The sequence below is a fragment of the Acartia tonsa genome, chromosome 14 (genome assembly GCF_053477335.1).
Source record: "Acartia tonsa isolate MP-2025a chromosome 14, ASM5347733v1, whole genome shotgun sequence".
Taxonomy (NCBI): domain Eukaryota; kingdom Metazoa; phylum Arthropoda; class Copepoda; order Calanoida; family Acartiidae; genus Acartia; species Acartia tonsa.
In genome coordinates this window covers 3,414,209-3,550,587 of record NC_137273.1, presented here as the reverse complement: position 1 = coordinate 3,550,587, position 136,379 = coordinate 3,414,209, and the positions used below count along the sequence as shown (strand labels likewise).

At 31.8% G+C, this 136,379-nt stretch overlaps 2 protein-coding genes and 1 long non-coding RNA gene across 3 annotated transcripts; 1 reads left to right on the top strand and 2 right to left on the bottom strand.

The window, feature by feature from the left end:
* Nucleotides 1–26,720: 26,720 nt before the first annotated feature.
* Nucleotides 26,721–94,421, top strand: LOC145306373 (uncharacterized). Its single transcript, XM_080148467.1, has 32 exons — nt 26,721–26,820; nt 27,165–27,220; nt 29,640–29,727; nt 30,360–30,452; nt 31,940–32,018; nt 33,119–33,215; nt 35,802–35,866; nt 36,301–36,377; nt 36,716–36,870; nt 37,162–37,245; nt 38,463–38,573; nt 39,087–39,210; nt 39,974–40,017; nt 40,329–40,370; nt 41,304–41,352; nt 42,870–42,921; nt 43,882–43,931; nt 44,640–44,700; nt 45,241–45,319; nt 45,808–45,865; nt 46,540–46,644; nt 47,803–47,912; nt 51,300–51,385; nt 52,069–52,152; nt 53,478–53,604; nt 81,509–81,569; nt 82,182–82,288; nt 90,512–90,582; nt 91,268–91,357; nt 92,053–92,101; nt 93,293–93,421; nt 94,152–94,421. The coding sequence occupies exons 1-32, from the start codon at nt 26,770–26,772 to the stop codon at nt 94,279–94,281; spliced, it is 2,664 nt and encodes an 887-aa protein (XP_080004593.1). The 5' UTR covers nt 26,721–26,769; the 3' UTR covers nt 94,282–94,421.
* On the bottom strand, nt 54,162–56,062 carry LOC145306195 (uncharacterized). Its single transcript, XR_013874921.1, has 2 exons — nt 55,868–56,062; nt 54,162–55,371 (listed from the first exon to the last, which is right to left on the bottom strand). It is a non-coding gene; the product is annotated as an uncharacterized LOC145306195 (long non-coding RNA).
* Nucleotides 94,422–102,533: 8,112 nt separating the features above from the next.
* On the bottom strand, nt 102,534–130,122 carry LOC145305788 (uncharacterized). The gene is made up of 26 exons (XM_080147597.1): nt 130,043–130,122; nt 128,925–128,989; nt 128,304–128,338; nt 127,742–127,816; nt 127,058–127,139; nt 125,032–125,076; nt 123,685–123,774; nt 123,216–123,283; nt 122,753–122,839; nt 122,114–122,187; nt 121,850–121,890; nt 121,553–121,588; nt 121,224–121,262; nt 120,619–120,667; nt 120,009–120,099; nt 119,406–119,461; nt 118,486–118,544; nt 112,095–112,161; nt 111,343–111,444; nt 110,818–110,873; nt 106,751–106,819; nt 106,337–106,366; nt 105,884–105,953; nt 104,940–104,976; nt 103,822–103,904; nt 102,534–102,613 (listed from the first exon to the last, which is right to left on the bottom strand). Exons 2-26 carry the CDS (start codon nt 128,963–128,965, stop codon nt 102,545–102,547), a joined length of 1,551 nt encoding a protein of 516 aa, XP_080003723.1. The 5' UTR covers nt 128,966–128,989; nt 130,043–130,122; the 3' UTR covers nt 102,534–102,544.
* Between the last annotated feature and the right edge of the window lie 6,257 nt (nt 130,123–136,379).

Genomic DNA, 136,379 nt, shown 5'->3' with positions numbered 1-136,379 from the left:
TAAGGGCCTTGAACTAAAAATATTTTAGGAGGGTTTCATAGCTTTTTTGTAGTAAAATTCGTGAGTGTGGGGGGGGGGGGTAAACACGTCTTTACGTCTACTCTATAATTCACTTTGTCCGTCCGTCCGTCCGTCAGTCAGTCCTTCAGTCAGTCCGTCAGTCCGTAACGCTATGGGGGAAATGGGATTTACTCAGCTCCTATAAAAGATAGAATTCTGAAATTTTTTGACAACATTCCCATCATTAAGGAGCACAATTGACTATAAAACATCATTGGCGGTCGGACCGATTTTTAGCAGGTTTAGGCTATTTTTATATTTTTCACATTTTTCTCCATATCTTCAGTGTTTATGGTCCGATTTTCAAAATTTTTTTAGTTACAGACATCAAAATTAAATTTCCCGTCGTTTAAAGAAACAACCATGAAGGCCAGACTGCCATTTTAGCAGGTTTTAGGCTAATTTTTATATTTTCACATTTTCCTCTATATCTTCAGTGTATGGTCCGATTTTCAAAATTTTTTCAGTTATAGATATCAAAATTTAATTCCCGTCTTTTAAAGAAAACAACCATGACGCCCAGACTGCCTTTTAGCAGGTTTTAGGCTGTTTTTTTATATTCTTCACATTTTTCTCCATATCTTCAGTGTTTATAGTCCGATTTTCAAATTTTTTTCAATCATAGATATCAAAATTAAATTTCCCGTCTTTTAAAGAAAATAACCATGATGGCCAGACTGCCTTTTTAGGAGGTTTTAGGCTATTTTTATATATTTAACACTTTTCTCCATATCTTCAGTGTATATGGTCTGATTTTCTAAATTTTTTAAGTTAAGGATTTAAAAATTAATTTTTTTGTCGTTTTAAGAAACAACCATGGCGGCCAGACTGCCTTTTATCAGGTTTTTGGCTATTTTATATGTTTTACATATTTCCCCATATCTTTGTTTATTTTGATGCAATTTTCAAACTTTTTGGGATATCAGTATCAAAATGATTTTTCTCATTGTTATGAACATCTTTAACATAATTTACTTTGACCATCGTCATCATACAAAATAAAACAAGGTTTCATGTTTATTTTATCCAATAAATCTATTCTTGATTTTAGTAAAAACCTTTTAATTAATCTACTTGTACGTATTCCCATCTACGATTTTTTGTGCTTCGCTACTTATGGATGTTGTCATCCTTGTATGTTATATTATTTATATATATTATAAACAGAAAGTGGTTGAAAAAGAAAAAAAAGATAAGAAATAGATAGATTAAAAAAAATAATGATATGAAATAGTAAAAAAGTGACTATACGAAACAACTTTTGATAAATTTTGATTATTTTATGTTAACTTTTCATTTAAAAAAAAACAATTTGCATTAAGCAAACAAATGAGAAAAAAACTAGAATTTAAACATTTGTTTAACAAGGATAAATATAGTCATTGTAAGTGAAGCTATTGTAAGATATATAATTCTAGTAGATAAGCCCCTAGAGGCCTGTAGGGGCACTTGAGGTGTGAAAGTAGCAAAGTAGCACCCCGAACTTTCAATTTTGCTCTTTTTAAAGTAAAAAAAAAATATTTTAGGGGGGATGGGATAATTTTTTTGTACAGGTGATTTCTCTTTGGAGGGTTGTAACTTATGGTACCCTCTCCCAAATTAGATTTAAATCTTTCCAGAACCTTTGAGAAGCTAAGTTGTAAAAAGCTATATTCGTTCAGCGGTTAGAATATTCTTCGGTACAAACAGACAGTCAGAAAGACTCAAAGACGTCCTAATACTTATATATAAGTAAATTCGTAAATCATAAAAATGCTTAAGAAATCCTTGCCTGAGTGTGTGAGAGTGGGGGCGTAATATGCGCTTTTTGTCGGCCAGAGGGACGGACGTACGGAAATAACCAAGTTGTAGAGCGACTGCGCTATTTAAAAAGTGCAAATAATTATTGCAAATAAAAATCTGCAGGGACAGAGATATTGCACCTGTAGAAAAAAATATTTTACCTCCAGCTTTTCCATCAGTTATGAATTGTATTTTTTTTATTTTCAGATGACGTTTCCCTTGTCATTTTTTTTTTCAACTAGCTGCTATGATAAGGTAATGAAAGATAATTGATCTTTCCTCTATATTGTTTCTTAGTAGAATATTTTCCCCCTCACTCTGGAGATTTGTACTGCATTCCAGGGATATTAAGGGATAAGACAATAGGTGATAAATTAATAAACACTCCTAAATATGATGTGGATTAAAATTATTTGTGGAAAAGTTTGCTCACTACTGATTTAATCAAATGAAGAGATAACATTTTTATAACTTTGGGAACCAGTATAATTTACAGTCCAATGTCCTCTTCCTCTCTGCCTTGTCACTTTATACAGTACAACGCTTTTCTTAAATTTATTAAAAGCGAAACATTTCTATATTTATGCTTGGTCAGTCAGTCCGTATGTTTGTCATGGATAACTGAAATTTTCTATTTAGGCACAGTGAAATTATCTTATCGAATTTAAACCTTGAATAGGTCTATGGTGATCGACATAATCTAAAGATGTTGCAACTCTATAATTAAGTCTTTAAGAAATTTAAGTCTTTTGACACACAATTTTTACTTTAAAGTATTATTCCATCAAACTGATATTTTGAAGATAATTCTTATGACGATTGGGAGCAATGTAAGAGGAGTAGTAACTATATAAATGGGTTTCAAAATATTTAAACGTTTAAAATAAACATTCTGCATTTTAAGCAATTTTACGACAGATTATCAATGGATTTCTTGCAATATTAAAACGACATCACTCTATAAATTGAGAATGCTTGCTTGCCTGTTTTATTCATTGAGCTTCGCTTTTATGGATGTCACCCTTTTTAAAAGCGAAGCTTTTCTATAATTAGGGTCGGTCCGTCCGTACGTCTGTCCGTCCGTACGTCCGTAACGTATAGCTTTTTCCGTTAATTTAGGTATGTTAGAATTGTCCTATCGATTTCAAATTTTACATGGTGATTCCTTTAGTAGTTAGGTACGATTTACAAAGCGTAGCAACTCTATAATCATTACCAAAATGTCCGTACGTCCATTTTAAACATGTTGATTTTTTCACTTTTTTAACAACAAATTTTTATGTGATCTAATTATCGGATTGATCTGATTTTTGGTATATTGATTCCTGGGACAACAAAGTATAATGTAATAAGCGAAGCAACTCTATAATCAAGTCCTAAAAATGTTTGTATGTCCAAAAAATTATCCTGTATCAAGCAGTTTTTCAACAAATTTACTTCCAATTTTGCTTTGACTCTTATAAATTTATATTATGATAATTAAGTTCTAACACTATACAAGTGTTAATGTCCGTTTGTCCTACCGTTTTAGTGCTTCGCTTTTATGGATGTTGTCATCCTTGTTAAATCACATTTAAGTACATTAAAAATATGTAGTCGTAAGCTTATATCAACTAATACTTGATCTTGATATTAATATCTTTTGTATTTATTATTATCGGCTATGCCCATAGAGGCCTCTAGGGGCACTAGAAGTGGGAGGGAATTTTCAAATAATAAGTTAAATTTTTGAGGGGGTTATTTTTTTCTGAGAGGTGATTTGTCTACGGAGGGCGCTAGTTTCCTCCTCCAAAATATTTATAAACCTTCCCATAACCTTCGAAAAATTAGTAATACTAGATTATATTAAGTCTTTCATTAATTAGCAAAAAAAACTAATTACTCTTAATTAGTAATACTAACATGTTACATAATCCGTTCCCTTTAGATATTTAATATTTTCTTTATAGTTTTTTTTAGACAATTGGCTTTAGAACCGAAAATAACACAAATAACATTAGTTCAAAAACTTTGGGTACATTTATTGATTTCTGATAAGTCGATTTCAAACTTAGAGTGTCCAAACTTTTCAACAGAATGGTCAATTTTGTCAGATTATCATTGGAGATATACGTCAATTTGCCGTCCATTGTCTTACCCCTGAAAATCCCTGTTTGATACTATTTTTTATTACAACAAGGGTTAAAAAGGAGGGGGAGGGGGGTAAGTAATAATTTCTTGCAAAAATGATGTAATTCTGTAATAATTTCAGGAATAGAGGTCAAAAAATTATACAAAATTTCTTATAATTATAAAAGTACAAATTCATTATTTCATGGGGGAAGATAGACATATATACTTTTCATTTAAGGGGGGGGGGGGCAAAACTACCATAACACCCAATCTAGATCAATATGAAGCTTAGCCATAATATCCCTCTGATCTAACATAGAAGAGGGGAGAGGGACAGATATAGGACTAAATTATTATGGTACCCAATGCTTTATTATCAAGCTCTCACACTAGCTGGCTTAACACTTTGGATACTTTATTAAAGCCTTATAGGATGGTTTAAACTTTTCAATGATTTTAATCTACAGAAAGGGTAGTTTTGTTTATCAATCAGGAATGAACGCATGAACTTTGGGGAGAAGAATTAATTCGTCAAAAATTGACCTAATTCTAAATCCCTGACATTATATTGACTACTTATTACATCATCAAGCTTGGGATTTACTTTATTTTCAGTTTATAAAATCAGGAATAAAGCAATAACAAATCATATATATTTTAAGAAGCGAAACAACTATATAATTAGAGCTTGTCCGTAGGTTACATCATCAATCAGCAATGATAACTTAGGTAAGCTTGTTATCATTTAATTGCTAAATGTCAAAATATGATGTTAAAAAAATGACTTAAAATCAAGACTTTTACACTAGTCCCCCAAAGTTTTATAATAACGTTTTCTTATTCGTTGGCTCAACAACTTTGGGGACTTTGATTTTATTTTGATTGGCTTGTTCATTAAGTAGAGCGTTCAAACGTTTCAACAACTGATTGTCATCTACAGAAGAGGTAATTTTGTGTGGATGTATATATGATTATGTATTGCCTTATTTGTTTCAATTCCTGCTTAGTCATAGTCATCGTTGTTTATTGGTGAATTTTCAAAATAAATACAGATTGCATATAGTTTTGTAGTTAAGGGGGGAAGGATGACAAACCATCCTTGGACCTACTTAAAGCTTCTCTAAGATAAAGAATATATTCGGTTCAGTGGTTAATAAGATGTTAACAGAAAAACGTAATTAATATATGTAACTGAGCTAATATGTTTTCCCCTTTTCCCATGATTAAAAATATTAAAAGGCGTAATAACTCTGTAGGTTAGTGAGTGAGTAATGGGAAATTGTACTAAAACTTACTTTTCATTATACGCAAAAACAAATTTTGGTTTGATTAAACTTTTAAACACTATGCTTTAATACTTCATACTTAATACCTAATTTTTGTAATGATTTGTATGTCTTTTTTAATGAAATCAACTTAAAATCAATGTGATAGAGGGCAGTAAAATAGCCTAAAACTAATCTAAGATTTTTTTTAAATCTTAAAACCATTCAGTGACTTATTTGGAAATTCACTAAAATTGATAACTTATTTGTTTCAGTGATTAAAAATATACCAACAAAATACCTTTGCAATTGAAGGATAAAAATAATAGTTATTTCTCGTATCGTATTATAAACGGCTTTCCGCGGATATAGAATGTACAATTATAAGATTAAAACTAGTTTTTTTAGCCCCGTGGTGCCGAAGGCACTGGCTAAAAAAACTAGTTTTAATCTTATGATTGTACATTTCTATATTCGTAGAAAACTGGATATAATACGATGCTAGACATAGTTTTTTCGTATGGATGAGAACCGGTTCCTATCCACCGGATTCGAATGAATACGAGAAATATATTTTACTAAATAATCAAAATACCATTAAATTCTATATTTAAATAATTAGAACAAAGAAGTATTTGAATAAAAAAAATCCACCAATCAAATTTGGACAATGTTGGCCAAAGACACACAAGTGCTTGAAGCTTACGCCACACCGTTTTTGGACAATCTGAATAGCGACTTAGTACGGCTGAATGCTAGCCATCTTATAGTTCTTGACTTCTTAAAAGCTCACTTAATCTTGTAAAACCATTAGAAAATATGAAAGATGAAAGAACGCATGTCAAAAAGGTTACATCCAATTATTGTAACCTTTTGTCAAAGAATTAATTATGCCTTACCCCTTTGGGTCTGAGCTATACTCAACTTAACCTAACCAGATTTAAGCTAAACTACTAATATAGATACTTTTACTCCCCCCATAATTTTATTTTTTCAAATAATGCCAGTGTGGAGGTGGGGGGGGGGGTTAGAGGTGTTCTAGCACTTTAATGAAGCATATTATTTCTAGATTTTTTGTCTATGTTTTATTTTTTTTTATTTTTGAATAAATTTAGAATGGCATTTACCAAATTTAGTTTTAAAATTTTCAATGCTTATATCTAAATTTTTAATGAGAATTTGTGCATGTTTGTTGTTAGTCTGTCATGAAAATGAAGCTTATCATACAGAATGAATTAGTCCTATTTAATTAAAACCTTTATCTGATATATGAATTTTGTTATGGCGAAATAAACGAAAGAAATGTATTTTTTATTTGTCAGATGTAAATCAATTCAGATATAAATATCAAGCTATAAAAATTGGAAAGAATTTTAATAAATATAATAGATTTGAAATCTGCATAAAATTTTAAGGATTTTTTATCAAATTCGTTTTTTATAATTCATTATTTAAAAGCGCAAATCCAATTTAAGTTAATAAATTTTGAACAATAGGATAGGTGGATTGGAAACTACCTGCGCTCTAATTGGTTGAATGATGTACGTCACTTAAGCTTCTCCAATCAGGGCGCAGATAGTTTTCAATCCACCAATCACAGATGTCAAAATTATTTAACTTAATTTGTATTTGCGCTTATAGATAAAGAATTATACAAAAAACGAATTTTATAAAAATTCCTTAAAATTTTATGCAGATTTCAAATCTATTATATTCATTAAAATTCTTTCCAACTTTTATAGCTTAATAAATATTGTTGTTCTAAACAGAAAGCTGCATGTATGTCTTTGCAATTTGTTAGTTTCAGGCAATCGTCTTGCGTGCTTTAAAAGCAAAGTTCCTAGAGGCTAAAGGTAGAGTTTCTTTTGGTATCTAATATCTGCTCATCCATAGAAAATTGGTTATCCTATCTATATGTTGCAGGTTTAAACCCACCATAGGGAGATGAATCTTTTGTGTGAAAATTAAAAATTGGCAGTTAATATATAATGAAAGTTGTCGCAAATATTGGTATTAAATATTAAATTTTAAAAATGTGAAAACTTTGCAATCGTCGCTTTGATTGTATGTATTTTTTGCCTCGCAATAATGAATATTTTTTTCCTTGTAGTTCTAAAAATAATAGGGAACCACAACAGACATTATTATGTATTTTATTCCAGGAATCCAAAGGGACAAGACAATGGGCGGTAAGTTCATGTACATCCCCATTGATGATGCACAAAATTCTCCTTCTGTAGATTACAATTAGTGGTTGAAACGTTTGGACCACAACATAATGAACCAACCATTTAAAATTCACTAAAGTCCCCAAAGTTGTGAAGCCAACGAATTAGAAAACATTATAATAAAACTTTGAGGACTAGTGTAATAAACAGCCCATTGTCCCCTCCCTCCCTGACTTTATTCATTCATTCTTCAGAGGCCAGAATTGAGGGACAATTATTCTGCAGTTTCATGGCTGTGCAGCTTCACTATAATTAGATCTATTTATCGTCCACACCCTGCCTTAACCAAATAAAGGATAAACAAAAATTACCATGAAAACGGACAATGCAGCGTTCAAATAGGACCTAGTGCCAAGTATAATCCATTGAGAATGAAATCCTAGCTGTTCCTTCTTGGCAGATATTTCAGTTTTAAGATTTAAGGTGAAAATCATTAAATTTGCCTAATATACAAGGCAAATCTACCTTTAATACAGGGAGATAAGATACATTTTTTCTTTAAATCGCACTTATGAGGACACTTTTTAAATCAAATAATATCTTAGTCATGTAAAATCAATGAAGCAGTTGTGATTTGACTCGAATCTGGTTAACTTTTCTATGTGTTTTACCTGTTTTCTTAATAATCTCTAATATTAGGGCATAGAATTCTTTACACAATGTGTATTCACTTAGAATAGAGATGTCTAGAGAACACTCTGACAATCAGCCAATAGGATAACACTGGAAGAACAATCTGGCTATGTTTTTGGTAGAGATGTGTACAAATTTTGGCTCAAAAGAGCAAAAAGTTTTCATTTTGTTTGCATAATGAGTCAGCTATAAAAAGTTGCATATCTTAGGATAAAGCTTTGCTTGGTAAAATCATATCCTGTAAAAATGAATTCCCGCATATAATGTAAAATATAGACAAAGGATATATAATAATAAGTCAACTATGAATATTGTATTATTGTTGTATTTCTTAGGATAGATAACTCAGATTATGGGTTCAGTTTGACAATCTAAATATACTATACTGTTTGGTACAAACCCCTCTTCCTAATCCTTGCTTATAGGGAAGCTTAGGATTTGGCAATATTTAGCATGAGATCTTCAGTAAACTTAATGTAACAGACCAAAAGTTCTTGGCTTATATTCATCAACCTTAAGGAGTTAATCTTCAAAATCTCTGATTGGTACCAAACAGTTAGAACAGGGAAATGGATTTTTGGATGTCTGAAGAACTAAGATAAGAAGAATCCTTCTCCTCCATCAATAGTTATAATCATATTCACACTCAGCACAAACCTTAGGTTCCACCAAGGCAGCAAGTTTTTATTAAGTATAAAGCTTTACAACAGCCTAAAGCAGAAGAGAAAATGAAAGGTGAAACATTAACTTGAAGGAAACCTCACAACAACAGAGTAGTAGACATACTTTAATTCTTAGTTAGCAAAGGTACATTTGGTACAATTAGAATTAGACTTCCATTTTATTAAACAAATTTAATTAAGAAAAGCTTCTAAAAGAAACTGATTAATTACAAATTATTACTATGCATTTTTGAAATACTTCAAAACACAATATTAAATCAATGAAGCCTGGATTATCATACAGACAAGGAATCAAATAACCTGTATTATCATATCTTAGACCAATAGATATAGTATATCTAGATGGTCAAACTGGACCCATAATCTGTCAAACTTGAAAAATTCTAACATACAAACACAAGTTTTTTTTGTTATGTACAGTCAAATCATATAATACAGCAATGAAATATTTCCACAAAATAATTTATAGAAAGCTAACTTTATCCAAAAGATTCAACTATTCATAGTTGACTTACTATATATGTTTTATCGCATGTTTCACATTATATAAGATAATACATTTTTACAAAATATGTTTTACCCCAGCAAAGCTTTGTCCTATAAAATGCTACTATTTATAGGTGACTCATTATGCAAACAGAATGAAAACATTTTGCCCTTTTGAGCCAAAATCTATACACATTTCTACCAATAGCATAGCCAGATTGTTCTTCCAGTATTATTCTATTGGCTGATTTACAGAGGGGGTCTCTAGATATCTCTATTCTAAGTGTATAAACATTGTGTAAAGAATTTTATGCCCTAATGTTTGAGATGATTAAGAAAACAAGTAAAACACATAGACAAGTTAACCAGATTCGAGTCAAATCACAACTGCTTCATTGATTTTACATGACTAAGAAATTATTTAATTTAAAAAGTGATCTCATTAGCGATTTATAGAAAAAAAGTATCTAATCTCCCTGTATTAAAGGTAGATTTGCCTTGCATATTAGGCAAATTTAGTGATTTTCACCTTAAATCTTAAAATTGAAATATCTGCCAAGAAGGAACAGCTAGGATTTCATTCTCAATGGATTCTACTTGGCAATAGGTCCTATTTGAACGCTGCATTGTCCGTTTTCATGGTAATTTTTGTTTATCCTTTATTTGGTTAAGGCAGGGTGTGCGTCCATTGTCCTTTGTCCTTTCCTTTCAAGATCAATGACATTTATTTTCTCGTATTCATTCGAATCCGGTGGATAGGAACCGGTTCTCATGAATACGAAAAAACTATGTCTAGCATCGTATTATATCCAGTTTTCTACGAATATAGAAATGTACAATCATAAGATTAAAACTAGTTTTTTTAGCCGGTGCCTTCAGCACCACGGGGCTAAAAAAAACTAGTTTTAATCTTATAATTGTACATTCTATATCCGCGGAAAGCCGTTTATAATACGATACGAGAAATAACTATTCTCGTATTCATTTGAATCCGGTGGATAGGAACCGGTTCTCATCCATACGAAAAAACTATGTCTAGCATCGTATTATATCCAGCTTTCTACGAATATAGAAATGTACAATCATAAGATTAAAACCAGTTTTTTTAGCCCGTGCCTTCGGCACCTCTGGTCTAAAAAAAACTGGTTTTAATCTAATAATTGTAAATTCTATATCCGCGGAAAGCGGTTTATAATACGACAATAGAAATAACTATTATCCACCTATACTTAAAAGGAAATTTTTGGGACAAAACTTTGTAAACCTCCTTTGAAAAAAAATCCTTATATTCAAGTAACAGGATGTCTGTACCAAAGAATCTCCCTAACAGCTGAACCGAAATGATTATCTTTTACAATGTAGCTCCTTATATGTCCAGAGAAGGTTCATAATTAATTTGGGAAAGTGTACTACCATCCACCGAAGAGAAATCGCCCAAAGAATGAAATGGCCCCCCCCCCCCTCCCCCCACTTTTTTCTTTCTTTTTTATCATGGAGGTCGACTCCTACTCCACCCCCCCCCCCTCCCCTACCAAAAGTGCCCCTAGATGCTCCTAGGGGCGTTACTAGCAGCATTACCTATATACAGTAAACATGATTATATATAATCTAATAAAAGTGTTGAAATTCTGTCCTTACTTCTGTTTAAAGGCTAGACTATTTCAGTCCTGAAAATGAATAAATTTTTAACAAAGAAAAATTATATCCATAAGAAGCGAAGTAATAACAAGCTTACTCTTACAATAATTATTCATACTTATTTTGGCATGTATTGTAAATAAACATTTTGTTCGATAGCCCAGTTCATAAGGTTCTTCATAAATCCTATCATTTAAAAAGTAAATTGTGTGTTAGAAATATCTCATAAAAAGATTATCAGATTTTTTGTTAGAGGTCTCAATTATTGTTAACATTTAATCAAATGTTTAAAATACGCACAGAACAATTTGTTATTTATAGAAATGATAATGTTATCGGATAATTACTTAGTAGTCATAAATTCCATAGTTTTAAATAAGTAAACATTGCATAAAAAAAAAACATGATTGACTAACATTTTATATATATATGCTTCTAGCTGTATTCAGAGAAAGAAAGGGGGGCAGAAAAATAGCCTAAAACCTCTATAAGACTTGAATCTAAAAATAAGTTTCAACTAATTATTTTATGTCCATAACATAGTAGCTTAGCCTCTAGCCCATAGGTGCACTGAAGCTTAATTGTCCCTAACGGCTAGGGGCAAAGCCACTGATATACCCTTATATATTAAGTTATACTTTTTCTGAAGCATATGATTAACTACTACTGAACCTATTTGTTTTTTTGAGAGAGTAACTTCACATTGGTCCTTGGGTGGTTTCAGGCTATTTTACCCCTATAGTATTTGAAAAAAAAATTAGGTATTTTATATTTTTTTCTTTCTAAAAAAAAGCTATTTTACTTTTTTTGAAAAGTAATAAGCACTAATTTAACGATTTTTTGCTTACTAAGTATTTTTAGGATAATTAGAATATAGCTAAACTAATAGGATATCCGTTTTCTGACTAAGCTGTTTTTTTCTGTCTGTACCATAATTGTATCCTATCTTATTTGATATACAATACATGGATATATTGACAGGGGGAATTTGTCGCTAATTTAGGTTGCTAATATAGGCATCATTTATTGGTCAATTCGTTCACCCAGAAGGATGTTAGTGGATAGTGATAGGGGTTGGATGGGGGGTATCGTTATTTTAGTTAGCTGTAAATATTATTGTAGTAGAGTACATGAAAATCTGGTGCAACATCTAAGTTATATTACATCGATTCATATCATTTAGACAATATTGGACAAATAATATAAATAATCTTCCTACAAATAAGTTATTCTAGCAAGACATGAAACTTTTTTTTCCATGGGGTTTAGCTAATAAAAATTTGTAAGTACTTGGTAGTTTGTTTGATTGCTTATTAATTTAGGCTAGATTATCTCGGTAGCCCCCTAGGTTAAGGGCACTGCATGTATAGGCCCCCTCCGCAGGTATTAGTCATTGGAGAAGAATCAACCTTTGCCCCCAACTTTATTCTAAAAATTTCTTTTGTGCATTTCAAACCAGTCCAGCCATTTGTGAGATCTTTTGTTTCAACCTTACAAGTACAATAACAATACTATATACTATAAATCATTTATTCGTTTTGTTCATTCGATATAATTCATAATATATTATAGCATACAGACTATATTATATATATATATACATATATATATATATTCACTGATTCTACTCTGGACATAATACTGTAAATTATACTGGTACCCAAAGTATTAAAAACACGTTCTATCATTATTTGGCAATTTAGGTTATCTTTTCTCCTCTTACCCAGCTTTGTCTAAACTCTTCGACCAATAATTTATTCTACAAAAATGATAATTTTGTTTATTATCATTGGGTTGAACAATTTATCTCCCATTGAACGATTTCCCCTTTAAGCCCCTATACCCCTCCTCTCCTACTGTATGAACGAATTGACCAATGAATGAGTTCCATGTTAGATTATTTTTTTCTAGTCATAATATCTACGTATATTCTATATCCATTTTGATGAAGAAAATATTTATAGATTCTGCACAAAATTTCGCAGAAACATCATAGAATAATTATTAGACTGCTGGAACTCCTATTTTTATTTTGTATAGCCAGTCTGTCCGTTTGTACGTCATGTATAGAAAAAATATGCTTAGAAAACATAATCTAGAAAATTAGGGATCTTAGGGGATAAGACAATGGACAATGAATTTATATGTACTGTGCAACCCTTCTAAAGATTTATATTATTGGTTGAAAAGTTTGCACACTTTAAGTTTGAACCAACCAATCAGATGCAATTATGCAAATCTTGTTTTTAAGAAAGAGTACAATGCCATGGATGAGGGGACAAATCATGATTGGTTGGTCAAAACTAACAGTGTCCAAACTTTTCAACCGATAACTTTAATCAACAGAAATAATTAATTTTGTTTATTGTGACTGTGGATGTACATAAATTTATCGTTCATTGTTTTTTCTCATAAAATACATGTGACAATCAGGGTTCTAAAGGGATAAGACAATGGCCGATAAATTGATGTACATCCCCAATGATGAAACACAAAATTAACCCCTTCTGTAGATTATAATTAGAGATTGAATTGTTTTGACTCTCAACTTAATGAACCAACCAATCAAATTATAATAGTCCTCAAAGTTGTTGAGACAATGAATAAGAAAACGTTATAATAAAACTTTGGGGACTAGTGTAATAAACAGCACATTGTCCCCTTCCTCCCTGAATATATACTGAGTGTACTTATTGAACTATATAAGTAAATAACAAATACATATATACATATGTGTGGAATATGAACAATAATTTGCACTTATAATAGGTTTATTTTAGATTTACATTGCAAGTTTTATATTAGGATAGTTATTTATTGCATCGTATTATAGACAGCTTTCCACGGATATTTAAGTAATTTTTTTAGACAGTGCCTTTGTGATTTTAATATTCATGGAAAATTGTCTGTAATACAATGCTATATTTATTTCAGTATAGCTGAGAACCGGTTCTAATCCAGCGGATATTTACCGGTTTTGAAGCCATACTAGAAAATAAGGATATTATTTTCTATTCATTTTTCCTTAATCTTAATATGCGGAACTATATATTTAATTTAAATTAATCAAATAAAAATTAATTAGAATTCTTTTCCCGAAAACAAGAACAATGATTTCCATTAAGGCTTCGAAATAGATTATTATCCGCTGCATTAGAACCGGTTCCCCGCCATTCGGAAAATCATGTGTTGTAGATCGTATTATTGACAACTTTTCACAAATGAAAAAATATTAAATCAATGCCAATTTTGTTTGCCCGGGATTTTGCCCCATTAGGGCTAACAAAACTTGATACGATATACTTTTTTTCATTTTACTATCCGCGAAAAGCTGTCTATATTATGATACGGAAGGACGAACGAATGTTTTTAAAAAGTAAATCGCTTGTTTTATAGCAGGTTTAAAAGTCACGAAACTTTTACAAAAATTGTCCTCTCTATATTTTAAAGATATATTTATTATTATATATTTAGATTACATAGAAGAATATGTATTTAAGCTTTAACTAATAATATAAGAGAGAAAATGGTGTTTCTGTAAAAAAGAATATTTTTACGGCTGAAAAAACCTAATATTTTTGGATGTTTATAGTTCAAATCCCTTTTTTAACAAACCATTTATATCGAAGGGGGGGGGATGAAAGGCACGAAGCCAAATAGTCTAAAACCTGCCTTGTATGTAGGTAGAATGAACCAACCAGCCATTTACGAGATTTTACTAGACATATGTACATAAAAATAGAGTTTTAAAATAAAAACATGAAAATGTTTTTGTTTTAGAGGGCTGATTTTTATGCAATAGTAAATTGAAACTGAATAAGAAGCTTAACTGCAAAGTAAAACGATGTCGGTCCCACGGCTAACAAGACTCTTTTCTAAACACACAGACAGGCAGATATCCCATTACTTTTATGTATTAGGTTAAGTTTACGATTTTTTAAAAGCTAATCCATTCACAAAGACTTTGGGCGAGTCCCCAAAGTCTGAGACCACTAAAAAATTTAATATTTAGTCCATTGTCCCATCCCTAGACCCCTGTTAGTGAGATCCATCACTAAATAAACAGACAAACATACTGTTACTTTTATATGTTAAACGATTTTGTACATTGAATTTTAGCTATTTAATTATTTTTGCTTGATTGAGGTCTATTGGTGAGCTCTAGTGAGTTCTAAAAATAGCCTCTCAGAGATACATACATACACACAACTATACAAGAAGAAAGAGAACTGGTTTTTCTTCCCCATCTCTCTCTCTCTCTCTCTCTCTCTCTCTCTCTCTCTCTCTCTCTCTCTCTCTTCTCTCTCTCTCTCTCTCTCTCTCTCTCTCTCTCTCTCTCTCTCTCTCTTATAATATCGCTCTTTTTTCCCGATAAGACCGTCCCCTTTCCCTTTTTATCTGTCTCTCTCTGTCTCTCTCTCTCTCTCTCTCTCTTTCTTTCTCTCTCTCTCTCTCTCTCTCTCTCTCTCTCTCTCTCTCTCTCTCTCTCTCTCTCTCTTTCTTTCTTTCTCTCTCTCTCTCTCTCTCTCTCTCTCTCTCTCTCTCTCTCTCTCTCTCTGTCTCTCTCTGTCTCTCTCTGTCTCTCTCTCACTCACTCTTTGGAAGTCTCTATAAATATATCTTGCTCTCTGTAGTTCCTTACAAAATTTCAGACAAGAAAATATAGCAATTTTATACAAATGAAAATTAAACAAATAAGAAAAAAAATCTAAACATTAGATTTTTTCTTATACTAATACCTTTTGTCCGTCCGTACGTTCCTTTAGGCATGACAGAATTCTTCAATCTATTTCAAACTTTGCATAATGATTCCTGAAACAGTTTGGTACAATTTAGATAGCTTGACATATATAAAATCCTGTCTTAAAATGTAGGTATATCCATATTAAGCATATGTATTTAAGAAATCTAAACCTTTTTTGAATAGAAGATTTCTATTGACTACTACTTAATGTTTGATATTATAAGCGCTGTCAATATATTTTTTTACTGTTCGTTTGTCAAACTGGCTGATTTGTATGGCCTCACTTTCATGGAATTTGTATTTCTTGTTAGATATATAAATTGACATACAGCAATTTAGATTAAATATGAATACAACCCTTTGTTTTAAAGCTACCAAGACAGAATTGTACTCATTACTTGATAAATGATAAAAAAAGTAAAAAGGAATTTAATACAGAGTAAGATTTACAAAAAGTTATACTAGTTGCTTCACCACTAGCATATATATGTGCTTTGATTTCTTCCAAAAAATCCTAAAACCATGCAATTTGTTAAGGTAGATGAGAAAAAAATACGTTAATGTGAAACTTTACTTAAATCAGTTGGTTGCAAAGTCTTTTGGGACAAACAAGAAACCTGACTTGTTTATTTATTTTAAACTTTGATTTTTTTACTTTTTTGAAAGAACACCCTAGTTCTCTGTAAGAATAATTCTAGTGACACAACAATAATATAATATAATAGGACTCAGTCAAAAATATTACACAGTTTATTCAACAACATATACTAAAACAAACAAATAAATAAAAGATCATTAAAATTCCAGTGTTAGAATACCAATAAAATAAGGGAAAAAGTTAAAATCATATAAAAAGTTATTTGATTTACATTTCATCATTAATTATGACAAAAAAAAGTCCTGACTTTAGTGCTTAAAGTGTACAAAAATTGTGACAATGGCCTGAAAAACAGCTTCTATTAATAAAGAATTTAATAAGTTATATAAAAAAAGTGTGAAAAAAACGTATTTTTGGTTTTTTAAAAATCATTGAAAAATGTGATACACAAAAAGTTATCGTTTTAATTACAAAAATATGAAAATATAAACTGACAAGAATGACAACATCCAAAATGATCAGTTCAAAAAATTTAGACAGTTGAACATAATGACATTTACAAATACAGAGTTGCTTTGCTCATGATATTGAAGAAACAAATATAACAAAAAACTTCTTTCTCGTCCTAGGAATCGCCGTTTTGAAAATTAAGTTAATGGGCCATAATTGTTATAACAATCATATCGGAAATAGACTTTAAAAAAAAAGATTATATAGTTATACCATGCCTTCAAAAGAGTACCTTATTGTTAGAGGAAGCGTCCTGTAAGGCTAGAAATAGAAATAACAACACTATCATGTCTAAATAATTTTATAGCTAAACGTTACTGACAGAACAACATCCCAAATTCAAGTTAAGCTTCGCTTCTAACTATATTATATTTTATCTTTCATTAAAACAATCGATTTATTATTACTTGGATGTTGCACCAGATTTTCGTGTACTTTGCTAAAGTGATACTCACAGCGGGCTAAAAGAACGATAACCCCCATCAACCCACTTTTACCACATACCCTCCCCTTCAACTGGATGATTGAACTGATCAATAAATGAGTTCCACATTAGCAACCAAATATTCCCCTGTCAATATATCCACGTATACTATATCCATTACCTACTGAAACGCATGTTCAAAATGAAAAACAAATATTTATGAATCTATAAATATTTTTTAATCATAAAACTAGTCATCCAAATTGTTTTTCAAGTATGGCCCCTAATCCGATTCATACTTCATAATTCCGATTAATTGAAACCGGTTCTTGGCAATACTAAAAGTTGCTCCTCCCTTAGCCTCTAGGGGCGACTGGGGAGATCAGAAATATAGCCTAAAACCACCCCAAAGCTATCTTAAACCTTACTACCTTTATTAGAGAATTTTCTACGACATTGAAATAAATAAAAATATATGATTAATCCCCGTTTTGTGGGTAAGGGCCTTCACGGTCATCAAAACAGGAATTTTTACAACTTTTCATTTACTATCCGCGGAAAACTGTGTATATTACGGTGCGATAAAAAACTATATCGATATTGTATTTTTTTGTGTAATCTTAAAAATGTGCTTAAAAACAGATTTACTTCGTCAGCTGAAATTGTTATCTATTATTCATGTTATTAAATGAAACAAGGATGGCAACATCCATGAAGCAAAGCTTTGAAATCAAATTCTAGGACAAACGAATTAATTTACAAGTCTAAACTAAAATGTACATATATAACATGCATACTTATAGTTTTAGGACATTATGTAGATTCATTGCTTATATTGTTTGTACCTTGTTGTCCAAGGAATTAACTATTCCTAAAATCAATTACAGAGTTACTCAGCGTTCCACATCATGCAAAGTTTGAAACCGACAGGTTAACTTTAACATTCCCAAATTATGAGAGAGCTGTCCGTTGCGGACTGACAGACCTACCCTAATTATAGAAAAGCTTCGCTCTTAAACTTACAACTTCATTGACAGATAAATGTCGCAATTTAATTTAAGGACTAACCAATTAAAAAACAGTGCAATCTGAAAAAAGAAAACAATAAACTGTAATACAGTAAAAAGATAAATATATTATCCAGCTGCGTCTTTGACATGTGAAATGCAAACAGTCATACATTAATCTGAGAGAAGCTGCGCTGATCAAAAGGCATCAGCAGGGATCTTAAGGAATAAGACAATGTATGATAAATTTAATGAACCTACCCAATTAAGATAAAGAAAATTACTTGGAGACTAAAATTATTGATTAAAAAGTCTAGACATTTAAGTACCGAAACATTGTTCATAAAACTGTATATATTAGTATTATGTATAAAAATCATTGTGAAATTCAAAAATGTGAAATCTTGCTTATTTCAACGTTACATATGTAAGTTCATAGTAGTTAGTAATAGTTATTTCTCGTATCGTATTATAAACGGCTTTCCGCGGATATAGAATGTACAATTATAAGATTAAAACTAGTTTTTTTAGCCCCGTGGTGCCGAAGGCACCGGCAAAAAAAAACTAGTTTTAATCTTATGATTGTACATTTCTATATTCGTAGAAAACTGGATATAATACGATGCTAGACATAGTTTTTTCGTATGGATGAGAACCGGTTCCTATCCACCGGATTCGAATGAATACGAGAAATAAAATTGTAATAATATTAATAATAATAAAATATTAAAATTAGAAGGCTAAAATATAGAGGATAGAAGTATCTATGTTCATTTTCTTATTTCTATAAATATTAACAGCTCTGTCACATAGAGGCCTCTAGGGGCAATTGAAGTGGCGGGAGCTGGGTTGTCGCCAACCTCGCACTTTTTCAATATTAGTATGAAAAAGAAAAAGTAAAAACATTTGGGGCAACTTCTCTTCGGGGGAGGGGGGGAGGGGATGGTGGTGTTTTTCCCCCTTCCCGATAAAAGATATATACCCTCCCAAGACCTATTTGAAGCTACCTGTAAAGGAGAACCATATCTTTTCTGTGGGGTTAGCGAGATCCTTTGGTACAGACATTTTAAATTATAAAATTTATGCATTTTCTAGGTTATGATATTTTAGTTTCAGGAGGAATCTTCATATAGAACGATTCTTGCTTGACTAAATTTAGTTTTAACTATCGTATAAACGAGTAGACAGACAGACGGACCGAGAGTTGGTGGGTAGAAAATATAAGTTGCTTGATATTCTAGAGGAATTCTTTTATTATAATTGAACACATGTCTTTATCTTTGTTAAGTCATAGAAACTCTTTAAGTTGCTTCCATACTATACCTATAACACAAAGTATAACGATATCTGTCCGTCTGTCCGTCTTCTCGGGTGGTTTTGGGCTAAATTCCTGGGGTTGGGGACACCCCCAACACACGAAATCAAACCTCTCCTAAGCGTTTAACATAAAGATATAAAAGAAAGATTTATTTGTCTGAAGCTAAAGATCTTTGCAATTGCTGTCTTGAATGGATACTTTTCAGGGTAGCTTTAAAATTGGGTATGGGTGGTTTTAGGCTATTTTTCGGAACTCCCCCGCCCCCCTCTAAAGGCTAGTGGCGAGAAAAATATTTATATGATAAAACTATTAAACATAGGGGGCGTTATCCTCTTAGAAATATTTACAAAATGTTTACAACAAATTACATCTTAAAAATTTACTTTAAATCCAAAAAATTAGGGGAGCTTCGCGCTCTACATTTTTACAAATTAGGTTAAAGTATAACTACGTATAAACTAAAATATAAAAATTAAAGTTAGTTTTAATTGTTCTTTATTACTTGACAAATTTCTTACTTTTAAAGAAAAATATTTTATTTTGTTATATACTTAATATTAACTCCTAGCTATATTTACTAAAAATATGTTGTTATCCTTTTTTCATGAAAACAAAGTATTATTGATTTTTAGATTATTTTTGGATATTTTCCTTTAGCCCACAGTGGACCATAAATAAACTTAGTTGTAGAAAAGAAAAAAATCTTGGACCTTAATGGAAAAGACAATGGACAATTAATTGTTATACATCCTCAATGATTACACACATATTTTAGATTTGAATTATTGGTTGAAAAGTTTGGACACTATCAATAACAATTCAATAAAACTACGAAAAGTTTTAATCCAAGGAATAAGATAACGTGGCTATGATACTTTTTTTACCAGAGTAATTTAAAGCCAAATGTTCTTTCCCTCCATAAAAAAAGACATGTTATTATTCATATTGATAATTGGTCTGCTATTACCTATTATTTTCTATGCTAATGATCGGCTATAATCTTAATTGGGTATTTCATTGTCGATAATACTTAGCTCAAAAACTATGATTTAATTTTCATTGGTTATTTCAAATGTGTTTTTACTATAAATAATAAATATACTGGTTTATGTAAGATTTTTACAAACTTTATGGGATATATCATAAACAAATTAGTTTTCCCTTTATACCTACTAGTGGCTACGCCCCTTGAGAACTTTAGGTACACTTCAGGTGGTATTCTTCCCCGAAAGAGTTATAAACTTTCCCTGGACCTATAAGAAGCTACATTGGAAAGGAAAAACATATCGGTTCATTGGTTAGCAAGATTCTTCGGACAGACAGACACATTGTTACTTTAATATAAGAATTAGAGGAAGATATAGGGAGAAGTAGGTTTCGCTAAAAATCCGTAAAGGTTGTGAGTTTTAAGTTAAAAACAGTAGTAGGACGATAAAAATTTATGTTAACTTAACAAAATTTGTCTATAGTTATTTTCAATAAGAAACACACATATTTAGTGAATATTATCGTTCTACTACTATTTTTAAGCCTTAAAACTCACACCTTTACGGATTTTTAGCGAAACCTACTCCTCCTTTTATCTTACATTGTCCCTTCTCTGTAACCAGAGGTAGACGTGGAAAATATTCAACTTGTTCTTAAAATATTAGAAATGGCTGTTAAAAAAGTTTCCATAAACAGAAATTAGCTGTCATGGATCACTTATAATCAAGGATGACAATATCCATAAAGGCTCATTTATCATATATTAAACTGTCAAACAAACAATTATTAACAAATATAAAGTAACCCAGGGATCTAAAGGGATAAGACAATGGCCTATAGATTGGTGTACATCTCCAATAATGATACACAAAACTACCCCTTCTGTAGATTACAATTAGTGTAACATATATAATCATGCCAAGTTTAAAAACCGTTTACGGAGAAACCTACTCTAATTATACAAAACCATCGCTTACAAATAAAAATAACTGTAGAAGCCATAGATTTATGAAACCCCTTAGAACATTGTAGAACCTTTTAAGCAGGATGTTTTCAAATAAAAAAATATTCTTTTGAGGCTACCTCCCCCAACATCTATATTATTCTATGCATAAACTAAGCAGACAAGCTAACCCCCCCCCCTATATCTATATTATTCTATGTATAAACTAAGCAGACAAGCTACCTCCCCCTACATCTATATTATTCTATGCATAAACTAAGCAGACAAGCTAACCCCCCCCCATATCTATATTATTCTATGTATAAACTAAGCAGACAAGCTACCTCCCACTACATCTATATTATTCTATGTATAAACTAAGCAGACAAGCTACCTGTCCCTATATCTATATTATTCTATGTATAAACTAAGCAGACAAGCTACCTCCCCATATATCTATATTATTCTATGCATAAACTAAGCAGACAAGCTACCTCCCCCTATATCTATATCATTCTATGCTTAAACTAAGCAGACAAGCTACCTACCCCTACATCTATATTATTCTATGTATAAACTAAGCAGACAAGCTACCTACCCCTACATCTATATTATTATATGCATAAACTAAGCAGACAAGCTACCTCCCCCTACATTTATATTATTCTATGCATAAACTAAGCAGACAAGCTACCTCCCCCTATATCTATATCATTCTATGCATAAACTAAGCAGACAAGCTACCTACCCCTACATCTATATTATTCTATGCATAAACTAAGCAGACAAGCTACCTCCCCCTACATCTATATTATTCTATGCATAAACTAAGCAGACAAGCTACCTCCCCCTACATCTATATTATTATATGCATAAACTAAGCAGACAAGCTACCTCCCCCTACATTTATATTATTCTATGCATAAACTAAGCAGACAAGCTACCTCCCCCTACATCTATATTATTCTATGCATAAACTAAGCAGACAAGCTAGCTACCTCCCCATACATCTATATTATTCTATGCATAAACTAAGCAGACAGACAAGGAGGAAAATGAAAATATATTGCAATAACTTTTAAACCTTTAGTTGGCCATATAAAAATAACCCTCCTCCCCCCCCCCCCACATGAAGTTTTGCTGTTTGATAGAAAAGATTTTGATAAATAAATTTAAAAAAAAAAGATTTATGCCTTAAATTTATTATAATGTACCGTGATGTGTACAGAGTTTTGTTTGGAGGTATTAACCTAAAGAGTGTAAAAAAGGCAGGTCTACCAAAATTTGATATTAAGGGGGGTGTTGACACCCCCTTTTTGGAAGCTTATGCTAATTATTATTTCTTTTTATATCTACCTACTAGCGATGATACCCTCCCCAAAACTATTTAAAATCCTTCCCAGGACCTATAGAAAGCTACATTGTTAAGGAGAACCATATCGGCTTATCGGTTAGCAAGATCCTTCGGTATCACACAGACATAATTTTATATCTTGTTATATAAGGATAATTCCACTTCTTTATAGAAGAAACTTATTTAAATATTTTTAACAATTTAAATTCATCTATTTTTTGTTCACTTACTTATTATCTATTTATATTTTATCTATAAATCTACTTATAATTATATTTCTTTTCTAAAGGTCTTCTACTACATATTTTGTTCCTCTGACGTCTTTGAGTCTAAAAATATCCCCACCAAACCAGGGAGGGAGGGGACATTGGACTGTAAATTAAACCGGTACCCAAAGTTTTTAAATCACGTTTTTTTTTATCTGTTGGCTTCCAACCTTTTGGTAATTTTATTAGAGTGTATATCAATTTATCATCCATTGTCTTATCCATTATCATCCCTGGCACCAACATAAATATAAAGTTTTATGCAAAACCACTGAAATTTATTTTCCAGTAAAGCTTTGAATACGATTATTTTTCGTTGGATTGAAATTGGTTCTAAGCTTTACTAAAAAATCACATTTATCGTATCGTATCAGTTTTCTACAAATATTAGAATATATAAATACCAGTTTTGCTAACTATTCCGCGAATAGCTTTAATTCCGATTAATTTCCGCTGGATTAAAACCGATTCTTAGCCAAAATGAAAATAATGTATCGAGTATTGTATTATAAACTTCTTTCCAAGAATAATGATATAAAAATCATAAAATTAATTTCTGGTTTTTGGTTTTTTTATTGGCCCATCCCTAAGCTGGGACCAACAAGTCTTGAATTAATCTTATAATTTTATAACACGTGAAAAGCTGTCTATAATACGATGAAATATATAACTACTTTATTACTATGTAAAAAGGTTTTAGAAATATAATGAAAATATTAATAACTGTTGCTATTTTATTATTCCTGCTGTATTGTATTGCCATATCGATATTACTATAAAATAGATATGAATATAGAATACTAGAGTTGGCTCGATATAATTATCTCCCTATTGGCTAGTTTTCTATATGCATATCTATTTCTCAATAAATCTATTTTCCTCACCCGGCATTACTATCTAAAAGAAAGTAAATATTTATAATTTAAATGATTTTTAAAGGATTTTTTACAATTATATTTTTTTCTTTACATTACCATCACCAAAGGGTTAATGATGATGATTACAATTTTAGTTTAATATTTGAACACACAAAATGTCGCCACAATCGAATTCTTTTAAAACATAGTTTTCTTAAATTTATCATATTATAAATTTAAATTTTCTTTTTTATGATTAGAAATTAAATACATCAATATAAGGTAAATAGCAACATGAAATGAAAAAAATGAATTTATTTTTAATAAAGTAAAATAATGGGTCTTATCGTTCTGGGCAATGAGAGTTTATTATGGATTTTTGGAGCACTATGAGTTTTAATCATATATTCCTTGGAAAACTTCAGCTTGTTTATAGACATTTATTTCCTATATAGATCTGACATGGATCTTGAAGCAATTAAGCAGGCCGTTTTGTACATGTTAAAAATTGGAAGATTTCATTAAATAAAAGTAATCGCAAATATACTTAGTAAATAAGTGGATATTAAATTATAACAGGGGGAAAATTGTCGTCAATTTAGCTTGCTAGCATGGAACTCGTTTATTGGTCAGTTCATTCATTCAGTAGGTAGGGTATGGTATGGGGTAAAAGGGGTTGTTGGGGGTGGGGGGAGTCGTTATTTTAACTAGTTACAAGTTTCACTTTATAAGAGTGTTCGAAAATCTGGTGTAAGATCCAAGTAATAATAAATCCAATAAAATAGATATATTTCTTTTTTTCTCTCTGATTTGAATTAGCAATCCAACGACGTGGGGAATATATGTTATTCATCACATAGTATTATAGACAGCTTTCCGCGGATATTAAAATTTAAAAAATTAAGATTAAATCCAATTGTGTTAGTTCCGAGTGGCCTTAAAAAATGGTATTAATATTATGCTTTTTTTATTTAAATATTCGCAGAAAACTGGCTTTTGATACAAGATATTTTTATTGCTTAGATCTTGGTAACTTTTTCACTATGACGATAATAGTTAGAGTAGGGACAATGCCTTTGTCTCAAAATAGCATAAATCATCACCTTGTAGGTGGGACTTTAAGACAAAGGTTATGCTATCAAAGGGTTGGTTCCACTTCCAATGATCCATTTAAGGTTAGTGGGAAATTGTCTAAATTATATTGAATAAGATTTAATCAAATACAAGATTATTTTCTTATTCTTTTGACGTAAATTTTCAGTTTGCGTAAATAATTTAATAATTTTTTCATGGATTTAAAAATAGGTCAATTTTCATGAATTCTAATTCTAGCCAAAAAAAAACTTATCTATTTTTCTATTAGAGTATTATTACATATCAGATTGTTAATTTTTTCATAAAGTAGATTTTGTATATGTTTCTTTTAGGTAGCGAATAATTTGTTTTCTCGTATTCATTCGAATCCGGTGGATAGGAACCGGTTCTCATCCATACGAAAAAACTATGTCTAGCATCGTATTATATCCAGTTTTCTACAAATATAGAAATGTACAATCATAAGATTAAAACCAGTTTTTTTTAGCCCGTGCCTTCGGCATCTCGGGGCTTAAAAAAACTGGTTTTAATCTTATAATTGTACATTCTATATCCGCGGAAAGCCGTTTATAATACGATGCGAGAAATAACTATTATTGTTCTAAGGGATGTTTATCAAAGCAAAAGGATCTTTGAGTGTGTATCTGTCTTTCTGTACCGAGGGATCTCGCTAACAACTAAACCAATATGGTTCTACTTTACAATGAAGCTTCAATGTAGGTCCCGGGAAGGTTTATAACTATTTTGGGGATGGTTACCACAAAAAAACCTTAGAAAAAAAGTTTACCCCGCATACATTTAAAAAAAATCTTTTTAAAGCAATTACTTCTTTTTCTTCGCTACTTATGGATGTTGTCATGCTGGATTAGAACCAGTTCTCAGTCATTCTGAATAATCTTATAATTCTTCATAATATCTGCGGAAAGCTGTCTATAAAATGCGTTAAATAGCTATCATACTACTTCTATAGATTTTAAGCTCAAAAAGATAGTCAGAAAGGTTTATTTTGAAATTAATACAATGTTTATAATAAATTTACATCAATCAATTTTTCTTTTATTTAAACATCCCCGTACTCTTGCAAATCATAAATATTTCTATAACTATCCAGTTTCAAAATTTAATTTAAGACAGAAACGATTATTTTCTTTCTTCAAATTGATTTTAATGAAAAACTAGATGTTAAAATTGTTCTATCTTTTTCATACTTGGTAAGATGATTCCTGTAACAGTTACGGTTTAGACATGTATCCTATTATAAATTAATTTATCTAATTATCTATTTATATCTAACAAGAAGTTGTAAAAATAGCCTAAAACCATCTCGGGACCTATGTGAAGCTTCCTAAAAAAGGAAAACTCAATCACTAGTTATTGAAATTTTAAGCTCCTGACAAAAAAACTTACACAGCTTAAAACCCTATATCAAGACTTAAAATTGTAAAATGAAATAGCCTAAAACCATCACAGGACCTATGTAAAGCTTCCTAACAATGAAGAACTAAGTTTTTCAGTTCAGCAGTTATGGAAATCTTAGGCTTCAGATAACAAAACCTTACTACTTTATATAAAACTAGCAGCTTTACAAACAGCTGAAAACCTCATACCAAGACTTAAATATGGAAATGAAAATAGCAAAAAACTATCCCAAAAAAGAAGATATTATTCAGTTCATAAGTCATTGAAATCTTAAGCTTCAGACAAAAATCATTACTACTTTATATAATTATTTATCTATCTATTTCAGATTAACACCAAGGATGGGAGAAGGTTTTGAGAATGACTGACAATAATAATCTTATGCACAATATCATAGACTCACCAGCTAAAGTAAGTCTATTCATGTATCTAACTATAAAATAATAATTATATATACATAATAATATAGACTCACCAGCTAAAGTAAGTCTATTCATGTATCTAACTATAGAATAATAATTATATATATACATAATAATATAGACTCACCAGCTAAAGTAAGTCTATTCATGTATCTAACTATAGAATAATAATTATATATATACATAATAATATAGACTCACCAGCTAAAGTAAGTCTATTCATGTATCTAACTATAGAATAATAATTATATATATACATAATATTATACACTCACCAGCTAAAGTTAGTCTATTCATGTATCTATCTATCTATCTATCTATCTATCTATCTAGATGCAGCAGCACCTAGTCCACCAACACCTCTTGGAAGAACACTTCAAGAAAAATAGGTAAACTATTTTTTAAATCTTTTCTGTAATATCAACAACAAAAAAATGAAAGAGAGAAAAAAAGATTGAGAAAGTTGAATTCACCCATTCCACACACACACACAAAAAAAAAAAGCCCCCAACAACTAATAACTGTAACTCTGTTTACAGGGCGGGGGGGACCCTGTTTCGATTATGTATTTGTTCTTTGAAATCAGCTAATCAGCGTCGGAAATATATATAGACATCTGAGTTCTTACAAAAGAACAGATGGTAATTTGCTGACAGACAAAAAAGGTCTCCACCACTCAATTCTTCCCCTAAAATTTATAAATAAAACGCTTTGTCGTCAATTTAGGTTGCTAATATAGACATCAACTATTGGTCAATACATAAACAGGGGAGGGGATGGGGATGGGCGGTATCGTTATATTAGCCAGCTGCTCAAAATTCATTTTATTTGAGTAGGCGTACATTTTGTGCTATATCTAAGAAATTTTAAATTCATTAATTATAATCTACCATATGACGATTGTGAAGATCACAATATTCTCCATTTAGTGTTTAGGGAGATGTTATCTAAAAATAATTATCAATGAATTATTTTTACGTCAATATTACATTAGAAACTCCTTTTATTTAATCTTAAGAATTATAGAAAGTATATTTTTAGATTTATATTTATGTATTAGAGATAACATTTCTTTTTTATATTTTTTATATAGGTTTAATTTTTAGTTGTTGTTAATTACTAGTTTCTATGTGTCAAAAATAGTAGCTGGAATTACCGTATGTCCGTATGTCCATCTGACATTTTATTTGATGTACTGGTGGCCTTTGGTGGGATAATATTGTGATAATCCTTATATAAGAGTAACAGGATGTCTATCTGTCTTTATGTCTGTAGGTTAAGGTCTTAACAACCATTGGACCAATATTCTTCTTTGCAGTGTAGCTTCTCATAGGTCCTGGAAAGGTTTATAGCTATTTGGGGGAAAGGTACTACCACTGCTCCAAGCGGAGTTACTACTTGAAATTAATGATCGCCCAAAAAAAGTGTACTTTTATTGTTAAAACTAAAATGATAGCCCCCTCCCCTTTTTCCCACCTCAAGCGCCCATAGAGTCCTCTAGGGGCATACCTGTTAATGGTTAAAAAGGCATTCAGACAACTAGACACTTGTATTGATGCTTCGCAACTGTAAATCTTATTGAATAAGAAACAAGCTCTATTAGTGATAAAAAATGTATAAATAGAATAATTCATTATTTCATGACAGAGGGAGAGGAGAAAATGGGCTTTTTATTACACTAGTCCCCAAAGTTTTATAATAATGTTTTCTTATTCGTTGGCTTAACAATTTTGGGGACTTAAGTGAATTTTGATTTGTTGTATCATAAATTTGAGTGTTCAAACGTTTGAACCACTAATTTTGATCTTAACAATTTTGTGTATAATCCCTTTAGATCCCTGATTTCATGTACCTATAATTAAAACAAATCATAACATATTTAGATTTCTATAATTAATAAAAATATACATATTTAGTATTATCTATCTATTTAGGTTGTTAATGTATCTACAACAAGAAGAACAACTCCTATAGTTACCACAGCTACCCATAATATCTATCTATCTATCTAGGTTGTTAATGTATCTACAACAAGAAGGACAACTCCCATAGTTACCACAGCTACCCATACTATTTATCTATCTATCTAGGTTGTTAATGTATCTACAACAAGAAGGACAACTCCCATAGTTACCACAGCTACCCATACTATTTATCTATCTATCTAGGTTGTTAATGTATCTACAACAAGAAGAACAACTCCTATAGTTACCACAGCTACCCATAATATCTATCTATCTATCTAGGTTGTTAATGTATCTACAACAAGAAGGACAACTCCCATAGTTACCACAGCTACCCATAATATCTATCTATCTATCTATCTAGGTTGTTAATGTATCTACAACAAGAAGGACAACTCCCACAGTTACCACAGCTACCCATAATATCTATCTATCTATCTAGGTTGTTAATGTATCTACAACAAGAAGGACAACTCCCACAGTTACCACAGCTACCCATAATATCTATCTATCTATCTAGGTTGTTAATGTATCTACAACAAGAAGGACAACTCCCACAGTTACCACAGCCCCCCATAATATCTATCTATCTATCTATCTAGGTTGTTAATGTATCTACAACAAGAAGGACAACTCCCATAGTTACCACAGCTACCCATAATATCTATCTATCTATCTATCTAGGTTGTTAATGTATCTACAACAAGAAGGACAACTCCCACAGTTACCACAGCTACCCATAATATCTATCTATCTATCTATCTAGGTTGTTAATGTATCTACAAAAAGAAGGACAACTCCCACAGTTACCACAGCTACCCATAATATCTATCTATCTATCTAGGTTGTTAATGTATCTACAACAAGAAGGACAACTCCCACAGTTACCACAGCCCCCCATAATACCGCAGCTACCTATAATAAAACCACAGGTGATAAAAAAACTGAAAATAATTATATAAAATATGAGATTTAATGGTAATACTAGCTTTTATTGAGATATTACCTATTCTTAAAATATTTACTTTTTACCTATTCATCTAATCAATTTACTTATCAGTCTATTTACCTATCTAAATATCTTTCATCCATCTACCTATTCATTTATCATCCTTTTAATCTATCTACTTATCTATTCATCTACCAAAATATCTATCTGCATAACTATCTACTTAAATATCTATTTACTTATCTACTAGCAAAATAATTATCTACCTATCTATCTACCTATTTATCTATCTTCATTCCTATCTATCTATATTTTTTTCTTCATTTCTACTCAAATATCAATGTTATTACTTATCTATCTATCTATCTAGGAGCAAGTAGCTAAAGAGCATCTCGAGCAGTTACGAACACACACACTCACTATCTATCTATCTTTCTATCTATATATCTATCTATCTACCTATCTATTTAATTATTTATATTTCTATCTAGGAGCAAGGAGCTAAAGAGCATCTCGAACAGTTACGAATCCACACACTCACTATCTATCCTCTATATATCTCTCTATCTATCTATTTATCTATCTATCTATCTACTTATCTACCTATCTATCTAGGAGCAAGTAGCTAAAGAGCATCTGGAGCAGTTACGAATCCACACACTCAAGAACAAGGATGAAATCAGCCAATCAGCGGTCGCATCGCCAGAGGTTTGGACATTTTTAGTAGCGAAGCTACTCTATAAGTATCTATGTTTATTTGTCCGGCCTTCTGTCTGTCTGTCCTTTTGACTGTCTTTCCTTCTTTCGGGCTGTCTTTCCTTTTGTCTGTCTGGTTTTCCTTAATTCTGTTTGGTTGTCTTTCTGTCTGTTTTTTCTTATATCTGTCTTTCTGTCTGTCTGTCCTTCTCTCTATCCTTCTGTCTTTCTGTCTGTCTTTCTATTTGTCTTTCTGTTTGTCTTTCTGTCTGTCTTTCTGTATGTCTTTCTGTATGTCTTTCTGTCTGTCTTTCTATTTATCTGTCTTTCTGTCTGTCTGTCCTTCTGTCTTTACTTCTGTCTGTCAGTCTTCATGCTAAATTATGCTTAATCTTCCCCCCAAAAAATAGGTAATAATGCTTTAATCTTAATTTGTTATCTGGTAATGATTTTAGAGTTGCTTTGTTTTTAAGATACTTCCTTATAGTGAATCGTTATAATAACAATAATCCTATTATAAGAAGTAGTAAGGTTTTTTTGTCTGAAGCTCAAGATCTCAATAACTACTGAACTGATTGGGTTCTTTAAGCTGGAAGGGTTTCAGGCTATTTTATTTCCAGTCTTTTGGGATTGTTTTAAGATAAATTTCCAGCCCTTCTCTATTCTTTTAAATGCCAAACCCTTTTTATGCTTAAAATCATTTAAAACTTTACAATATATATCTTTTTTTACCTGAATTCTATATTAGTTTTTCGAAAGAATTAAAAATCTATTTTCAAACTTGTGAGAACTTTATTTTTGGGTTTTATTTTTAGATGAAAAATATTAAATTTGAATTTGATTTATTCTCGCATATTAAAATTCGCTTTAAATTTCAAGAAAATTTTTGCATTAAGAATTAAGGGACTTATATAATTGTTATAGTTGTCTGTCTGGATATATTATACATCTGACAAAACTTATTTCTCTATGTAAGTCCATTCATTCTGTCTGTTGTTATTGCATATGTTTGTCCATCTGTCTATCTGTCCATATATCAATCTTTCTGACGTTACATCTATCTTTCCATCTATATGTATTCCATTTAAATGTCTTATCTATCAAGCTGTCTTTCTATCTATTTGTCTTTCAGTTTATATGTCTATCTATCTTTCTGTTTATTCATCTATCTTTCTTTCCATCTATCTGCGTTTTCAACTATCTGTCTATCCATCTATCTGCCTGTCTATCCATCTATCTGTTTAATCTATCTGTCACTCTTTGTATATGTAAGTCCATTTATTCTATCTGTTGTTCTTTTTCTATTGTATGTGTTTGTCCATCTGTCTGTATGTCAATCTATCAAACTTTCTGACTTTTAATTTATCTATCTTTCCAACTATCAGTCTGCCTATATATCTATCTGTCTATCTTTCTTTCTATCAAGAAGCTCTTTATAGTCTATCCATCTATCTGTCTTTTATCTATCTATCTATTTATTTATCTATTTATCTATCCAGGTAAAAAGACGGCTCCAGGAGGTTATCCTGCAGAGGAAGCTGAAGGATGCGGCGGCCTCCATGGGAAACCTCAGGACAGGTATGATCAGTAATTACCACCCGCTTGACATTACAGAGGTGGATTCTTTAAAAAAATTTGCCCAACAAATTTTTTTAAGAATCCACCTCAGCTGTAGATACAATTTTTAACGTCTCTAGTATGCCGTTTTGAGGTTCAGACTCAAATCCAATAATAGACGGTCTCCGTGGGAAACCTTAATTCGGGGGGAAAAATCACGAAACCTATACGTAATTTTCAGCTGTCGTTGGAGGGCCTAATTTATAATTGACGACATTTTTTATCTGCCCCCCAAATATTATTTTGCTTGTTGGCTATACCTTATTCCTGTGTGTAGTCAGAAATTACCATGCGCTTGACATTACAGCGGTAGATAGTACTTAAAACGTCTCAAGTATGACGCATTGAGGTCCAAACTCAAATACAAAAACTTTTTCTGGACCTATAAGACGCTTTTCTGTAAAAGAGAGCCTTATCAGTTCAGACAAACAGACAGACATTATGTTACTGATTAATCTGAGAATCATTTTAGAGATATTAATCTATACCATAACCTTGGAATTTCTATTTAACTGTTTTGCGTTTAATCCTATTAATTTATAAAGTCAACAAGGATGACAACACCAATAAGTAGCAAAACGCAAAACGGAGAATGAGTTATAGAGCAGATCACCAGTGGCCAAAAAAAAGAAAAAAAAAACAATAGAAAATCTCACAATCTTTTCTTCCCAGATATTTATGTCTTTTGTGACATGGCTATCAGACAGTATGCTGTCTGGATGCTTTTTAGTAAGGGGTATTCTAACAAAAATATCAGCAGCCTATCTTAGATAGCCAATAAAATTATAAATTCACACTTTTTTTCTAATAAATCATTACGGACGGACTGTTATTTAAAAGTATATGTTAAATATTAGAATAAGGAAAAATAAAATAAAAGTATACATACATAATACAGATTAATATTCTATTAATTCTTTATCTACGTAATTATTTAAACAATTTATCATATTTTTTTAGAGGGGGAGGGGCTAGGGTAAAATCTACTAGTTTATGTTATTACTTATCTATCTTACTTTCTATCTATCTATATTACTCTTTATCTTTCTATCTTTGTCTAGGTATCCCCATGACAAGCACAGCCACGCCTCCCCCCGCCCCTCCTTCCATGCTGAGAAAGGTTCAGTCAGAATCAAACCTGCTCAAGATTAAAAACAGGTATACATTTATTGTTCAGGTGAACATCATTGGTTATAGAATATACGTGGATATATTAACAAAGGGGGAGAAATTATAGTCAATTTAAGTTGTCAACATGGACCTCATTTATTGGTCAGGTCGTTCATCCAGCTGGAGGGAAGGGGATGAGGTAAAGGGGGAGTATTTTTGACAAGCTGGATGTATCACTTTATTAGAGTACATGGTAATCCGGTATAAGGTTCAAGTAATAGTAAATCCATTGGTGTATGGTAAGGGGGTGTCATATCAACATACTCCTTAAAATTGAAATCGGGATGGTCTGCTTTCCCCTTTTTTTCACCCCCTAATTGTTTCACACACCCCTGTTAAATCGCTGTGCACGCTACTGCATAAAAAATATCTTAAGGGAAAAAAACAATGGAAGATAAATTGATATAAATGGTAACCACGGGATTGCACCCGTACAGGATTCCACCCACGGAATTGCACCCATACGGGATTCCACCCATACGGGATTCCACCCACGGAATTGTACCCATACGGGATTCCACCCACGGAATTGCACCCATACGGAACTCCACCCACGGAATTGCACCCATACGGGATTCCACCCACGGAATTGCACCCATACGATTCTCCACCTTCAAATTATCTTGAATTAAATAACCCCTCCTTAAGATTAAAATTATGGTTTCAAAAGTTAAAAACTCTGCAGGTTTCTTCAACTTAATTAAGATTCAATGAATATAATATTTCTGTATATACATAAGTATAAGAACTAATTACTTAGTATTACTTACTTATAATAATCTTACACATTAATTACCTACTTAAAAACTATATATCTATCATATTTTTACATACTTATTATGGTTAGTTTTTCTTTTTTAATAAAGATTAGCCTTTTATCGCCGCGTATTAGTTGTCTGTAATACGATGCTGTACATGATTTTTCAGTATGGCTGAGAACCTGTTCTAATCCAGCGGATAGTAATCGGCTTCAAAGCCATACTGGAAAAAAATATATTATACATAATTTCTAGAAAAAAGATTTACATGATCGTGTTACTTTCTTTGTACTGTTTTGGTTTTATACATGGAAATAGGAAAAATTAGAAAGAAAGAATAGTTATTTGTCGCATCGTATTATAAACAGTTTTCCGCGGATATCAAATGAAAAATGAAAACCAGTTTTTAGTTTCATTTTGATAAACTGTATAACAAAAAAAAACAAATAGACAAATTGAGTTATAAAGAAGATATTCAGGGGTCATAAATTAAAATTTTTTTTTTTTTTTTTAATCCCGAAACCTTTTTGTATGTTTCAATATTTGTATTTTTATAGCATGACAGACAGACCCACGGACTAAGTTTAGTATATTCTGTATGAACATTATTATAAGGAATCTCCCCAAAATATTTCTGCCTTCTATCTTGAAAAGCGGCCAAGAAAACTGTATTTTCTCCAAAATTTCACGAACAATTGGACGGGCAATGAATAATAGAGTAGCTTTGCCATTTAAAAGCTTCAAGATATTAGACGAAATAGTTTTTCACCTATCCCTTTTCCCCCTGTATTATTGCATGTTCTTAGTTGATACATTTTTGATAACATCTATAAAATAGAAACTATAATATATACATACAAATTTTGACGCAAATGGTAATAATATACATTCATATTATAATATCTATACCAAAGTTTTACAGGTTATTATTGGATTTTGTCAAGAAAAATTGTGTTTTTTTTATAGCTTAGATCCTTTAATATGTATCTCTGTCTTCCAGTCATTTTTAAATATATTTGTTTGTTTTAAAAAGCGAAGATTTTCTATAATTAAGGTAGTTCCGTCCGTACGTCCGTCCGTCCGTGATAGATAGCTTTTATTCGTTAATTTAGGCATGTTAAAATTTTCCTATCGATTTCAGACTTTGCATGATGATTCCTTTAGTAGTTAGGTACGATTTAGAAAGCGTAGCAACTCTATAATCATTACCAAAATGTCTGTATGTCCATTTTAAACATGTTGATTTTTCTACTTTTTTAACAACAAATTTTTATGTGATCTAATTATCCGTTTGGTCTGATTTTTGGTATATTGATTCCTGGGACAACAAAGAACAATATTATAAGCGAAGCAACTCTATAAACAAGTCCTAAAAATGTAAGTATGTCCATAAACATTATCCTGTATCAAGCAGTTTTTCAACAAATTTACTTACAATTTTGCTTCAACTCTTATACTTTTATATTCTGATTATTCAGTTTATACACTATACAAGTGTTAATGTCCGTTTGTCCTACCATTTCAGTGCTTCGCTTTTATGAATGTTGTCATCCTTGTTTAGTTACAAGTATTACTTTTTCAGTACGAATCTGAATTCGATTCAGAATCCGCTGGAATACAAATGGTTCTATGTCATACTGAAAAATCATATATCTTATCATATTATAGACAGTTTTCTACGAAAAAAATATATGAATTCTATATGTGTAATCCCGTTTTGCTCCTCAGGGCAGGGGCTAGCAAACTGTAAATAATCCTATAATTTTTCATTGTGCTATCCGCGGAAAAATGTATATCTATCTATCTATCTATCTAGACGGGGAGCAGGAGAACGTAGTGCTGGTCCTTACTCCAGACAAGTCAGCAATCAACTTAAACTTGGTAAGGATCATCCGTGATTTCCCTCAAAGTGCATATCGAGCATAGAATCTCCCCCTATTTATTTTGAAATGATAAAGAGAGTGTTAATTTTATTTCCCTAAGGGGAGCCAACATTATGGGGGTCTATACTTTCAGTGCCCTAACCCTACTGGGCTACCCAGTGCTTGATATAAACTAACAATGAACAAACAAACACAAAACATTACTTTAATAGTTCTCACAATAAAAATAAAAGAAATAATGAATTAATTCTTAGTTTTTAGTATAAAACGTTTGTTTTGAAGCTACTTAATGATAAACTAAGCTAAAAAACAATTTGAAGATTAAAATAATTTGCAGTCCAATGTTACCTCCTTCATTACTACATTTCTTATGTTGATTAAATTTTAAAAATCTTCCAAATATTTTATCTAAATCTTCGAATTTGTTTTCAGTACCTGAATATTATGGAAGCGATGACAGTACTCCTTCCCCTCAATCTTCTGTTGGCATAGCCCTCCTTCATAATCAGGTAGATAGATAGATAGATAGATATATGAATAGATAGATGGATAGATAGATGGACATACAGACACAGACAGAAAAGAAAAAGAAATATAGACAGACACCCAGACAAAGAGAAAGGCAGACAGACAAAAAGACAGGCAAACATACAAACAGACATAAAGAAAGACATAATTTCAAAATTACAGACATACAGATTTATAAACAGACAGACAGATAAAAAGACAGACAAAAAGACAGACAAAAAGACAGACAAAAAGACAGACAAAAAGACAGACAACAGACAGGACAGATAAATAGATTCTTTTCTAATAATTTATATTACCTTTGACTTCATTTTTTCAGGGTGGTCGTCACTCCTCCCCCGAGCCTGGATCTCCCTCCTCCCCCATCTCGATGGTTATGGCCTCCCACGCTAAAGGGACGGGGAGCCCCCTGAAGGTCATTGGGGGCGCGGGCACCAGTTCTGCCCCCCACACCACCATGCAGCCACCCTACAGGTAAAAATAATTTCTCATCGATTTTTTGGCAAAAAATATCTTCCAATCGTTTTATGAGTGTCTTTTTGTAAGAAAATTTGCGTATTTTTTCAGTATGGCTACCAAACCGATTAATATCCTCTGGATTAGAACCGGTTCTCAGTTATACTAGAAAAAAAAACATATGTAGCATCGTATTACAGACAATTTTCCACGAATATTAAAATAAAAATCATAGGATTAATACAAGTTTTGTTAACCGTGGACTTTGGCCCCCGGGGCTAACAAAATTGTTCAATATAATTATTTTAGATTCTCGCCAACAATAGAGAACGGAATGGCTGGATCCTCCAGCAGAAATCAGCCTGTTCCTCTTACAGCCAACTCATCATCCAGGTATAGAAGAAATAGATAGATAGATAGGGAACAAGATAGATAGATAGAGAACTAGATAGGTAGATAGATAGATATATAGATAGATATGGAACTAGATAGATAGGTAGACAAACAGGCAGACAGTCTCCAGCAGACATCAGCCTGTTCCTCTTACAGTCAACTTATCATCCAGGTATAGATAGATAGATAGAGAAGTAGAAAGATATATAAAGAAGTAGATAAATAGATAGAGAACTAGGTAGAAAGATAGATAAATAGACATACAGTCTCCAATAGACATCAGCCTGTTCCTCTAACAGCCAACTCATCATCTTGGTATAGATAGATAGATAGGTAGACAGACAGCCTCCAGCAGATATCAGCCCAACTCATCATCCAGGTGAAAAAGATTTATAGATAGATAGATTATATAGCAGAAAGCAATACATGACAATGGGCAGATAGTTAAATAAACGTGGATAGCTAGATAAATCTATCACCCGATAGGGTACCTAGATTCTTCTAGGGGCGTAGCCGCTAGGAATAAATGTAGTAGATAGGTATTCTGATACGTAAAAAATATTTAATAAATTGTAGTATAAAAAAAATTAATAATAAGAAAAATTTTTGATAATAATGAAGAATTTTTAATACAAATTTTAATCTTGGTTTAAGTTTAATAAGAAAATATTTATAAAAGAATTTTTTTTTCTGTATACATTTGTATTCAATTAATGCGCATTAAATATTTTATTAAAAACCTACATTTTGATATTTTATGTATAATAATTTTATTTTCTTAAAATAAGTCAAATTTATATATTGTTTATTTTAAATGATGAATACACTAACGGCTACGCCCCCTGGGGATTCGAGGGGCACTTGGGGGATGGGAGGAGTCGACCCTCCTCTTTAAATTTTAGTTTAGTTTTTAAAAGAAGAAGAAAAACTTTTAGTATCATTTTCAATGGGCGATATATCTTTAATTTGATCTTGAAAAACATATCTTTTCACAACCTATGAGAAAGTTACCTACAATGGAAAACCATATCGGTCCATCGGTTAGCTAGATCCTCAGATACAGAAACGTAGACAGAGAGACATCCTGTTATTTTGTCTAAGATAAGATAATGTAAATGCTTTTGATAAATCAAATAAATCTTTTCGTGTTATGACTATTTTAATATCCGCGGAAAGCTCTATAATATGACGCGATAATTAACTTTTATTATTTTTAGATCTCTACCAAACATACCATCAAGCCTAGATGGGAGGAACAGATCCTCACCCCCCATACGGGGACCTCAATCTAGGAATTTATTCATTTTTAAAAATGATTTATCAATTGTGTATCTTTGTTTTTATCTAGCTATCTATCTGTCTATCTTTCTAAATCTGACTGTCTTTCTACCTTCATCTATCTGTCTTCATTTGTCTGTCTTTCTGTCTATCTATCTTCACCTGTCTGTCTATCTTTCTGTCATTCTGTTTAAAGGGGGATGGCTTGGCCTAAAAAGTAAAAGCTTTAATAGATCATTTGGAAAATTTATAATAAGACTTTACAATAAATATAGTACGTTACTTTTTTGATAAAGAAATCGTATAATGGAAAGAAACGAAGAAGCGGGATCCGTCGTATTTTCACAGTAGCTTTTGATAAGTTATTTAAGGTTAGGTTAGGTAAATGTTAATGATTGCCCCGCAAAGACAGGAATTGGCCCCGCAGGGGCTGAAAATAGGAGAAAAGCTACTGTGAAAAAAACGACGAAACCTGCTAATTCGTTTTCTTTCCATTATCCAAAAAATCTTTAAGTTAAATTCTAAAAATCTTCTAAAATTGAATAACAATTGTACGTACATAGAACAAACAAACATTTCTTTGGACGGTCCCATTCTACAGCGATACTACCACTGAGGAAACATCTGATAGAGAAATCACTGGCGGAAAAGAGATCCGTTGATGACAATCAATATGACTACCAACAGGTTTATATATACATATATAGATAGATAAGATAGCTAGATAGCTAATTAGGTAGCTAGAGAATCAACTTGATATCTAACAGGTTTACAAAGATAAAAGGGTAGTGGATATTGGACGCTAAATTCTCAGGGGGTAAGGGAGGAAACAGTGGATCGAATATTCAATTTTTAGGAGTCTCAGACTTTGGGTACTAGCTTAAAGGGAATGTTCAAGAATTTAGCAGATTCTGACTGAGTTTGGGTACTAGCGCACGAAATGCCGCTACTCGCTGTGTTAGTTTTGAATCTAGCAGACAGAGAGTAGTTTAAATATAAAAGATAAGAATACACGGCCCCCTCCCATAATCTATTATTACAAACAATGTGTAGGTGTAATATTTAATAACAAAGGAGATTTTCATAGAATAAAAGTGTAAATCATAAAATATACATAAATAATATTCTAATAAAAAATATATCATTGAGAAAAATGCGCAGAAAAAATCTTTCAAATTAGGTTTTTTTAATGCTTAATGGCATGTTGTTTTTATCTTTGAAGCTTGATAATTTTGTTATATTTAACGTTTTTCTTGATCAAATCTACCAATTAAAATTTCCAAAATTATAGTATAAAATATAGTTGGGTGTCCCACCTCCCAGAAGAAGAATATATTTCCTAAAAAGCTAGGCATTCGGTCCAGTGATAAGAAAATTTTAGAAAACAAACAAACAAACAGACATTGTATTATTCTGTAAAATAGAAAATTATTGATATCTTTTTTTTCAGAGCAAATTGGAGAGAGACAGACTGACCAGATCACTGTTAAACAAGTAAGTAGATAGATATATGTATAGATAGAGAGATATTTATCTCTTTATTACCTCACCCTCGCCGAGTATGGCAGGTGTCCCAAATTAAGTCACATTAATGAATGACGCTCTCCACAGAAGAGCTTGATATTTTGTACGTGACTATCAATAAGTATTTAAACCACTCAATGACAACCAGAGGAAGTCGCGTGATACAGCTAAGCTACTACGTCCCTATATTATTAAGATAGATAAATCTATTAAGCACCTTCAAATTCGTATTTCATAATTTAGCTTGTTTACATTTTTGGTACTTAATGTATTATTTTTAGACCATTGGAAGAAGTAATGGAGGAGGATTCTACTGATCTGAGGTGAGTAATACAATAAGAATAATAAGTAGTGAAGCACAAAAAACATGGATAGACAAACGGACAAAGTGAGTTTAAGGGCAGAAATTCAGCTGTCATAAAAAAGAGAATTATTTTAATCACGAAACATTTATAAAAAAAATAAGACTTTTTGCCTGAACGTACAAGCTTGATCGACAGATCAACGGATTAAGTAAAGTATATAATGAATGACATTTGGTTTAAGAAATATTGTCTTATATCAGCCGATAATTTTTTGTATTCTAAATTTTATAGTTTGCTTAGACAAAAAAAGCTATAGTCCTATTTTTTTCAAGCTTAAACTAGTTTTAATTGTAGTTCGTATGAAATTAAAACAAGAGTTCAAGATGTAGAATAAGTATGAAAAGAAATTTCTTTATTACAAATCTACGTACATAATATTAATATTTGACGTAGATAAATGTTCTTTTAGAAATGGTATTTTTAAGAACTTTTATAATTTAAAATCTTTGATATATTTTTTTTCAGTAGAATTGTTTTAAAAAATAGGTGATAGAGACTCGAAAGATTTTTTTTGCAAATATTTTTTTTAACACATCAAATTATAAACAGTTTCCGCAGAAAGTAAAATGAAAAAAAATCATAAAATGATTTTCAGTTTTATTGGTTAGAAGGGCTGGAGGCCAGGCCCAACACAATAGGGATTATATTTTTTTTTATTTTATCTTTATAATGCGATACGAAATATTATTATTAGGTATTGCATAAAACAGGTTTTAATCCAACGGAAATGGAAAGATTCATTTTAAAAAGTTTAACCTTTATCTTTATTAACACAGACAAAAAACTACCCACCCCACTTATTAATATTTTACTTAAAGATAAGATGGGGGGCTTATCCGTGTTCAACAAGGTACTTTGAGTGAAACCGCCTATTAATTTATTTTATTTTAGAATGGGAAGCTCAGGCAGTCAAATTGAACAAGATTTGAGCTTAGCAAAGGTTAATATTTTAATTGCATTCAGAGTATATGTCCGTCTGTTTGTCAGTCTTTTTGTCTGTCTGTCCGTCTGTATGTCTGCCCGTCTGTCTGTCTTAGAAAAAGGTAAAAACAGGTATATGGGGTGGGGATAGGACAATGGATTCATTGTTGTCCTGGACTTTGGGTACTAGATATCTTTTTTAATATATAGTAGAACGACAATATATCTACTCGTCATTAAAGGGTTTTTAGGCAATTTTTTTGAGGGTTGAATACCATCAAAAAATAAAAGAATTAGCATTTAAAATTACATAAATTAATATTTGTATACTTCGAATTCGATTACTTAAAATGGTTATTTATGATCAAATGCTTGATTAAAGTCAAGGTGGCCCAAACAAAAAATAAAATTTTGGATAATTCAAAACTTAAAGAAACGAAGTAGCAGGTTTTGTCGTATTTTCACAGTACCTTTTCTACTATTTCAAGCCCCTGGGGGGTCTCTAAAAATGTGGGCCAATTTCATAACCCTTCAGGACAATCATAAACATTTGCTATCAAAAGCTACTGTGAAAATACGACGAGACCATCTAATTCGTTTTCTTTCCATGATCCGAAAATACTATTTAGAAAAAGCAAAAACTTGAATTAATATATGCAGATTAAAAAGTAATTTTTTGATCTAAAAGTTATAGTTAAGTTATTTATCGCAGCTTTCTGCGGATATAAAAATGTACAATTTTAACATTAAAACCAGTTTGTTAACCCCAAGATGCCGAAGGAACGGGTTAACAAAACTGGTTTTAATGTTATGATTGTACAATTTTATATTTATAGAAATCTAGATATATTACGATATGATATTTAAATTTTATCATTATTTAGTGTAGATGAGAACCGGTTCTTATCCAACGAATATTAATCAGTTTCGAAGCTATACTGGAAAATTTTAACATGAAATATACAGTGTGTTTTTTTTATGAGAACTTTTTTGAAAGCAATTTTACCCCACTTATAGTTATCAGAATTTAATGATTAATGGCTTATTTTCTTCGTTTTTTAAGGCAATTAATAGAACAACAAAAAAATATTTCAGTTTTTATTTAAAAAGTACAGTAAAATCTAAATTTCAAAACTTTGGTGTCAACATATAAAAATGGTTTTAGCGCATTTTTCTTAAAAAATGGATTTTCTGTAGTCGACTTTGGGGGGCCAGTACTCCCTCCCTGGTTGAGATATGACCTTCTAACTTTGATATGTTCTAGTACATGTCCCTAATAGTATCTGTATACATTTAGCTCTATATCTCAACTTTGAAGTGTTTAGCAGCCATTCTTGCAAAAGGTTGATTATTTGAGCATAAGAAAAATGCGCTAAAACCATTTTTAGATGTTGACACCTAAGTTTTGAATTTTAGATTTTAGTGTACTTTTTAAATAAAAACTTAATCATTAAACTTAATCATTAAATTCTGATAACTATAAGTGGGGTAAAATTGCTTTCAAAAAAGTTCTCATAAAAAAAACTGTACTTTTAGAATGTGGCCCAGGAGCACAAATTGTTTCTAAGACAGTTTCATCTTGCTTCAGGTATTATAGATAGATAGATAGTAGATATACACTTTGTAGATAGATAGATAGTAATTATACACTAGGTAGATAGATAGATAGTAGATATACACTAGGTAGATAGATAGATAGTAGATATACACTAGGTAGATAGTAGATATACACAATGAATGATTTTTTACTTGTTTTGAATGAAAACCTAAGCTGAGCTAAGTAGGATAAACCAAATTAAACTGGAAATTAAAGCTCTTATAAGAATATATGAAAATACATTAGCAAAATATTGAAATTTTTATACATAATTTAACAATATTTTAAAATTTTGTATAAATTTTAAATTGAGATAGTTAAGAAAGAACCAAAAAAATGCAATTCTTTTCTTTGCAATTACTCTAGGGAGGGTAGTGGTACTCTCCCTAAAAATAAGTATAAACCTTCCCTGGACCTATAAGTAACTTCACTGTAAAGGAGAACCATATCTGTCCAGCAAAAAGATTTCTTAAATCATTAATTTAGGCATTCAAAATAGTCTTCAAATTTTGCATGATGATTCCTGTAACAATAAGATACAATTTATTCAGATTTCTAAATAATATAATACATAATAGGCATTATTTGTCTATATTTTTTTAGTCTGGCCTTCTGTTTTCCATGTAGTCATCCTTGTTTCATCTACATTTTTTTTTATCTTGCTTCTTAACTTAACGAGTGGATGCGACCCTAGCATCTAGGAGCTTAGAATGCAAAGGGCGAAGAAATAGCCAAAATCACTACTTAAATCTAAAAAAAGTAGCCTAAACTTATCCAAGGACCTACGAGAAGCTTTCCTTATATGGAGAAACCAATCAGTTCAGCAGATTTTGATATCTTAAGCTACAGACAGAAAAAAACCTTACTTTATGTTGAAGGATATTATTGTTGCTCTATTTTTGGATTTTATCGTCTTGCTTTTTAACGTCTTTGATTTGGTTTGAAATTTAGGTACCTCTCCGCTGGCAACCAATGGTGTCTCTTCATCTTCCCTTGTTCAGGTAAAAGAATTGTCCTATCGATTTAAAACCCCTGTTGTAATCTTGTAAGTGTAGTGTGATCCATATGATATGTTATTTATGATTGTATGAAAGTAGCATATCTACGATTAAGTTTTAAATTGTACTTATTTCTTATTTTTGATCAGGGGCGTCCAAGCTTTTTTTTGGGGGGGGGGGGGCCGGGGGGGTAAATTTTTTTCGGGGGGGTAAATACCCCCTACTAAATGGTTGGGGATGCCTACGGCACCCCCAAATTCGTTTGGAGGGGGGTGGGTAATCTCCACTTTACCCCCCCCCCCCATGGACGTCTATGATGTGATTTTTTTAAAATTTTACAATACTAGCGGTTGATCCTATAGCCTATATGGGCTCTCTAGAGGAAAAACGAGGCATTGCCAAAACAAAACGAACCTAACTCCTAAATTTTGTAAAAAATTATATGAGCTCATTCTCAAGACCTTTACAAGGCTCTCCTATTATGAATACTCAATCGGTTTATTGGTTCGAGATCTTAACAAAAAAAAAAACCTTACAACTGTATCTAACATCTTGTAAGAGCCTGTGGTTAATAAAACACCCTTAGGTTAGGTTGAATTGTATTGATAAATTGTTTTAATCATTTGTTGATAATTTTTAGTAAATAATGTTTTAATTACAAAACATAAAATCCATAATATATAATTGTAAAATCAATATGTTTTTTTGCAGGATCAAATCATGGATTTTTCAACCTCAAAGAATTCAATCAATAATACTAGTGGAAAAACAGGTATTCTTTCATCTATCTATTTATTTAATCATAAAGTTTGTCTCTCTCTGTGTCGACCCTTCCTAAAAAAAAATTGTTTTAGCCTTTTTTCAAAGGTGTTTTAGCTAAGAACTAAAAAAGATTTGCATGTGTTATCCATTTTTAAAGCATATGTTAGATAAGACTTTTGACACTAAATCTAGGATCCTAAAGAATAAGGCACTAGGCGATAAAATTATATCCATCACAAATGATGATATCAAAATTTAATAAATGTACCAAAGTTAATGAGCTGAAGAATATGATAATGTTGTTATTTAACTTTGGGGACCGGTGTCATTAACAGTCTAACGTCCCCCATCAAATGAAGTGATTATAAGCAAACCTTTTTAATTAAAGAAAAAAAATTTAAATAATTTTTCAAGAAACCTAATAACTTTGTCTAGAAAATAAATGTATAAGGATAGATAATCTGGACAACTATCTGCCCCAAGTGGTGGAGACCATTTTTGTCTGCAAGCATGTTTGTTTTTGTAGGAATTTTTAAATTTTATTATTTAGGCCTTGGATTTGATGTATCAATGTTGAAGCATCAATGTATTTGTGAAAATAAGAAAATACACCCGGAAAATCCTGAAAGGTAAAAAAAGCTTTTTATTTGTTGTAAAAAAACTTGTCCTCTAGGGGCACTCATGAGAACAAAAAGTAAACAAAATATGAGGGGTGTAGCTAATTCTCTTGGGAAGGTGAAGGCGCCCTCCTCCAAAATAGTTGTAACCCTTCCTAGTACCTATGAGAAGCTTCACTTAATAGGGGAACCATATTGGTTCAGCGGATAGAAAGATCCTATGTTACTTAGACAGATAGACATCATGTTACTTTATAAAAGGATTAACTTTAATAGCTGATTTATTGAATAAGTACAAAATGATGAAATTGAAAATTATTGAAGAACCACTTAAAACCATAATTATAAATAAACTCAATTTAATTATGGAGAGAAAAATAAGTATTTTATGTACATTAATGAACTAAAAGTTAAAGATTTAATTAAAACTACTAGAATTTTAAGAAGAATCAAAATTAAAGCTTAATCCTTGTATAAAAATTAATATATCCATAATTAAGGTTGCAGGTGATACTAGCCCACCTCATGGAGACTGGAATACTACAAAATTGTCAACAGGTACCCAAAGTTTTTTTTTTTAAATTCATAAGGTACTTTAAATTTTTGTTTAAGTATTGATTTGTTCATTAGCCTTTATTGTTCAAACGTTTTTGTTAAAAATTTTACTTTACAGAAGATGTTATTTTGTTCACCATCATTGGGAATGTATATGAATTTATCGTCCAATGTTTTATCCCTTTAGAGCCTTGGATATTGGGAACACAAATATTACATCACTTAAATTAAAAACAATAATATCGCCTAATTTAATTACTTTTTTATCCACAAGTGCTAATATTCGAACAAAAATATAAATTTTTTTTTAATTTAACCCATCTACCCGTGACAGTAATGCCTTGAGAACTCAGTTTTCAAAAATAAGGGATTTTAAAATAAAATATTAATTAATCAAGACCAAATTACAAGGTCATTGATTAGATAAAATAACTTTAAATGTAGCTAGCTGACAAACGGCTGGCAGCACAGTCTCTATTAACACACTAATAGAACTGGAATTGAAACGTCTAAAGGGTTCTTTAAAATGTTAAGTACTTCACTATTTCTTGTTTTATTCAGACCTTTTAATTCAGAATATATTGATGTGCGGTTTGGCAGTTAGTTGCATATAAAGTTATTTTTGACAAACAGCTTAAGTTTTGAAATTATGATTTTTTTTTATTTCTATTTTGTAGGTGTCAGAGATAGGTTCCCTTGAAATGATTCGTTCTTGCCATACAGACGATTATACCTTGCTATTTGGTACTGACGTCATCAAGCAAAGATCAGCTGTTGGACAGGTATATCTATCTATCTAACTGTCTGTCTATCTATCTATCTATCTATCTTGCCATACAGACGATTATACCCTTTTATTTGGAACTGATGTCATCAAGCAGAGATCAGCTGTTGGACAGGTATATCTATCTATATCTCTGTATGTCTGTCTATCTATCTATAATTCCATACAGATGATTATACCCTGCTATTTGGTACTGATGTCATTAAGAAGAGATCAGCTGTTGGACAGGTATATTTATCTATATCTCTGTATGTCTGTCTATCTATCTTGCCATACAGATGATTATACCCTGCTATTTGGTACTGATGTCATTAAGAAGAGATCAGCTGTTGGAAAGGTATATCTATCTATATCTCTGTATGTCTGTCTATCTATCTATAATTCCATACTGATGATTATACCCTGCTATTTGGTACTGACGTCATCAAGCAGAGATCAGCTGTTGGACAGGTATATCTATCTATATCTCTGTATGTCTGTCTATCTATCTATAATTCCATACTGATGATTATACTCTGCTATTTGGTACTGATGTCATTAAGAAGAGATCAGCTGTTGGACAGGTATATCTATTTATATCTCTGTATGTCTGTCAATCTATCTATGTATAATTCCATACTGATGATTATACCCTGCTATTTGGTACTGATGTCATCAAGCAAAGATCAGCTGTTGGACAGGTATATTTATCTATATCTCTGTATGTCTGTCTATCTATCTTGCCATACAGACGATTATACCTTGCTATTTGGTACTGATGTCATCAAGCAGAGATCAGCTGTTGGACAGGTATATCTATCTATATCTCTGTATGTCTGTCTATCTATCTATAATTCCATACTGATGATCAAGCAAAGATCAGCTGTTGGACAGGTATATCTATCTATCTAACTGTCTGTCTATCTATCTATCTATCTATCTTGTCATACAGATGATTATACTCTCCTATTTGTACTGACGTCATCAAGCAAAGATCAGCTGTTGGTCAGGTATATCTATCTATCTATCTGCATATCTATATATTAATCTGTAGTTTAATTGTCTGTCTATCATTATTCTCTTATATTTAATAGTTTTTGATTTCTTAATATTTATACAAGAAAACCTTAATACTTCATATGATTTCAATTATTTTAAACTTTAAAACAATGTTTAGGACCTACAGGAAGACGGAATTCTGAGTAAATTTGTGATGTTGCCTTGCGGTGGGCTGGGAGTAGATTCTGATACATACTGGAATGAACATCATACTGCTACAGCTGCCAGGTAGAACGATAGATAGATACTGAGGGCTGGGAGTAGATTCTGATACATACTGGAATGAACATCATACTGCTACAGCTGCCAGGTAGATGGATAGATAGATACTGAGGGCTGGGAGTAGATTCTGATACATACTGGAATGAACATCATACTGCTACAGCTGCCAGGTAGATGGATAGATAGATACTGAGGGCTGGGAGTAGATTCTGATACATACTGGAATGAACATCATACTGCTACAGCTGCCAGGTAGATGGATTGATAGATACTGAGGGCTGGGAGTAGATTCTGATACATACTGGAATGAACATCATACTGCTACAGCTGCCAGGTAGATGGATAGATAGATACTGAGGGCTGGGAGTAGATTCTGATACATACTGGAATGAACATCATACTGCTACAGCTGCCAGATAGATGGATAGATAGATACTGAGGGCTGGGAGTAGATTCTGATACATACTGGAATGAACATCATACTGCTACAGCTGCCAGGTAGATGGATAAATAGATACTGAGGGCTGGGAGTAGATTCTGATACATACTGGAATGAACATCATACTGCTACAGCTGCCAGGTAGATGGATAGATAGATACTGAGGGCTGGGAGTAGATTCTGATACATACTGGAATGAACATCATACTGCTACAGCTGCCAGATAGATGGATAGATAGATACTGAGGGCTGGGAGTAGATTCTGATACATACTGGAATGAACATCATACTGCTACAGCTGCCAGGTAGATGGATAGATAGATACTGAGGGCTGGGAGTAGATTCTGATACATACTGGAATGAACATCATACTGCTACAGCTGCCAGGTAGATGGATAGATAGATACTGAGGGCTGGGAGTAGATTCTGATACATACTGGAATGAACATCATACTGCTACAGCTGCCAGGTAGATAGATAGATAGGTACTGAGGGCTGGGAGTAGATTCTGATACATACTGGAATGAACATCATACTGCTACAGCTGCCAGGTAGATAGATAAATAGGTATTGAGGGCTGGGAGTAGATTCTGATACATACTGGAATGAACATCATACAGCTACAGCTGCCAGGTAGATAGATAGGTAGGTAGATAGATAGACAGATAGATAGATACTGAGGGCTGGGAGTAGATTCAGATACATACTGGAATGAACATCATACTGCTACAGCGGCCAGGTAGATAGATAGATAGATGGCTGGATAGGTGGATAGATAGATGGATAGGTGGATGGATTGATGGATAGATGGATGGATGGATGGATGGATGAATAGAAACATCATATTTCTACAGAAATAACTTAAAACCACCGTAGTACCAATAGCCATATTCCCCAAGAGTAGAGCTCAATTGGTACAGCAGTTACCGAGAACTTAAGCTACAGGCGGAAGACATGCAAACAGACTGATATCACTCTACTTTGTATTATAGATAGGTGAGAGAAAAAATATATAAATTTTTCCAGAAAAGAGATATATTAAAATATCTGTATTTGACTGTACGATACAATTTTAATTATTAATTTTCCATCTTTTTAGCGTTACATAATTATATCATACCGACAGATGTTAGAGAAAACCTCTAAGATCCATTGGAATGGGAATTTAAAAAATTTTCCTAACCACTGGACTTTATTGGTTTTTCCTCAATTTTTGTGTTTGACATTTTTAATGCTGCAGCCGTTTTTGAGATCTTACTAACATACCAATTACATAAATATACCAGGATTTTAAAACATTGGATACAAAAATACGTACTGACAAAACGAATGTTATATTTTATTTCTTGTGAAATTTTGTATGTGTCATATAAAAATCGACAAATAATTACTTGGATATTGCACCAGATTTTCGTCTGCTTTAATAAAATGGTATTACCAGCTGTCTAATATAACAATACCCCTTTTACTTCATCTCCTCCCTTCCTACTAGAGGAACTCACTACCTATAAATGTGGACTATAGTAGTAAACTAATTCGACGACAAAATTTCTCTTATCATAATATCCACATTTATTAAATAATATTTGAAGTTTTCTAGAATAGTTTGAAACTTACGTCTTTCCTCTATGTTTAATTATTTATGGAGCCATTTTCAAGCAGGGATCTAAAGGAATAAGACAATGGGCGACAAATTGATGTACACCCCCAAATCTGTACACAACCCCCCTGTAGATTACAATAAGTGGTTGAAACTTTTGGAGATTCACCTTAATGAACCAACCAATCACAATTCAATAAAAGTCTCTAAAGTTGTTGATCCAACGAATGAGAAAACGTCGTTATAAAACTTTGGGGAAAATGTAATAAACAGCCCAATGGCCCCTCCCTCCCCGCATTTCAAGACATTACACATTTCTAATAAATTTTATATAAAAAAGTACAAAAAAATATTAAAAGATTTCTTAAAAATTTAATATCTAAATTGTTTTGAATGAAAGTTATTTATCACATCGTAATATAGAACGCTTTCCGCAGATATTAAAATAAAAAAAAATTAAGATTAAAATGGCCCTTTGGGCCTAACATAATTGGTATTGATTTTATGATTTTTTAATTTATATTCGTTGAAAATTATATTTTATATGATGCTATACATAATTTTCAAGTACGGCTGAGAACCGATTCTAATCCAGCGGATAAATAATTTATACCCCCCCCCCCACCCCCCCAACCTATCCTTGGATTCTAAACGTCCCTTTAACTCTCTGTTACAGAGTTAATTTACTATATCAGACGTATAGATGGAATTCCTTGCTTATAGAATATCTGTACCTGATCTGTACTATTAAAGATGCAATTATCTTATTGAAGTAATTTAAACATTTTATTGATTTATAATTATTTTATTGGAAATTCATATTCATATTTCTAGTATTACCAAAAAATGTAAAAACTATTATCATTGATATGTCAATCAGGAAGAGCGGGGAAATTTGGCTATGAAAAGGAGAACCTTATCAGTCCAGAGGTGGATTCTTAAAAAAAAATTGCCCCACTAATCCCTTAGTGGGGCAAAATTGTTTTCGTGAAAAATCCTCCAAAATCACATAAAAAATCTACAAAAATTAAATAAAATCTTATGTTCATAACCCTTCCATGATTTTGTTTACTTTTTGTAGATTCTTAATGTGATTTTGGTGGATTTATCACGAAAAATTTTTGCCCCACTAAGCAATTAGTGGGGCAAACTTTTTTAAAGAATTCACCTCAGTATTAAACAATATATTAAGGAGTATAAAAACAGACAAACAGAAACACATACATACAAACTGAGAGACAGACATATTTACAGACAAAGGAAAGGAATATAGACACATTCAGACAAACATACAGACAGACATTTAGTCTAGAGCTTAGCTGACGTCAATGTTATCATCCTTGTTATTATTCAGATACGCGGTTGGTTCTGCGGTTGCGTTGGCCAAGAAAATTGCGGAGGGCGAGCTTAAAAATGGTTTTGCTTTCGTTAGACCACCAGGTAATAAGTCCTTAAATTCCGATACTTCTTCACATGTTTTATATAAGAAAAGGTTTTTAATTTTTTTTTAAATTTTAAGACAAATAACTATCTAATTATCTATTACCTGTCTATCTTTTTATCTATCCAATATTCCAGAAAAAAATACAGTTGCAAAAATTTTTCCTATTTCTTCATTTATCCAATCAATCTATCTATCCAATTATTAATCTATCTAACTATAGCTGCTAAACAATTATCTATCTATCCATCATACTATCAATCTATCTAACTATCCATCATACTATCTATTTATTTATCTATCTATCTAGGACACCATGGGGAATCAGATGAGGCTATGGGCTTCTGTTTTTTTTAATACCGTCGCTATAGCTGCTAAATAACTATATATCTATAATATCCAACTATCCATCATACTATCTATCTATCTATCTAGGACACCATGCAGAATCAGATGAGGCTATGGGTTTCTGTTATTTTAATACCGTCGCTATTGCTGCTAAATAACTATATATCTATAATATCCAACTATCCATCATACTATCTATCTATCTATCTAGGACACCATGCAGAATCAGATGAGGCTATGGGTTTCTGTTATTTTAATACCGTCGCTATTGCTGCTAAACAACTATATATCTATATATCCAACTATCCATCATACTATCTATCTATCTATCTAGGACACCATGCAGAATCAGATGAGGCTATGGGTTTCTGTTACTTTAATACCGTGGCTATAGCTGCTAAACAACTACTTGAGCTTGGTAAGATTATCTTAATTAGCGAATCAACTAATATATTTAAAGTAGAGTATCAAGCGAAGCTACTCTACGATTTCATACGTCCGTCTGTCTTTCACCATGACAGTCTAAATGTTTGTCATGTATGTACCAATGTATCACACTCAGCTATCATTGAGTAAAATCAAGGCTTTATAAATAACCAAAAATCTATTCAATATTTTACTTTGTACTTCATTATGTCTTTATGTCCGTCTAAAACATATAAGCCTATAAAATATCTTTTCTAACCTAAAAACATTTACTCTATAACTTTCTATATAAGTTGGTCTGACTTATCTTATTCGATAAATTTATATATGACATAAGCTTCTGTATTTCTTTTGAAGATGCTTAATAAAAATACAATATATCCCATTCTATTAAATATTTTGATTTAATAAGAATCGTCTTTTGGTGTGCTTTGCTCAGGGAGGAAGGGAGGGGACAATGGATCGAATATTCAATATTTTAGGGTCTCAAACCTTGGGGACCAGCTTAAAGTGTTCGTGAAGTATTTAGACTAAATTTGGGGACTTTGGGTACTTGCGCATAATTGCCGCGGAATTTGTTATAAATCCAGCATACAAAAATGAAAAAACAAACAATTAACACATTATCTAGCAGACAAAACATTTATATAGTATAAATTTATAAAAATATTTCGGCTTGTTCTAACAAATATTTTTTTCCTCATGAAATTGTCATTTCATGTCTAGAAACTGTACAGTGATATTTGTGTATTAACAATCTTAGAACCCTTCGTTTTATCCTGAATTTTGGTGGAAAATAATAATAAGGAGAAGGGATACAGACGTTGAAAAGAACGATTTTTCTAGTGAACAATTACTGAATGTTTACTCCATTGTGATATACTGGTAACCTAATTTATAAGTAGATGTTTTTTTTCTTAGAACCCTCTAATTATTTTGAGTTTCCTATTTTTAATAACCATAAACACTTTACAAATTTCTGGATATTTTCAGGATAAATCTGGTTTTCATGGTAATTCAGGGAAAAATCTTAAATGGAATTAATTGCCCATTGTCCCCTCCCTTCCTCCCTGGCTTTGCTACTTATTAACTAGCTAGCGTCTAAACCCTTAGAGGCCTCTAGGGGTCTTTCATTCTCTTGGGAGGGTGGTGATAACCTCCCCAATATAATAATAAACCTTGCCATGACCTATGTGAAGCTACAATGTTAAAGAGAACCATATCGGTTCAGTGGCTAGCGAGATCTAGCAGTACAAACAGACACACACACAGAGATCCTTATACTTTAAGTATTATTTTCATGCTTATTTTATTCAGGTTCTCCGAAGAACGAATTACGTGCAATAAATCGGGTGTTGATCATTGACTGGGCCATTCATCATGGCAATGGCACTCAGAAGATGTTCTATGATGACCCTAGAGTACTCTATATTAGTATACACAGGTATGTATCTTTATTGTAGCTAGCTATCCTTCTTGATATCTATCATAGATGTAGAAATTTTCTATGGTGATCCTATGGTATTTTATATTAGTATACACAGGTATATAAAGTCTGTTAGTTTTTTATATGTTTTGTTCATGCATTTAGTCATAACTCTGTCAAATATGCCTTTGAGATTTTTTGACCTAAGATACTGAAACAGTTTCTTTACCAGCCTATGTAATAAATTAAAATATCTCTCTGTTTCATGAAAAACTAATATTGTTCAGTATTTTAAGGTTGAAAGGGATAGTTTTAGTTATATCTTCTTGATATCTTAATATTTAAAATAGTTATATAAAATGTTCTATAATGGTCCTAGGGTACTCTATGTTAGTATACAGGAATAATTATATCTAGCTAGCTATCTATCTATCCAACTATCCTTCTTTATAAATCAATATTTATTATAAAAATAGGCCTCTCTGCCTATTAGAACATAGAATAATGTAGATTTCTTCTGATTGACGTTTAATAATTAATAATGATAGAAAATAACAGAAAAGAAAATTTTCTTCAAAAATGAGACTTTATATTTATTTAACATGTTGTTCGACAATTTCAATAATAACAATTACATAAAAACAAGGTTTATAACATCTATATGTAGCGAAGCAGTAAAAATATATAGAAGGACAAACAAACTGGAATTATAGAGAAGATGTTTAGTTGATAAATATGCAATAAAATTACGAAACCTTTGTGAAATAATAAAAAAGATATATTTAATTCGTTTTGTGCATGACCAATAGACTGACAGCCAATGTAAGTCATGCACTTGATGCTCAACAATACAGGGAATTTATACAAAAAATACAGACGTCTATCTTAAAAAGCACCAGAAAATTGCATTTTTCCTATAGGGTTACGGGTGGACTAACGGACAGACAAAGTGGATTATAGAGTGGCTTCGCTACTTACAATTAAACACAATATTACAATATAACTACAGAAAGGCTTAATTGGAATTTTTAGACTACATTGCAAATAATCTTAAATTCGTGGTTATCTTTCCCTGGTTGCAATATCATTATAAACAAAGGAGAAAAGCCTCCTGCCAGTACAACTGAATCTTAAAGCATTATAACTGAGAACAAGTGTTATGCTATTGATAAACACACAGAAGATGTAAAAGATTCGAATTCTCTCAAATCTGTTTTCAAACTGCTCACACAAATCTTCACAATCAAAATCACTTGACAAAAACAAGCCTAATATAATGACCCCAACTAAAGATATAAAACCAGTTAGTGCTGCATAGCAGCCTAATTGAACGTTAGAAAATATGTTTTGACTTAAATAGATTCTGTGTGGATTCAGGATATTGATAGGAAGAGATAAATAGCTGTCTTCACAACCACACAGTAATGCAACGATCAGTGGTAAATGGGGAAGAAGTAAGCATAAACACATGTAAATAATAGCATAATTTGTCAGATCTTTATGGAACAAGAAAAGACTTATGCAGATTAAAAATCTCAGAAAAAGTGCAGATTGTTTTAGAATTTCAGTAGAAAAATATAAAACTGTTGCAGACATAGTGGGTGTTCTTTCTTCATCACAAAAATAATGTAACTCGAAATTGCAGACTCCATAAAACAGACTGACACATGATATAATTATACTCCCTATACGCCACCAATAACTTTCCTCTTTTAGTCCATCATTGAGAAGAATAAAGATTTGTAGATTTGCTTGAAGAAAAGATTCTCCAGCCAATTCTCCAATCTATAAGAAAACAATGAGATAATATAAAAACCAGCAGCAACGCCAACAGATTCTCTTAGTGTTACTTGAGTAAGGGGGACTTTAACTCCCCCTCCCCAACTTTCTATTTAAGTTTTGAATATAAAAAGTAAAACAATGTTCTGGGGGTCATTTTTTTAGGGTCGATTTTTCGTAGGAGGGCTTAGGTATCCACCCACAAAATAGTTAAACCTTTCCAGGACCCATGAAAAGCTACACTGTACCTAGGAGAACCATATTGGTTCAGCAAGATACATTTTTACAGACACACAGAGGGACAATACATCCTGTTTTTTTTATAAAAAGATCATTGTAAGTCAGCAGATATGATGCTATTAGGGAGTCAGACATTCCACTATTTACAAATGATTATGTCAGGAATATAAATAATTTAAAACTTATGTTATGTGGTTTATCGATATGCTTTTGGAATTATTTTTGTTATGTCCAATTTTGGCAATTTTATAAATATATTTACCTTTAATCTCCATAGAAAATCTAAGGTTTCCTTCTTGGGGTTTACTATTGTGAAAAGCCCCAAGAAAGGTATTAGGGCTTGGTTGAAAATTGCTCCAAGATATTCTGAATGGCGTCCTCTGAGGTCTTTATCCATACAGGTTGACAGGATTATCAAGATTATTGGCGTACACAGTATTACAACTAGCAGATATGCCTCAGATAAAATATTAAGATCAGCAACAGGAGATATAAATGGTTTATTTAGAACTTCAAATAAGAGAAATTATCAAGAAATTTTGTCAGAAATTATAATTTATCTATCCTAAGCCGCACAGAGCATACACTACCCTTAGATGAAGCTGCAATTGAAGCAAAGTGATTCACCTCAAGACTCAACTGCCTTCCCCTGATAATACTTTTAAGAACTTTTAAATTTATGAGCTTTTTATTTTTTTTTTAAGTTTAAAAAAGGCTTGACCAGATAAAAGTGTCACACCTACAACAAAATATTCATATTTAAATAATTGGATCAATTATTTGATAAAATCCCCCCATTGAAAACGTTTAAAGAAATGTGTAGGTAACTCGATGAATCTTTAAAATTGATTAAAGGTATGGTTGTAATTTTGAAAAGAGAGGCATGCTCTATTCCTGAAGTGATAAAGTATTTCATATCTTCCTTGTTGTATACATCAATTGTAAAATATATATCAGAGGCAACATCAACTATTGGTAATAAAACATTAAAAATTATTTTGAATATCACTAATGGTATCATTCGAGTCATTGACCAGCATTCCATTGTTCTTCTTAATTCTAAAAAAATCAAATTGGTAACAAAAAGGTTTTGCAACTCAAAGAAAAGTTAATAAATTCAAAATTTATTTCTAGACATTTGCTATTTTATTCATATACTTTGAGGATTCGAGATATATTTAGGTAAAGCTTTCTATTTCTGTAAAAACAATTTCATTATATTATAATTTTTGGCCAATGCAATGTGTGTAGATAGTTTTTGAATTTAATTAGCTGAAAATAAAACTAGATCGATTGTGTAACCTACAAATTTTTCGCTATTCAAATAATGTAGACGACTTGTTAAAATTTTTGATATATTCATAGTTTTATATTGCTTGCAAAATAAAATCTAAATTCACTTTTTAAGCTCACTATGTCCGTATTATAAGAAGACAAAACTTAATGTTTATGGGAAAATACTGATATTAACTGTGATTTATAATTTAAATGAGTTTCTTTAAGTCAATGAAAATGTAGCGTCACGGTTCAGTGATTCTATGTACATACCCTAGTAGTTTTTAAATCTGACAAGTAGTGACAAAACCTTGTCTAATCTGAGTTTTGACAGGTTTTCCTCAGGTTTTAATCTGCCCGCCCCTCATCAATCAACTCTGACATTTGATTACATTTCGTCAGGTTGTAATCTGACGAAACCTGTGTTTTTGCGCAAAAAGGTACTAAAACTCAGATTACTCAGGATTTGCCGCCAAATTTTTAATCTGTCAGGGGGGATTTCAGATTATAATCTGATGAATCTGACTCAATGTGAGCAAAGTTCAGGTGATTAAGATCGTAATCTGTGATTAAATTGACCCTCAAAATTTGCCCAGTTAATCCCTTATCTGACATTTGATGACAAACAGTCATACTCTAATCTGACAATTGATGACAAACAGTCATACTATAATCTGACAATTGATGACAAACAGTCATACTCTAATCTGACATTTGATGACAAACAGTCATACTCTAATCTGACATTTGATGACAAACAGTCATACTCTAATCTGATATTTGATGACAAACAGTCATACTCCAATCTGACATTTGATGACAAACAGTCACACTCTTATCTGACATTTGATGACAAACAGTCATACTCTAATCTGACATTTGATGACAAACAGTCATACTGTAATCTGACATTTGATGACAAACAGTCATACTCTAATCTGACTTTTGATGACAAATGGTCATACTCCTAACTGACTTTTAGTGACAAACAGTCATACTCTAATCTGACATATGATGACAAACAGTCATACTCTAATCTGACATTTGCAGACAAACAGTCATACTCTAATCTGACACTTGCAGACAAATAGTCATACTCTAATCTGACATTTGATGGCAAACAGTCATACTCTTATCTGACATTTGATGACAAACAGTCATACTCTAATCTGACATTTGATGACAAACAGTCATACTCTAATCTGACTTTTATTGACAAAAAGTCATACTCTAATCTGACATTTGATGACAAACAGTCATACTCTAATCTGACATTTGATGACAAACAGTCATACTCTAATCTGACATTTGATGACAAACAGTCATACTCTAATCTGACATTTGATGACAAACAGTCACACTCTAATCTGACATTTGATGACAAATTGTCATACTCCTATCTGACTTTTAGTGACAAACAGTCATACTCTAATCTGACATTTGATGACAAACAGTCATACTCTAATCTGACATTTGATGACAAACAGTCATACTCTAATCTGACATTTGATGACAAACAGTCATACTCTAATCTGACATTTGATGACAAACAGTCACACTCTAATATGACATTTGATGACAAATTGTCATACTCCTATCTGACTTTTAGTGACAAACAGTCATACTCTAATCTGACATTTGATGACAAACAGTCATACTCTATACTGACTTTTAGTGACAAACAGTCATACTCTAAACTGACTTTTAGTGACAAACATTCATACTCTAAACTGACTTTGAGTGACAAACAGTCAGGTTAGAATATGACAGTTTGTCATTAAAATTCATACTCTAATCTGACTCATAATGATAAATAGTCATACTCTTTATAAAAATAATGATAGCAATAAAGTCTACAAAATACAATATTAATTACACAATATATATAACAACTATAAAAATAAGTGATGGTATTCTTCAAAAAATTTGGTTGTTCTAGTTGTGCAAATGGGTCAACAGAAGTGACTATCATAAAAGATTTTTTTATGGGACAATCTTTTAATTAAGTTATTCTATTGAAAATTGTCAAAACTATCTCTTTCTTGGTTTCTCATTTCTTTGTTTGTGTGTTGACTGCATCAAAAATATTTAAATGTAGTTTTATGATTTTCAAAACCACTTCAACATCAGACAAAAAAAATTATCAACAACCTGACATTGAAGTGATTCTAAAATTTTGTGGTTAATTATTTTTTGGCAATAGAAAAACTAATTAGAAATAATTACATATCATCAAATAATATCTAAAGGTATAGTTGCATGAAGTGCATTTAAAAAGTATGATGGCTAGCATAAGTAACAAAAATACCATCTAACATTTTGTATTAAAATGAATAACAATCAATTAGGCACCACCCAAATACTGTTTTTGTTAAAGCAGGACAGCCATTTATGTTGCATATATCCAAAAAATATGATTTTCAAGTCTTGATATTTTTAAAACTATATAGTAGAAAATTGAAATTATTTCAAATATATGTCCTATAAATGAACTATTAAACATAAAAAATAAGCAGTTCACAAAATTCAAGTTTAAATGCAATTAGTGCAACTACACCTTTGATGCAAAAAAATAAGGAAAAATTAAATACTATTAATTAGACATCCATGAATATTAGCTAACATTAACTAAACAATTTATTAAACTAAATAATAATAATATATATGAAATTAGAAAACTAACCAACAAAGAAAATACACCATTTTTTTGTTTGTTTTTGTAAATGTAGAAAAGATTAAGATTTACATAGTGCTATATTTTGAAGTAGTTTCTATATCTTTTTAATGCTAATCCATATTTATTTATGAAAATTTTTAAAACTTTCAGTCTGTATGTAAATTTTTTATGTCCCTATGACTGTCTCATGTCTGCCTATATAAGTATGTCTTTATATCTGCCTGTCCATCATAGCTGACCCTCTGGCTGTCTTATGTCCGCCTATGTATGTCTGTCTTTCTGTCAGTCTGTACATCTGTCTAAATATATGAATGTCACTCTGTCTGTCCTTCTGTCAATGGTCTGGTTGTCTATCAATCTGTCTTTCCCCTTTCTGTAAATCTGTTAGCTCATCTGGCTGCCAGTCTGTATCTCTGCCTGTTTGTCTGTCAATATGTCTATGTATATGTTTTTCTGTCCATATGTCTGTTTGTCTGTATATCTTTCTGTCCATCTATAACTATCCTTCTGTCTTGTTTTTCTGTATTTATAACTTTTTTTAAATTGAAATTTATTTTATACTTTCAGTCTGTATGTTCACTTTTTCTGTCCCTTTTTCTGTCTCTACATCTGTCTGTTTGTTAATATGTCTGTCTGTCTGACCATATGTATGTCAGTATGTCTGTCTGTCTTACCAGCTATCTGACCATATGGATGTCAGTCACTCTGTTTGTCTTACCAGCTATCTGACCATATGCATGTCAGTCAGTCTGTTTGTCTTACCATCTGTCTGACCATATATGTAAGTCTGTCTATTTCTTCATATGTCTGACTGTCTGTCTTAAAACCTGTCTGACTTAAAACCTGTCTGTCTATTTGATCCTTTTGTATGGCTGTCTGTCTATTTGTGGATCTATCTGTCCAGGATCAGACGATAGATGATAAAGGGAGAAATAGGTTGTGCTAAAAATCCGTAAAGGTGAGAGTACTAAGGTTAAAAAATAGTAGTAGAAAACCGATAATATTTACTAAATATATGTATTTCTTATTGAAAAGAACTATAGACAATTTTTTTTTAAAGTTAACATAAATTTTTATCATTCTACTACTGTTTTTTACTTAAAACTACTCACAATCTTTACAGATTTTTAGCGCAACCTACTCTTTCCTTCATGTAAACACCTCAGTTACAACTGAACAATAACCCCTTTTATAGGTTAGTATTGTAGCAAATAGGTTTTGATACTGATACATTTTTACACTAGGATGTGTAGCGAGGATCTCAAAAACTGCCTAACAGATATGGTTCCACTTTGCAGTTAATAGTTTTAGGTCTAGGGAAGAATTTTAAATATTTGGGAGGAGAGAATCTCCCAACTTTAGATAAAAAAAGAGCCCACTCCCCCCCCCCCCCCCCCAAAAAAAAAGAAAAAGAATATTTTAGAGTCTTCTAAGGATTTTTACTAGTTCTAATATTAAAGTAAAAGGATCTCTAACTATGTATCTTTCAGTCTGTTTGTTAAAGTGTAGATTCTCAGAGGTCCTGGAAGTGTTTATAACTAATTTGGGGGAGGGTACAAACACCATCCCAAGAGAAATGCTCATCTAAAACAAGGATGACAATATCCTTAAAAGCGAAGCACTGAAACGGTCGGACAAACGGACATTAACACTTATATAGTGTCTAAACTGAATTATCAGAATATAAAAGTATAAGAGTCGAAGCAAAATTGTAAGTAAATTTGTTGAAAAACTTCTTGATACAGGATAATGTTTATTGAGTTTATGGACATACTTACATTTTTAGGATTTGATTATAGAGTTGCTTTGCTTAAAATATTGTTCTTTTTTGTCCCAGGAATCAATATACCAAAAATCAGATCAAACGGATAATTATATCACATAAAAATTTGCTGTTAAAAAATTAGAAAAATCAACATGTTTAAAATGGACGTACGGACATTCTGGTAATGATTATAGAGTTGCTGCGCTTTCTAAATCGTACCTAACTACTACAGGAATCATCATGCAAAGTTTGAAATCGATAGGACAATTCTAACATGCCTAAATTAACGAATAAAAGTTATCTATCTCGGACGGACCGACCGACTCTAATTATAGAAAAGCTTCGCTTTTAAAAATAACTCCTCCCCCCCCCTCAATTTTTTTTTAAAAACTATAACTAAAAGTGGTAGGGTTGACTTCCCGCTGGCCTCTAGTGGCGTAGCTTCTAGTATATTGTTATTGCAGAAAGACAGAATAATTTAACTAGTATTGATCCAATACTGTATCCTTTGATTTTTCGAATTTTAATGTATTTTTTCAGGGATAAGACAATGGCATAAAAATTGATGCACATAAATCCCAAATGATGATACACAAAATTACTCCTTCTGTAGATTATAATTATTGGTTAAAACATTAGGACACTCGAACAATAAACCAACCAATTACTAATTAATAAAAGTCCCCAAATTAAGTTGTTGTGCCGATGAATGAGAATAGTTATTTCTTTCATCGTATTATAAACGGCTTTCCGCGGATATAGAATGTACAATTATAAGATTAAAACCAGTTTTTTAGCCCTGAGGTGCCGAAGGCACGGGCTAAAAAAACTGGTTTTAATCTTATGATTGTACATTTTTATATTCGTAGAAAGCTGGATATAATACGATGCTAGACATAGTTTTTTTCGTATGGATGAGAACCGGTTCCTATCCACCGGATTCGAATAAATACGAGAAAACGTTATTAAAAACCTTTGGGGACTAGTGTAATAAACAGTTAAATGTCCCCCTCCTACCCTCGTATGCATCTCATAAAGTTTTAACAGGAATTCAAGGGATAGGTCAATGACAATACATTTATTCATTTTCCCAATGATGATAAACAAGATAAACTACCGTAAAATTAATTTATTGGTTAAAAAGTTTTAAATGTACTAGTTTAGAAAAAAAAATCCAAATTCAAGTGTTTGAGCCAACGGTAGAATACTTTGGGTACCAGCATAATTTAAAGCCCAATGTCCCCTCCCTCCTTATAACAATTATACTAAAATTTTGTAGTACGATTTCTTATTCATTCCCTCAACACTTTGGGTACTTTTATTTATGATTAGTCAATTAAAATACTAGCAGTGTCCAAACGTTTCAACCCTACTTTAGAATAAAATTATTGGTTGAAAAATTTAGTCTTTGCTAGTTAAGGAAAAAAAAATTCAAGTGTCTGAGTCAACAAAAATAACTTTGGGTACCAGCATAATTTTTAGCCCAATGTCCCCTCCCTCATTGTTACAACAATATCAAAATTTCATAGCACAATTTCTATTCGTTTCCTCAATACTTTTATTAAACTTTGATTAGCCAAGTAATATACTAGCAGTGTCCAAATGTTTTAACCAATAACTATATAATATAGAAGGGGTATATTAATGTATCATCCATTGTCCTATCCCTTAATACATATATTTACAGATGACCTCGTATAAAAAAGGTCACTTTAAATGTTTAGAAGTTTCTTGAAAATAGGTTGATTCTAAGCTGTGAGGGATTATTTATAGTATTAATTATAGACAGTTTACCAAGGATATTTGTTTAGCTTCGCTTCTACAAGTAAGAGCATCCTTTAAAACTCAGCCCCTCCCCTTTTTTTAAAATTATAAAATCTTTTTTTCCCCTGAACATTAAAAAAGGACTTTTTTTCTTATTTTTGTTGTGTGTGTTTTATAAAACTTATCATTTATGTATGGACATGCATACCCCAATTCTATTGAAGCTTCGTTTTTAACGAGAAAACAAGGATGGTAACATACAAAAAGCGAAGCTTCAAAGTGACAGGACAAACGAACATTACCACTTGTGGAGATCTAGAATAAAATTGAATGTAGATCCATAGGATTATACTATGGACAGCTGAACAAACCTCAATTATACAAAAGCTTTGCTTTAAAAAAAAACCAGTAATAATAGCCAGGGATCTAAAGGGATAAGACAATGGTACATAAATTGATGTATATCACCAATGATGATACACAAAATTACCCCTTCTATAGATTAGAATTACAATTAGATTACAATGAAAATCTATAAAAGTCCCCAAAGCTGTTAAGTTAAGGAATAAAAAAAACGTTATTGTTAAACGTTGGGGATTAGCACAATGTCCCCTCCCTCACTAAATAGTAGAGTATCTTTGCATTAATAAAAATTTTATAAAGGAAGCTTTTCTGTAATTCAGGACCGTGCGTCCAAACTTCCATAATGGATAGCTCTTTAGGTTAGTTTAGTCATGATATAATTGTCCTATCGATTTAAACTTTTCTCCTTACGATTTCAATGATTAATGTCGTCGACTATATAGCTCTTAAAATGATACTCTTGGCTGACATATTATCGACAATCTATTTGCCAGGGATATGAGAGATTCAATTTAAATTCCTTTTCCACAAACTAAATATTATTACTTTATGTTTATCCAGGGATCATAGGGGATAAGACAATGGACGGTATATTATGATATTAGAGGGAAATTTAGACTGTCAATTACACAAATAATCAAAGTTTTAAAATCACGTTTATCTATTCGTTGGATTAAAACTTTAGGTACTTTTATTTGATTTTGATTGGTTAGTTCTTTAAAAGCTTCAAATGTTTCAACTAAAAGTTAATCTTCAGAAATGGTAATTTTGTTTATCAATTAATTGTGTTCGTCTTATCCCTTAAGATCCCTGACAAAGTTACCCCTTCAGTAGATTAAAATTATTGATAGAGAATATTTTTCTTGTTAAATGCGTACTTTGCTCTTAGTTTGATTATATATGTTTTAGGTATATGCATATTAAGAAACAAACTTATTTTCTTCTCTTTCAATTACTTTAAACTATAAAATATACCAGCGGTTGCGCCCCTAACATTTAGGAGCTAGGGAAGGGAATAAAATTGTATAAAACCATCGCAGGACTAATATAAAGCTCTCCAAAAATAGATAACTCGATGGGTTGATAGCCCTAGAAGTCTTAAGCTACGGATAAAAAAAGCATTACTTCTTTATATAATAGGTTACGTCCCCAAAAGGGGGAGGGTGTAGTCCCAAATAGGACCTATGAGAAGCTACACTTTAAAGGAAAATCATATCAGTGAAGTGGTTTGGGAGATCCTTCGGTGCACAAAGACAGACACATAGACATCTTGTTACCTTTACATGACATAATCAAACTTGTTGCTAATATATATTCTTATTGCAAGTTTAAATTTTAGTTTTTAGAATGTTTGTCTCTGCAGAAATAATTACAATAAATGCTTTTTATCAAATGGTCACAAATAATGTGAAAACCTAGTCTAATATTAAAACAGCTAATTATAACAAAACTTGTTATTAAAACATAATCAAAAATACTTAACTTAGATTATGGTTATTAATATGGGAGCTGACACATTTACTGCAGATACTCTAAACTAACCTTTATATTTTATTTGTTTAGGGATGGTAATAAATCTGCTTACGGGATAAGACAATAGACGATATATTGATTTACATACCCAATGATGATAATAAAATTAACCCATGACCTAATGATTTTAGACTATTTTTAATTAAATCAATATGGCTATTTCAATTTGCCTAAAAATTATCAGAGTAAAATGTTACAGTTGAAAGGGCCTACCTTCAATCTAGAAAAGGTTTGATTTAAAATTAAGATTTGTGACTTTATCTAATTTACTCTAAAACTTTTCAAAATAGTTTATGTTTAAGGAAGGGGAAAGACAATGGCATATAAATCATTTTCCAGTATGACTTCAATACCAATTAATATCCAGTGGATTAGACCCGGTTTTCAGCCATACTTAAAAATCATGTATCATATCGTATTTTATCCAGTTTTCTACGAATATGAAAATATGCAATCATAATATTAAAACCAGTTTTGTTAGACCGCGCCTTCGGCATCTAAAAGCTAGTTTTAATAATATAATTGTACATTTGTATACCCGTAGAAAGCTATTTATAATACGATGCGATAAATAACTATTATTGCTTTACATATTTACTATAGATTCAAGTAATTTTGAGTACATTTTGTGGCCTTAAAATTACATAAGATATATTATATTATTACGGCGGATACGTGATTAAAAGTATTAATAAAATCATGATTTACATTTCTGCGTTCAAATGCATTGTAGAACCAGTCTTAATTCTTTTATAATACCAGGTTCCTATCACCCCCCCCCCCCTTCTCCATGGTTACGAATTTAATCTGGTAATGCTCCTCCCATTTTCTCATAACTATACCTTTATTTACGTTATTAAATGTTTGGGTTGGCATTATATTATAATATAAATAAAATTTCAACAAAAGTAATAAAATTCTAACCTTAGGATTCTTTCAGATATATAGAGCTTTGCTTTCTTTTTAGTTTGTATGTTTATTATCATTTTTGATCTTTGGTGAAATGGTGATTTATGATTTAGCATTAAAAACCCCGACATTTAATATTCAAAGATTAAATACATCATATTGATCATACAATGTCGAGATTATTATTGCTAAAATATCTTTCATGTAACTGCAAAATAAATCAATTAACATCTTTGTTATAACATATCTGTTTAAATTAACTTTTATTTTAAACAAAACACATATCACATTCTTCGAAGTTCACGCTATGCAGGTCACGCCATTACTAGCCGCTAGCGTCATATGCCTCCCTTTTTACATTCCCTATCCCCATTTAAAATCAAAGGTAATACATAAAACAGAGAGAAATTCAACTATTATCAGGGATCTAAAGGGATAAGATATTTATCGCATCGTATTATAGACAGCTTTCCGCGGTTATTTAGAATGAAAAAAATATACAAATAAAACCAGTTTTGTGGGCCCTGGGGTGCCTAAGGCCCGTGCTAAAAAATTTAACATTAATTTTATGATTTTTATTAAAATAATTGTGGAAATTTGCCTGTAATACGAAGCTAAACATGAATTTTCAGTATTGCTTAGAGCCGGTTCTAATCCAGCGGATATAAATCGGTTTGGAAGCCATACTGGAATAGATATTTATTGCATCGTATTATACACAGATTTCCGCGGTTATTTAGAATAAAAAATTATACACTTTTGTTGGCCCTGAGGTGCCTAAGGCCCGTGCTAAAAATACAACATTAATTTTATGATTTTTTTAATAATCGTGGAAATTTGACTGTAATAGAAAGCTAAACATTATTTTTCAGTATTGCTTAGAGCCGGTTCTAATCCAGCAGATATAGAAGTCATACTGGAATAGATATTTATCGCATCGTATTATAGACAGCTGTCCGCGTATATTAAAATGGAAAATTATAAGATTAAAACCAGTTTTGTGGGCCCTGAAGGGCTGAAGGCCTATGCAAAAAAACTGACATTATTCTTTTATTTTATTAATTGTGGGAAAATGTCTGTAATACAATGCTATACTTTTTCAGTATGGCTTAGTACCGATTCTTACCCAGCGGGTAAAGATTGGTTTGGAAGCCATAAGGAATAGTTATTATCGCATCGTATTATAGACAGCTGTCCGCGGATATAAAAATGAAAAATTATGAAATTGAAACCAGTTTTTTAGTCCCAGGCTTACAAAACTGGTACTAATTATATGGTTTTTATTTTAATGTTCGTGGAAAATTATTTAAATTTGATGCTATTCATAATTTTTTATTATGGCTGAGAACCGGTTTTGATCAAGTGGATATTAATCGGTTTAGAATACTGGAAAATTAATTAAAAAATAATTCAAATGCTATTCATGACTTTTTCAGTATGGCTTAGAATCGGTTCTAATCCAGCAGATATAAATTGGTTCAGAAGCCATATGGAATAGTTATTTATTGCATCGTATTATAGACAGCTGTCCGCGGGTATAAAAATGAAAAATTATGAATTTAAAACCAGTTTTTTAGGCCCAGGCTAACAAAACTGGTACTAATTTTATAGTTTTTATTTAAATGTTCGTTGGAAAATTATTTCAATTTGATGCTATACATGACTTTTTCAGTATGGCTTAGAACCGGTTCTTATCCAGCGGATATAAATCCGTTTAGAAGCCAAACTGGAATAGTTATTTAGTGCATCGTATTATAGACAGCTGTCCGCGGATATTAAAATAGAAAATCATAAGATTAAAACCAGTTTTGTGGGCCCTGAAGGGCCTTAGGCCTGTGCTAAAAAAACTGACATTATTCTTTATGATTTTTACTTTAGTAATCATGGGAAAATGTCTGTAATACAAGGCTACACTTGACTTTTTCAGTATGGCTTAGAACTGGTTCTTATCCAGCAGATATAAATCAGTTTGAAAGCCATACTGGAATAGTTATTTAGCGCATCGAATTTTAAACAGCTATCTGCGGACATTAAAATGGAAAATTATAAGATTAAAACCAGTTTTGTGGGCTTTGGAAGCCATATCGTATAGTTATCATTTATCGCATCGTATTATAGACAGCTGTCCACGGATATTTAAATGGAAAATTATAAGATTAAAACCAGTTTTGTGGGCTCCGAAGGGCCGAAGGCCTGTGCTAAAAAACTGACATTATTCTTTATGATTTTGATTTTAGTAATCATGGGAAATTGGGTGTAATACGCTGCTATACATGACTTTTTCAGTATGGCTTAGAACCAGTTCTTTTCCAGCGCGGCGGATATAAATCAGTTTGAAAGCCATACTGGAATAGTTATTTAGCGCATCAAATTTTATACAGCTATCCGCGGACATTAAAATGGAAAATTAGGGGGCCTAAGGCTCATGCTTAAAAAACAGAACATTAATTTGTCTTTAATACGATGCTATATATGATTTTTAAGTATTGCTTAGAACCGGTTCCAATCCATCGGATATTAATCAGTTTGGAAACCATACTGGAATAGTTATTTCTAGCATCGTATTATAGTTAAATATGGGATCGTATTTTAGACAGCTTTCATTTAACCCTTAACGGTTGGGGGGGTAGGGGGGCGGGCGTTGAACGCTCCCCCCCCCCCTCCGGTTTTTCTATCTCATATTCTGTGTGTGAAAGATAAAGAGCCCAAACTGCGTGACTTTTTAAGTATGGGTATGACTCATAACTGAGATTTTGAATTTTTTTAATATCTCCATCCTGACGGGAACTGAAATTTTTTTATATATTTCTAATATTAAATTTACATAAATTTAAACATTTTCTGTAAAAAATTGTTCTTCTAGCTTCAAAAATAAGAAAATTACAGTCGTTTGGAATTTTTAAGTAAAAAATTACCTAAAAACAAAGGTTCTTAAATAAAAAAGTAAAGGTAGCGAAAATTGACTTTAACTTATTTAAGATCGGAAATTCATTATCAATCAGAGGACTTGCACAAAAATCTTTAGCCCTCTAAATCTAATAGGAACTGAGATAATAATTTTTAAGATTTCACATGAAAGCGAGTTTTCCCCATTTTCAGGCCATAAGGGGTAGAGTGAAATGGCCACAAACCGGTTAGAAAAAATCCAAATCAATTCAGAAATATTTTACCCAAGACCGTTCATCGCTGCTTCCTTCCCCTCTTTATTAAGCAACTTTATTAAAAGCAAAGCTTTTCTATAATTTGGGTAAGGCTGTCTGTTCCAAACTTAAGATTATGATTTCTCTAATAGTTAGGTACAATTTAGAAAGCGTAGCAACTCTATAATTGTTACCAGAATGTCTGTACGTCCATTTAAAACATAATAATTTTTATCTTTTTTAACAAAAAAATTTTCTGTAATTAAATTATCCAATTGATCTGATTTTTGGAATGCTAATTCTAAGGACAACAAAGTACAATGTTGTAAGAAATGCATTTCTATAACCAAGTTTTAAAAAGGACAGACAGATGGACAGACAGACAAAAAGACAAAAAGACAGACGGACATACAGATGGACAGACAGATGGACAGACAGACAGACAAATAAACTGACAGACAGACAGACGGACAGATAGACGGACAGACAGACGGACAGATAGACAGACAGACGGACAGACAGAAGGAAAGACAGATAAACAGACAGACAGACAGATGGACAGACAACTAGACAATGCTGAGCATGAATGACAGACAGGCGGATAAACAATGAACAGACTAGATGTACATATTGTCATATGAATTATCAACTGGTGGATAAAATGTATTATAGAGTAGCTTCTCTATAAATTAATCAATGAATACCTTCATTGCTATAAATGAAAGACAATAGCTAAATTAAAGACACATAGCTAAAAATCTTGGTCAAACAAACTGACAAATTACTCTTTTAAGTAGCAAGGCTTTTGTATAACTCACTTTATTTGTTCGTTTGCCTGTCAGTTATTAAGTCATATGTAACAGTCACTATTGGAACACTGTGATTTTTTTATGCTATCATTTAAGATAGACCTGTACCCCTCTAGTCTAAACATTTTATTTCCATCTGTCTGTAACTCATGCATTAAAAGTTAAAATTATTTTAAAGGTTTCTTTGACTTTGAAAAATAAGTTTTAAAGTGTATGTTTAGTAGTTTAGATGTCATAACAAAGAAAAGAAATAGAATATGTAATAGTTATTTCTTGCATCATATTATAAACAACTTTCTCCTGATAAAAAATGTACATGGTGTTTAAAGAGAAACATCTTTTTAAAAATATTAATTATGCATTGAAAATAAAACAATTATATGAAATGCTTTATATATTTGGAAAACCTCTTCTGGGACATATATGTATCAAATATTTAAAATTATTCTTTTTAAAACATCATATCATTAAAGTTAAAATTTGTGTGTTTGTTATGTAAGATATCTTAAACAGATTTCTAACAGTAATTTGATTTTTGCCCAAACTCTACAAGTAATGTGCCTAACAAAGCTGCAGTCTTTTTTAACATCTCTTGCATAGACGTCCAAGGGGGGGGGGGTAATGGGGCGATTACCCCCCCAAACGAATTTGGGGGTGCCGTAATTTTTTTAATTTAACCCCCCTCCCAAAATAAAAAATCTCTAACATAAAATTTTTTTGCGCGTTTTGAGTGCATTTTTAATACTAAATATTTAAGAAAATTTAAATTACCCCCCCAAAAAATTTTACCCCGGGGGTCAATTTAGGGGGGGGGGGTAAACAAAATTTACCGCTTCCAACAGATTTTAAGGGAGGTAATTACCCCCCCCCAAGCAAAATTTACCCCCCCCCAAAACGAATTACCCCCCCATACAAAAAAAAGCTTGGACGCCCCTGTTAGGTAGTTTTATCAACTCTGACTCTATGTCACCAAATGTCATATATGAATTCTAGTAACAATGTGTCAGATTAGGTAATTTCCCCAACTGTGACTCTATGTCACTAAATGTCATATATGAATTCTGGTAACAATGTGTCAGATTAGGTAATTTTCCCAATTCTGACTCTATGTCAATACATGTCAAATATGACTTTTGGTAACAATGTGTCAGATTAGGTAGTTTTATCAATTCTGACTCTATGTTACTAAATGTCATATATGATTTTTGGTAACAATGTGTCAGATTAGGTAGTTTTATCAACTCTGACTCTATGTCACTAAATGTCATATATGAATTCTGGTAACAATTTGTCAGATTAGGTAATTGCCCCAACACTGACTCTATATCACTAAATGTCATATATGACTTTTGTTAACCCTTACAGATTGGGGGGGGGGGTCATATTGACCCCCCCCTCTGTTTTTTCAATGTCATTTTTTTTGTAGGTAAGATAAAGAGTTGTGACTTCATGACTTTTTAAGTTTAGTAATTATACGTCGGCAAGAGTTGATCTTATAAGGATATCTGGTCTGTGTCAGTCGTGGCGTCCGGTCAAAGTCGGTTAGGTGGAACCAAATTTAGAAAAAATTCTAAATAAATCTTAATTTCTACATTATGACTTTTGTTTATAAGGTAGAAACCTAACATTTTTTTGGTGAATACTTAGATATCAATGACCTTCTGAGAAAAGTGGTGTTATGACCGTTTGACCGCTCCCTGACCGACTTTATGACCGATTTTTGTCCAGCTTTTACTACAGACATATATCATGAATATCGTGGCTTCTATTACAGCTAGAGGCCTAAAATTTATTTTGGTAAATCCTTGAGCAACAGTAAACAGATAAAATATTAATTGGCACCGCCAACCGCCGTTTTACCGCCGTAACCGCCGAAAATGGCGGTTTCCGTTATTTGCCGTTTTTCGGCGATGATCTGAAAAAGTAATTTTTTTGTTATGAAAAATAAAAAATTTGTCAATATGACCCCCCCCCCCCCCCCCCAATCTATTAAGGTGGGAATAGGGGCCCGATCTGTAAGGGTTAACAATGCATCAGATTAGGTAATTTCCCCAACTCTGACTCTATGACACTAAATGTCATATATGACATTTGTTAACAATGTGTCAGATATGGTAATTGCCCCAACTCTGACTCTATATCAGTAAATGTCATATATGATTTTTGGTATTAATGTGTTAGATTAGGTAGTTGCAATTATCAATGTGTCAGATATGGTAATTTCCCCAACTCTGACTCTATGTCACTAAATGTCATATATGATTTTTGGTAACAATGTGTCAGATTAGGTAAATTTCTCAATTCTGACTCTATGTCACTAAATGTCATATATGAATTCTGATAACAATGTGTCAGATTAGGTAATTTCCCCAACTCTGACTCTATGTCACTAAATGTCAGAGTATAATTTCTACTCACAATAATCGCATCCTTGGCGGTTCCAAAATACCCACAATTGAAGGATGCAACTGTAGACAACCCCAAACATGCCCATTGGATGGTAAATGCAAAACTTCAAACATGGTCTGTGACACTAGATTCAGACCAGAGCCAACATCAATATATTGGCCTAACCTCTGCAACTTTCAAGCAAAGATATAGTAGGCACAAATCCTCTTTCTCACGAGAAACAGCTTGCACAAAGCTATCTGATTTCATCAAAACACACAAAAATACACACTTAAAAACACAAACTATAAAATTGATTGGTCAATTGAAAAACTAGCAAACACTTACAATCAAAATTCAAAAAAATGCAATCTTTGTTTGACAGAAAGCTTCAAAATAATGAAAGATTTCAAATCTAACATACAAACTTTAAACACAAGAAATGAAATCCTCAGCAAGTGTCCACACAGAGAAAAGTTCCTTCTTTCAAAGTGCATGACATGAAACATATTCATAGCAGTATTTTTTTTTTATAATATGTATTAATTTGTAAAACTGCAAATGATAAAATATGACCTAATTTTTCTCTTTAAAGATTCTCTTTAAACACCTCCCCCTTTTTATATAAAGATGCTAATTCCCCCCCAACCCCAAGAGGATATAAGTAGTAAAAAACCCCGCAGGGGGTACAATTTTCTAACACTTCTTTCTTATTTAGTCTTTTAAAAGGATTCAAAATGCAAGGACATATATTTTTTTAACTCTTATTTTATACATCTTAATTGAACTGATGATCTATTTTTATAGTGAAACATATGTATTCCAGCAATAAAAAGTTAAAGAAATAAACTGTGTTTATACATATAATGATATATGATTTTTAGAAATAATGAGTCAGATTAGGTAGTTTTCTCAACTCTGACTCTATTTCACTAAATGTCATATATAATTTTTGGTAACAATGTGTCAGATTAGGTAATTTCCCCAACTCTGACTCTTTGTCACTAAATGTCATATATGAATTCTAGAGGAACAATGTGTCAGATTAGGTATTTCCCCAACTCTGACTCTATGTCACTAAATGTCATATATGAATTCTAATAACAATGTGTCAGATTAGTCAATTTTCTTAACTCTGACTCTATGTCACTAAATGTCATATATGACTTTTGGTAACAATGTGTCAGATTAGTCAATTTTCTTAACTCTGACTCTATGTCCCTAAATTTCATATATGAATTCTGGTAACAATGTGTCAGATTAGGTAATTTCCCCAACTCTGACTCTATGTCACTAAATGTCATATATGACTTTTGGTAACAATGTGTCAGATATGGTGATTGCCCCAACTCTGACTCTATGTCACTAAATGTCATATATGAATTCTGATAACAATGTGTCAGATTAGGTAATTTCCCCAACTCTGGTTCTATCTCACTAAATGTCATATATGACTTTTGGTAACAATGTGTCAGATTGTGTAGTTTCTCAACTCTGACTTTATGTCAATACATGTCATACATGACTTTTGCAAACAATGTGTCAGGTAAAGTAAATTCCTCAACTTTGACTTTTGGTAACAATGTGTCAGATATGGTAATTGCCCCAACTCTGACTCTATGTCACTAAATGTCATATATGATTTATGGTAACAATGTGTCAGATTAGGTAGTTTTCTCAACTCTGACCCTAAATCACTAAATGTCATATATGACTTTTGGTAACAATGTGTCAGATATGGTAATTTCCCCAACTCTGACTCTATGTCACTAAATGTCATATATGACTTTTGGCAATAATGTGTCAGATTAGGTAATTTCCCCAACTCTGACTCTATGTCACTAAATATCATATATGACTTTTAGTGATATTGTGTCAGATTAGGTAATTTCCCCAACTCTGACTCTATGTCACTAAATGTCATATATGACTTTTAGTGATATTGTGTCAGATTAGGTAATTTTCTCAACTCTGACTCTATTTCACTAAATGTCATATATGACTTTTGGCAATAATGTGTCAGATTAGGTAATTTCCCCAACTCTGACTCTATTTCACTAAATGTCATATATGACTTTTAGTGATATTGTGTCAGATTAGGTAATTTTCTCAACTCTGACTCTATTTCACTAAATGTCATATATGACTTTTGGCAATAATGTGTCAGATTAGGTAATTTCCCTAACTCTGACTCTATGTCACTAAATGTCATATATTTCTCTTCCTCTATTTAACAATTTTTTGTTCTAACTAAGTTTCTATTCGTATCTTTAGCCCTCGACTTTTTGTAAGCACTTAATTTCTATATCAAAAAAATAATAAAACAGCATTTCTTTAACCTCAAATCTCAACGAGTAGGTTCCGTAGGAACCGACATACATACCTATGTATAGAGTAGCTTTAGCATAGTTTGTTTCTTATCCATTTTATTCATTCTACATTTTATATTTTGACTTTAACTTCTTCTATTATATTATATATTTTTTATCAAGCAACTAACGAATCGCGCAACCTCTACCTCTATTTTATCTAATAAAAAATAACAAAGTTTTTTCATAATTTTGACCAAAAATATATTTATTTATTCAAATTTAGATATCGAAAATTTTGTTTAATATATGACTATCGCTGACTGGACTGGTTAAGCTCATGTAGTGGGCATAGCCATCTACTCGTCGTAGTCGCTGGAGTCGCCGATGTCGTCGGGTTCCTGTTGGAGGAGCTCCTCCACAAGGTCCTGCTGGACGGTGACCAGGCGGTCCATGGCGGCGATGGAATCCATGTTGGCCTGGAAGGAGCGGGCGTACGTGGGCATTACTGATATTAACCTCACGACTAACCCATAGTTGGAATACATCATGCGGAGGATCTCCTCATCGATGGCGTCGTTGCGGAATCTCCGCCACATCAACATGTCGCCCTCGTGCACAACGCCCAACAACCTCCTCTTGACCATAAACCAGAGGTCCAGACAGCGCCTGTCTACCCCAGGAAACGGGAGTAGATCAGGCACTGCCGCGAGGTTCAGCAGCTGCTGGACGCCGTGCACGGGTACAGGATCATCGACATCATCGCTAGAATTTAACATAGCGATGAGCTCCTGCACCTGGTCATGGAGGGGAACATCTTCCTCACCTCCAGCCTCCTCCGGAACTTCCGGCGCCCCGTCTGGTAGAGCACCTTGGCCTTGTCCTACTTCCTCTTCTTGATCTGACATCTTGGAGACAATTGAAATTTGACCTTAACTACCCCATATTTATACCCCCCTTGTGTTTTAATACCATGCATTATGCAATCTTAATTTAACTTATTAATTAGTAAATAACTTTCCCCACTTCCGATTTCCCGCGTATTTCCCCTATGCTTTACAACCAATTGTCTCCCTCCCACCCCTTTTTCCTTTTTCCTTTATTTTACTGTGCTTTACCGGAAAACCACTCATCCCCCCACCCCCTACTTTTTCTCCCCCCCTAGCATATACCAAACAATAAGCGCCGCTCTGTCTGTCTGGCTGGTAGCCACGACCGCGCACAAACCATTCACCACGCCCCATTTTATCCCCCCCGTTTTTCTCCCCTCCTCCCCCATACCTGTTTAATTCCTCGACCCATCTCCCTTATTCTATCTAGACTCTCACTTCATCTACTTACATTTCTTATCCTTACTTTTTTTTATGCTAATACTAAATTAATCCATAGCAAAATATTAATTAACAGACATCCTATTACTTTGTACATCTTTCAAATAAAAACAAAAGTTCATAGCAAGATACCTAGGATTTATTAAAAAAACAAATCAATGCATTTATGGTAAATTATTTTTAAAAAAAATTATATTTAGCTACTTTTTTTTCAAAAAACTAAACTGTATTATTTATTTCTCACTTTGCAGATTTTTTTCGGTCGCCTCACTGTTGTTTTTTGTGGACGTCTTGCGGATAATTCCGCGGTTGTTTTTGCGGACATTTTGCGGATATCTTGTATATAAAGTCGTAGAGAAATTGACCATAACTGGTCCTGACCAGAAATGGCCAACTTCTGGAGCTATAGTTGGAGACAGGCCCCCTCTTGTGCAGTTATCCGCTCAGCAATTTCACCTAATTTAGTTTCATGATACTCCATATCCTTGTTTGGGTTGTATAGTGTGAGCGCCAACTCGGTTTCTAAATAACCCTGATGGTATAGTAGACGGGCTACCTCACGACGTACTTCCTCACTGACATTGTCACCATTAACTATATTGAGAAGTCGTTGATATGTTATTGTCAGTCTATTGCGTAGCGGCTGCCACATTTGTTGATACTCTTCCTCTCCGAACATTTTCGTGCCTAAACAACAGAAAGATTTAAACTCCACTAAAGCAAAGCTATAACAAATTGTGCGCGCAATAGCACGCCACAGCCCTTTTTTTAACATGACCCACTTTCACCCTTTACTTTCAAAAAGAGTGAGATCAATGGATTAATGTAAACGTTTTCTAGCACAAACCACTCTCCTCTCACCTTCCCTCACCTCACCCTCCCCCATATTGTTGCCCCATTCACAGCCAAGCTGTGACCAGTTCTCAAAACATAAAAATCAGATTCCGGAGGAATCGAACCTTACATATTTAGGGACACACTCCCATTATCAAAACACCAAAATCAGATTCCGTAGGAATCGCACATGACCTATTCTTTATTCTGTACAATTATACAATTGTACATCATAGGATTATTATATCCATTCTCAAGAAATAAAAATCAGATTCCGTAGGAATCGAAACCAACCATTACACCTTGTTCACTTAGTACATGATACGATAGTACATGATACGATTATATATTAGGATATCTTATTCATTCTTTGGATTTTGGATTTTTGGATTGGACCAAGTGTTATCGCGAGATTTGCCGTCATCCTGTAATTATTGGTGTGGAGATGTCCTTAGACCCGGACAAAACTCCACTCTATAATGAAAATAATTTGTTATAAAGGAAACTGTCTATGTAGAGCTGAAAAGGGATCACAACGGGAATAGCGACTCCTGGTGGAGGTTTTGGTTCCTTAATTGTTCCGAATTTACGCTTGGAGAAGTTGCAACTGATAGTAGGAGGATGTCTGAAATACACAGCAAGATATTTTTGTTCTTTCATTGTTAAGATTATTATTTATTTGCACATATAACATTGTACCGGCTTAGCAAGCGTCAAAGTACACCAGTGGCTCCACAACCCTTAAAGGGTTATGCTAACTATCTGGTACAATGTTGCATGGAATTTTTTTCTGTAAAATGTTATCTTCATATTATTCGAACTGGCCTGGTAACTAGGTGGAGACGAAGTTCGGCCAATTCCATGCTAGGTACTTAATAATAGTTATTATGTATATTATTATATTACCAAACCTACATCAAACAAACAAGAAGAATCAAACAGATCAAAGCATAGTAACATAATGTATGATATATATCTAATAAAATATGTTGTACCTTTGAGGAAAATAAATCTTATCTTATCTTATCTTATGACTTTTAGTGATATTGTGTCAGATTAGGTAATTTTCTCAACTCTGACTCTATTTCACTAAATGTCATATATGACTTTTGGCAATAATGTGTCAGATTAGGTAATTTCCCCAACTCTGACTCTATGTCACTAAATGTCATATATGACTTTTAGTGATATTGTGTCAGATTAGTTAATTTCCTCAACTCTGACTCTATGTCACTAAATGTCATATATGACTTTTAGTGATATTGTGTCAGATTAGGTAATTTTCTCAACTCTGACTCTTTTTCACTAAATGTCATATATGACTTTTGGCAATAATGTGTCAGATTAGGTAATTTCCTCAACTCTGACTCTATGTCACTAAATGTCATATATGACTTTTAGTGATATTGTGTCAGATTAGGTAATTTTCTCAACTCTGACTCTATTTCACTAAATGTCATATATGACTTTTGGCAATAATGTGTCAGATTAGGTAATTCCCCCAACTCTGACTCTATGTCACTAAATGTCATATATGACTTTTGGTGATATTGTGTCAGATTTGTTTGCATTGCCAAAAATGAGAAAATAACCTGACATAATGTCACTAAATTTCAGATTGAAATCTGAACTTTGGTCAAATTTTGTCATATCTGAACTTTGGTAACAAAGAGTCATATTGAGACAGATTTAAATCTGAAATCTAGTGACTGTGGATTTCTAATCTGACCGAAAAGGGGTAAAAACTACTAGGGTAAGCATACTTTATATCAGAGATTTAGTGGTTAGTAATGGATTTTTACATATATATTATTGCTTATCATAGATACAGTGAAAATTGTTTAATAGATATGATAGCTATATATATAACTCAACATGACTTTAAATCTATCTTTCTCTTTTCCTATTTCATGTGCAATAATACCAAATTTATACTAGAAGCTAAGCCCCTAGGAATGGGGGGGGGGGCGATCTTCTTCATTGACTTTCATAGTTTGGAAAAGAAACTTTTTTTTTTGGGGGGGGGGGGGTGTTGTAAATTTTTTTTTGTAAAGGCAATATCTATTTGGAGTACTCTTCCACAGAAAGATAGACAAACCAGGGTTAGACATCCATTTACTTTTATACAAGGAATCTTCTTTTTCAAGTAAAAATTTTAATGATTCAAAGATTGTGGACATAACTGTAAATCTTTTATGTACATTGTTTTATATTCATACTCATTTTAGTTCCTATTTACTTATCCATATATCCCTATTCACTGAGAGACATTTTTTGCATTAATTTTTCCAGTATGGCTTTGAAACAGATTGATATCCGTTGGATTGGAACCGGTTGTCTTCCTGAAAAATCATCTATAGTATCCTATTACAAAAATATAGTATCCAGTTTCGTTAGCCCGTGCCGTGGTTAATATCTTATTTTAATATCCGTGGAAAGCTGTCTATAATACGATACGATAAATAATATTGATGAATGGTTTCCGACCGGCTCTCACGCGCGCCACGATTGTGGTGACGTCATCAATGAGCGTCACTCAGACCGCGCATAATATATAAAACAAATAATTTACTGTTTGCATTTCATATTCAGTGCGTAGGGGAATTACCAGATTTTTACTTGAAATTTTTTTTCTGTATATAGCTTACATAGAAAATTTGAAATATATTTAACCTTTGAAATAGAGTAACTAGATGTAATTTTGTAAATAAGTATGTTTGCTGCTCTGAATATCAATACAGGGATCTAAAAGGACAAGACAATGGCCTATAAATTTATGTACATTCCCAATGATGATACACAAAATTACCCCTTCTATAGATTAAAATTAATGGTGGAAACGTTTCAGCACTTAACTTAATGAAACAAACAATCAAAATTGAAGTCTCCAAAGTTGTTAGGCTAACGAATAAGAAAACATTATTATAAAACTTTGGTGAATAGTACAATAAACAATCCATTGCATGGGTTAAGCGCATTAAATGGGCAAAGATTCTCTTATAAGAAAGAACAAAAATTTAAAATCTTAAAAATTAGAATTTACAAATCACATGTAAAAACATTATTTGAAATAAAAACTTACGGTTGATAAAACGGAATTAATATAAATATAAATAAATTGCTGACAAATATTTATTTTTAGATATTGTATTATTGTCAAAAATAATATTATTTTATTAGTAGCGAAGCTACTCTATAATTTAATCTGTTAGTCCGTCCGTAGAGTTTTTGGAGAATTGCTATTGTACCAATTAGCTTCTAAGTAAGTTACCGTCGGTCTGTCGGTCAAGCTTCAAAATATGTACTTATTATTAAAAAGATTTCTTGATTTTTTAAAAGTTATAACATATTATATATTTAATGACAACTGTTATAACTGATCTGTCTATCTGTTTGTTCGTTTGTCCATTCATTCTATTTTAGCTTCGCTTATTATGGATGTTATTACCCTTGTTTTATAGTTTATTTTATTGCTCTAAAAATTTACCTATAAATCTATTTATAACACAAATATAGATAAATTCCGGAACCATTTTATTTTGCAAAGCGAAGATTATCTATAATATAGTTATGTACGTCACAAGCATTCATTGTAATTTGTGTAAGAATAAAAGTATTGTCTTGTTAAAAATCATTAGATGAATCTTAAATTAGACTTTTTTTATATTATTTTGAGTCCTTATTACAAAGGGATTATATTCATAATCATTTGGACTTTTCCTTTTTACTCTAGTATAACTAAATATATAAATCAAAGCTTTATCAAAAGCTGCTCTCTTTATATACATACTTTTTGTATCGATATGTAATCATGAGATATTTTTTAGTAGCAAAGATACTCTGTAAATAGTCGTGCTGTCCTTCGTACCCGACATTTTGTTATTTTCCTTTTTTATATCTTATTTTTTAGTATTGGTCTTTTTCGTCAAAATGTCTGGTTTAATTGTTATAATATAATCTACATTCCCTTAAAGTGACCTTCGAGCACCTAAACCTTATATTTAAAAACAATTTGAAAATAAGGAGGGGCGATTTTTTAATCCTTTATTTCTAAACCCTGTAACCTAATTTCATATAGTCTAACAATTAGCATTTTCAAAAACTCTTTTATTAAAAATTTTATAAATTTTAATGAGGGAAATCATATAATCTTATCTTAAGCTTATTATTTTTAAAAGGTTTACTACTAATGTAAAAAATGTAATGTAAAAAATGTAAGTGTTTTTTAAACAAGGATGACAACATCCATAAAAGCGAAGCACTGAATCGGTAGGACAAACGGACATTAACACTTGTATAGTATCTGAACTGAAAAATCGGAACATAAATGTATAAATGTCGAATCAAAATTGTAGGTAAATTTGTTAAAAAACTGCTTAAAAATAGGATAATGTTTATGGACATACTTACATTTTGGGACTTGATTATAGAGTTGCTTCGCTTATAATATTGTTCTTTGTTGTCCCAGGAATCAATATACCAAAAATCAGATCAAACGAATAATTAAAACACTTAAAAATTTGTTGTTAAAAAAGTAGAAAAATCAACATGTTTAAAATGGACGTACGGACATTCTGGTAATGATTATAGAGTAGCTACGCTTTCTAAATCGTACCCAACTACTACAGGAATCATCATGCAAAGTTTGAAATCGATAGGACAATTCTAACATGCCTAAATTAACGAATAAAAGCTATCTATCTCGGACGGACGTACGGACGGACGGACGGACGGACGGACGGACCGACCCTAATTATAGAAAAGCTTCGCTTTTAAAAAGTGATTTGAAATCTTTTTTTTGTTTAGGCACGACAATGGAAATTTCTACCCTGGCACAGGCTCCAGCATAGAGTGTGGATCTAGAGAGGTATACATTTATTTTACAGAGGGGGGGAGGGGAGGGGACATTGAATTATATATATTAGATTTATATTGTACCCAAAGTTTTAATTTCTACCCCGATACTGGCTCCAGAGAGGTATTATGATTATGATATGTTAGACGGCAATTTTCTTTCTCTTTTTTTTTACTTCTGCTTTACAATCAACTGACACTTTTTTATAAGAGAATATCTTGGATTAGTTTTAATTTAATATTGTTATTATAACTCTTATAATTCAGATGTAAACTTTTTTATGTAAATAATTAAGACAAATAAAGAATCAAATAATAATGGTATTATGATTTTAGAGCTTTGCTTTATAGATTATGTCATCCTAATTATGCTATTTAATTCATTTTTCTTTTCAGTGAGTGCAATTTGGCATTTTTACCCATTGTTTTCATACAGGCCTTTTTTCATATGTTTCATTCTAAATACATAGATTGTTAGATTAGATTTGGATGAGCCCATTCTATATATACTATACAAACATAGATCAAATTAACTGTTTTGTATAAATCGTCCATTTTTTGAATGGTTAGTGTTTGTTAGTATGCTTTTTTACATATAATTATTTATCTACATATATATTTTTAGGGACTCGGTTTCAATGTGAATATATCTTGGTCCGGGGGATTGAACCCGCCCATGGGGGATGCTGAATATTTGGCAGCTTTCAGATCCATAGTCATGCCTATTGCCAGGTAAATGATATAAAACCGCTGGACCAATATGGTTCTCCTTCACAGTGAAGATACTAATAGGTCGTGGAAGGTTGATCACTATTTTGGGAGAGAAAATCTTCACCCTCCCTTGATAAATTGGACTTAATGTGGGAGGGTCCCTAAAGTGCCCCTTAAGGCCTTTAGGGGCGTAGCCGCTTGTTTTATATAAATTAAATAAATTATTTAATTCAAAAAGTTAGTTTAAGGTTTACCCACAGTTTAAGAGAATTTAGAAAAAAAATCTTATAAAAATGATCTTTTTTTAACTTCTTTCATTTCATGTTATTTTGATATTTGCACTTCAAATATTAAAGATATATTTGATAATGAAGATTTTACTTAAAATTTTTTGGTAGGTATAATAGAGCTAATCACAAACGGTTTATTAGGGACCCTTTAAAAATAAGGGTATCTTAAGCTTTACTTTAGTTTGGGGGAGATAGGCTACCCTTAAATTTAGTAATGTCAAGCTTAAGTAAAGATTTTGATAGGCATACTTTAGCCTTACATAAACCTCTCATAAACAAGTGTACATAAGCCTGTACTAAACCATCCTTATTACATCAACTTGCAATAAAAAATAGGAATATTTTAAAATCTTTCCTAACTTATCCTTTATGTATTTGTTTATGTAAAATAACGTGGATTTAAAAAAAAAGTATTTCATAAATAAATGACAGTTCTCTTTGCATTATTTGTAAGAATAGAATTTTAGAAATGAACTCTTTGTATGATTAAAAGTTCATAAATGCAAAGAGAAAAAAGTAAAAGAGGGGAATCAAGGGAATTTAAGAATGGACAAAATCAGTAGGCCTGGCCATTTTTGCTGTGCTAAACCATATTGTTGTTGCACCTCTTTCCAAACTAAAAGAATTTAAAGAAGATTAATTAACTTTTGTTATAAAATTTTGATATTAAATTGTTAAAAAAATATTTTAAACCTTTATCTACTAATATCGTGGATTTAAAAGATTTTTATTAGCAAAGTTACTATATAATATGAATTTATGTCTGTCCATCTGAAACATTTAGGGGAAATTTAATATTTGAGAAAGCCATTTTGGTTCAATTGCTTTTAATAGAAAAGGTTCTGATTGATTTGAAAACAATTTATTTTATCTTTTATCTTCATTTTAATTTCAACATTAAATGAAAATATGCTTAAAAATGATATTGGAAAAGATGTTGTCTTAACTCTTATTAGTTTTCCTCATGACATTATAAGGCTTCACCACCAATGTATTTTTCCCCTCTCTCTTTTACTTTACTTACTGCTTCTCTTTTCTCCCAAATTGTTTATATCTACCCTTTTCAACCGATTCCCCCCAATAAGTGTACCTTAATTTTGTGTTAAAACTCACTAGGCCAATCCTCCCCCCACCTCCCCCCCCCCCTTAGTGTTCTTCATTTTGGGTTTAAAAGTTATCATGATTGAGGCTGTACATTTGTATCTTACGTTTTTTTTCCTTTTTTCCCATTAATCTTAATCTAGTTTTTGCTACTTTAAAGATAGCATTTTATTTCTTTTCTCCCTTAATCTTGTTTTTAATACTTTAAAGATAACATTTGTTTAGCTGATTTATAAAAACTCTTCCTATCTTTTCTGTAAAAGATAGGATACCCTAAGAAAAAATAAGGCTTTCCTTATTTTATTTAAATAATAATGAATGAAATTCTTTCTTAGCTAGACAATTTGATACATTTTTTTAACAAAACATATTGTAGATTAAATTTAACTTTACTACAACAGAAAAAAATTAACAATCTATTTGCATGAATTTGTCTATTGGATGTACTCTTTGCATTTTTCCTTTCTTATTAGAGAGTTGCTAAACAAGAATGACAACATCAATAAAAGCGAAGATCTAAAATTGTAAACAATTTTAATGTAAAATTGATTAAATGCAGGATAATGACATACACACATTTTTTAGGAATCATTATTTCAAATATAAGATCAAGATGAATAGGATAACTAAATAATTAAAGTTTTTATAAAAAAAGTTTTAAAAATCAGTATGTTTAAAATGAACATGTGGGCATTTGGATAACGATTATAGAGTTGCTAAATCGTATCTAACTATTACAGGAAACATTATTTGAAATTGATAGGATAATTCTTATATGCCTAAATTAATAATATGAGCTATCAGATACAGATGGACGGACTTACCCTTATTATAGAAAAGCTTCGCTTTTAAAAAGAGAAGTACAAAGTTGCATTCTCTCAATTAAATTTGTTATGTAATTACATTTATGTTCCCAATCTTATTAGTATTGTTATTTTTAAAATTTTAGATTTTAGGAACCTGCCTTAATTGAATAGATATAGGACATTTAGATACACATTTTCTAATGCAGCCAATAGGAAAACAATGTAGCAATAATTCGGCCATATTATTGGTTAAAAATTGTGCAGATTTTTGTACAAAAGTCAGGATGTCAAAATATGTGGGGAAGGGGGGGGGGGGAGGGATGGTTGTTTATCTTCCTAAAAATGCTTTGAAATTTTTTTTTTTTATTACCCTCACAATAAAATCTTTACCAACATTTGATGAAGGGGTAAATAATTTTTAGTAGTGAAGCTACTCTTTAGATCCAAATGTTTGTCTATCGGTCAGTTTGTCCTTCAAAGACAAAAATGTAGAGAATATGATTATCTCATCTCCTATTCAAGATATACAGCAGTAACTTTTTGTCAACACTCTCATATTAAGAAGTATAATTATCTATTAACCCTTACAGATCAGGGGGGGGGTCATATTGACCCCCCCCCCCCCTCTATTTTTTTCAATGTCATTTTTTTGTAGGTAAGATAGAGAGTTGTGACTTCATGACTTTTTAAGTTTAGTAATTATATGTCGGCAAGAGTTGATCTTATAAGAATATCTAGTCTGTGTCGGTCATGGCGTCCGGTCAAAGTCGGTTAGGTGGCACCAAAGAAGGTGTATTTACTTTTATTTTTATAGCTAGCCGGTGCTTTTAGTAAGTAGTAGATGTAAATTTTTCCATAGAATTCAGATATGCAATCGGTTTTTTTGTAGACCTCTTATTTTTAAAGTAATGTAAGTTTTTTTTTTAAAATTAAGTCGATTTTAAGGTACTAAAATGCAACAAAAAAAAGAAAGAAAATGGCCATTATGAACAAAAATGGTAAAATCTTTAATTTGACACCTTACTTTTTAAATTCTGTCAGGTAATTATTGAAAAAATCGATTTTTTTAAACCCACAAGAATAAAAACTTTGAACTTAATTTTATCATTACCCAGGCATAAGAAATAGGCGTTATATATACTGTTAGAATGAGAAAAATATTACAAATCCATTCTAAGCAAAATTGAAATAAAAAGTTTACACTATAGTATATAAACTACAATAAAAGGAATTATATAAAAATATTATGTTATATTATACAGGCAACCATCTTATTTCTTATTTTGAGAATAAAAATGGGAAGGGGGTAAAGAGGGGGTAAAGAGGGGATGAAGAAAGTGTTGCTTGTACAAAATAATATATTAGGCCATTTTTTATTTTTTTACTTTTTTTCAATTTTGCTTATAATGGATTCGTAATATTTTTCTGATTCTAAAGGTATATATGAACCCATATTTTTTATACCTGTGTAATGATAAAATTAAGTTCAAAGTTTTTATTCTCGTGGGTTTTAAAAAATCAATTTTTTCAATAATTACCTGACAAAATTCAAAAAGTAAGGTGTCAAATTAAAGATCTTACTATTTTTGTTCATAATGCCTATTTTCTTCCTTTTTTTTTGTTGCGTTTTGGTACCTTAAGATTGACTTAATTTCAAAAAAACAAACTTAATTATTTTAAAAATTGCATAACTGAATTCTATGAAAAATTTTACATCTACTACTTAATAAAAGCACCGGCTTATATAAAAATGTATAATTACTAAACTTAAAAAGTCATGATGTAATGAAGGCAAGTGACATTGAAAAAACTAGAGGGGGGCGGCTAATTTAGCCCCCCCAATCTGTAAGGGTTAATTTCTTATTGCTCTAAGGGAAACATCCATGGTAATTGGAGTGCTTTTTAGCAGGTTTTTGGCTATAGGACTACTTCCTAGAGTATTTAAAGCTAAAGAATCAGGAAAAAATATATCATCTAAAAATTTTGTTGCCCAAATTATTGAATTTAAACAAATACGTCTAAATAATCAAAAGCATTTCAGAAATTTATATCATCTAAACATTTTGTTGCTGAAATTATCAAAATGAAACTTATACAGATACAAATAAACAAAAGGGTTTGTCTTACACCTCTATATGTATGACAAAATTTGGTGCCAGATAGACCATCTAGATCTTATATATCTATTCATTGGATGTCAAAGCTCCTCCCACCTCTACCTGCTTTCTTTTGAATTAAGAACCCTTAGGCATCGCTAACTTTAATGTAAGCCTACCTTAAAGTTGTACTAAAAAAGCTTACATAAATTTGAAAGTAACCTTTATCAACCCCCCCCCCCCCACCACCACCACCCTTCCCTATTAATTTCTACCTGCTTTCTTTGCAAAGAAAGGTTTAGGAATCCCTAACTATTTATGTAAAGGTAGCTTAATCCCCTTCCTATTTTCGATGCCCCTAACTTATATGAATCATCCCTTTTGATCCACTTCTCCATCAAAAATCCTAGGGTATCTTATCAAAAAAAGGTACCTTAACTAATTTTAAAAATAATAAGAAATAAAATTCTTTCTTAGGATGACAATTTGATGTTTTTTCAACAAAACTTTGTGTGGATTATTTTTAATTTTACTATAATAGAAAAACAAACTATAAGGATAGATCATATAGAACTAAAAGCTACTCTTTGTAATAAACATATAAAATTTGTTAACATGTGGCTCTTTGTAGATTTTAATTTTAACATCTATATAGATGTTCATACATTTTAACAAAAAAGTATCATAGGTTCAACACTTGCCTATTTCTAATATTTGATTATATGTCATGTGTTTTACCTATATTTTACATGGTGCCTTTACCAAGCTAAGAAATCACTCTCTACAAAACGTTTTTTTTTAACCTTTCTTTATAAATCTAACAACTTTAAAGCTTAGAGGGGTTGTAGCTATTAAGTATAACACAGACAGGACTTGAATAGAAACTACTTAAAAACTAATGAAAGCTATATAGTTTTTATGATTTTTTAGCTAAAAGAACAGTTAGCTGTTTTAAATAATAACCTTTAAAAAAATATTCTACCAAGAAAGTACAAAAGTATAGTATAATGAACCAATAGATATAGTAGATCTAGATGGTAAATCGGGCCCAATAAGTTGTGAAACTTAATAAGAAATATCCAAAGAGGTTACTTTATCCCAAGAAAGTTAACTATTTAAAGATGACTTCTTATATATGTTATGTCATATATGCTTTAAATCATGCGAGGGAAGAAATTTTTTAACCATATGACCAAAGCAAAGGCTTATCCTATGAAAGACTATTTATAGATGATTCATTTTGCGAATGATATCAAAGGATAATTGCTCTTTCTAACCAAATTTTGTTTACTTTCTAACCAATATATGGTAGATTGATCCTCCCCTGTATTCCTATTGGCTGAATTTGGGAGTATGTATCTAGATTATACCTTTTAATAATTCTTACTTGATAATTTCTTTATTGGTGTTCCTTTATTTCTTCAAATCTTGAATGACAGCTTTAAATGACTTATTTTTGATTACATTTTTTTACGGCAATGCTTCGCCTATCTATTATGAAGTGTTGATTTAGGGAAAAGAGAACACTGAAAACATTATAATTATAGAAAAGCCTCGCTTTTAAAAATCATCCTGTACAAAACATTTTGAAGCAATTCATATAAATCTAATATCTTTAGAGGGGTAGCCAAAAGATATGGTGTATGTCTGTCTGTGTGTGTAGGACTGGACTAAGAACTACGCATGAAAACAGTTTTTAGTATCTTTAAAAGTTTTTTAAAGCAAGAATAAGTTTCCTTTTTTTTAAATATAACTAATGGCATATAAGAAGCTTCCATGAAAAGAAACCTATTCATTCCAGAAGCTAGCAAGATATTTTAAACATCCTTGATTATATCTCTTTTTTTATGACCATTGTATTTACCTTCACTTTTACTTTATTTCTAAAATAGCAGCTACGCCCCTAGAGGCCTCTAGTGGCACTTTAGATGTTTTTATTTGTTAAAGTCTCTACATTACTTCTTTATTTTACGATAATTCTCTTTATGTTACAATGAAGTCTCCCATATATTTTAAATATTTCGATTTTTTGTCATTTCTCTTGGGAGGTTGGTTGTACCCTCCCCCAAAATAGTCATAAACCTTCCCAGAAACCATTAGAATCTACATATTAAGGAGAACCCGATCGGTTCAGCGTTTAGCGAGATCCTTTGGTACAGACACACAGACAGACACACAGACAAACAAACATCCTGCTACTTTAGTATACGGATTTTAGCGCATCTGAAGGAACACAAATGAATATTATATCAATCAGTTAAATGTAGATGAAATCAGGGATCTAAAGGGATAAGACAATAGTAGATAAATTGATACCCCGCCCAAATTGAATTTTGGGATGTCTAGGCAAAATTTTTTAATTTTGATCTACCTCCCCCCCATATAAAAAAGGCTTGGACGTCCTTGTACTGTACAATTAGTGGTTGAAACGGCTGGATATTAAGATTAATGAACATACCAATTAAATTTCGAAAAAAAGTCCCAAAAGTTATTAAGCTATTGAATAAGAAAACGTTATAATACAAATTTGGGGACTAATGTAATATTTTAGAAAGCCCAATGATCCCTCCCTCCCTGGATTGAATGAGAATTTGTACTTGCTTTCTACCTGACCTAACTAGATAAGATACCTTTTATATGTTAAGTATACCTAAGTAATATTATGTAACCCTAATTAAATAATTAAAAAATAAAATTAAAAAATATGAAAGATAAGTCTTAATTAGAGTAAAGTTTTTTTCGTCTACATAAATAGAAAAAAAGAAACATTATAAATAACTAAAAGTGTACTCATTGTAATAAAATTTGAATTATAGCTCTTTAAATGTAGAATCAAATAATTACTTCTATTTTGTTGTTCATTCATTTTAACGAAAAAAAATAATTTGCAAATGTTTAGCACACCTGCCCATTTCCAATATTTGAATATGATTTGTGTTTTTATATATATTGGGGAGGTTAATTTACCATATTTTCTACTAAAAAAATCACCCTATAAAAAATATTTTGAAGTAACCATTCTTTATAATTATGAAAATAAAAAAATATCTTTAAAGAGGCCTTAGATGGTTACTTGCTATTATTTATAACACAGATAGGATGTATGTGGCAGAATTTACAAGGAACCGTGCTCAAAAACTTAAAAAAGATAGAAATATTTTTTAAAAATCTTTAGTTAGAAAAACAATTGGCTGTTTTAAGACATAACCAAAAAGGTACTCGTGTATCAAACCTGATTTTTCTTGACCTAACTTAATGTAACTAAGAACAAAATAGGAACCCCTAGTAAACTTCATAAGGTACCTTAAAGCTTCCCTAAGTCTTACTTAACATTACTACATTTAGGAATACTTAACAATAACTTAGAAACTTCATAGGGATACTTAACTAAAAGCTTACATAAGCCTGACATAAGAAAATACCATTAGGAACACTTATCTTCGTTCGTGATTCTCACTAATAAGTATCATGAATAAAAAATGTATTAAGTTATTTTCTCTGTCTCACTCTTTTTTGTTTTACACCCCCCTGGTCAATTAAGTAAACACCACTACTGTTGTTACCTACTTTTTAAAATCTCGAAGAAAGGGTAATTAGGTTACTCATCATTGAGGAAGTATATCATTTTATTGTAGACTAACAGGTCCGCCACTAGAGGACTCTAGAAGGGGGAGAGTTGACCCTACCCAACTTTTAATTTTAGTTTTAAAAAGAAAAAGTAAAAAACTTATATTCTTTTACTAGGCACGATTTATCTTGGGAAGGTGGTTGTTCTCTCCCCAAAAATAGTTATAAACCTTCCCAAGACCTATTAGGGCTCCAATTTGAAGAAGAATCATATCGGTTCAGCGGTCAGCAAGATCATTTGGTACACACAGACATATACATCCTTTTACTTTTAGGATTGTCTTATCCCTTAAAATCTCTGAGATTAATCCTAACTTATTTCAGATGCTTCAACCCAGACTTTGTGCTGGTTTCAGCTGGATTCGATGCCGCCATTGGACATCCACATCCGATAGGTATAATCTTATTTCCAGTATGGCTATGAATACGATTCATATCCGCTGGTTTAGAACTGGTTCTTAGCCTTACTGAAAAAAATAAAATTGGATTCATAAAACTAATTCCTGTTTTGTGAGCCCCTAGAGGTAATAAAACTACGGAATAAATATTTGAATTTTTTATTTTACTAGTCTCGAAAAACTGTCATAAGTATTATACCCGTACCTGGAGCATCTTGGCTTATCATCGAGTCTTAAATAAAAATACGCTAAAATGGTCCCTAATTCTTTATTAGTTTGTGTGATGGGAATGTTTTGGCCCAAGTAAGGCGCGTCTAATAACCATGTACAGTTATGACACCCAGACAAAAGTTGTGTAATCAAAAGGTTGGTTGTCTGTGGGACGTTTGGCCGCGTTATCATGCATTTTGCTTGCAAGATTTGGTTCAGAAATGAAATTTTAAAATTTGACAATCTCAATCAATGTAACTGGACAAAGTGTCTAAAAACTCAGCCATGTGACGTCATAAAAATGACGGAGATGAGAGGAGAAATTGGAAAGAAAACCCTTAAAAAAGAGACGGATAATCCCTCATTTTTATGACGTCACATAACTGATTTTTGAGATTCAGGAAGGGGGATAGATTTTATATAGAAACAAGAAAGAAAATATTCAAAGATTATTTTTTCAATGTATTTTCAGGTGGGTATGAGGTATCAACTGCCTGTTTTGCCTTTCTGACTCACCAACTCATGGCTCTGGCTGGTGGTAAAGTTCAGCTCGTTCTGGAAGGTACAAAAAATACAATTTTTATTCATTTTCAATGTTTTTCAAGGAGGGAGGACATATTGTTTATTACATTATGGTTTTCTTATTCGTTGGCTTAACAACTTTGGGGACTTTTATAGAATTTTAATTGGTTGGTTTAATAAGTTGAGTGTCCAAACGTGTCAACAACTAATTGTAAACTACAGAAGGGGTAATTTTGTGTATCATATTTGGGAATGCATAATGCATATCAATTTAGAATCTATTTTCTTAAAAACAATACAATTTTTTTTTTTTAATTCTTCCACTATCTCGTATTTTTGTGGTTTCTAGTCATTTGTATGGTCCTTTCAAAACAGAAGACTAGAAAGAGTTTGTCTATGTGTGTCAAGGACGTTCGAGCTTTTTAATTTAGGGGGGGGGGAGGGGTAAACTAAAAAAGTTTTCTATAAATTCGTTTGGGGGGGGGGGGGGTGTAATCACCCTTTCACCCTTCCCCCCATTGGACGTCCCTGGTGTGTGTACCATTTTTTTATAGAGCCGTGTTACTTTATCAGTATTGAAACAACCAATCAAAATTTAATTAAAGTTTTTGAGCCCACAAATAAGATAATGTGCTTATAAAACTTTGGTTACCAGTGTAATTTACAGTCCAATGATCCATTATTATTTTTAAAATCTACCAATTTTAAGGTGACTAAAAATCTACCAAATTTCAGGTGGGTATCATACAGGAGTGCTGGCTGAAAGTGCTGAACAATGCTGCAGGTATATTAATCTATAATACAAAGTAGAACGATGTCTGTCCGTCTGAAGCTTAAGATCTCAGTAACCGCAAAGCCCCTAGAGGCTAGGGGCGAAGCCGCTAGTTAGTATATAATTGGATCCAAGTATAATTTATAACTGAAATATAGAAGGACAGACATTCTCAAACACTTATAGAGTAGCTTCGCTATTAAAGAAAATTTCATAACTATTAGATATTTTGTTATTTTTCTTAAGATTTTTCTGTAAAAACAAGGATGACTACATCAATAAGTAGCGAAGAAAAGTCATGGAATGGATAAACAGACATAGTGTATTACAGAGCAGTTGTTTAGTTTTCATAACAAATAAAAGAAAAGAGAGAACTTGCAAATAAAATCATGAAATCTTTTTTTTAAAAAAAGGTTTAAGTCCTTTGGAGCATGACCGACAAACAGACAGACAAAATAATGTATAGACTAGATGTGCATATGCCATAAGAATCCTCACTGAAAATACAACAGACAAATTTCTTCAACAGCAGCCGAGAAAATTACATTTCACCCATTGCATTACAGACTCACTGATTTATAGAGTAGCGCTCGCTAGTAAAAAGGAATTTATATGTAACTAAATATCACATTGAAAAGTTATGAAATCTATGTACTTGGACATATTTTATGTAAAATTTCGAGAAACACAATTTCAAAGTAAAATTATAATATTTGATATATTTGAAATTTTTTTGAGGTTTTACAAAAAATGTAAATTTCCATTCATATTACAAAAGTTCAAATATAAGATGGAATCATGTAGGTTTAACCATGCAGTACATTTGTATTAATATCCGCTGGATTAGAACCGGTTCTCAGCCATACTGGAAAATTATGTATATCATCGTATTACAGACATTTGAAGTGTCTATAACAAAATGTGCTTAATAACTAGTATATCTTCAAAATCTTTTAATTATTTTAAGTTTTAATAGCCACGAGGGGCCGGAGGCCTTAGCTAACAAAACTTATGTTGATATTATGACTTTTATTTTATTGTTTGTAGATAATTGTCTCTAATGCAATACATGATTTTTCAGTATGGCTGAGAACCAGTTCTAATCCAGGGAATATGATAACCTGTGTCAAAGGCATGCTGGAAAAGATTAGACACTGTTATTTTATACCAACCAATCACTAATTAACTATCAATTGCTTTCAGGGCTCTGATGGGAGACAAGATAGCGAAGATATGCCAAGAGGAGTTAGAAAGACGACCTTGTAAAAATGGGGTGGAAACTTTACAGAAAACATTGGCTATACAGACTCAATATTGGCCTATTCTTGCCAGGTAGATATTTAGATATATTCTAGCTCGGTAGATAGATAGATATATTCTTGCCAGGTAGTTAGATGGATAAATTAGATAGATTCTAAGATGAATAATGAATATTAGGTGACACTTATCCAGAGTAACAATGCGGCTTTTTTTTACAATATATTCTAATTTTTTAAATTGTTTCTCGTATTCATTCGAATCCGGTGGATAGGAACCGGTTCTCATCCATACGAAAAAACTATGTCTATCCAGTTTTCTACGAATATAGAAATGTACAATCATAAGATTAAAACTAGTTTTTTTAGCCGGTGCCTCCGGCACCACGGGGCTAAAAAAACTAGTTTTAATATTAAAATTGTACATTCTATATCCGCGGAAAGCCGTTTATAATACGATGCGAGAAATAACTATTCTCGACTTTGCGTATAACCCCAGGACCTCAAATTTGAGTATCCTGGCCGTTTAAAGACATTGTATTGTATGTCTGTGTACAAAGGACATTACAACAAATGCATATGTTTTCATGGGAACCAATCTTGTTTAAATTCAGGTACACGGCAGGTGCAGCCCTGTCCCACATAGAGACCTTGGAGAAATGTTTGTCTGTCTAAATTAGATTTTTGAGTATATTGGCAATTTATGTTTAAATTTTCAATTGTAGGCGTTCTATAAAGAAATACGAACCGTTATTCAGAAGAAAAAAATCATTACAATAAGTCAAAAGTTTATTAATTTTTTTCAGGTACACGGCCAGTGCAGCCCTGTCCCATCTGGAGACCTGGGAGAAGGAAAAGGAGGAGATGGAGGCCTTGTCCGCCATGGCAGGTCTATCTATGTATCAAGCAGCAATGCAGGAAAATAACAACTTGTAAAAACTTGGCAAATACGCAGGGATTTAAATGGCTGAGACAATGGCATTCTCAATAATAATACACAAAATTACCTTTTCAGTGGATTAAAATTAGTAGTTGAAACGTTTAAACACTCAACTTAATGAATTAACTCATCAAAATTCACTAAAGTCCTCAAAGTTGTAAAGTTAACGAATAAGAATAGTTATTTCTCGTATCGTATTATAAACGGCTTTCCACGGATATAGAATGTACAATTATAAGATTAAAACTAGTTTTTTTGTACATTTCTATATTCGTAGAAAACTGGATATAATACGATGCTAGACATAGTTTTTTCGTATGGATGAGAACCGGTTCCTATCCACCGGATTCGAATGAATACGAGAAACGTTATTATATAACTTCGGGAACTTGTGTAATAACAGCGCATTGTACTTCCTCTCTCTGCCAAATAAAGGTTTCTTTGGTGCTTATTTTGAATTGAAATAAAAATAAGGGGAGGGGGGGGGGGGAGTTTTTTTTTCTTGTGCTAATTTCTTGTACATTAGGATATGTTATATTGAGTACAGTGTTAGGGTTAAGACAACCCGCAGGTGTTGTGGATAAAGATAAAAACTATTCTATCCCTAATTTTAAAATTATTTTTCCAAATTAAAAGAGTGGGAGGTTTCTGTGCTCGCCAGGCGCTTTGAGGGAAAGCAATATTAAAAGTACTAAAAAATGGATATTTTTGCATTAAAAATCAAAATCAAAGTTGAAGATTAAATTTTAAAAAAATTGGAGCCATATCTTAAAAGTTGTTATTATTTCAGCAGGAACAAGTGTAAAATCTTACAAACAAACAAAAAGATTTTAAAAATTTCTTTAAAACATTGAAATATCTACTTGCACTCTATTCTATATTGTCTTCAGTATGACACAATCTTTTTATATATTGTCCTATGAAGCACCATAGTCAAATTATATTCATCAAATATTTTTCTTTTTCCTTTGATAAATTGACAGTGAAGTGAAATCTTTTTCCAGTACGGTTTTGAATCCGATTACTATTCGCTGGATTAAAATCGGTTCTCAGTCACACTGAAAAATTGTGTAAAGCATCGTATTACAGACAATTTTCCACGAAGACTAAAATAAAAATCATAATATTAATACCAGTTTTGTCGGCCCCTCGGGGCCCACAAAACTGGTTTTAATCTTTTAATTTTACATTTTAATATCCACAGAAAGCTGTCTCTAATACGTTACGTTAAATAACTGAAATAAAGTGAGAAAAGAATATATTTTTAAAAGTGCTAAAAAAAGATATTGAAAAATGTTGAATTCTACATATTTACAAGAAATAAAAAAGTGATCTCAAAAATTCTTATAGACATTGAAGTACCATGGAAACAAAGGCATTTTTATTTATTTTTTGCATTTTGTTTAGTTTTTGAATAACTTATTGTTATTAAAATTTTCATATATCATTATTTTTTGATAATAATGCTAAAGCATTTTTTTTTTGTGGACGTTACTCAATTTGATTGTTGTAATATGTTGTAGCTAAAATGTTTGATGCTTTTTTTCATCCTTGAAATCTTTTTTTTTTATTAAAAATCTTAAAAATTAATTAATTTGCTACCTAAATGATTTGGAAATAAAATTTTAAATAATTAAATTTTTTTGAGCTATATATTTTCGTCGAAGAAAAGAATTTATAAAATATTCTGTTTTTAAGAATTTTGCAGTAAATATGAAAAGACTATTGACATATATTTAAGTAATGGAATTTTTTAGTTTTATGAAAAAAAGTATATATTTATTATTTAGAAAAAAATCAGATAAATAGTTTAATTTATTTATTTTTCAAAAATTGTTTTAATTAAGGGTATTTTATTTCTTGCCGTCCTAAATCATTTAAATTGTATATTTGATATAAAAAAACTATTTGGAGAGAAACATAGAAAATTATATTTTTGGATTTAAACAAGGTGTTTGACAAAGTTTATTTTTAAATGTTAATTAAAAATTATTTTAGATGCTCAATTTAAATTATTAATTCAATGTGTTTTTATTTAAAGGAACATGAGTATGGGTTTATTTAACCCATTTACCATTGACAGAAATTAATAATCGATGTCTTATTTTCTTCATTGGCTTGGGGCATTTTGTATTAGAAAAAAATATTTAGCAGTTTTCCACAAATATCTCAATCAAGACCCAGTTTTTTCATTCTAAGTGATTTTGGAAAAATTAGTGGACAAACACCAAATTCTGAGCAACTAAATAACTTAAAATAAATCTAGCTTCCAAACAGCTGGCTGCACAGTTTCTGCAATTTAGTATTGGTCCATTGATATTTACAAAATAATGAAACAACAGGTTTTTTAGGTATCATTTGTGGAAAACTATCTTTTTCTGATAAAAAATGCCTTAAACCAATGCAATGAAGTAAATAAGAAATTTTTGGTTATTAATTTCTGACAATGGTAAGTGGGTTAAATTAGGCAATACTTTTGTTCCTCTAAATAAAACATACTTTATAACAAATATCATTTCAATTAAAAAGTAAAAAAATAAGAAAAGTGAAAAAATTTAGAGATTAGTCAAAATATTTTTTCTAACAACAATAATATTTGAAAAAAAAGTAAATTAGATAAAGAAAAATGTATGTTTATGTAAATTGTGAATTTAATAGTCAAAATTATTCTGCTTAACAATATACAAAATACCTAAATACTATATATTTAATATATACATAAAAATATAAATTATATTAATGTTATATGATACAGGGTGTTTCAAAAAATATGTTAGTTTAGAATATGAAAAGGTGAAACATTTCAGTGACTAAAAAATTTATGGTAACTTTTTTTAGGGACACCCTGTATTTAAAAAATATAAATATATATACAAAATTATACACATTTAGAACCAAAGTTGTCTTTTACTGTAAAAAAAGAAATAATTAATATGTGTTTTTGTAAAAATATATGTTATTGTTTTAAAAATATGTATTTATATAATCATATACACAAAATTATAATAATTAGTTGTCGCCTCGTATTATAGACAGCTTTCCGTGGATAAAAAAATCAAGAGATGAAAACCAGATTTGTTAGCACCTAAGGCCGCTAACAAAACTGGTATTCTTTTATGATTTTTTCCCTGGAAAATTGTATATAATTCGATACTATACAATTCAGTATGGAGGAGAACCGGTTCTAATCCAGCGGATATTAATCGGTTTCAAACTATAAAAAAAAATTACATAACATTAACTGAGCCCAAAAATTTTAATATCAAGCTTTTAAAATTTTACCTTCATATACTTACAGTGTGTCAATTTTTTTTGAACATATTTAAATTCATGATTATTTAGATAGTTAACAGAGTGATAACAAAATTTAAATGTGTTCTTAATTAATTGCATTAATATCAAGTATCAAAGCTTTTTTTCCAGAGCTCGCCAATCGCGACTAAGTCTAAAATATAAATTTGTATAAGGTTGCTTTCCCTTAGGCTTAAAGGCAGCTGACGCTAAGCTGCCGATCCCTATTATTTTCTTTTAAGATTTGATTTCCAAAACTGCATTATTTAAATTTAAAAAAATTCGACTCTTTAAAAACACATGACGATAAAAGTAATTTTCATACAAAATAAAAAAATAAGCAAATTACAGATTTTAATTCTTGAAAAGGAATGAAGGCAAAATTTGTTTTAGTCTCAGTATTTTTGTAAACATAGATGACTTTTTCTTCTATGATAAATATATATATAATAATTAATATATGAATTATTAAAAAGAATATACAGTGTGTTTTATCAATCTATTTTTTGGTCTGTTTTATGTATTGATTTTTGTTTTATCGCATAGTATTAGAGACAGCTTTCCACGGATAGTAAAATTAAAAATTATATCATTTAAACCAGTTTTGTTAGCCCCAAGGGATCGAAGGCCTGTGCTAACAACGCTGGTGTTTATTTAATGCTTTTTATTTTAATGTACGTGGAAAATTGTCTGTATTACGATGCTATACATGATTTTTTTGGTAAGGCTGAAAACCGGTTCTAATCCAGTGGACATTATTAGGTTTCGAAGCCATACTTGAAAAAAAATCTTGTTTTTAAAACTCAGTGATCTTAAGTTAATTTGGTGGATTTTTAAAAAAGTGATAAAACATAAAAACATACCAAAAAATAGTTGAATATTTTTCTTACTAATAAAACACCCTGTATGTAAATGAAAATGTTATAAATACCCCGGTGTTAAATATATGTCAAATAAAAATGTGATTCTCTAGATTGTGTTTTTATTGATTCTGAGATCTTAAGAGATAAGACAATGGACGATACATTAGTAAATTAATAACCCATCCGCTCGTCGTCGGGGAGGTGATAGGTTCGAATCTCATATTAACACCGCGTCATAATGAAAGACATATATAATGTTTTCTCGTATTCATTCGAATCCGGTGGATAGGAACCGGTTCTCATCCATACAAAAGAAACTATGTCTATCATCGTATTATATCCAGCTTTCTACGAATATAAAAAAAACTGGTTTTAATCATATAATTGTACATTCTATATCCGCGGAAAGCTGTTTATAATACGATGCGAGAAATAACTATTCTTTTGATATGTCAGGTGCGCGCCGATAATTGTAAGGTAATGCCTTGGCCCAAAACAGGTGCAACTAATGTCCATGCACAATTGGGACTTTCAGACTAAAGTAGGTTGTCTGTTACTTATTATAGTAGCAAAATTAATGGTGTAATTGGTCTTGATGAAAATTTGCGTATTTTCGCCAATTCATAAATGTTCAATCTTGTTTGTATGTCCATAATTTTTTTAAGCTCATCTTTTTTTTATAGAAGATATCAATTTTAATTTTTTTTAAGTTCATCTTTTCTATATTGATTCCCAGGGAGTAAGGGAGGGGACAATGGATCAAATATTCAATTTTTAGGAGTCTCAGACTTTGGGGACTGGCTTAAAGGGAATGTGCAAGAATTTAGCAGTTTCTGACTGAGTTTGGGGACTTGCGCATGAAATGCCGCTGCTCGTTATGTATGTTTTGAATATTACAGACGGGGAGAAGAGATAAGGGAAGTGGGGGCAAGGGAAATAAACACTTGTTGTGTTAGTTTAGAATGTAGCAGACGAGGAGAAGGTAAAAGGGAGGTGGGGTAAGGGAAATAAACAGAATACAAAGGGGCAGTCATATTCTTGCTAGCAGCTGGTCGGTTTCAATAATCTTTTAATATAAAAATCACACCAAAAAACCTCAATATATTTCATCAAAAACAAGTTGTGATTTCACTTAACATGACGCTATGGAAATCTATTATTCAATTAACAATCCCTTTATAATTTCCTACAAATTTATTGGATTAAACTGGATTTTATGCCCTTTTTTTGATAACTCTTATATTGAATTAATTGCCCATTGTCCCCTCCCTTACTCCCTGATTGATTCCAGTGTTTTTGTAAATTCCCTGAGCAGCAAATTTAAATCAAACGCCAGCTGAAGTCAAAACTACCTAATATTAACGGTTTACATCACTAATGGTGTAAACCGAGGTGGGGAACTAAAGGGATAAGACAATGCCCATAAAATGATGTACATCCCCAAATGATGATGCACAAAATTAACCTTTCTGTAGATTACAATCAATGGTTAAAATGTTTGAAAACTAAACGTAATAAACCAGCCAATTCAATAACGTCCTCAAAGTAATTAAGCTAAGCATCTCTATAATTATATCCTTAAAATGTAAGTATATCCTTAAACAGTTTTCTGTATTAAAGCAGTTTTGCAACTTAAATACTTAAAAATGCGTTTAGACTTATACATTTATACCTATTCTCCTTATTCAGTTCTAGCACTCTACAAGAGTTAATTTCCGTTTGTCCTACCATTTCAGAGCTTCGCTTTTATAGATGTTGCCATCATTGTTTTATAATAACTACATCAAAATATTGATTTATTTTTAATAGATATTAGTTTTATTAACACAAATATATAAATGCGAATAAATAAATAACAGAGAGCCAGTTTACAATTTAGCAAGGATCTTAAGGGATAGGACAGTGGACAATTAATTGATGTACATCCCCAATGATTATAAACAACATTACCCTTTCTGTAGATTAAAACTGACGTTGTAACGTTAGAACATTTAACTTTATGAATAATAGTACCTAAAGTTTTAAACTAGGGATGGCAATCCGTCAAATCTTTGGACCGGATTCGGATTCTTACAAGAATCCGTCCAAAAAATTTCCGCGGATTCTTATTTTTGGCGGATTCCGAATTCATATTCCGGATTCTAGCAATATTTTAAAAGTCTTTTCTTAAAAATTAAAAAAATTAAGTATCACATATGTCCTTAAAATTATAATTCACTTCCGATAATCGAACCAGATTTTAAAAGATATTATATATAATGATGATAATCTTTGCCTTCAAAAAGACGGAATTGAAAGAAAAACTCAAGACGCTAATTTTAGCCTACCAATTAAGAATGCGAATCCGCTATTAAAAAACGGATTCCGGATTCAGATTCCAAATTGGCTAAAATTTGGGCGGATTCCGGATTCGGATTGCCAACCCTATTTAAAACCAACATTTAAGAAAACTTTGGGTACTAGAATAATTTATAGTAGAATGTCCCCTCCCTCCCAGAAAATTAAGAGAGAAATAAAAGGTTAGAACTCTTTATGACTATTTAAAATGCTATGCTAGAGTCTAACTATGTATTATTTAATTAAATCCCATTAAAAAGATAGGATATAGAAAATACGTGGATATTATGACAGGGAGGGGGAAATTGTCGTCAATTTAGTTTGGTAACATGGAACTTATTTATTGGTCAGTTCGTTTATCAAGTTGGAGTGACGGGATGGGGCAAATAGAGTTTAAAGGGTATTGTTATTTAAACCAGCTGGGAGTTTCATTTTCTTAGAGAATATGAAAGTATGGTGTAACATCCAAGTAATAATAAATCTATTTTAATAAGGATTTTTTTAATAAATAAAGTCATATGTAAAGAACCATTAGATTCATAACTTTTTAAGTTTCAGGAGCTTTTATGCATATTTTTATATTATAGATTTGGCTTTTTTGTGCAGTTAAAAAAAATCGACAAAAAGAAAATTGCATTGTTGGGTTTTTTTTACCAAGATTTTTAATTGTTTTTTTTCAGAATGGCATCGAAGCCGATTTTTATACTGAAAAATCATGTATAGCATCGTAGTACAGACAATTATCTACGAATATCAAATTAAAAATCATAAAATACCAGTTTTGTTAGTCCGGGCATTGTTAGCCATACTGGTTCTTTCTTATATTTTTATCATTTTAATATCCACGGAAAGCTGTCTATAATACGATGCGATAAACAACTAAAATTTACATTTATGTTGGAGATAATTAGTGTTAACTTGATGAATACACAATTTCCAATAAATAAAGGTTAAATACATTTTTTTAGTATTAAGCTACTCTAAAAGTGTTTGTTAGTGAATGTCCGTCTGTAATGCTAGGAAGGCCAACTAGATTAAAACAGGTCATAAGCCATGCTGAAAAATCATATATCGTATTTGATTAAAGTCAATTTTCTACGAATAATAAGATAAAAATCATTAAAAATGGAATTAATCTTATAATTTTACATTTTACCATTCGCGGCAAGCTGTCTACAATACGAGGCGATAAAAAACTAATCTCTTTAATTTTCTTCTTCTCTTTTCACTGGACATTTGCTTTATAAGTCAAATTGTCCTTCGCTACTTATGCATGTTATCATAATAAATTTAAATACATATTTGAATTTTAATTGATAGAATCAGTGTTGGCAAGGTTCTCGATCTGGGAATCTGTTTCCTGATAATGTGTTGCAATTGTGATGTTGTAACATGAATTATTTGGGGAAGGTTTTAACCTATTTTTCTCTATACCCATCTTTTCCAAAACAAATCCAGGTACACGACGCTTCAGGTTCTAGGCCATTTATAGCATCAAGAAAATAATAACCCTCGCCCACTTCAAATTTCACTTTAGGGAGGGGGGGAGGGGGGGGTAACCTCCGCCGTGGATAAAGCCATTAATCCTATAATATAATGCTGTATGGCTTGTTTTTGTCTAAAGCTTTAGATCTCGAGTAATGATAGTTTGGAAGTAGTTATACTTTACAGGAAAGTTTTACAGAAGTCTTGGGTAGTTTTAGGCTATTTTTTACCCCGTTAATCCCTAATGTTTATGGGAGAAGCAACTAGGGAATTTTAAAAGAATTCAATTGCAAAGCATTCCTGTGAAGAGAAAATCATAGAATTTAATCCCAAGAGTTTGTATATCAACAATCTGAAACATTCAACATTTATAATGGTTATCTGGAATAAAAAGTAAAACGATGTCTGTCTCTCCTTTTGTTTGGTCGTTTGTAGTTAAACCAATTGTGGATTCTTCAGGGAATACAGATACTGGTCCTGCGGGGGTTTTAAGCTATTTTGTAGAGAGTGGGACTACCCCTACTCAAAAAAGAAAAAAATATTTTTTGATCACATTAGGAGAGAGCAAAAAATGCGGACATTTTAAAAATTCTAATTGCGCGGCTTGTGTTCATATTAAAAAACTACGCATACACTCTACTTTTTGGAAATATAAGAACGTTTCCTGTGCTACGCATAGTTAGGGAGCTATGTGGTAAAATGTCCCAACTGAGTTAAAACTTGACTAAATTGCGAGTAAATTTTGGGACATTTTACCACCTAGCTCCTAAACTATTTGTAGCACAGGAACTGTTCTTATATTTCCAAAAATTAAGGGTACATATCGGTTCTAACGGTATGCATAACACTTTTCTACTACCAACACATGCCGAGCAATTTGAATTTTAAAAATGTCCGCATTTTCTTGCTCACCCTTAATATGTTACCTACAAATATGTATGTTTTCCCATCTATATTCCTGTAGACTGTAAGTCTATTTATCTGTCTGTCCATCTGTCCATTATCATGCCTATTACCTTATTATAACCTATACATCATATTGATCTATAGGTTACAAATATTATATCCACTTTTCTATCTATCTGTAAAATATAAGTCTATCTGTCTGTCCATCTGTCTATCATTATATCTATTATCTTAGTAGAATTGAAAACATTATAGCATGCCTATACACAATGTTGATCTATAGGTTACAAATATAAAGTCTGTTTTTCTATCTATCTATCTGTGGAATATAAGTCTATCTTTCTGTCCATCAGTCCATCATGTCTTATTATCTTAGTAGAATTGAAAACATTATAGCATGCCTATACACAATGTTAATCTATAGGTTACAAATATAATGTCTGTTTTTCTATCTATCTGCCTATAGATTATAAGTTTATCTGTCCATCTGTCTATTATATTATTATGTCTATTAATTGGTAGAATTGAAAACATTAAAACATGCCTCTATCTATATATACACCATTTTTATCTATAGCTAACAAAATGATGTCTGTTTTTCTATCTATCTATCTGTAGAATATTAGTCTATCTGTCTATTATTAAAATTATTACCTTGGTAGAATTGAAAACAGTATAGCACGCCCCCGCCCCGTGTTGGTCTATAGGGTCCACATTATGGGTTATAGACACATAAGCTGAAAAAAAAGAAAGAGGGTCATTTTTTTCGCGTAATTTCCCTATTGTTGGGTTGAAGTTAAATGCTCTTATTAAGTCAAACTGATCTTAATTCTAACCAAATTAGGGTTTGCAATCCGTATCCGAATCCGGGATCCGCCAAATTTTCGGACAATTTTGGAATCCGAATCCGGAATCCATTTTTTAATAGCGGATTCGGATTTTTAATTGGTAGGCTAAAATTAGCGTCTTGAGTTTTTTCTTTCAACTCCCCCTTTTTAAAGGCAAAGATTATCATCATTATAAATAATATCTTTTAAAATCTGGTTCGATTCTTGGAAGTGAATTATAAAGAACATTAATATTTAGGACATATGTAGCACCTAATTTTATTAATTTAAAAAAAGCCTTTAAAAATATTGCTAGAATCCGGAATCCGCCAAAAATAAGAATCCAGAATCAGCGAGAATCCGCCATTTTTGGACGGATTCTTGTAAGAATCCGAATCCGGTCCAAAAATTTGACGGATTGCCATCCCTAAACCAATTGCATATGTATGAAATGGTCATAATTAAGAAACGTTTGACTTAATAAGAGCATTTGACTACAACCCAACACGCGTCTTTACGAAATTACGAAATAAATATCCCTCTTTCTTAACAAATTCCATGTAGGTATTAATAATAGATATTAAATACGTGGACATTGTGACAGGGGAATTTTTGTAATCAATTTAAGTTGCTAATAAGGTCCTCAAATATTTGTCAATACGTTAACCCATGGCCAGGCAAGGGGATGGTGTAGTCATAAGAGGGGGGGGGGGGGGTATCGTTATATCAGCCAGCTGAAAGAAACATTTTATCAGTGTATGTGAGAATCTCTCACAATATTCCCGTATTTCATATCCAGTAGGTTTCATGGTAAAGTAAAACCATATAGGTCCATAGGTAACCGATATCTTAAGCTAAAGTCATACACAAAAACATCTTGTTACTTTAATACGAATAATAATATGTTCAATTTTCTTATAAATAAAGCATATTTTGAAAACGTACCTATTAGGCTTATAGCATTTTCTCCGTTTCTTCTTCTGTAAGTAATAGTTTAAACTTTATTTTTTTTAATCTATAAAATCATGCACTGGGATGGGTTTTTAAAAGATGCCGCGTTTTTCTCGACATTTTTTACTCTATGAATAACAAGCGCGGCATTCGCGAAATCTAAACAGAGTATACAACTATTTATTTTATTATTTCGCTTTTGTTGGTAGCGCCTTTTTAAAAGAAAAACAAATTATCTTAAATAAATTTTTGCTGCATATTAATTAATATATCTTTTTAGAGCTATATTAGACATTATACAAATGGCTAAAATAATAATTTTAAAATTTTGAATTCTCAAGTTGTATACTCTGTTTAGATTTCGCGAATGCCGCGATTGTTATTCATAGCGTAAAAAATGTGGAGAAAAAACGCGGCATCTTTTAAAAACCCATCTCAGTTACTCAGTTAGAACTTCCAGACAAAGTTCGTTGAATCAAAGGGTTGGTTATCTGTAATATGTGGGGTGAACTTGTCTTTCTGTCTTTCAATCCCTATAACTATCTACTTATATCATAGTTATGATAACAACATCCATAAAAGCAAAGATCTAAAATCAGACGGAAGGACAAACGGACATTAATACTTTTGTACAGGATACTGTTTGAGGACAAACTTACATTTTTTAACTTAATTAAGGAGATGCTTTACTAATAACATTGTACCTTGCTGTCCTAGGAATCATTATTCCAAAATCCAATGAAAAGGTTAACTAATACTATATATTACATATAATTTTTTTTGAAAAAGTTAAAAGTCATCATGTTTTAAATGAACGTAAGACTTTTATGTCTTTTATTGATTTCAAAATCTTACCTAATTGTTAAAGTGATAATTATGCCAAGTTTTAATTCGATAGGACATTTCTAACATGCGCATATTAAAGTTTAAACATCCCTTTGTAATGTATCAATAAAAGGAGTTAAATCTGCTGTTACTATCTCACAAACACTTTGATCAATAGTTTCACTAAAACCAACCAAAAATCATCAAAAAAATTGCTGGAAAAATCTTCGAATTTTTAGGTTTAGGTAGTTTAGGTATATAAAACGCATTTCAAATCAACTAAAAAGTACGGACTCGAAGGGATAAGACAATGGCCGATAAATTGATTTAAATCCCCAGTAATGATACATGAAATAACCCCTTTTGTAGATTACAATTATTGTTTGAAACGTTTGGACACTCAACTTCATCAAAAATCAAAATTTAATAATAATCGCCAAAGTTTTGAAGCCAACGAATAAAAAAACGTTATTACAAAACTCTCCCTCCATAACTAAAAAGAAATTTAGTTTAAAATTAAAATAAGTGTGAAAAAAATAATTGTTTTTATTTAATGATTTCTTTGCCTGACTAGTCGAAGCACTGCTGTATAGCCCCTAAAAAGTATAGGATTAAAGTCATATAAGGTCATTTTAAAGTCTAGAACATAATAAAATACGTAACTTACCCAATTTTGGACAATATATGCTAAACATCCATCCAAAGACCATTTTATTCAGAGCTTTCACTCGAACCTATTGTTCGACCACCGAGCCTACTACCCCCCGCCCTTAAAATCATATTTTTTAATAAAATATGAAAGGGCTCGTAAGCCTGTTTGGTTCTTGTAACATTTAATTAACCTAGTCCAACCCAAAATAAGCTTATATAGACAAAAATGCTTGTGGCCTATGGCCACTCTGATTTAAGACAATCTGCAGCTAACAACTGCCGAGCCCTGATTTAATCCTTGTATCGCCTTAAATATATAAATATGTTACCTTACAATAACTTGTTCAACGCAAGATTTCACCATAGAAGATTCATCCTCTAGTTGTAGGGGCATTTGTCTAAAATAAGTTGATTCATATATAAAAGTAACATGATGTCTGTCTGTCTGTTGCTAAAGATTTCGTTTTACCGATAGACAGATATGGTTTTCCTTTGTAGTGAAGATTCTTGTAGGTCAAAAAAAGGTCTGTAAAAACTTTTGGGGACGAAAACTACACCCTCACTAGAGAAATCGCCCTATGAAAACCTGATAGTCCCAATTTTTTAAAAACTTTTCTTCTAGAAACTAAATTAAAAAGTGGATTAATGCGCGAAAACCTTCCTTTGAAAGTTTGAATTTATTGGTGAAAAATAAGTATTGCATAGGTAAATAAACTAAAACAATCATTACTCAAACATATTAATAAATGCCTGATTAATACCTATTAGGACGGTTAATAAGAACATAGGGCCTTTGTCTTGAAATCCTAAATGCAGACTGGCCAGCCAATTTTGAAAATAAAAAACGTACAAAACGTACACAAAAAAATACGTTACGTACATAAAAAAAGTAAAAAAACGTACAAAACGTACATTCCTAATAAAAATGATGTTTATATTTTCCTAGTTACCTATTATCAAAACATTAAAGTCTACTAGCGGAGAAACACCATAACGGACCATAGCGGACAGACACAAGATATCCTATTACTTTATTAAAGAGAACTAGCGCCTACTCTCCTAAAGACCTCTAGGGGCACTTGAGAAGGGGAGGGTTGAATTCAATAACCCAATTTTTTTATTTTAGATTTAAAAAGAAAAAGTAAAAAACATGGATAACAACATACATAAGTAGCGAAGCTCTAAAGTTTTATATAGACATCTGGAAAAATTTAACTATAAAAAATCAGTGAGCAATTAAAGTTCTTTTTTGGGGGGAGGAGGTAATTTTTTTCTAAAGTCGATTTCTCTTGGAAGGGTGGATGGTGATACTCTTCCCCAAAATAGTTATAAAACTTCCAAGAACCTATGAGAAGCTATCCTGTTAAGGTCCTTTTTTTTGTAGGAGATATCCTTAGTCCTTTGTAGAAGATTTCCTTTGTATAAGATTTCCTCTGTGGAAGATTTCCTTTGTAGAAGATTTCCTTGGTCCTTATTTTTTTTTTTACGAATTTCACCTTACACTTTTTTTGATCACCTCTTGGGGCAAAGCCCCTAGAGGCTAGGGGCGAAGCCGCTAGTTATGTACAAAGTATATCCTATTATTAGGACCAGCGACTACGCCCTTAGAGGCCTCTAGAGAAACTTGATTAAGTGGGAGTTGAATTTAAACACCCAATTTTATATTTTTTATTTAAAAATAAAAAGTAAAACACAAGGGATGACAACATCCTTAATTAGCTAAGCTCAAAAGTTATGGATGGAAATCTGGGAAAATAAATAAACTAGGCATAGAGTAGTGTCATAAAAAAAAACATTTAACTTATTCAAATAAATCACAAAACCTTTTTATAAATATATACTAACGTGAAAATCTAGGAATAAATTCAGCCTCCAACCAATAATCAAATCTCAATGAAACAAAGTGGAAGTATTAAGAATAAAAACTTATACAATCCCTGAAAATTACAACCATCCATCAAGAAAATGAGTAGAGAAAATCATAAAAACCTATACATCTAGGAATCGATCTAGCACTGCAACAAATAGACAAACCTTAAAGAAACTTTTTGAAAATATGTAGAATGTGAATTTATCTATTTCCTGAATATTTTAGCCGTCTCTCTTGAATAGGAGTCGAGAAAATCACAAAAACTTGAAAATCTAGGAATAGATCTGGCACCCCAACCAAAAGGTAAATCTCAATGAAAATATGTAGGATGTGAACTTAATTAATCAAAAAACAAGAGCCAAGAAAATCACGTTTCTCCGATGGCATAACGGACTGAGAAAGTATTTATAGAGTAGCTTCGCTAATAATTTTTCTAGTGAGAAGGGGGGGGGGGTGGATTAGACCACCCCCATTTCTGTTTTCAATTTTAAAAAGAAAGAAAAAATAGGGGAATGGTGGTTATTTTTTTCTAAGAGTGATTTCTCTTGGGAGGATGGTTGTACCCTCTCCCAGAACCTATAAGAAGCTACCCTGTAAAAGAGAACCATATCGGTTGAGAGAGAGCCTTCGGTACAAACAAACAATTAGACAGACATACATCCTGTTATTACGTACTAAGTATATCCTATTATATAAAGTAGTAAGTTTTTTGTTTGATGCTTAATATTTTCATTACTTCTGAACCGATTGATTTCAATTTCAGGGAAACTTCACTCAGTTACCGAGATGGTTTTAGGCTATTTTTCTACCATTTTAAATACAGGTTCTCGAAGGGATATGGAAGGACAGAGAAAATAGCCTACAACCTCTCCCAGATCATGTCGGTTCAGCAGTTAACGAGATTCTTCGCTACAGATAAAAAAAAAGGATTTAGAGGATTATACATATCCTAATATATAAAGTGTTTTATGCTTTTTTGTCTGTAACGAAAGATCTAGCTAACCGCTGAACTGATATGGTTCTCCTTTACAGTAAAGCTTCTTACATACCCTGAGATGGTTTTAGGCTTTTCGTTTTTAGAAATAAGTCTGGGTATGGTTTTAGGCTATTTTTCTGACATTTCATATTCCTTCGAATATATAGCCCCTAGATGCTAGGGGCGCAGCTGCTAGTAATAGGATATAGGGTTATTTTGTCTATTGCTAAAGATCTCAGAAAATACTAGTCTTTAATACAAAGTAAAACAATGTCTGTCTGTCTGAAGCTTAAGATCTTGGTAATAGCTGAACAGATTCGGTTCTACTCTTCAGGGAGTATATCTACTGGTCCTGTGGTGGCTTTAGGCTATTTTCTTGGAGTGTGGAAAACCCAACCCCCCAAGAAAACAACCACCCCTTAATTTATTTTTGTAAACTAATGCAAATAAGCTGGGTGGGGCCTAAATGAAAAAAAATCATCACAATATTTTTTTTTCGTTTTTTTTACTAATTACGAACAAACGATCCTATAAAGGAGGGAACGAATCCTCTAGAGGATAGGGGCGAAGCCGCTAATCCTAGTAGTAAGTAAAAAGCTTTAAGTGTCCCACCCCCCAAGAAAATAGCTTAAAATATTCCCTGAAGAGTAGAACCTAATAGGTTCAGTGGTTACTGAGATCTTAAGCTTCTAAAAGACAGATGGACAAACAGACAGACAGACATCATTCTACTTTGTATTATAGATAATATACTATTTTCGTAATTCTTTTTATACAAATACAAATACATATACAAATACTTTTATACTTATATTTGATTCTTATTCTTTAAAAACTGAAGATACCAAAAAATAAGACTTCTTAATCCTAAACTGAACACCATATGATATCTCGGAAAATTTACCTAAGTAGATAGGTATATAAAGAATTTGAAAAAAATTATTGTAAAATCTATTACAGGTTAGTTGCACAAAGTGCATTTAGACTTGAAATTAGTCAACTGCATATCATTTTCTGTTCAATTCTTTAAACTATATCTATAAAACATATATTTCAAATCCATAAATTTAAACTATAAGTTCTAAAAACATACATATATCACATATTTTACCTACATATTTTTGTTCTATGAAAATTTAAGATATTATTGAATTTATTTTTTATAATACATCTATAGTTTTTGTTAAAATTTTCGTACAAAACATACAAATTACTTTTTTGCTAATATTTGATTCTTATTATTTTAAAAAAAACGTAAAACGTACAAAAATACAAATTTCAAAATACGTTACGTACACATATCAAAATAACGTCCAGAACGTACACAGATTCGATGCGTAACGTACAAAACGTACAAAACGTACACTCTGGCCAGTCTGTAAATGTTCATGGATATTGGTTGCGCCGATTTTGTACCAAGACATCTCCCCCATTCTATAGCTATTAATGTAGCACATCTGGTATAGCAGCAGTAGGTATAATGTTTAACGTCTTTAGCAATGACGCGGTATAAGCTTAGATTCGAACTCATCACTTAAAAAATGTAATACCTTATACTTCCCAAATGTATTCCATCTTGTGATAAAACAGTTACATAGGATTCATTCTAGAAGAATATAAATATGATAAGTTCAAAGAATTTAAATTATGCTTTTTGGTTTTCAGTAATTAATTTTATGTCAAGAAATAAGATGAACCAAGGGGATTTTTTAGTAAAGAAATCATTTATCATACCAGCAACCCCCCCCCCCCCCCCCCAATCATAGCTAACTAACTTATTTGATAAAAATTGGACCATAGAAAGAAAACAAAGTAGCGGGTTTCGTCGTATTTTCACAGGAGCTGTGGATAGGTTATTTTAGGTTAAGATAATATAAATGATTGCCACGCAGGGTTGGAAAAGTAGCCCCGCAGGGGTTAGAAATAGGATAAAAGCTACTTTGAATATTCGACAAAACCCGCTAGGCACTTCGTTTTCTTTCCATGATCTAAAAATTTCATTTATGGAAAACGAAAACTAAATAGTCGCTTATGGCCTAGAAGTAAAAAACAAAATATAAATCCTTATGTCTTACTTGATGTACAGTTAGAACCAGTTCTTGGTCCAGCGATAGCCAGGCAGCGCTGGCTTCGTCATCACCTGGCGAGGCTGTCGACAGGTCCACGGAATATTTTACCTGGATAGATAGATACATATATACATAGATAAGACAGACAGTACTGGCTTCGTCATCACCTGGCGAGGCTGTCGACAGGTCCACGGAGTATTTTACATAGATAATTAGATACATATATATATATAGATAGATAGATAGCCAGGCAGTACTGGCCTCGTCATCACCTGGCGAGGCTGTCGACAGGTCCACAGAATATTTTACCTGGATATATAGATACATATTGGGAAAGTATAAAGATACATACAGATATATATAGATAGATATAGACAGGCACATAGCAATAGATAGATAGATAGCCAGGCAGCGCTGGCTTCGTCATTACCTGGCGAGGCTGTCGACAGGTCCACGGAATATTTTACCTAGATAGTTAGATACATATATAAATATATATAGATAGATAGATAGCCCAGGCAGTACTGGCTTCGTCATCACCTGGCGAGGCTGTCGACAGGTCCACAGAATATTTTACCTGGATATATAGATACACATATAGAGAGATATACAGATTGATAGACAGATAAATAAAAATACTCATATAAAAAATAGATAGATATGATTAAAGATATGAATGCTTGATTAAGGATAAATTGATAGGAGAGAAGAGTAACAATGATCCGTGATTAAAGATAGACAGATAATGAGAAAGCTACCTGTGAAGTGTTAGCGTCCCAACAGAAAAGTCTGAATCTGTTCAACAATCCAAACACTAAATCACCCCTAAAATAAGATAAAAATCAATAGCTTCGAAAAAACCCCACATTTCCAATACTTATTTTAGAAATAAGTTTTAAAAAGGGAAGGGGAATTCCTAGTCTAACCCGGCTGAGATACCTAGTACTAAAAATAAAAGTTATAAAAAAGAACTAAGGTCGTCCAAGGGGGAAGGGAGTTAAGGGGTGATTACACCCCCCCCCCAAAAAAAAAAGCTTGTACGTTCTTGCTTTTATGACATAAATATCCCCCCCACACCTCAAATAAAAAACTAGGACGTCATTGTTTTTGTGTTCAAAAAGGCTCTTAAACACCCCTGTCCTGGATAAAATGTTTATTTAAAAAAACATGCGCGTTCAGTTTTTTTCATTTCCTGATACATTTTTGTCCCCCGATTCCAAAAATATCTTTCAGAAAATCCTAGCTGTTCTATAAGATCTCTAAAAATGCAAATTACTTTTGTCACTGATTTTTCAATAATTTTTTTAATAACTAATACCAAATTTTGTTCAAAACATATTTTAGTGCACAGTAAAAAGTGTCTAACACACCTTAGAATATACATTCCTTGATTGTCAACAAGACCTAACAAAATCAATAAAAGTATACCTGCTGTTTTGACCGTTATTAACTGTTAAACAGAGTTAATTTGGGTTTTAACTAGAAAAGACATTGAAGCAGTTTTTCGGACTTGTTGCAGCAGTGGCAGAGATTATCTGCATCAAAAATATATAAAACAGCACATAGCAACGTTGTGCCCATTTTTAGACAGCAACTTTGTGCTTTTCCAATAAATATAAAGTTGTAGAACTTGCTAGGCCTAATAATAATAAACATTATTGGCATCCATCTAGGACACACTTTTGTGAGAAAAACTGAAATTGTGAGTTTAAAAGTGAATAACAGTCAAAACAGTGATTGGTGGGTTCAAATTTTCATCTAATTCTATCCTCATTGGTTTGTTAGTTTATTCAGACTACACTAATATTAGTGCATGCTGTAAAAAAAATGGAGAACTTCATTGAAACTTTGACAAATAGACCATGACAATGACCTACTGGAATATCCTTATGGAGTCCTGTCATCTCAGAGAACAGCTGGTGCATTATTTGCCAAGTGTACCACTTTTCTGCACTACCTCTCCGATTTTGTTAATACTCTATATTTTGGTCCGTTGGGTGATTCAAGGATGCTGGATGGCCAAAAAAAAGTTTCAGAGTCCCTGGATGTCTAGATATCTAGGTAGCTATCTATGAAGGTAGGTAACAAAAATTTTAAAAACACCCATTTTTTCACAATTTTAAAAATTAATTTTTTCAGCAATCTTACATCCAACCTATACATTTTATACACTAAAATGATCGTTTATTCATGTAAAAAACGCAGATAATGCTATTTTGGCCAAAACTTTAATTTTACAGGGTGTCCAACAAAAAGTGTATTTTGGATATCTAGTGTAATACCTAAAATACCTGTCCGAAAAAAGTCATTTTTTTTGGCTTAAATCCTGTGTTTTATCTGTGGGCATATGTGGCATATAACGGTTCGGAGGACCCGGTACTATAAGGTTGTCAAATTTAACTTTGGGACACCCTGTAAATGTGATTTTTGTGTCTGTAGAGCTAAAACTTGGTCCAAATTGGCTATTTTTTTCAAATTACGCTAATATGTGTCTTAGAATGTTTGTCCATAGTGTTTTCTGACCAGATCAATATTTTCCTATTTTTTGGACACCCTGTATTTTCAAAAAAAGAAAAAAAAATTGTTTTTTTAAAATTTTTTTTTCTATTTTTAAGTTACTTAAAACTGTCATATAGATACAGATTTTGACTAATAACAATAATATTTGCCTATTTTCAAATTTTACACTTTTGGGACACCCTGTGCATGTTTTTAAAAAATGATGGTTTTTGCCCATTTTTTGGGGGAAGGAGTCGTTTTAGGGCCATAGGGTAAGGGGGGGGAAGTTTCGGCAAGGGGCTATTCTCGGTAATTTCGACCTACCTTCATTAAATGACCTTATTCTCCATGTTTCTTTCAAATGACAGAAAAAAACATGAAAGCAAATTTGTTCCTTATTAAATTGCCTACAAAAAAGTATAAAATGAATTTTTTGTGAGATGAATATTAAGGGTACTTATTGGGTCTCAAAGTCGGACAAAAATTTTTTTTTTTCCAAAAATTTTTTAGTAGGTGTGTAAAGATCGACCTACACAAAAATTGGTAAGACCTAGAGCTGATCTGAAAAACTTTTTGTACTAGAAATTGCCCGCTTTTTCCAAATCCGTTGAGAGCTTTAAAATCGGGTTAATATTTTTTTCAAAAATGACCAAAGTTGGCGCCGGGGGAAAAATCGGTAATTTTAAGGTCATGTTTTCATGTTTTCTTTTGTCAAATCTATTATTCCATATCGACTTTTTAAGAATTAGGCCTAAAAATGAATAGAACAGATAAAAAACAAAAAAAAAATAATTTTATTTTTTGAATCAAAATTTTGCGAGGAAAAAATCAAAATTTCTGGTCCTTTGAAAAAAAAATATTTTTGACATAGGAGGAATAGTCCGATCTTTATGAATTTTTTTGTGGTTAATCCCAATCACCTATACTAATTATGATTTATTACGCTTGTTTGGTCGTTTGGCCTTTTTTCATCGATTTTTTTAAGGTTAAAATGTAGTCAAGATTTTTTGCAAAGATGACACTTTTGCTTCAAATTCAATTTTTGAGGTCAATTTTTAATCAATTTTCATGTTTTTTGGGCTAAATCTATAGTTCAATGTGAGCTTCTTTAGGATCAGGCCTAAAAAGTAATAAAATACGTTTTTTTCTTATATTAATTTTAAGTTTTAAAAAAATCGAAAATTCGCGTCTTTCAAAAAAATTCATTTTTAACATAGAAGGAATAGTCCGATCATTATGAAACTTTTTGTGGATAATCCCTATAACCTATACTAATTATGATTATTCATGTTCGACTGGCCGTTTGGCCGTTTTTCATCGATTTTTTTTAGGTTGAAAAAAATTACCGATATTTCCCACGGTGGTGGGGAAATATCGGTAACTTTTTTGCGGTCAATTTCGGCCAACTTCTAAAAGTCCTAGGATAACGTCCTTTTAGGACCTGATAGTCCTTTCCGTAAGCTTTCTACTGGTCTTGGTTTCATTTGAAAATATTAATATTTACCCCATTTTTTTTCAAAAAAACCGAAAAAAAAACGAAATTTCCCCCCCCTTACCCTATACTATTTCTTCATTTTTGTAGAACTTTTCAAGACACATCATTTGTTATTTATGCAAAAACCGCAAAAAACAAACCGTTTTGCCGTTATTAACCGCCAATGGCGGAATTTTCAACGTTTTTTGCCGTTCCCGAGGATTTAATGCGCAATTTTGGAAAGAAGACGTTGATTTATCAAGATCACTCTGAAATACTTTTATTTAGAAAATTTAATTTTCTAAATTTCATGTGAAGTAAAATTTTTTGTATATCCAACAGATTTATGTCAAAAGGACTTTCAAATGCACATGATTTATGTTTCTTTTATTACTTATGTTATAGCAATTATTTATATTATATTCACTTTATTTTCTTGTTTTAACAATTGAAATCCATCTCGACCAAAAACGGTTAGCTGCACAAAAAATTCGACTAATCATGAGAAAATTGAATTTCCTGAATAAAAGTATTTCAGAGTGATCTTGATAAATCAACGTCTTCTTACCAAAAATGCGCATTAAATCCTCGGGAACGGCAAAAAACATCAATATTCCGCCTTTGGCGGTGAATAATGGCAAAACGGTTCGTTTTTTGCGGTTTTTGCATAAATAACAAATGATGTGTCTTGAAAAGAAGAAATAGTATATGGCCCTAAAACGACTCCTTCCCCCAAAAATGGGCAAAAACCATCATTTTTCAGAAACATGCACAGGGTGTCCCAAAAGTGTAAAAATTTGTAAAATAGGCAAATATTATTGTTATCAGTCAAAATCTGTATCTATATGACAGTTTTAAGTAACTTAAAAATAGAAAAAAATTTTTTAAAAAAACTAAATTTTTTTTTCTCTTTTTTTAAAAATACAGGGTGTCCAAAAAATAGGAAAATATTGATCTGGTCAGAAAACACTATGGCCAAACATTCTAAGACACATATTAGCGTAATTTGAAAAAAAATAGCCAATTTGGACCAAGTTTTAGCTCTACAGACACAAAAATCACATTTACAGGGTGTCCCAAAGTTAAATTTGACAACCTCATAGTACCGGGTCCTCCAAACCGTTATATGCCACATATGCCCACAGATAAAACACAGGATTTAAGCCAAAAAAAATGATTTTTTTTTGGACAGGTATTTTGGGTATTACGCTAGATATCCAAAATACACTTTTTGTTGGACACCCTGTAAAATTAAAGTTTTGGCCAAAATAGCATTATCAGCGCTTTTTACATGAATAAACGATCATTTTAGTGTATAAAATGTATAGGTTAGATGTAAGATTGATAAAAAAATTAATTTCTAAAATTGTGAAAAAATGGGTGTTTTTTAAATTTTTGTTACCTACCTTCATAGATAGCTAGATATCTAGACATCCAGGGACTCTGAAACTTTTTTTTGACCAACCAGCATCCTTGAATCACCCAACGGACCAAAATATAGAGTATTAACAAAATCTGAGAGGTAGTGCAGAAAAGTGGTACACTTGGCAAATAATGCACCAGCTGGAAAAAGTTACAAAGACCACAGAAGCTCTCAAACTCATTACTGTTAACCTTAAGATGGTCCCAGAACAACATATACATCAAGAAACAAAAATTTTACCAATCAAAGAACATTGCCTGATGAAATCAAAACAATAACTATTGACAAGCCATCAACCTGACCATTCAGCATACACAAATTTTCACAGACCACTGCCAGCAATGGTAGTAGAGGTTATCTGAGTCGAAAGTAAATAAAACCAATCATTTTAATGATGTTCTCTATTTTTAGATAGGAAAGACTTCACAATTTTTCAGTTTTCCTCAAAATTTCCAGAAAAGTAAGTCCTAGGTAGATGCCAATAATGTCAATGTTAGGCAGGTTGCAAGTTCTACAACTTTGTATTTATTGTTAAAGCACAAAAAAAAGTTACTTAAGTTGTTTTGGGAAAAACTGAAAGTTCTGACATTTAATGGTTGATATGGTTGTTGTTGTTGTTGTAGTTCTGAGTCTCTAAAGTTAGGACTCAGATGTGCACAGAGAACTGGAAGTAAGAATCCTTTGGCCAATCTTAGATTGGTAAGCTTCTCGCATAGCTGATTGTATTCTATGTTACATTACAAGCTGACCCGCAATTCTCATGGAAGCTACTCAATTATTACATCACCCTGGCCTAGAGTTTTGGCAGGTGTTCCATATCAAGCCACACTAATTAATGAAACTCTCATACAAGAAGCATATACAATGGAAAGCATGGTGAAGCTGCTTGATATGTAGAACTTCCTACAAATCTCCCTAATTACAAACTTAGGGCATCTCAGAGATGGTTGTGTGATAATAATCTGACAAATTGCGACAGCATTTGTCAATCAAATGCAAAGTCTATGCTGGGACTTGAACTTGGTTTCTACCAACCACAGCGTAGTGCACTAATCACCACTATGGGCAAACCGTCATTGGCAGGTTCAAATTTTTGGCTTAAATACTGTTAGGTCTTCATTGGTTTTATTTTTGTGTCTGATGTTCAGGCTCCACTAATTCTTGTCTAAAAATGGGCACAACGTTGCTATGCGCTGTTTCATCTATTTTTTATTCAGATATTTGCCGCCACTGCTGCAACTGTTTGTCTTAGGCAGATGCCCTTCTTACAACTATTGTCAGGCTTGGCCAGTTCTACAACTTTGTTTTTCTTAGTCAAGTCCGAAAAACTGCTCCTTAAATGTCTTTTCTGGTTATTAACAAATTTCTATGTTTAACAGTTAATGACAGTCAAAACGTCAGGTATATTTTTATTGATTCAGTTAGGTCTTATTGGCAATCAAGGAATGTATATTCTAAGGTGTGTTAGACACTTTTTACTGTTCACTAAAACATGTTTTGAACAAAAATTTGTATTACCTAGTTATTTAAAAAATTATTGAAAAATCACTGACAAAATTAATTTGCATTTTTGGAGATCTTATAGAACAGCTAGGATTTCGGGAAAGATATTTTTGGAATCGGGGGACAAAAATGTATCAGGAAATGAAAAAAACTGAACGCGCATGTTTTTTTAAATAAACATTTTATCCAGGACAGGGGTGTTAAACGGAAAACGTCGGAAATCAAACTCAATAGGTATGAACTGTGTTACCTAACAGCTGTTTTCTTGAACGATCTAAAAGGGCAAACAGGCCGGTTTGAGGTGAGTATCTGCAAGGTTTACAATCAATCTCATAATAAAGTAACAGGATGTCTTCTGTCTATTTGTTTGTAACAAAGGATCTCGCTAACCGCTGAACCGATATGGTTCTCCTTTACAGGGTAGCTTCTCATAGCCCTGGGAAAGTTTACAAATATTTTGGGGGAGGGTACCACTACCACCCCAAAAACTCCATCTAAAGAAACTTCTATTCTTTATTTTAGTTTTAATAAGAAAAGAATATCCAATCCAATCTTTGGATGAGGGTTGTTTTTTCTAGGTGCGATTTTTATTGGAGGGTGTAGTGGAGGTACCCTCCCCCAAAATAACTTTATATCTTCCCAGGGCCTATAAAAAGCTTCTCTATGAGAGTAAACCATTTTAGTCCAGATTTTTAGTGCAAAATCCTGCACTATAGACATGCAGACAGAAAACTTTTATGTATACTAGCGGCTTTGCTCCTAGCATCTAGGCTAGCTCTGTATTCGAAGGAGTAAGGAAAGGGACCTATATGAAGCTTTATAAAATGGAGAACTTAAACGGTTCAGTGGTTATAAAAAAATCTTTAGCAACAGACCTTAGTACTTTATATACTAGGATTGATACAAGGGTGTATATTCTGCACGAGATCCCCTGCCAAAGGGGGGGGGGGGAGAATAATAAAATAGGCAAGGGAAAATATGAGGAGGGGTAACAAAAAGTTAATAATATGAAGATTACTAAAAGCATTTCTCAATTTTTTGACCAATCCTTAGAGAAAAAACTAAGGGAGGGGGGGGGGGGTGAATAAAATATTCTGTAGCCGGGGTAAAAAATAAATCTTGTGCAGAATATACACCCCTGAATGATGATAAGATTGATTGTGAATGTGCCTGTCTGCTGCCACAAGCTATTCTCCAACAAGAAACTACTGGCACGTTTTCTGGAACTAAAACAGATAGAAAAATGGCTTCCAAACTTGAATTTAATATTATAAAAGCCTAAAACCATCCCGGGACCTAAGTGAAGCTTTCCTAAATCGGTAAATCCTAACGCAAAAATCTAAAGGGCTAATATAATGACCGATAAATTATTGTACATAACCAATGATAATACACAAAACTACCTACCCTTTCTGTAGAATACAATTGGTGGTTGAAACGGTTTAGACTCTCAATTTAATGAACCAACCAATTAGAATTCAATAAAAGTCTCCAAAGTTGTTTAGCCAACAAATAAGAAAACGTTATTATAGAACTTGAGGGACTATTCTAATAAATAGCCCAATGTTTCCTCACTCCCTGACTCTAACATTTATTAGGTAGATATGTTATCATCAATAAATTTTGTCAATTGATTTTTTCTTTATCTCTCTTTTTTAACACCTATATAAATTTCTATTTAAAGGTTATTTAAACAACGTGCAGATGATTTTTTTACCGACCAACTGACTAACTATAATGACTTGTAGAGCAATTACGTAACTAAATACAAACCTAAAGTTCCACCAAGAACGAAATATTTGTCAGTAAGGGTAAATGTGCTGTTTAACATTCGCATGTAGTGGCGTGGCTGCTCTAGCTTAATCTACAATAAAGGGAAAAGTAGGGTTCGGGTAAAATCCACAAAAGTGTGTGTTTTAGGGTTTAAAAATGGTAGTAGAACGATAATATTCACTAAATATGTGTATTTCTTATTGAAAAGAACTATAGTCAACAATTTTTTTTAAAAAGTCAATATAAATTTTTATCGTTCTACTACTGTTTTTAACTTAAAACACACAACCTTTACGGATTTTACCCGCAACCTACTTTTCCCTTTATCGATTAATTGTTAGGATAGAATAGTTATTTCTCGCATCGTATTATAGACAGTTTTGTTCGCCCTAGGAGACCGAAGTCTCGGGCTAACAAAATGGTAGGTATTAATATTTGTAGAAAATTTGTCTGAAATTATTACGATGCCATTCATGATTTTTCAGTATGGCTGAGAACAGGTTCTAATCCTGCAAATATTTATCGATTTCGAAGCCGTACTGGAAAATAAACATATTATTGCCCCGTATGAGCGGAGTTCTCTTTCGATGTCAAGAATAAAAGTACATACCTCAGAAATAAGGCCTTCCTTTTCGGGTCGTAAAATCTCAATAATCTCTCTAAATTAAAATAACAAGTAATGCAAATAATTCTTTTTAATTTAGGTACTATAAACGCGAAGTACCTAGTTAAGCCCTGATAATCCCCCACCCCCCCCCCCCCCCTTTTTTAAATAAATCTTAAATAAGAAGAGGGGGGCGGGAAGTAGTTTTTTGTTTGGTTGTTTATTACTTTAGGTCAGATTTGAATGGGAACTGGGTAGCCCCGCAGAGTTAGGGCACAGTAAGTAGGGGCATAAGAATTAAACCAACCCCTCCCTTATATTCTAATTATTTTAAAAATCATATGGGAGTCATCAGTGTTCAATAAGGACTTTGAATGAAAGCATCAAATGCTTAATATTCCTTGAAAAAACGAGCGGCTATGCCCATAGCATTTAGGGACTAGAAAAATAGCTTAGACCCATCCCAAAATCTTAAATTTGAAAATAAAATAGCCAAAAACCATCACAGGACCTGTGTGAAGCTTACCTGAAAAAGAGAACCTAATCGGTTTAGTGGTTATTGAGATCTTAAGCTTCAGACAAAAAACCCTTAGTTTATATGATAGGATTACCTTATTTTATCAATCATCACAATTTTATCATTTTGACAACTAAAATAAAGAAAACTTTTAAATAGTTAGGTATTTGTCGCATCTTATAATAGACAGCTTTTCGCGGATATTATGAAAAATTGTAACTAGTTTTGTTACACATGAGGGGCCGAAGGTCCGGGTTAACATAACTAGAATCATTTTATTTTTTTTCAGTATGGCTAAAAACCAGTTCTAATTTCCGGCGGATATTAAACGGTTTCGAAGCCATACCTATTGGAAAAAAAACATATTCTAATTTCAATAAAACAAATGTACCTAACCTATTGATTTAAATCTTGAAATTTTACCTTATAAATTGGTGTTTCGTACCAAGTAGTCTTTTTCTAAAGAAAAAAATGTTTTTAGCAAGAAATTGAAGAATGTTTATCATTTCGAATAGGACTTGAATTTTGTTTACTTCAACATACAACTGATATGGCTCTCCTATAAAGTGAAGCTTTTAGAAATATTTACATTTTGGTATAGATATCCAAAATAAATCGCTCTTTATAATACTACCTTGTTAAATTAAATAAAAGTTTGGGGACAATCTCTCCCCTCCTCCTAGATCCCCCTACATAAAAAAAAAAAAATTAAAAAAATACCTTTCCCATAGGAAGTTGCAGTTATCTTCGGTATCAAACGCCTTAATTAAGTCAAAAGTACAATAAATAACAATACAGATCAGGTACCTAAACAAGTTTTAAAATACTACTAGTACCCAAAGTTTTTAAATCAAGTTTTCATATTTGTTGGCTTCAAAACTTTTTTTAAAATTTGATTGGTTGGTTCATTAGGTTGGGTGTCCAAACGTTTCAACCAATAGGTAGTTTTATTCTACAATAGGTATAATATAAACAAATGATAACCTGTAAACTTTGACAATTTCTTTGGTCATTTTCACCTGGGCCACCCAGCTCATTAAAACTCCAGCATATTATACCTAGATAAATAAATACATGGTAATTTATACTTAAAAGTGACAGAATGTCTGTCTGTTTGTCTTGCCGCCCAACTCATTAAAACTCCAGCATATTATAGCTAGATAGATAAATAGATAGTCATATATCATAATTATAAAGTAGGAGGATGTCTGTCTGTCTCTCTGGCCGCCAAGCTTATTAAAACATCATCATATAATACCTAGATAGATAAATAGATAGTCATATATCCTTGTATAAAAGTAACAGGATGTCTTTCTGTATAGCAACCAAGCTTATTAAAAATCCAGTATATAATGCCTAGATAGATAAACAAATTGAAACAGTCAATAGTCATATACTTTGATATAAAAGTAAGAGGATGTCTGTCTTATAAATGGATAAAAACTGTAACTAAAGTATTGGCTAATTTAACCCACTTTAACTTGTTTACCAATATCTTTTTTTCTTCAGTTATGTTTTAATTTTAATTTTAATGGGATCATGAACAATTTACAAGTTCATTTTTCGTTCTCAAACTAAAATTGAAAGTGTCGATTTACTTTACAAATACAAAAACTGACCTACCTATATTTTTTGCTACCAGTACTTGGTATACATATTGGGACGGGGAAACGTCTATTGTTGTATACCCAGTTAGTTCAATCCATTTTCCTAAAACATAAGAAAAGTTTAAAGAAGCAGTGCTACATTGTAACTCACTTGGTCCGTCTGCCCGTAATGTTATAGGTGAGTAGTATTACACGGTTTCAATAAATATGATAGGTACAGACATCTTTATTTTTTTTTTGCTTGAAGGGATAATTCCATAAAGTACAGTTAACGAGTTTGGTTATTTGGATAATGATTTTGTAGAATATGATAAATAAAAGTTCTGGCCAGTAATTAAATAGTAAGATATCACACAATTGGAAATAATAAAATAGTCGTCATGTTGATTTATGATTTAAAAGTATTGATATTTTTAAATGCTATAAATGCTATGCTTCTAAAATTTCTTTGTGAAGATTTTCTCAAAAATAAGTTAAACCTTTTAATCTCCAAGATCGTAGCTTATCCTTCTCAATAGATACCATGTAATCGTCGCTTATCCCAACTCTAAAATAATAATGAAATTAATGCTGTAATAAAAAAAATCGCTGATTTATATTCAGTTTTTATATACCTACATAGCCAATCTTTCTTTCAAACATACGGGGTATTAGGTCATCTAACACTCAACAGACAACCAACTCATTGATTGCACGACTATTTTCTGGAAGTTCAAACTGTGCATGGTAAATAAATACGCTTATTTTGGGCCAAGGCTTTCCCCTTCATAGACTAACATATCAGCACAGCAGTAGGAACAATTTCTATATTATGACACGGTATTAAGCCGAGATTAGAACCCATCATCTACCCAGCGACATGTGAATGCGCTAAGTATCAATCCACGGTTGCGATTTTCCCAATAGGTACATAGGTACTTATCCAATGGATTAATAAAGAAAACTTACACAGCATTCTCAGGTGAGAAATGTGGTATTAGTCCTTCTTTGTAGTTATTACGTCCAATATTCAGACGAACCTTCTTTGCTAGAATATACCTAGAATATAAAATTTAAATATCAAGACTTTTGTAATGACAGAATTTAAAATTAAAACTCAATTTCCAATTTGGCTTCGAAACTGTTAGAACCGGTTCTAAGCCATACTGAAAAATCATGTATCTTGTGGTATTAGACAGTTTTCTACGAATAATAAATCCAAGGATAATATTAATATCAGCTTTATTAGCACGGGCATTCAGCTCTTAGGGGCGAACAAAACTGGAATTAATCTTATAATTTATAGTTTTACTATCCGCAGATAAATGAAACTATTAGCGAGCAAATTCTCCTGTGTATCTAAAGGGAATTTTACCCTCCTTTCCTGACTTACTTTTTAAAACTACTAGCGGCTTCGCCCCTAGCCTCTAGGGGCTTTTCCCCAAGAGATGGTAAAAAAAGTGTGGAAACCTTCCACAAAGGTTACAAAAAAAAAAAAAAAAAAATGCAGCCTGCGGCAGCCTGTAGCAGAGCAAAATAAAAAATAAGGGGGGGATTTTTTTGTTTTTGGGGGGGTTAGGGGTGTCCCACCCCTCAAGAAAATAGCTTAAAACCACCACAGGACCAATAGGTATATACCCTCAAGAGTAGAATCCGATCGGTTCAGTGGTTACCGAGATCTTAAGCTTCAGACGGACGGACGGACAGACAGACAGACAGACAGACAGACATCGTACTACTTTGTATTATTGATATTCACAAGTTTGACATAGAGATTAACTTAAATATGGTTGAGTTGGATAGGTGTAGCTTTAAATTCATAACTTAAACTAGAAACATTTAATCGTTTACTTTTGATAATATGCAAATGGTTAGATTTTAAATAAATAACAATACCTAAATAAAGTATTTGTGAAAAAGGGGGGGGGGGAAGGAAAATATGGTGACTCGTGCCACGACATACCAGCAATTTTATTTTGGGTGCTACACTCTTAGTTTTAGAGATAATTGGGTGAAATCTTTAATTAACCCAAGTTTTGGTATCTTTCAAAACAATTTTGGGGGGGATAAACTAAATTTACCCCTGCCAACAGATTTCAGGGGGGGTAATTACCCCCCCCAAGCAAATTTTACCCCCGGGGTAAAAATTTTGGGGGGGGGTAAAAAAAATTTGCGGCGCGCTTCGCGCGCCATTTTACCCCCGCAAACACGAATTACCCCCCCCCCAAAATAAAAAGCTTGGACGCCCCTGCCCAAAATAAAATTGCTGGTATGTCGTGGCACGAGTCACTTCATCCCCCCCCCCCTTTTACGTACCATAATTTAGGCAGCACTGGTAATTCTAGTCTAGATTCAGGATCCCTGCAAAATATTTTAAAAATCAATTCTTAAATTCACTAAAATAAGATGTTCGTTTACCTATTAGATCAGTTAGGTAATCAACTTTTTTATATACTAAAACATATAAACACATCATCAAACCAAATATATATTGTTAGTATCATAATATACATTTATGAACAATGTTCAAATACGAAGAAAATAGGTACCTATACAGTTTTAACTTGATTCCCTTATATAAAGTAGTAAGTTTTTTTATCTTAAATCTCAATAACTAAATGTCTTTTTTATGAAGCTTCAATTAGGTGCCCTAATGGTTTAGTTTTTTTCTGTCCATTCTATACCTCTTTGAATACAGATACCATAGATACTAGGGGCGCAACCGCTAGTAAGTTATCTTTTTAAAGAAGTTACGAGGACTTTCGTCTAAAGATCTCTGAAAAAGAGTTTTAATACACCAGATTAGAACAAGGAAGGACAGCTGCCATAATAACACAAGAAAACAAAAGTATACTCATCAAAAACATTACATTTCAGTAATTAATGAACACTTAATATAACAGAAAAAACTGACAATTAGTTTTATCATTTTTAATGTAGCAAATTTTAAAGAAAAATATAACATCTTGCACAAATTGTTCAAAACCACAAACACATACAAAAGAAAAGCTAAATGTTAAACTTTTTGGGTCATGGAAAGAAAACATAGTTGCAGATTTCGTCGCATTTTCACAGTAGCTTTTGAAAGGTTATTTAAGTTTAGATAGGGTAAGTGTTAATGATTGCCCTGCGGGGCTAGAGCCCCCCGCATGGGCTAGAAATAGGATAAAAGCTACTGTGAAAATGCGACGAAACCCGAAACTTCGTTTTCTTTACATGATCCAACCATCTTAATGCAATAGAGTTCTTAAAAAATAAGTATATTCTTATTAAAAATTTGTAATTTGAGTGAAGAAAAATGTCAATTGATACCTAGTTGAGTACGATAACATTGATAGGAAGTTAATCAATGTTAGAATAGATAGATAATCCCACAGTTAATAACATAGAAAAGCAAATCTCTCATATTTACTTTTTTAGAGCAAAACAATTCCGTTTTGAACACCTAAATATTTCAAATTAAAATGATTCAATAATAAAAAAAGATTATGTCAAAGTAACAGGATGTGTAATTGTATCTGTCTATATGTGTGTACCGAAGGAACCCGCTAACATCTAAATCGACAATGGTTCCCCTTTACAGAAGAGCTTCTCATAGGTCTTGGAAAAAGGGAAGGTACGTTGTGCTAAAATTCCGTAAAGGTGTGAGTTTTAAGGCTTAAACACAGTAGTATAACGATAATATTCACTAAATATGAGTATTCCTTATCGAAAAGAACTAGGTATAGACACTTTTTTAAAAAGTTAATATACATTTTATTGTTCTACTACAGTTTTTAAGCCTTAAAACTGACACCTTTACGGAATTTTAGCTCAACCTACCTCCCCCCACAAAAAAAATCTATTTTTACTTTTCCTTTGTAGAACTAAAATGTAAAGTTCCCTCCATCAAAAGCCCCTAGAAGTCTCTAGGGCCACTTGTTAAATTGTAATTAAAGAACTGGTTATCTTTTGAATGTGTGAATATATAATATCAATGATAAAAAAAACAAGGATGACAACATACATTAGCATAAAAAAAATCATGGAAAAGACTAACAGACAAAAGGATTTATAGAGAAGATGCTTCGTTTTCATAACAAAGAGAAGAAATAGAGAGAAAAAAGGCTAATTAATGTCTTTTGAACAAACAGACAGATGGACAAAACATTGTATAAACTAGATGCGCATATATCATAGGAATCTTCACAGAAAATTTCAGCTGTCTATTTCATTAGAATCCAGAAAAATCACATTAACCAACTTACATAGGAAAGCGTTACGGACTTACTTACTACTGACGTACGGACAAAGTAGGTAAATTATAGAATAGCTTCGCTACTAAAAGTTCTATATATATTACCTTTCTTTAGCCTGTTGAATATGCTGTAGTAGATTTTGTGCATAATTATCAATATGGTCGCTTATCACCAAATTTTCATTTTCTAAATCATAGTTTTATAGCATTTTTCATCAAATATACCTAAGTACCTACCTTATTATTGTGTCTAAATGTTTTTAAAAGAGGTGTAGAATCAGAAAATTTGAAACCCTTTAAAATTCTCAAAAAACACACACAAAAAAAACCAAAACTTTAGGTTTTATGCCTGTGTCACCCCCAAGGGTGTCAAATTTCTATGGAGGAGAAAGGGAAGTATACATTACTTTACCCCCTTTAAATATAAAGTAGTTCAAGCGAAATATATTATTTTACTTTAAATATACCTAATCCCCTAAGAATTTACTTTTGACAAGTTATCTATTTTCTGTGTGTGTACCGAAAGAACCCTCCTGGCCACTGAAACAATATGGTTCTCCTATATAGGGTAGCTTCTCATAGGTCCTGGGAAGGTTTATAACTATTTTAGAGGAGGGTACCATCACCCTTCCAAAATAAATCGCAGCTACGAAAAATTAGGTACTCCTCCAGTAGGTAATTTTTAAAAACTTCAATTGAAAATGGAAGGATCAACTCCCCAAGGGCACCTTGTGGCCTCTAGGGGCGTATCCGCTAGTTAAATGTTAACTTATAAAACTATTGTCCTGCCTATAATTTTGGTCCACAAGCCTGCAGAGTTGGCGATATTATAATTTCTCGTACATGTCAAGGATATCCAGCCTATTGATTAAACATTAGACAGTAAAATCAGGGATCTAAAGGGATAAGACAAAGGCCGAGAAATCGATGTACACCCCCTTTGATGATACACAAAATTCTTCTGTAGTGGTTGAAACGTTCAAACACTCAAAATACATAACCAACCTATCAACATTCTGATTAAAGTAGCAGGATGTCTATGTACACCAAAGAATCTTGCTAACCTCTGAACCGAAATGGTTCTCCTTTACATTGTAGCTTCTCATATGTCCTGGAACTATTTTAGGGTCCAACCTCTCAAGAGAAATCGCCCTAAGAAAAAATAAACTCACCCCAAAAAAATTGTATTACTTGGGTACTTTTTCATTTTCAAACTAAAATATAAAGTGAGGAGCAGGTAGTCTACTGCCCCCTTCTCCCCTACCCTTATGCACACCTAGAGGCCTCTAAGGGCGTAGCCGCAAGTTTTCATATTATCTCAATACCAAAATCAATATCTAATGTTTTCCTAAAGATCTGCCAGGAATCAGGGAAAAAATTCTCTCTGGTAAAATTATTCATCTATTTAAAATATTTTGGTTCTTTCACACATAATGCCTGTTGACCAACGATATCCCTCCTCCCCTCAATTTCATTATTATATTAAAAGTGAAGGAACAGGCATTCCTTCTTATGCCTAACCCATTTGTGGGGCTCTAAACCTGCGGGTGTACCCAGTTCTCAATAAACCCTAAACTAAAAAAAACTACCTAGCGCTAGATTTTAATTCATTTAAAAAAAGGGGGGGGAGGGGGTAATCAGTGCTAAAAAAATAACCGATATTTTAGTGATTTAAACATTTTATAAATGGCAGGTGTCATATTTAATTTATTTTCCAGTATTCCAGGATTCAAAACCGATTAATATCCACTAGATTAGAACTGACTCTCAGCCATACTGAAAAATCATGTAAAGCATCGTATTTTCCACAAATATTAAAGTAAAAATCATAAAATTAGTTCCAATTTTGTTAACCCAAGTTTGAAGCCCCTAGAGTCTTACAAAAATGGTTTTAAATTTATCATTTTAATATACGCTGAAAGCTGTTTATAATACGATGTGATAAATAACAATTGTAGATGAATAATTTCCTATTATTTCAGCCGGCAACCATTCAAAATAATCCTCATTCATGCCTCTTTAATTCTTTATAATTTTCTAAAAATTAAAACTGCTTAGTTTTTATTAAACAAGGATGACAACATTCAAAAAAAGCAAAGCTCTGAAACGGAAGGACAAAAAAACATGAACAAATGTAGAGTGTCAGAACTTGAAAAGCAGAACATTAATTCTAAGTCTAAACAAAATTGTGCATAAAATTAATTGCAATACAAGATAGTGATACAGTTAAAGGACATAATTTCAATTTTAGGATTTGATTATAGAGATGCCTCGCTTGTTGCTCTGAGAATCATTATTAAAAAATCAGATAAATAGGATAATTATAGATAAATTCAACAAAAAAAAAATTTCAAAAAAGGTAAAAATCAGAATGTTTTAATGGACGTACGAATTTTCTGGTAACAATTATAAAGGGGGGAGGCGGATGTGCCACTTTTTGAAACCAAAACTAAAAGTCAAAGGAACTCAACTAAAAAAAGAGTTACAGGTCTGAGATTTTGCATGGCAGTTGCTTTATAGGGTTGCAATATGGAACAGTGAAGAAACGGCGGCGCATCCGCCGAAAACCGCCGAGAAATTGCAAAAAAAAATTCGGCGCGAAACGGCGGTTTTCGGCGGTTGCGCCGCCGTTTCTTCACAGTTCCATATTGTACCTCTATAAAGCAACTGCCATGCAAAATCTCAGACCTGTAACTCTTTTTTTAGTTGAGTTCCTTTGTTGACTTTTAGTTTTGGTTTAAAAAGTGGCACATCCGCCTCCCCCCTTTGCTGTGTTTTCTGAATAACTGTTATAGGAATTGTCATGCAAAGATCGAAATTGATAAAACAATTCTAAAATCATGTCTAAATTAACTAAAAAAAAAGAACTAACTCGACGGATGGTTGAACCCTAATTAGAAAAGCTTTGCTTTTAAAAAGTAGAAATTATATAATTGTTAAGTCTAAAATGTCTAAAATAATAGAGATGCTGTTTTGAAAAACTGATATGGTACCTAATTCTAGTTGAATCGATGTCAAGACTTGAAGCTCTTATCAATAAAAAAAACTTGCCTCCTTGGTATGTATTTTAATTCTAAATACAATTTTTACCTGAAAAAATAACTGATTGAAAAAACTTCTTGAAATCTTTTCTTATGATTTTTGCATTTTATATCATTGTGTGGTAACCTGAAAAAAAATATAAAAAATAATCACAGCACAAATTCTATAATTTAGGTTGGTAATGTTGTAGGTATAGTAAGAAAAAAAAATATTTTTAATGATTTTAATATATTTTTGTAATTTGAAAAGTAAACTGATAATAAAATTAACGAAAAATTTTGAAAAATCTAAATATTAGGTACATTTTTAAAAGGAATAGTTGCACGAAATGCATTTGATCTTGAATTCAGGGAACCGCATATTTTTTCCTGTTCAATTGTTTAAACTACATTTACAGGGCATATTTTTGAAAGAGTTTTAATTTTCTACTATGTAGTTTTTAAAATATCAAGACTTGAAAATCACACTTTTGTGATATATTCATCTTGTCTTGTTTTCACAAAAACTGTATGAAGACTAAATTAGTAATTGTTTTTTTTTATTTAATGTAAACAAAATTATATACAATGTTTGATGGTATACTTGTACATAGGACATAGGACTTGATATAATTTTTCTGCAATGCACTTCATGCAACTATCCCTTTCAGGTTTATATTAAAAAAATTATAGGTAAGTTGAAGGGAAATTAATAATGGTCATAAAATAATTCAAGACTGCTAAAATTATTAAAAGGGACCAACATCACATTATTTTCTAATGGAAAAAAAGGATGAGAAAAAAATTGGTGAAGAATAAAGACAGGGATCTAAATGTAAATCTACTGTAGGTAGTAACTAATTCTTCAAAAAAATCAAATGTCAAATATAGTACTATATAAAAAATCAAAAAAGACATCATCAGCTTTAAGATACTTCAATCTTGATTTCACAATCTCAATTATATTTTCTCTCTCATCACCATGGGCTATTATAATTTGAGCATTGGGACAAAATTTGGACAAAAAATCTCTTTCACATCCCAATAATGGATTATCAGCGAGATAAATAAGGGTGTGTACTTTCTTCAGTTCTACTGGTGGTTTGCTTTCCATAATCTCGATTTCAGTAGTACTGCTGTTATAATGTTCATCTAATACTAAAAACTCCAAAGTATCAGCATTTTTGACAAGCAAATCTGTTATACATTCATCAACAAACCAGTTTCCAGTATGTGTAAAATTTAATAGGTAAAAATCTGTTAGGTTAGGCATCATTTTTATGCCCTTCAACATGAAATCAGAAGCATGATAATCATCAAGCGCTAGGCACTGCAGTGACGATGCACATTTCAAGATTTTGGCCAGATTAATACTCTGATAGGAATATACATTTTTTAACTTGGAGAGTGGATTAGGCAAAATCGAGTCATAACACTCTACTAATATCAGAGTTTCTAGACAAGCATTGGAGGATATCATATCTTCTATGTCTATATTTGGAACATCATCAAATTTCAGATACTTGAGTTTTGGAAAGTATGTGTCCTCCATTTTAAAAACATTTCCATCAAAGAGTATTCCAGTCAAAGTTTGTCTACACTTTGATATCAAAGATTTTCCAGTTTCTCCCAATGAAACATAATTAAGTTCTAAAGTTTGTAGATTTGGAAGTTCAGGTACTTGCTGGATTGGTATATTTGGTACTTCTTCAGAGATCCTAATTAAACTCAGTTTAGACAAGGATTCAGAACATGCATTTAGCAGTGTAATTAGATCATCAGGACGAACAGAATGAAGTTCTAAGGTTTGTAGTTTTGGTAGGTCAGGTACTTCCTGGAGTGGTATATTTGGTACTTCTTCAGAGAGGTATTCTATACTCAGTTTAGTTAAGGATTCATAACATGACTTTAGTAGTGTAATAAGATCATCAGGACGAACAGAATAAAGTTCTAAGGTTTGTAGTTTTGGTAGGTCAGGTACTTGCTGAAGTGGTATATTCAGGGCGACCACTCCAAAACAAAAAAAATATAGTATTTTTATAGTATATTTTTAAAATCCATATAGTATATATAGTATGTTTTTTTAAACTCATATAGTATGATATAGTATCGGACTTAGAATTATTAAGTAATACATAGTATATACATCATCAATTATAACTCAAAGCATAGCTGTTATCAAAGCAATTTCAAATATAAGGGGCTTACTCTGTGATTATTAGGCTAGGTATTAATGTGAGACTATAGGTTATTTAGGATAAAAGTTTACTTTTGGTTAGTATTTCACATATATTTAATCATTTTATTTTTTTGGATAGGTCTCAGGTTCAGGTGCTGCAGGCTATCTGGAAGGTGGTTTCTGGACAAGTAAAAAAAAATTAATTTCTGTTTGAAGAGTTAGAGATCAACTTATAAAACAAAATATGCATCTTTTTGGATGTTATTAACATAAATGAAGAAAAAATTAAAATAGGCCTCCAAGTCCTGGTCTTGCAGGCCTCCAGGTCCACTCTGTACAGGTTATAGATATTTTTTTTATTTGAAGAGTTAGAGGCCAACTAATAAAACAGAATATGCATCTTTTTTAATGCTATTAACATATCCGAAGAAAAAATTGTAATCGGCCTACAAGTTCTGGTCCTGTAGGCCTCCATGTCCACTCTGGACAGGTAAAAAATTCAAATTTCTTATTTGAAGAATAAGAGGTCAACTTATAAAAAAGAATATGCATTTTTTTGGATTAACATAACATAACTGAAGAAAAAAATTAAAATCGACCTCTAAGTTCTGGTCCTGCAGACTCTGGACAGGTAAAAATCAAACCTCTCTCAATTGAACAGTTAATGGTATATTTGTTAAACAAAATGAGCTTATATTTGGATGTTCTTTATCTATTTGAAGAAAAAAATTAAATTGGCCTTCAGGTTTAGGAGCTGCAGGCCTCCAGGTGGACTCTGTACACAAATAAAATAAAAAATTTAAATTTAAGGAGTTAGAGGTTTATTAAACAACATAAGCATCTTTATAGATGCTATTTATATGTTTAAAGAAAAAATGACAACCGACCTCCAGGTTTTGATGCTGCAGGTCTCAAGGTGGACTCTGGATAGGTAAAAACCAAAATTTCTTATTTGTGTAGTTAGAGGTTAGTTTATAAAGCACCATAAGCATCTTTTTAGATGTTATTTACATATCTAAAGAAAAAATACAATTGACCTCCAGGTCCAGGTGCTGCAGGCTTCCATGTATACTCTGTCCAGAGAAAACCTGGAGGCCTGAACTTGAACTCTTCGAATAAGAAATTTGAGTCTTTTACCTGTCCTGAATGAACCTGAACTTGGATTCCGATATGTTAATATTATCCAAGTAAATGCATTTTCTGTTATATAAATAGACCTCTAACTCTTCATATAAGAAATTTTATTGTTTACCTGTTCAGAGTGGATCTAAAGGCCTGCAGGACCTGAACTTGGAGGCCGATTTATATATTTTCTTCAGATATGTTAATAAGATCCAAAAAAAAAATACATATTCTGTTTTATAAGTTGACCTCTAACTCTAAAAATAAGAAATTTGATTTTTACCTGTCCAGAGTGGACCTGGAGGCCTGCAGGGCTGGACCCTGGGGGCTAATTTTCAATTTTTTTCAGATATGTTATTAACATCAAAAAAATGCATATTCTGTTTTGTAGGTTGACCTCTAACTCTTCAAACGAAAAATTTAAATTTTTACCAGTCCAGAGAGGACCTGGTGGCCTGCAGGACCAGAACTTGGAGGCCAATTTTAATTTATTTTCTTCAGATTTGTTAATAACATCCGGAAAGATGCACTTTCTGATTAATAAGTTGATCTATAAATTTTACAATTTTTTTACCTGTCCAGAAACCACCTTTTAGCCTGCAGCATCTGAACCTGGAAACTTATCCAAAACAATTATTAAATATAAGTGAACTACTACTTAAAAGAAAACTTTTATCCCAAATAACCTGTAGTCTCACATTAATACCTAGCCTAATAATCATGGAGTAAGCGAAAGTGGTAAAACTTACCTCTCACCCTTAAGTTCATTTTAAGAAAAAAAACTGATATTTATATCATAATCACAAACAAAAATATATTTCAAAGGATTTTCTTCATCTCTTTTTTACTGTACCTAGAGCTTTATGCATTTTTGTCGTATCACAGTATCTTTTGAGCCCCTCGCAGGGGCTAGAAATAGGATAAGACCTACTGTAAAAATAAGACAAAACGCTCCTTGAGAGGCATTGACACAAAACTGAAAATATTCGTTTTTTGTTATATAAATGTAATATCATATAGTATATATAGTAAATTTTGGTCAAGTAAAGGTAATAAAATATAGTATATATAGTAAATTTTAGTCATATAGTATGATATAGTATCCAAATTCATCCTATATAGTATAAATAGTATATATAGTATGTAGTGGTTGCCCTGTATATTTGGTACTTCTCCATGTTTATATCTCAGTTCAGATAAGGATTCAGAACATGAAAAGAGCAGTGAAACCAGATCTTCATTACGTATATCATAAACAGACAGAATCTCCAAATTGGAAAATTTAGGCAAATCTGGATTGTTATAGGGGATTTTTGGTTTTACACAACTATTTAACTCAAGATAAGTTAATTGTTCAACATGTTTCTTTAACAATTTATCTACAAACAAGAATCCACTTTGTATTGTTAATTTTTTTAGAAATCTAAATCTTGTATTTTCATGTTGCAAAAATGAAACCAAGTCTGAATCACAAACGTTCAAAAATGGCATCCCAAATACAGATATGTTGTCCTTGATCAAACTAAGATCCTGATCTTCACACTGCCCAAAAATCAACAAATCAGACAGGTTTAGTTGTCCATTAGGTTTCTTCATTGTTTCCAAAATGAATTCCTGCCTCTCCCTAAATATTTATTATGATTTTAAAAAATTAATGTGAGACAATACTTAGTTTTGGTTTCGCTCCTTATATACCTAGAGATGTTATAAAATCTATAAGATCAATAACCAAGATATGTAGCTTACATATTGAAAGACCAACCAAATGAATAAAATTGAAGGGTAGTTTGAGTTCACCCAATTTATGATTTTTTAAGAAATAGGTAATAAATTTAGAGGGATTACCTAGTATTTTTTTAGAATCTCATAATCCAAGCCTAATAAATTATCATTCATAACAAAGCTTAGTTGTTACCTATTACTAATTCCCAATTCTAAACAGTTTTATCATGAAGTAAACTAAGTTACATAAACAAAATTTAACGGTATTTTCTTATTTTTTTCTTTTAAAACGCTTGAAAATAAAGTCAGAAATATTTTTTTGTAAATAGGAAACTTTTGGATGATTTAAAGGAAGCCTGCAAAAAATACCACGCTTTAACTGCTGAAAGACTGCCACAAGTAGACTCAATACTCCAAATTTGAAGCCTTCAGCTTCTATAACAAAAAAGTTCTAGGCATTTTAAAATGACATTTTAGATACAATGAAAATTTTGAAAGGATCTCAATGCTAATGTTAGAAATTTTAAAATTAAACTACGTGGCCTAGAAACAAAATTATAAGCTTATTTTTGCCATAAATTTCGGTTGCCAGTAACTAATTATACTTTTACAATAAAAATACCCATTTTTATAGTCAAAATCATTAAAAAAAATTAAGTTTAACTTGCGTTGTACCGAGTGTACTGTAGCCAATCAGAAGGCTAAATCAGCTAAGCAACCAATCACAGCATAGCTTGTTTTAGTTTTCCCCTTTGTTTCCGCTATGATTTTCGTTCACAAATGCAATTAAAATCAAATTTTTTTCATAGATTTTGACTATGAAATGTGGTGTTTTTATTGTAAAAATGTAATCAGTTACCGGCAATCTAAATTTCTGACAAAGATAAGGTTATAATTTTATGTCTAGGCAATGTAATTTAATATTGTTTTTTCTTTTATGAGCATTGTAAATCTTTCAAAATTTTCATTGTACATGAAATGCTATTTTGAAATGCCTAGAACTTTTTTGTTATTGAAGCTGAAGGCTTTAAATTTGGGGTATTGGGTCTACTTGTGGCAGTCTTTTAGTAGTTAAAGTGTGGTATTTCTTGCAGGCGTCCTTTAACCAGCTGAAGGTGTTTAGATACAGATTTTGAGAAAAAATATACTAGGTAATCCTATTAGGTGATATGCTTACAAAAAAATACATTACACTTACGCTTTATTGCTACTTCTGAATAATATCTGAAATCTTCTGAACTCTGATGTCATTATGGAATTGATTCTGTCATCAAACCTAATAAATTGTTTTACCAAATATCCTTTTAGAATAAAGCATTGATCTTATCATTTAAACCCAACTAATTCCCTACTCAGATGATGGAATTTGTCTCAAACATAAACT

Excerpts from the sequence above, each read along its gene's own strand:
- LOC145306373 (XM_080148467.1), top strand. The coding sequence starts at position 26,770 with ATGACTGACAATAATAATCTTATGCACAATATCATAGACTCACCAGCT. Across the intron at positions 37,246-38,462 it reads ACAGCCAACTCATCATCCAG|ATCTCTACCAAACATACCAT; the intron begins GTATAGAAGAAA and ends TATTATTTTTAG. Across the intron at positions 42,922-43,881 it reads ACAGTTTCATCTTGCTTCAG|GTACCTCTCCGCTGGCAACC; the intron begins GTATTATAGATA and ends TTTGAAATTTAG.
- LOC145305788 (XM_080147597.1), bottom strand. The coding sequence starts at position 128,965 with ATGAATGAGGATTATTTTGAATGGTTGCCGGCTGAAATAAT. Across the intron at positions 123,775-125,031 it reads CCAGTGCTGCCTAAATTATG|GTATATTCTAGCAAAGAAGG; the intron begins GTACGTAAAAGG and ends TTTATATTCTAG. Across the intron at positions 120,668-121,223 it reads GTGATGATTGATAAAATAAG|AGAGATTATTGAGATTTTAC; the intron begins GTAATCCTATCA and ends ATTTTAATTTAG.